Source organism: Paramacrobiotus metropolitanus, unplaced genomic scaffold (genome assembly GCF_019649055.1).
Source record: "Paramacrobiotus metropolitanus isolate TYO unplaced genomic scaffold, Prichtersi_v1.0 Parri_scaffold0000017, whole genome shotgun sequence".
In the NCBI taxonomy this organism is placed as follows: Eukaryota; Metazoa; Tardigrada; class Eutardigrada; order Parachela; family Macrobiotidae; genus Paramacrobiotus; species Paramacrobiotus metropolitanus.
This window is the reverse complement of record NW_026570237.1, coordinates 805767-920176: the sequence shown is the minus strand read 5'-3', so window position 1 is coordinate 920176 and position 114410 is coordinate 805767. Positions and strand designations below refer to the sequence as shown.

At 45.1% G+C, this 114410-nt stretch overlaps 23 protein-coding genes and 1 long non-coding RNA gene across 37 annotated transcripts; 8 read left to right on the top strand and 16 right to left on the bottom strand.

The window, feature by feature from the left end:
- The first annotated feature begins 1774 nt into the window (after positions 1 to 1774).
- LOC129585542 (uncharacterized) lies at positions 1775 to 3589 on the top strand. Its single transcript, XM_055478257.1, has 4 exons — positions 1775 to 1890; positions 2162 to 2725; positions 2874 to 3321; positions 3530 to 3589. The coding sequence occupies exons 2-4, from the start codon at positions 2235 to 2237 to the stop codon at positions 3587 to 3589; spliced, it is 999 nt and encodes a 332-aa protein (XP_055334232.1). The 5' UTR covers positions 1775 to 1890; positions 2162 to 2234.
- Positions 3590 to 5967: 2378 nt separating this feature from the next.
- LOC129585592 (uncharacterized) lies at positions 5968 to 8418 on the top strand. Its single transcript, XM_055478337.1, has 3 exons — positions 5968 to 6058; positions 6123 to 6813; positions 7387 to 8418. Exons 2-3 carry the CDS (start codon positions 6157 to 6159, stop codon positions 7654 to 7656), a joined length of 927 nt encoding a protein of 308 aa, XP_055334312.1. The 5' UTR covers positions 5968 to 6058; positions 6123 to 6156; the 3' UTR covers positions 7657 to 8418.
- Positions 8419 to 10294: 1876 nt separating this feature from the next.
- LOC129585591 (uncharacterized) lies at positions 10295 to 16146 on the top strand. The gene is made up of 15 exons (XM_055478336.1): positions 10295 to 10696; positions 10807 to 11030; positions 11091 to 11184; positions 11246 to 11360; positions 11470 to 11634; positions 11693 to 11956; positions 12120 to 12282; positions 12549 to 13106; positions 13599 to 14095; positions 14447 to 14587; positions 14676 to 14834; positions 14904 to 15173; positions 15246 to 15506; positions 15584 to 15769; positions 15855 to 16146. Exons 1-15 carry the CDS (start codon positions 10511 to 10513, stop codon positions 15863 to 15865), a joined length of 3294 nt encoding a protein of 1097 aa, XP_055334311.1. The 5' UTR covers positions 10295 to 10510; the 3' UTR covers positions 15866 to 16146.
- Positions 12415 to 14300, bottom strand: LOC129585594 (uncharacterized). Its single transcript, XR_008690043.1, has 3 exons — positions 13585 to 14300; positions 13035 to 13087; positions 12415 to 12950 (listed from the first exon to the last, which is right to left on the bottom strand). It is a non-coding gene; the product is annotated as an uncharacterized LOC129585594 (long non-coding RNA).
- A 634-nt stretch (positions 16147 to 16780) lies between the features above and the next one.
- On the bottom strand, positions 16781 to 20455 carry LOC129585541 (PR domain zinc finger protein 10-like). Its single transcript, XM_055478256.1, has 7 exons — positions 20365 to 20455; positions 20012 to 20152; positions 19540 to 19763; positions 18889 to 19216; positions 18626 to 18826; positions 18236 to 18546; positions 16781 to 18082 (listed from the first exon to the last, which is right to left on the bottom strand). The coding sequence occupies exons 1-7, from the start codon at positions 20453 to 20455 to the stop codon at positions 16781 to 16783; spliced, it is 2598 nt and encodes an 865-aa protein (XP_055334231.1).
- On the bottom strand, positions 20455 to 31858 carry LOC129585590 (zinc finger protein 729-like). Of its 7 annotated transcripts, none has more exons than XR_008690041.1 (9): positions 31563 to 31858; positions 31210 to 31350; positions 30648 to 30871; positions 29536 to 30232; positions 29169 to 29456; positions 28600 to 28928; positions 27102 to 28545; positions 26817 to 26968; positions 20455 to 20783 (listed from the first exon to the last, which is right to left on the bottom strand). XR_008690041.1 is itself a non-coding variant. In XM_055478333.1 (8 exons), the coding sequence occupies exons 1-8, from the start codon at positions 31600 to 31602 to the stop codon at positions 20780 to 20782; spliced, it is 3321 nt and encodes a 1106-aa protein (XP_055334308.1). In that variant the 5' UTR covers positions 31603 to 31858; the 3' UTR covers positions 20455 to 20779. The 7 variants fall into 7 exon arrangements, 4 of the variants coding, with proteins under 4 accessions (XP_055334308.1, XP_055334310.1, XP_055334309.1 ...); XR_008690042.1 differs by lacking the exon at positions 26817 to 26968 and having other exon boundaries at positions 20455 to 20615; positions 20692 to 20783; XR_008690040.1 differs by having other exon boundaries at positions 26817 to 28545.
- Positions 31859 to 32171: 313 nt separating this feature from the next.
- LOC129585540 (uncharacterized) lies at positions 32172 to 34177 on the bottom strand. The gene is made up of 5 exons (XM_055478255.1): positions 34061 to 34177; positions 33720 to 33988; positions 33369 to 33556; positions 32982 to 33074; positions 32172 to 32819 (listed from the first exon to the last, which is right to left on the bottom strand). The coding sequence occupies exons 1-5, from the start codon at positions 34175 to 34177 to the stop codon at positions 32410 to 32412; spliced, it is 1077 nt and encodes a 358-aa protein (XP_055334230.1). The 3' UTR covers positions 32172 to 32409.
- A 505-nt stretch (positions 34178 to 34682) lies between these two features.
- On the bottom strand, positions 34683 to 40242 carry LOC129585571 (zinc finger protein 729-like). 2 transcript variants are annotated; one of them, XM_055478294.1, is made up of 7 exons: positions 39780 to 40242; positions 39557 to 39697; positions 38783 to 39006; positions 37958 to 38435; positions 37661 to 37885; positions 37269 to 37588; positions 34683 to 36819 (listed from the first exon to the last, which is right to left on the bottom strand). In XM_055478294.1, the coding sequence occupies exons 1-7, from the start codon at positions 39817 to 39819 to the stop codon at positions 34990 to 34992; spliced, it is 3258 nt and encodes a 1085-aa protein (XP_055334269.1). In that variant the 5' UTR covers positions 39820 to 40242; the 3' UTR covers positions 34683 to 34989. The 2 variants fall into 2 exon arrangements, with proteins under 2 accessions (XP_055334269.1, XP_055334270.1); XM_055478295.1 differs by having other exon boundaries at positions 37269 to 37582.
- Positions 40243 to 40426: 184 nt separating this feature from the next.
- On the top strand, positions 40427 to 45308 carry LOC129585599 (zinc finger protein 888-like). Its single transcript, XM_055478344.1, has 9 exons — positions 40427 to 40512; positions 40647 to 40699; positions 40775 to 40915; positions 41006 to 41229; positions 41668 to 42052; positions 42148 to 42270; positions 42328 to 42632; positions 42921 to 43619; positions 43714 to 45308. Exons 2-9 carry the CDS (start codon positions 40660 to 40662, stop codon positions 44950 to 44952), a joined length of 3156 nt encoding a protein of 1051 aa, XP_055334319.1. The 5' UTR covers positions 40427 to 40512; positions 40647 to 40659; the 3' UTR covers positions 44953 to 45308.
- On the bottom strand, positions 45203 to 50519 carry LOC129585601 (zinc finger protein Xfin-like). The gene is made up of 7 exons (XM_055478346.1): positions 49963 to 50519; positions 49662 to 49878; positions 48698 to 49097; positions 48369 to 48494; positions 47984 to 48294; positions 46850 to 47557; positions 45203 to 46783 (listed from the first exon to the last, which is right to left on the bottom strand). The coding sequence occupies exons 2-7, from the start codon at positions 49779 to 49781 to the stop codon at positions 45530 to 45532; spliced, it is 2919 nt and encodes a 972-aa protein (XP_055334321.1). The 5' UTR covers positions 49782 to 49878; positions 49963 to 50519; the 3' UTR covers positions 45203 to 45529.
- Positions 50520 to 50806: 287 nt separating this feature from the next.
- Positions 50807 to 55929, bottom strand: LOC129585600 (zinc finger protein 658B-like). The gene is made up of 8 exons (XM_055478345.1): positions 55736 to 55929; positions 55518 to 55658; positions 55194 to 55417; positions 53965 to 54331; positions 53699 to 53833; positions 53294 to 53628; positions 52324 to 53013; positions 50807 to 52246 (listed from the first exon to the last, which is right to left on the bottom strand). The coding sequence occupies exons 3-8, from the start codon at positions 55359 to 55361 to the stop codon at positions 51014 to 51016; spliced, it is 2928 nt and encodes a 975-aa protein (XP_055334320.1). The 5' UTR covers positions 55362 to 55417; positions 55518 to 55658; positions 55736 to 55929; the 3' UTR covers positions 50807 to 51013.
- Positions 55930 to 57096: 1167 nt separating this feature from the next.
- LOC129585539 (uncharacterized) lies at positions 57097 to 62108 on the bottom strand. The gene is made up of 5 exons (XM_055478254.1): positions 61940 to 62108; positions 59504 to 59928; positions 58588 to 58966; positions 57462 to 57796; positions 57097 to 57384 (listed from the first exon to the last, which is right to left on the bottom strand). Exons 1-5 carry the CDS (start codon positions 62106 to 62108, stop codon positions 57220 to 57222), a joined length of 1473 nt encoding a protein of 490 aa, XP_055334229.1. The 3' UTR covers positions 57097 to 57219.
- Positions 62109 to 62597: 489 nt separating this feature from the next.
- Positions 62598 to 68002, top strand: LOC129585598 (zinc finger protein 26-like). Of its 3 annotated transcripts, none has more exons than XM_055478343.1 (8): positions 62598 to 62669; positions 62755 to 63071; positions 63307 to 63447; positions 63746 to 63969; positions 64335 to 64782; positions 64853 to 65047; positions 65108 to 65439; positions 65784 to 68002. In XM_055478343.1, exons 2-8 carry the CDS (start codon positions 63032 to 63034, stop codon positions 67641 to 67643), a joined length of 3240 nt encoding a protein of 1079 aa, XP_055334318.1. In that variant the 5' UTR covers positions 62598 to 62669; positions 62755 to 63031; the 3' UTR covers positions 67644 to 68002. The 3 variants fall into 3 exon arrangements, 2 of the variants coding, with proteins under 2 accessions (XP_055334318.1, XP_055334317.1); XR_008690044.1 differs by having other exon boundaries at positions 62604 to 63071; positions 65784 to 67706; positions 67794 to 68002; XM_055478342.1 differs by having other exon boundaries at positions 62604 to 63071.
- Positions 67764 to 72728, bottom strand: LOC129585597 (uncharacterized). The gene is made up of 8 exons (XM_055478341.1): positions 72568 to 72728; positions 72144 to 72311; positions 71545 to 71892; positions 70720 to 71247; positions 70546 to 70614; positions 70356 to 70466; positions 68805 to 70246; positions 67764 to 68677 (listed from the first exon to the last, which is right to left on the bottom strand). Exons 1-8 carry the CDS (start codon positions 72629 to 72631, stop codon positions 68093 to 68095), a joined length of 3315 nt encoding a protein of 1104 aa, XP_055334316.1. The 5' UTR covers positions 72632 to 72728; the 3' UTR covers positions 67764 to 68092.
- A 999-nt stretch (positions 72729 to 73727) lies between these two features.
- Positions 73728 to 74466, bottom strand: LOC129585603 (zinc finger protein 626-like). Its single transcript, XM_055478350.1, has one exon. It carries the CDS (start codon positions 74430 to 74432, stop codon positions 73878 to 73880), a length of 555 nt encoding a protein of 184 aa, XP_055334325.1. The 5' UTR covers positions 74433 to 74466; the 3' UTR covers positions 73728 to 73877.
- Positions 74465 to 78574, bottom strand: LOC129585602 (zinc finger protein 26-like). 2 transcript variants are annotated; one of them, XM_055478347.1, is made up of 8 exons: positions 78281 to 78574; positions 78066 to 78206; positions 77751 to 77974; positions 76920 to 77321; positions 76652 to 76795; positions 76271 to 76575; positions 75332 to 75982; positions 74465 to 75244 (listed from the first exon to the last, which is right to left on the bottom strand). In XM_055478347.1, the coding sequence occupies exons 4-8, from the start codon at positions 77077 to 77079 to the stop codon at positions 74465 to 74467; spliced, it is 2040 nt and encodes a 679-aa protein (XP_055334322.1). In that variant the 5' UTR covers positions 77080 to 77321; positions 77751 to 77974; positions 78066 to 78206; positions 78281 to 78574. The 2 variants fall into 2 exon arrangements, with proteins under 2 accessions (XP_055334322.1, XP_055334324.1); XM_055478349.1 differs by having other exon boundaries at positions 76920 to 77312.
- A 926-nt stretch (positions 78575 to 79500) lies between these two features.
- On the bottom strand, positions 79501 to 83708 carry LOC129585584 (zinc finger protein 493-like). Of its 2 annotated transcripts, XM_055478321.1 has the most exons (9): positions 83357 to 83708; positions 83133 to 83273; positions 82843 to 83066; positions 81982 to 82375; positions 81752 to 81883; positions 81375 to 81679; positions 80456 to 81106; positions 79926 to 80372; positions 79501 to 79871 (listed from the first exon to the last, which is right to left on the bottom strand). In XM_055478321.1, the coding sequence occupies exons 3-9, from the start codon at positions 83008 to 83010 to the stop codon at positions 79641 to 79643; spliced, it is 2328 nt and encodes a 775-aa protein (XP_055334296.1). In that variant the 5' UTR covers positions 83011 to 83066; positions 83133 to 83273; positions 83357 to 83708; the 3' UTR covers positions 79501 to 79640. The 2 variants fall into 2 exon arrangements, with proteins under 2 accessions (XP_055334296.1, XP_055334295.1); XM_055478320.1 differs by having other exon boundaries at positions 79501 to 80372.
- Positions 83709 to 83935: 227 nt separating this feature from the next.
- Positions 83936 to 86009, bottom strand: LOC129585608 (PR domain zinc finger protein 14-like). Its single transcript, XM_055478357.1, has 2 exons — positions 85881 to 86009; positions 83936 to 85400 (listed from the first exon to the last, which is right to left on the bottom strand). Exon 2 carries the CDS (start codon positions 85392 to 85394, stop codon positions 84939 to 84941), a length of 456 nt encoding a protein of 151 aa, XP_055334332.1. The 5' UTR covers positions 85395 to 85400; positions 85881 to 86009; the 3' UTR covers positions 83936 to 84938.
- A 1026-nt stretch (positions 86010 to 87035) lies between these two features.
- LOC129585538 (uncharacterized) lies at positions 87036 to 89319 on the bottom strand. Its single transcript, XM_055478253.1, has 4 exons — positions 88448 to 89319; positions 87945 to 88073; positions 87490 to 87713; positions 87036 to 87254 (listed from the first exon to the last, which is right to left on the bottom strand). The coding sequence occupies exons 1-4, from the start codon at positions 89019 to 89021 to the stop codon at positions 87036 to 87038; spliced, it is 1146 nt and encodes a 381-aa protein (XP_055334228.1). The 5' UTR covers positions 89022 to 89319.
- Positions 89320 to 90025: 706 nt separating this feature from the next.
- Positions 90026 to 91801, top strand: LOC129585563 (uncharacterized). Its single transcript, XM_055478281.1, has 5 exons — positions 90026 to 90297; positions 90443 to 90583; positions 90782 to 90898; positions 91117 to 91188; positions 91538 to 91801. The coding sequence occupies exons 1-5, from the start codon at positions 90229 to 90231 to the stop codon at positions 91667 to 91669; spliced, it is 531 nt and encodes a 176-aa protein (XP_055334256.1). The 5' UTR covers positions 90026 to 90228; the 3' UTR covers positions 91670 to 91801.
- Positions 91802 to 91919: 118 nt separating this feature from the next.
- On the bottom strand, positions 91920 to 94678 carry LOC129585562 (uncharacterized). Its single transcript, XM_055478280.1, has 4 exons — positions 94127 to 94678; positions 93262 to 93791; positions 92966 to 93157; positions 91920 to 92847 (listed from the first exon to the last, which is right to left on the bottom strand). Exons 1-4 carry the CDS (start codon positions 94527 to 94529, stop codon positions 92398 to 92400), a joined length of 1575 nt encoding a protein of 524 aa, XP_055334255.1. The 5' UTR covers positions 94530 to 94678; the 3' UTR covers positions 91920 to 92397.
- Positions 94679 to 94897: 219 nt separating this feature from the next.
- LOC129585620 (uncharacterized) lies at positions 94898 to 97641 on the top strand. Its single transcript, XM_055478368.1, has 4 exons — positions 94898 to 95488; positions 95841 to 96352; positions 96429 to 96626; positions 96783 to 97641. The coding sequence occupies exons 1-4, from the start codon at positions 95074 to 95076 to the stop codon at positions 97236 to 97238; spliced, it is 1581 nt and encodes a 526-aa protein (XP_055334343.1). The 5' UTR covers positions 94898 to 95073; the 3' UTR covers positions 97239 to 97641.
- On the bottom strand, positions 97394 to 99300 carry LOC129585621 (uncharacterized). Of its 3 annotated transcripts, none has more exons than XM_055478372.1 (5): positions 99249 to 99300; positions 98915 to 99128; positions 98364 to 98634; positions 97986 to 98098; positions 97394 to 97651 (listed from the first exon to the last, which is right to left on the bottom strand). In XM_055478372.1, exons 2-5 carry the CDS (start codon positions 99024 to 99026, stop codon positions 97623 to 97625), a joined length of 525 nt encoding a protein of 174 aa, XP_055334347.1. In that variant the 5' UTR covers positions 99027 to 99128; positions 99249 to 99300; the 3' UTR covers positions 97394 to 97622. The 3 variants fall into 3 exon arrangements, with proteins under 3 accessions (XP_055334347.1, XP_055334346.1, XP_055334344.1); XM_055478371.1 differs by lacking the exon at positions 99249 to 99300 and adding an exon at positions 99205 to 99223; XM_055478369.1 differs by lacking the exon at positions 99249 to 99300 and having other exon boundaries at positions 98915 to 99198.
- A 4763-nt stretch (positions 99301 to 104063) lies between these two features.
- Positions 104064 to 107832, top strand: LOC129585537 (uncharacterized). Its single transcript, XM_055478251.1, has 8 exons — positions 104064 to 104094; positions 104163 to 104479; positions 104843 to 105300; positions 105758 to 105908; positions 106045 to 106180; positions 106241 to 106511; positions 106678 to 106790; positions 107396 to 107832. Exons 1-8 carry the CDS (start codon positions 104064 to 104066, stop codon positions 107596 to 107598), a joined length of 1680 nt encoding a protein of 559 aa, XP_055334226.1. The 3' UTR covers positions 107599 to 107832.
- Positions 107833 to 114410: the final 6578 nt, after the last annotated feature.

Sequence of the window (114410 nt, the reverse complement as noted above, 5' to 3'; positions counted from 1 at the left end):
ACTCTTATAAACAGCGCTTTGGCACATGCGAGCGGCCGGTCTGGCCTTGACCTTTCCTACATAATTCTTCCCGTTGCTTTGCCAATATTACGTAACACACAAAATCCTTTCGCTTCCCTCTTACGTTATTCTCAAAAATCAGTTCCATGCCAGAAATGATAAACTTTATTACTTTTCCTTTTTGTGTTCTCTCTGTATTTGTTACGCTAATCTATGCTGCTCCGTTGCAACCGTTTGGCCCCGCCGTTGGTGACCGTCTCCTGGATAAAGTCGACCACACTTCCGTGGGAGTGGCGATTTCTTATCCATTTGTTTTCCTGGAGCATAGCTACAGGCAGTTATATGTAAGTACTTAATAAGTATGCAAATGTGCACGTGTCATTCATGGACCGAAAGCACGCTTTATACTTGACGTAAGACGGAAAATTTGCTGTGGTTTCAGTTAGGAGCAAATGGCTACATCAGCTTCAATCAGCTTCAATCAGCCCTTTAGATCCTGGACCGCGAGCCGGTTCCCTGTGAACGGCATTTCGTTGCTGTCGGCGTTCTGGTCGGACAACGGTCCCAGCGCAAACTGCAATACGTTCCCGGGAGGCAGTTCGAATAACAATATTTTTTACCGGGAGATAACCGACCAGAATTCGCCTGTACTGCGCGAAGTGTCGAATCAAATACGGTAAAGCACGTCAAAGATGCTATAGGCTCGTCATCAGATTTAAATGCCGTTGCTGGCAACTGTTACAGAGCCTACGACGCAAGTTTCCGATCCTTCCGCGCGCAATGGGTTTTTGTGTTCACGTTTTCCCGTGTCATTGAATGTGGTACAAGTTGTTCCCCGGTAAGTGACGATGCATTTTTCTGCGTTTCGCAAAAGTATATAATAACACGTTCGCACAGCAAACTCCAGCCAATACTTTCCAAATTATTCTGGCAACCGATGGACGGTATTCCTTCTCTATCTTCAACTACGACAAAATTGAATTTATAAATGATGGAGGATCTATTTATACCTATGCGATTGGTAATGATTGCTTCCTATCACTCAGCGACCGTATTAGCACATTAACTGACTATTTGTTAAATCTTCAGCTGGCTTTAATCGATTCGACGGCCAATATTATAAAATGATCGACGGTTCTGGAACAGCGAATGTGAGGAATCTTGTGCGGACATCGAATACTGGAGTTCCTGGTCGCTGAATATTTCGAGTGGATGGCGACACCGTCACCGGCGTTGACTGCGGCGTTTTATCCAGTAGTCGAGCGATTTCCGTTAGTCCAAAATACGGCTCCGTTCTGGGTGGCAGTGAAATCATCGTCAGCGGAGTGTGCTTTGGTGCAAGCACTCCCACCAATCAGATCATTTGTAAATTCGGCAGTGAAAGCCTTCCCGGCCAGCAACATGGTCCGACATCTGTGCGGTGTATCGCTCCAACACCGGGAGAGTTCGGTGCAGTGACCTTGCGCATCTCGGTGGATAATGGCGTCACCTTCCCTTATACGTCGACATACACATTTGGTAAGCAAAAATAAGCATAGTCCGGTACGGTACACGATATTAACTCCACTATTTTCAGAGCAGCTTGCTTTCCAGATTTCTGAAACTCTTAATGTTTATGTTATTCCATGGTTAATGATTTATACTCGTATACATTGGCCCGAAAGGTATTTATGCGGCTGTGAGCAGTCCTTATATAGTAATATTTCTTCGTGTATAATATTATGCAGATTCTACAACGTACTCTGCAAGGCTTATCAACCAGCATTTATGGGAGTCACAGCGGGACACAAAGATACAAGTTCAATGGAATGCGTATGATATCGATGCCGATTTAGACACTCTACAAAAAAATTCGAAGGTTGCGGTTGATTTGGTGGGATGGTATATAAGGTACAGACAACTCTAGTCCACGAGTTCATGAAGATAATTCAAAAAGCTAAGATTTAAAACCGTGATCAACGGTTTGCCTGATATGGAATAGCCAGCTTGGGTTCCTTTAAAATATTTAAAATATACGAATAAATTTGTCTGCTTTGTTCAACAACTTATGTAGAAAGAAACCTTCAGTTTTGGTCCAGTTTCACTCTGCAATCAAGTTTTGTATATACAGTACTTAATGGTTGCCAGTATAGAACAGTCTACTGATTTGGGCGAATTTCAGTGGTTCTGATATCACGCGGCATGTCCGCACTATTGTGGTTCCTCTTGTCCCGTCAGCCATTAATACAGGACGAATGGACATCACGTTGAAATCGGCCATTAACCTCCATCAACCAAGCTTCCCTAACGAAAAATACACTTTTCTGCGAGGATCTCTTCGCATTATGAAAGACACCATCCGAAATGCGGCAATAAATGGGAACGGCATTTTGCATGGGAGCCAGTCACTTCCGGTATCCCTCTGGACACCGCTTTTCGATATAGATTTTCTTCAGCGACTGACCCCGCGGTCCAGTCAAAATAACAACTTACCGGACGCCTCGGACCTGACAGGAGGGATTTTAACCTATACCGTTCGCCGACCGCTTCAACCGTTGTTTGGTCGGCGTGCATTCCAGGCGTTGGCTTTCTATAAAGGTTCGGAGACGCTGCTTAGTCAGGCTCAATGGAACAAGTATCTGGCGGGATTTCCTGAACGTCACCAATTGATGAACACCATACTGGAGTGTACGGCTGATACTGATTTTTGTGGATGCTGGGCGAATGCCGAACGAAAAACATTGAGGTAGAGGTCCCCCGCGGCGCAAAATACCGTATATGGGTTTCCATAGGTGTGCCAAAGGTCATTCGTGTTATTTGAACGTCATTTAGGAAGTTTAGCACGTAAATTTTTAAATCTACAGTATATAAGTGTTTTAACGCTTCGCTTACAGATACGACTCCTCGGATTGTGCAGACTTCCCAGGGTGTCCAGCAAATGCGAATCAAGCCCGTTTGGACCGTGCCCGGTTCTCCGTAGAGAACCCGCTAACCAGCACCAGCGCCTGCAACCGTATTCAAACAGCCACCAGCACGTTGTGGCCAACCAGCCCTTGTGCTGAAAATCTCGCCTCGGTGCTGTGCGTTGTAGCTCCCACTGTATCGCGCAAGTATCAACAGCAGTGCTGCTATTCGGACAACGCCAATCTCATTCTGGCCAACATGCACCCGGGCGGCGGACGGGTGAAGCTGGTTGTCCAAGATCGGCAGGTCGCAGGCGTTAGTTCCGGTTTAGTCTGGCTGGCACAGAGACTTGAGGAATCTTTAACGGATAGACTTCCCATGAAAAAGTGCTGCGGGAAAGCCAACTGGAACAGTATTAGCTGTCAGTTATTCCGGGATGTGAGGAAAGGTGGCTCATCACGATGCTACCAGCCGCCACGACCGGGTAACGCTATTGCTTGCCAAGGCAGACTAATAAAACGAATGAAATTAAATATCGAGCAAAACAAAATACCAGTCACTAATACTGGTACAGTCCGGATTTTCATATGATTATACCATTTTTCTTAAACACTTCAGATAAACTTATTCGGTGTGCACTCTCCAGACATTGCGCATCAAACGAGATGGCCAGTTTTATCGGCATGAGGCTTCGCTAACAGAGTGATCTTTTTTCTGGACAAGAATGTTTATTGTTTACTTACTTACTGTTCAATATTAGGCTTCCTGCTCTTTTTTGACTGATTGGCGTTTTATACATGCGTTGGCTTCGATTAATGCAAAAGAAATTTATGATAAATTTCTTTTGCATTAATCAAAAATGCAAAAGAAATAAAAAAAATCAAAAAGCAAAAGAAATTTATGATAAATTTCTTTTGCATTAATCGAGCTATACATATACAGATAAATTATTTATCTGTACTATTTTCAGGAGTCTGTTGCGCTCTGAAACTAGCGCAATTCTAAACTGTCAATGCTAAATTACTTTTATTTAGTAAATTTACTTTAATTTAGTAAGTAAATGTCCTTGGAAAAATTGAAATAGTAAGTAAAAGTAAGTAAAAGTCCCAAAAAATTTTGAATAGTAAGTAAAAATAAGTAAACTTCCAAAACCAGATAGTAAAAATAAGTATACTGGCAAGGACTTTTACTACCCAACACTAATAGGGACATCATTTCGGTTACAATAAACTGAAGAATGCAAACAACAGCTGACATCGTTGTTAAATAATTTTGGTTTTACCCGGCAAAAGTGCAAGGAACCTTCGCACTTCGCAGTATCACCATTTGTAATAAACAAACTAACGCGTAAAGAGTTTGGCGTGGCGGGCCGTGACCTGGAGCTTGGTATGAACCCATGAATTTGTATTTCTAGTTGTATCTTCAAGTAGGAAATACCAGGCTTGTACAATACAGATGCAACACTTCTCAGAATTATTGCTGTAGGTTATTATAGTACACAGGCATAAGGCAGAACAAGGAAGGGTATTTAAAGGCAGAACAAGGAAGATCTTGTTCTGAGGTGATCTCCTGGAAGGTCACTTACAGATCTATTAGGGTCACCTTAAATCAACCAGATCGAGACATTTTGTGCGAGTGAACAGCGGTAGCAGGATAATTTTACAAACGGCTACTTGTACCGTATACTCTTTCGGTTTGGCCAGTGGCTACTAGGTTAGTGAATAGGCGATGGCCGTTCGGTGGGGCACCTTCAATTACAATTCCCACAAACTGATTTCCTTCCAGTTTTTCTCGATTTCCGATGAACAGAACGTACCCTTTATTTATTTCTTATTTTTTGTCGCCAGACACGGCTGGTGTTGCTGCCAATTCTCTTAGATATTGTAGCCGTACAAATGAGATCTGTAGTGAAGATGTACATCTCATTGGTGCTAGTTCAACCGGAAACATCTGAATGTGTACTTGTACGAGATGACCAGTTCTAACGTGGATTTTCTAGACTTCTTAGATTGTCTGAATGTTCTAAAATCATTCTTGCTCTTGCCCTTGCCCTTGCTCTTCCCCAATGACTTTTCAGCTGATTAAAAATGTTTGTGCACTTTGACAATCGCGCCGGTATCGGTTAACATGTTCGCAATTGCATAATTGATTTTTGGGTAATTCGCTAACTCGTAACATCACCGACGGTCATCGACGAACCATCAAACCTCGTTTTATCGTGGTACGGGTGTGTAACCCAGGTAGAGCTTGCGCAGGTAGAAGCTACTTAAAATGATTCAAAATTTAAACAGAAAACAAAGACTGGCACTGCTGGCCCTCCTTGGGGGCAAAAAGCCACTCACGCACCCCAATGTTAGGGGACCAGTTTTCAGGAGAGAACATTTTGTCTGACTCATGGGCAAACGAACCAACACGCGCAAACAAGCTGTTCTTACGACCCTTTCTAGCAGAATAAATAGACACAAATCTGACAGAGATCCCGTTTGATTCAACTGCACATTTGAGATCTTTGCCGTAATCTTCAAGTGACAAATGTTCGGTCTGATCCAGAGGGGGGATGCCATGCAGACAGAAGTCCTTCTTCTCTTTCTCTTTGTCGGGCTTCATGACGCGTTTCAGCTGCAGTGTTGACATCACGACATCTCCGCTGCCTGTTGGCCGCATATCACGTGTACCGCGAACCAGCTTTTTCTTTTTGGCCACTGTCGCCCAGGAGTTCCGCGTGTCCGACGAATTGAGAGAGGGGCTATCGAAACACGGAGGGACGACTTTAATTTTCGGGGTTGACAAGGGCGTCTGCTGACTGCTGAGTGGGGGGAAACTTTCTTCGAAGCTTTCACACACATCCTCCTTGGCAGGCGTCATCGTGGCCGATCGAATAGAACCGCTAATCGACCAGTTCCGACGGTGTCCGAGGAGGGTACTACTGACAGTCTACTGTATTGTACAGTATGCTCACTGCATGATTTCGACATTCGTACAACATCTTAATATCTTATCTCTTATTTCTGCTTCGTATCTGCTGTCCCTCCAAAATTCAAGCCTCCATGCTGCAATCGGTATCGTGTTGAAAAGCGTAATCAAGCTGTTTATCATTGCCTGTGTATTTGGATACCAGCCCATAATAATCAACTGTCAACGTGGGAGCCGCAGAACATTATGCCGAGGGCAGTAGGTACGTAGAATAAATTAGGTATTCCGAAATCCAATACGCCAATTAGTGGCACAACAGGTTTAAGTTTTTAAACGTTGTTGCTGGGAAACTGCTGGAGAATGCATATCTACTTCGACAGCGAATCAGAGAAACGTAAACCGGTGCACGGATGGAATACCGTCGATGCACTGGTCGACGGACGATTGCAGCACGGCATGGTCATTGACGCCGTTGAAGACGGCTTGATCATCAATTTTGAATGCTCTCAACAACGCGGACGATTTGTTGAATACGGGCTGATTTTTGACTGTTCCGATGCCGTGAAATCAGAAGAGCACATCATCGCCTGCTGCATGGACAGTGGTTTGGCTGCCACGGCTGATGTGCAGGCGCTGATACGCTCGCATCCCGATCGACCGTGGATCTGGTATCCCGCCCAATTTCTGCCGTTTCAGTGGGCTCATGATAATTGGCAATCCGGTTATGTTGAAGTGGAGCTAGAGAACGACATTGTGAGGGAACTTCTTCCAGCCGCGCAGATACGTGCACGATTTTCTCTGTGCGATCTCGCAGCGAGAGCGATCGCGAAAGGCCACTTTGTCACCCGATCATGTCGTGTACCGGACAGTTACTGGTCGACGATTACTCCCGTGTTATCTGATGCTCTGTGTCGAGGTTTGGAGAACAGGGACAAAGTGTTTTGTACCCACGTTGCTGGTGAAGGCCTTATTTATGTACAACGCTGTACGGATTACCCGCTCACTCCTGAATCATTGGTAAATATTTAATAAGCAGCACCATGGAAATAAGTTTATCCGGCAAAACAAAACAGCCAAATGAAATAGTTTGTGGACGAAAATGCGTGAGCACGCTGCATCATACTGATAAGTATGCGGAAGTCGCAACGCGACAGCGCACCGGACGATCAACATTGTCATCGATGATGTACATCGTCGGTAGAGTGGAAATACGCGAGTGGTACACACAGACTGGTACTTCCGCTAGGTACTTACAATTCAAGCGGATTACCGTGTCGAACGAAAGTTACCAAACCTAAACACTCAGGATATTACCTAATGGTTTTATTTTTTCCTTTTTTTGAAATTTGTTTTGCACACCAAAACAGAACCAACTCCCGCTTCATATACACTAAAGTCGCTAATGGTAAGGGAAATACGAGTAGCGATCGCAAACTGTTCAAACAACAAGTCGTATGTAACGTCGATTTCACTCAGAACAGGTGGATGCACTCGATATCTCTGCCCTTTTACTGTATCTTATTATTTAGGTCAGAGTTTTCAGTAAACTATTGCAGTAATTGCTTAATAATGGGAAACGGCGTTGTACAGGAGCGCACTTATCAATCCAGAAGCGCGTACATCGCATACAGCCAGTCTTCTAACAGCCAGTGGATTCGCCGGCAGGTCGAAAAGCTCAAACCACCAAAGAAACGTCAAACCCGACGGAAACCTATTACGAAAAAGCCTTTGTCTCTGCCGGCGGAGCTTCTTACCGAAGTTTTTCATTCACTGAACACGGTAAACCGGACACGGTGTCGGCGTACATGTCGAACATGGAATGCCATCCTTACTGCTGATGGTTATTTTACGGATATCTGAATGTCCTTTGATCAGCAAACTAACGAATTGTTCACGTTGGCCAACTGTTTATTGAAATCTCCAAAGAACAACCGTGCGGACGCTGATTATTTCCAATGTCGGCCCCTACGATTTCGAGCCGCCCCTTATGACAGATATGGGGAATATTATTCGACAAGGTCTTGGTGGCTTTAAAAGACTGATTTTTGCCGACTCTGATTTGTGGATGGGAAATGACGAGAAAAACCAGTTGACTCGCCTGGCTACGGCATTCCCGTGTGAACGCTGATTTTTAAAAAGTGTAAACTGTTTTATCACAAAGTGTTTTTGCTTGCCAATATTTCACGGGGAGCCATTAATGTGCGCATGGCGGATGCGGCATCACAAGTGTGGGACATGTTTGAAAACAATCTGCAACTACGAGATTTTGATGGATGTCGTCTTGCGATTGAACCAAACAGGGAAGCGCTGACGGCGTGGTTAAGACCGCAAAAAGGGCATATGAAGAATTACGTTGTCAGAGTAAGAAAGCTCTGTCAATTTTTTTAACAAATTACTGCATGGTTCCAAAACGGTCCCGAAACCAGTTATTTGTCTCGTATTGTAAGGGCGGGACGCCCCGCCCTCCTGAGTAGCTATTCGCTGTTTCTGGGGATTTCCACCCCGCACATTGCTGCGCTGTTTTGACGGACCTGCAGCACAGTTGCACTGGCTGCAGGATCCTTCCTCATTAGTCTGGTGTTGCTGCGCCACGGTGCGCATTAGATTCGGCAATAAAGCCTCATCCGGGTTCACCGCTGTTTCGCTGTCGAGGATACGCGTGGCGCCCATACGGCCCCGCGTTATATGGTCGCAGCAGTTATCAGACAGGCTGTGCGCGCGGGCAGGCGCACGGTCTCTGATTATTTGAGCCAATTTAACCCCCATGTGTGGAGCTACAATGCCCCCATTCCCGCGGAATGATGGATTCCTCTCCCAACTGACGGAGATGGACGCCTCCCCGCGACGGATGCCTCCCAAACTGGACGGAGATGCCGCGGAGCGAGAAACGCCTCTTGCGATGCCGTGGAGCGAGAATTGCCTCCTGACGATGCCGACGGCGAACGCGACCCGGACCAGCGGGAAACCAGAACGGATACACCGCCAACAGCAGCACCAACTCCGATCCCAACGGCACGGATCGACCACCAGCGCCAAGCCGAAAAATTCCCCCACCAAAACACTGCCCGAACTTCCTGGGACGGCGACCTCCCCCCGGACGGAGCAGTGGATTTCACCGCGGATTTGCGTGCTTTGTTTTTTTGCAGGGGTCACGGGCCACATAGACCCCAAACCCCTGCCCAAATTTCCCCAGAACGTGACCTTTACCCTGCTGAAGAAACTACGGAATTTGCCCGTTTCCGGGTTGGACCCTGGATCTGGCGCGACAGTGCGTTGACCCAGACGGTTGACTCGGACCGAACCGGAGCCGAACTGGCCCGGAACCCAACATGAGCCGAACCGGCGGGGGGTGCGGATCCTCCGAATCCTGGGAGATTTCGCTCCGAGGACGTAGCGATGCCTGCAAGTGGTGTAAGGGCGGGACGCCCCGCCTCCTGAGTAGCTATTCGCTGTTTCTGGGGATTTCCACCCCGCACATTGTTGTGTTGTTTGACGGACCTGCAGCACAGTTGCACTGGCTGCAGGATCCTTCCTCATTAGTCTGGTGTTGCTGCGCCACGGTGCGCATTAGATTCGGCAATAAAGCCTCATCCGGGTTCACCGCTGTTTCGCTGTCGAGGATACGCGTGGCGCCCATACGGCCCCGCGTTATAGTATATTCTGTAAATTCTTCAAATTTATCAAAGCGCTGATCCACGCTCAACAACGCACCACTATCCAGATGATCACTACCCAGCGGATGTAAAACAGTTATCCAGATTGACCCTTTGTATATTGGACTTCCAAAGACGATTGTCTAAACGAGATGACTATGAGTGGCTCGAAGTGATGGGTAAGAGTAAAGAGTTCAATGTACGAAGTTTACAGTATCTTTACAATGGCAAAACCGAAGACATCGAGCTAAGCATATCTGTAGTACCGTAAAATGCATTCGCAAAGTGCGACCTTTCAGCAATCTGTCTCTACTTCAAAGCACTGGTTGTATCTGCACATAATACGAATACATCGTATGTGGTGTAAGAATAGATTGTGTTTAGTTCACTGACTGACTTCTTTTATCTTGTAGAGGAATGAATTACTAAGGCAAAAGCGGGAAGGGAAAGGATGGTTGTACTGTGATATGTACGAGCGCGATTTACAAACTGCCAGAACGAAGGAGCAAAGTTCGCTGATGATTAAAATTTTATTTCAAACTAACGCTCGAACACGTGTTTAGAAGCAATTAGAATGTGGAATGCGAGAGAGGTTAATGTCATATTAATGATAACCAATTGAGGTACATATAACGGAGACGATGCACACCTGGACGTTCTTGTCATGACGCCAAAATTTTATGATAGTTTGTTAACCCGCGCTATTGTTTTGGTCTCTACTGGCGCATTTAACCAGTTATCTTTACGTGCTTGTTCGCCTGTTCGTTCGTATGTAGATGTTCCGGTTCGGCATATACATATAAAAGTATGTTATCCCCTTTCTGATGTCAGTTGGTTTTACATTCGTTCAGTCTCCGTGCCGTTGAATTTCTTCAATCCAGATACTGCTAGTAAACAACACTGTACGTGCGTCACCGGCCGGTCTGGCCTTGACCTTTTCTCGTTTTGCGGTTTATTCATATTGTTGTTCCTAAAACTACGTAGCGTATAGTGTCACATACAAGCCTTTCTCTGCCATTTGATCCGCTGTTTTCGTTGATCAGTTGCATGCAAATCCAGAAATGACGAACTTTATAAAACACGCCCTAAGTGTTTTATCTGTATTTCTTGCTCTTACCCATGCCGCTCCATTGGAACCATACGGCACCGCCGTTGGTGACCGTCTCCTGAATAAAGCCGATATTTCCGTGGGACAAGCAATTTCGCATTCGTTTGTCTTTCTGGAGCACAGTTACAACCAGTTATATGTATGTAGATTAATAGATGCACACCATATTAGCGGACGTGTGGATACATAGAAAGTACGCTTTCTAGAGTTACCCTGCGTCGTGCGATCAAAAAGCTGCTGTGGTTTCAGTTAGGGACAAATGGTTATATCAGCTTCGACCAGCCCTTTAATTCGTACAACCCGACCAGTTTCCCCGTGAACGGCATTTCGCTGCTGTCGGCTTTCTGGTCCGGCATAGATTTCAGTCATGACTGCAGTTCGCTTCCGGGAGGCACTTTGAACAACAATATCTTCTACCGGGAAATAACCGACCAGAATTCACCTGTGCTGCAGGACGTGTCGCATCAAATACGGTAAGGTCAAACGCCATGTAGGTTTTGTCATTAGATCAAATTGATCGGCAACTTTTGCAGAGCGTACGATGCAACTTTCCGATCATTCCGTGCGCAGTGGGTGTTTGTGCTCTCGTATTCCCGTGTCATCCAGCAGGGTACAAGTTGTTCCTCAGTAAGAAGTAACAATTTTTTACATGAAAGATCAATACTTATTTATAATACCACTCTTAAAGGATAACCCTGCCAATACTTTCCAAATTATATTGGCCACCGATGGACGATATTCCTTCTCTCTGTTCAACTATAACAAAATTGAATGGGTCTCATACGGGGGAATTTATGCATTCGGTAACGACACCTTCTGGCTGCTATCACTGATCATAGACAAACTGCATTATTGTAACTGTAAGTTGTCTGTAACTACCCATACCAAACATATCACTTTGTCATTTTTTAGGTGGCTTCAATCGATTCGACGGGCATTATTTTAGGATGCTCGACGGCTCCGGAACTGCGAACGTGGGAAATATTGTGACGACATCGAATACGGGAGTTCCTGGTCGCTGGATTTTTCGAGTGGATGGCGACACCGTCACTAGCATAGACTGCGGTACTGCATCCAGTAAGGCAGCAGTGAATGTGCTGTTATGGTCAAAAATACCGATCCATGTTTGTTGCAGATAGTCGAACGATTTCCATTAGTCCAAAATACGGCTCCGTACTGGGTGGCAACGAAATTATCGTCAGTGGAGTGTGTTTTGATGCTACCACTCCCACCAATCAGATCGTTTGTAAATTTGGCGGCGAAAGCTTTCCCGGTCAGCAGCACGGTCCGACCTCTGTGCGGTGCGTCGCTCCCACACCGGGAGATATCGGTGCTGTGACGCTGAGCATCTCAGTGGACAACGGAGCGACCTTTCCTTATGCGTCAGCATATACATTTGGTAAATAAAATGAGCAAGGCTTTGACTGGTTCATGCGGTTTGTGCACGTTTGTATAGGTCACTTGCGTCTTACAATAAACAACTGTATCATAAACCATGTTAAACAATCGAGCACCTGTCATATGGCTGTTGGCTATATATAAAATATACTGTATATATGCAGATTCTACGACGTACTCTGCCAGACTTGTTGACCAACATTTATGGGAGTCACGGAGCGATACAAAGCTGCAAGTTCAATGGAATCCCTACGATATCGATGCCGATCTGGACATCCTGCAAAACAACTACAAGGTTGCAGTCGATTTGGTGGGATGGTATCTAAGGTAAAAGCTGCGATCGTACTCTATATATAACAAAATGAAATAACGGGGCAAGTTAAAGTTTAACCATTGTAATGGAATAAACGGCTTACCTGAACAAGTAATGAAAAAGGATTTAACAAGCGGCCTCGGCTAATCAAGTGTGAATTGAATGCGTTATGTATCTAGTAAATACAACTAACTGTTTTGTAAGAAAGCGTTCAGTGCTTCATTCTGCAATCAAGCAACAGTGTCTGCAAACATTTTTTTGAGTGATTAATGAATTTCAGTGGTTCTGACATCACCCAGCATGTGCGCACAATCCTGGTTCCCCTTGTCCCGTCAGCCATCAATACAGGACGAATGGACATCGCTTTGCAAACGATCATCGACCTCCATCAACCAGACTTCCCTAACGAACAATACACTTTCCTGCGCGGGTCTCTTCGCATTATGAAAGACACCATCCGCACTGTTACAATTAATGGGACCGGCACTATGCAGGGTAATCACCAGCTGCCGGTATCCCTCTGGACACCGCTTTTCGATATAGATTTTCTTCAGCGGCTAACCCCGCGGTCCAATAACGGCTTGCCGGATGCCATTAATCTAGCTGGACAGGTTCTGTCGTATTCCGTTCGCCGACCACTGCAGCCGTTATTTGGTCGACCTGCAGTTAATGCACTGGCTTTCTATAAAGGTTCGGAGACGCTGCTTAGTCAGGATCAGTGGAGCAGGTATCTGTCGGGGTTTCCTGAACGCCACCAAATGCTTACCAACATAATGCAGTGTATCGTTACCAATGATTCTTGCGGATGCTGGGCGGATGCTGAAAGAAGAACATTAAGGTAAAATTTAAAATACAGTACTGTATCTGTATGGGGCCTTTTCCGTATAAGACATTGTCAAATTTTTCACAAGAAGAGCTTAGCGCCTATTTGTTTTAAATGTGCGCCTATTTGTTTTAAATAGCGCCTATTTGTTTTAAATGTGCGCCTTGATATAGACCGTACTCATAAGTCATAGTATTAAAACGAAGCTTTTAAAGAATCTCCACTCGAATTGATTATTAAGCGCTTCGAGTGAGCTGACGACTGCTTAGGTTGGAAAAGGATGCAAAGGTCACGAATTAACTATAAATGATTACGATTATAAAGAAACCCAAGTGACTGTGCAGCCAGATGCCAGGCCTGATTTATAAGAACCTCCCGTAGGAACAAAAACTAAAGCCAGGTTTAGAAACCGCTTGACCAGGTTCCGATTTATGCGTTGTGCAGTCTTGTTAAGCTGATCAATAACCACTTAGACACTCGTTTTAGTATTCACATTTCCTTATGCAGATACGACTCCTCTGACTGCGCCGACTTCCTAGCCTGCCCGGCAAACATCCACCAAGCCCGTTTGGACCGCGCCCGTTTCTCCGCAGAGGACCCACGAACCAGCAGCAGCGCATGCAACCGTATTCACACAGCGGCCACTTCGTTGTGGCCCATCAGCCATTGTGCTGAAAATCCCGGCTCAATTCTCTGCGTTAATGCCCCGACTGTCTCGCGCCAGTATCAACAGCAGTGCTGCTATTCGGACAATGATAATCTCATTCTGGCCAACATGCATCCGGGCGGCGGACGGGTGAAGCTGGTTGTTCGAGATCGGCAGGTCGCAGGCGTCAGTGCCGGTTTAATCTGGCTGGCGCAGAGACTGGAGGAGGCCGTAACGGATCGACTTCCAATGAAAAAGTGCTGCGCCAACTGGAACAGTGACAGCTGCCTGTTGTTCCGGGATGTTAGGAAGGGTGGCACAGCCCACTGCCCTGTGCCCGTCGTGCCGCCCCACCCAGGTAATGGTATTTTAGCGCCGGCATAACCGTCTCGAACTGGGTTGGCGATGCGCCACTTCAAGATGTTATTACATGATCTTTACGTAGGTGTTAAACGTAGAGTGCAAAAGGCAAGAACGAGCAATTTACTAGCAGCTCAGTTATTGATAAAACCAGTAGGAATCGAATATCGAGCAAGCCAACTGGTTACTGGTACCGCCCGGAGTTCGTTATATTACACTTTGATGCGCTCTTTAGATAGAATCACGTAGAAGTCCATGTTTGCAGACACCCGATTTGCGCAGTAAACGAGGTTTTCAATCGTACTGGCACTAGTTTTGAAGTAGTGACTATTTGTTTTCCTACATGTAGGCGTCGGTCACGGAGATCCGCACATTCAGACATACGACGGCTTCCGCTACACTTTCAACGGACTAGGTGAATACATTCTGCTGGAGATACCTAACGTGATAACGGTGCAAGGTCGAACCGCCAGAGCGAAATCCGAGCAAGGTAAAAATGCCAACCTAAAACCTGGCGCGCTAAACTGCACTTATATCCTGCGATTACGCTTCTAGCCATATAATTATGTCTTCGTTAGGAGTTGAGCTGCAAGCCACTGTGTGGTCAGCTTTGGCGTTTCGCGTCGGCAACATTACCATGCAAATCGGCATCAGTTCGCGAGGAGACGGACTGCATCTATACGTCAACCGCGACAGCATTGATCTGGATACGGTTTCGTCGCTAATTAATCTAGGCGGTATGTAAAATATCAGAGTTGTTGCGTATTCTGAAAGAGCGTATGCGTACCACTGTTACAATGGTTTAGATTCTAAAATAAACCTGGATCGTCAAGCTGGTACCGCGCTTCAAAAAGTCAGCGCTCAGCTGGCGCTTGGAATTTTGGTAGAAATCGAGAAAGTGGACTTTGTCATCCAGTTCGAAGTTTCCTTGCCCAGCATCTACAAAAACTCCCAAAGTGCTGGGTTACTCGGCCGATGGAATGACGATGCCACGGATGACCTTTTGCCTCGAGGCCACACGGTGCCGCTGCATCCGAATTCCTCCACCCAAGAGATTTTCGCATTCGGAGAGACATGTATGTACGCATAAGCAAAGATTTATTATCATTGCTGCTCATTTTGGTAAAGGCCTGCGTTGGAATTTTCAGGGCGGATACGCAAAACCGAATCCCTTTTTCAGTATCATACACCGGAAACCTACGAGACCATTAACGATCTCTCGTTTCGCCCGTTCCTTACTGCACCCGTGATACTCAATGCCACGTTGCGACAAGAAGCGGAAAAGCTGTGCGGCGCGAATGCCGAATGCATGTTCGATGTTGCGGCAACCGGCTTGCTGAGCATGGGTCAGGCGACGAAGGAATTTATGGCAACAGCGGAAGAGGAGTTCAAAACTTCTCGAATCATTGGTAACGTTAAATATAACTGAGTCATGATTCGCAGTTGCTGCTTCTGCTGTCATATGTCGGTATGGATTTGTCTGTAGTAACCAGTTGCGGCTACCCTGCCTTGGATGAGTCGGTGGTCATCGCATCCAACTCGTCATTCAACAGCGGCGAGAGTGTGCAGTTAGCATGCCGGAACAGTTCTCTTTCTCGGATATCCGGCAGTACAATTTTGCTGTGCTCAGCCGAAGGGAAATGGATTGGGGAAGCTTTAAAGTGCGGAAAGCGTAAGTGCACCACGTAGTTATGCAGTACCATGTCAGTACGCGCTCTGCAGTCTGCATTACCACAAGTTAATCTTTCACTTTTTAGATGTTGACTGATTTACTGTGCTGAGTGTGCTCATCATAGTCGCTTTCCTTTGGCGCCTGCTTGCAGTAACCAAATCTCCCAGCTCATTCAACAAATTCAGACATGGAACTGGAAAATTGCTTGTTCTAATTTACGTGATTAATAACCGTGTACTGACCTATACGAAAGTCACATAATTACAGTATTATCGTTCTTGTAACATTACACTTGTACCGTGTTTTAATTCGTTTTGTGATGACCACAGCGGCAAGCAGGTCTTTAATGCTTATAAAATTAAGAAGTTATTCCAAAGCATGCAGCTGACTGCATTGTTATCGTTAGCCTGTGTTTTAAAACGTGGCACAGTGCCCAGAACAGCAGGAACACAGCCGCATTACACCTCGTGCAATGGATACATGATTATCAAGATGTCTGTAAGGGTAAACGCGAAGCATTTGCAGCGAAAACCTGGTTTTTAACAAACCAATTTTTTGCCATCCTAAGCGTCGAAAATCCTTCACACACACCGCACTGTAATGTAACACTGGACACCCGCATCAACAAATTTTTGCATGTATACCATTAACAAATAAGAAAGATGTGTTACAAGTAAAAACAGCTGGTTTAAAATTTGGTAGAGCGTACAACAAGCAACTACAGAGAAATACAGCATTTACGAGTTCAGGTGCAACGTTGTACCTAGCTCAGGCTAGCTGTGCTCATAAACCTCACACAATTTGCAAATACAACTCGGCTGCCGATGAATTTTCTCCGGAGATCGAGATTCATTGTGCCTGAAGCGAGCAATCATTATTCATTATGAGCGAACGGTTCTGCCTGCCGCTCTCTTTTTCCTTCTCCTCCCATCTGTTCCGTCCGCACCGCTATGGCACGTCGCCATATGCTCCTTCATCTGATTTTCACCAAAACACATCGCGGGACACACACTACATACACATCTTCACGGTCGTATCATGCGAAACGCGATAATGCGCCGTAACTTTGCGATAACTCGGCAGGATCTTGTCACACGCGGGACAGGGATATGCCCCGTTCACCCGGTGATCCATAACATGGTTGCTGAGCTGTACCGAGTTGTAGAACACCTTGGCGCAGTACCAACACTGGAAGCCCTTATGCTTCGTCTTAATATGGAATTTCAGTTTTCCTCGGCTTTTGAACTTCTCCCGGCAGTCGGGAGACTCGGAACACTGGTGCTCCCAGTCTTCGGTGATCCGCTGCATCTCGGTCGGATGTTTCGCACTCACATGCTCCCGCATGCGGCCGCGCTTCACCGTCTTCCCGCAGAACATACACGGACGCTGCTCCGATTTGCGTAATTCGTGCTGCGCCGTGTGCTGTATTAATTCGGCGAAACTCGCTCCTTGGAACGGGCAAGCCGGACACTGACGACGCGGATCGTCGTCCAGATTCTTCGGCTGTTCGTGCTGAATATTATGCAGATCGAGCAACTCAATACTGGCGAAATTCTCCTGACATTCGCAGCAGTAGCAGGCGAACACTTCCGTCGCGCGGATAATCTCAATCGCACGGTCCACCGTGGCGGACGACACAGTTGTCGTCGCGGTATCGACCTTCGCTGGAGCCATATCTGCATACTGTACTGACTCCGCGCCGTGACAATCCCGAATATGATTACACAGTTGATGGTACTGCTTGAATGATTCCTCACAAGCCAAGCAAGGAAATGATTTATCGATGGCATGTTTCATGAGATGTTGGTTAAATGATTTCCATCCCTGCGACTGCCGGTGTCCGCAATACACACACTGCCATCCTCTATGTTTCTGATACACGTGAAAACTCAGATCAAGCGTCTTGGCGAATTTCTGCCGGCACTCCGGGCACTCGAACGTCCACGTCTCCATCGTCATCTTCATCGCTTCCGGATGATTCCGCTTCATGTGTACGTTCGGGGGCCCGCGCAACCCGACACCGCACAATACGCACGGATAGCGGCTTTTTATCGAGACCATGTGTTGTGAAGCGTGCTGCACCAGATGGGCGAAACTCCGCGCTGCAAACAGACATTCCGGGCACTTCCGCTCCTGCTCCACGTGAGGAGGAATGGGATTATGCATGAAGCTGTGTAAATCCAGGAGGTTTTTCTTGGTAAAGAACGCGTTGCAGTCGGCACAGCGGTAATTCAGCAAACCGGTGCGGCGCATAAACTGCAGCGCCGCGGCGCGCGTGGATTCATCCGGCACGGCTCCTTTGGCGGGATGAACCTGAAAAAAATCAAAGGTAATTAACAAGATGTGGAAAATGAACGTCACTACGCATAAAAGCGAACCGTTTAAAAAAAATATGAAGTAATCATTTTCTTAATATTTCTCGATCCGAAAGCGAACAACAAAAACGCAGCGTCTTTTTCATCTTACATGCCCCAAGTGGGAGGCCAATGCCAGCGGGTTCTGGAATTTTCTGTGGCAGAAGAAGCACGCATCGTCAACGGTTAGCACATCCTCTTCGGAGTGTTTCTTGTCCAGATGGTCGGGCAGATTTCGCGCTCGTTCGCCGCACACCAAGCAGACCCCGCTCTTACGCGATGCAAGATGTGCCCTTGTTTTTAAACTACCCATCTCCTTCACAACATCCAGTTTAGCAACGTTTTCTTGTACGGCGGTTGGCGATGATTCACAACTATCATCCGGCACCAGCGGTAGCTCCAGAACCGCAGTACACGCTTCAGCTGTGTAAAAAGAAAAAATGAATAATATTATTAAACAATCACATTCAATGGATACTGCTAAACCGAACGTCAGCCTTACTATCATCGTTTCCTGCACCAAGAAAATCCGTGATAATTGCATCAACTTCTTGCTCCACCGGCAAACCAGATGCCGCGCAAGCACCAACATCCCCCAAATCGTTCTGCAAATTCGTGTTGACTTCCTCATCCCGTGGCAAGAAACTGGGTAGGGCCATGGACGGGCATGGCGACAGCTTTTTGCGCTTTCTCGCCCTCACGTCTACAGCAAATAAATCGGTCAAAACATTCCTCGGACAACTGGCATTTCTGCTCAATTCCTACCTAAGACCTTGGGCTTCTGATCCGCGCTGTTTTGGAGGGCGTACGTTGACGCGCTTGGTGCCGCATCACGTCGAGTACCTCTCACAAATTTTTTTACCGTGGATTCGTTATCATTCTGTTCACATGCATCCGTGCCACAATCTGGCAGGTGATTCTTTTGCGAATTCGGTAGCGGTATGGAGTAGCTGTAAGCCTGTGCGTAAGCGCGAGAGAAAGCCACTTTCAGTTCATCGCCGGGAAGGATGGTTTTCGTAGCCACGAATATCACATGGGTGCGCGTATGCGACGAGGCATCCAGCGACGATAAAAGCGCCGAAGTGTCACGGACCTACAGAATAATTTTGATCGAGAATATTTTCGAAATTCCGCATCACATTTTGCAAACGCAAGAAACCACGCAAAAAGCTTGTCATGCTATTTTGTAATTTCAAAATTTCGGATGCAAAAAATTGGCAGAAATTCACGTGAAGTTAAAATTATATCAAACTGAAACAGCTGTAAAAAATTTGAAAAAAGATCCACTAATGCATTCAAAATTAACAAAATCATGATCTAATTTGGACCGCCTATTAAGGGGCATTTCTACCACAGCCCAGAATTACAAAACTGTCGGATGTGCACTCACAATCCGGCAAAGCAATCAATCTTCACCTCATAGGCAGCCAAATTTTGTTCATCCGAATTCGCCGCAAATCGAACAAACTTCATCCAGTTGGTCGTCTGATCCGATTGCAGATCGAAATACTGCAGTCCCTTTCTCATTGCACTGCGGCAGGCGAAGGCAACATCCGCCGGTTTACATTTGCTGAGGGCGCCGATTAACGGGCCGAAAATTGCCAGCGGTGGAATGGCGTCTTTGGCGAAGACGGCTTTGTCTGAAAAATTACTGCTGCGCTTTCCGAAATCTCCGGAGCTTATACTCGTAAAATACTCGACGTAATCAACGAGCGTTCTTCGTACTCAACTTCTACATTTAATTTTTCAAACCCAATATTATAACTTAATTACTGTACAATGCTATTTGTTCTAGAAATGCATGCGCAATGGCCATTTTATAAAAACTTTTTCTGAAAGATGTGAAAAGTCTCTGCGAATTTATAGAAAATCCGTAGCCCATCCTTACCAGCCCGGCCATCTGGAGGAACATCCAGGTACAGGACAGACGGCAGACTGGCCACAGAATAGGCAATCACCGCCGTATCCAGTATGCGCTTCGCATGCGAAAAGCACGGCACGCTCGTCCGTTTCTGGCACTGCGGACAAACTGCAAAATGTCAAATGCATAGGCAAAAAAGCATGGTAAACTCAGTAGTGCCACTATTAAGTTACTTATGTAAAAACAATAAGCTACAATAAAATACGAAGAAACATTGAAACAAGTTACAAGGTAAAATAGTGGTGCACAGCTGCCCCAAGTTGCCTCACGCAAAGTCCATAAGGAACACGGTGGACGTATATGTATACGCAGAAACTTACAAATTTCCTCCAAGGGTTCACAACAATACGAAACCGACATGTCCATGGAATCTTGCGGACTGCGGTTCTTCCACAGGAAATTCTGCAGCATTATGATATTATTAGGTAGATCAGTAACCAGTGGTCAGAACCAGTGTAACGTCACAAGATTCCAAAGGTGATTTTGACAACAGCGGACACTGCTGCATTTCCCCACTCATTAATCCATAAAAATGGTAAAACTGTCGAAATGCACACGGCAGGTTACTGTCCTACAACCGTAAACGGGCCATAAAATATCACAGTGGTACGGATAGATTTGGTTGCAGCCTGCAGATTTGCAGAGACCTGACGACCTCTCTCTGCAAGCGAGTGAAATCTTTAGGAATGTGGATGGTCGGGATCTCAGGGTAAATTGCCACTAGTTAACTCAAGGTTACCTGCCGTAAAAACAACAAACAAAACACTATTATACAGAAACACATTCAACACGGAGCAAAAACGAAACAGATCAATATCAGATTTCTAAAACTGAAACTCCGAAAGTACCAACACAAAAATTAGTGTTTGACTGTTTGTTAACTTCGTTTATAGTCTGTACAGTGGCCAACCCCCTGCAGGTGCGGTGATTCCGAAAGTTTTCAGTTTAACGTCAGAGTATTGCGTATTGTACCGTGTACGTACGAGTACATACTCGTAAGTACATTGTCCAATTAAAAATATGCCGGAAACGATAAATAAAAAAGCTCTGAACTTAATAAAAACAAGATTAAGAGAATTGTGCCATTACGCATAGAAATGCATGGATGCTGAGCCCACTGCTCATTAGAATCGTCTATTAAGTAATTTTTTCGTTTATATCGAGCCGTTTTACTTGCGGACAGTTGGAATCCCAAATTTCTGAGCAAATTATTTTTGTAAATAAACTATAAACGAAACTTCTTCGATAATGTCTGCGTCGTTCGAAGCCCTAAGTGTGAGTACTCTGTAGATGCGGCACTTCCGGTCCGAGTGGCTGTTTAACAATGGAACATGCTAAGCAGACAACCGCCCAGTCGTATCGTTTCACGGATTTAATTTCACCAGCTAACCGGTAAGAAGTTTAAATTCTACAAAACTTCGAAGCCTTCACGTAAAAAAATACCGGCTTTATTATCAAGACTGGATTATATTTATACCGTACACCGTACTGCCAAAATCTGATAAACAGCACAGTTAAAACGCCACACAAGGAAAGGAACACTAGTTAAAAATGTACCGTAGCTAAAATATGAACATTACGCCAAACGAAAGACATAGAGAAAAGCTCAACTCTGATTCAAAATATTAACGCGCTATGCATAGATTGCGCGTATTACGTACGTACGTGTTACGACGTACGTGTTGTCTGTTCCGTTTCGTACGATGTGCTGTTCTTATCTAACGCATTTGATCGCTAATCGCATCCACGATTCTGGTCTAACTGATGAGTCTGAAGTTTCTAACTTTAACTAAATCTGTGAGCTCGTTTCTAGCTAGAAAGGTCTCTACCGATTGAGTAGGTTTGGTCATCTAGTGCGGTTGTCGCGGTGCGACTTCCGCATAGCATGTCATGGCGCCCACCGAATTTTAACAACCCCTGGGAATCTGGATCGTCTGGTAAGTGGTATCGTTCGTTTGTCGCTTTGTATGGTTTTGTGTGGTGCTGGTTGACCGCGTGGATTCTCAGAGAATCCCGTGAGGCAAGGTTCCTAAGTGAGAACCAGGTGCTAAACCGCAGTGTGTACCGCAGTGACCTTAGAGGGTTGCGCGAGGCACGGTTCCTAAGTGCGAGCCAGGTGCTGGACGGGAGTCCGTATTCTGTACTCGTACTGGTAATTGGTACGGTGTGTACTGAGAAGTCATGGCGAAAGCCCTGTTATTTGTGTAGCAGACTTACATCCGGGTTCGGTGACCTGGATTACTTGTCTGTTGTTTGTCAAGCAGGTGCAATGGATAGTACAGTGATTGAACCATCAGCATTAACCGCTGGACCGGAGGACGGTGTAGAAGAGCCGTTAACTGGCAAAAGTAAATCGTCCCGTCGAAAAGGGATGATAAATGTTGATGAGTTTGAAGCCATGTTAAAGAAGGCGGATTATTTATCCCCGCCTACGGTGCAGTGGTTTCTACCTGAAGACGAAAAGGTTGGCGATTTTTGCAAAAAGTGGGAAATTGTTCTCCCACGTACTGGAGAATTAAGTCAGAAGTGGGTTGAATATGATCTTAATGGTGGTAAAAAACCAGGAGGTTATGATCAGTGGATCCAGGCAGGAAGGAAGATTCCCGCCCGTAGAACGATTCATCTGACCCTGCATGATTACGATCAGCAGTATGGCACTGAACTGCATGAAAAATGGATGCAGTATCTTGCCAACAAAAAGCCTGATCAGTCTGCAGCAGGTAGCAGTAAAGCTCATCCAGGGTCGGATATGCAGCAAAGCGGCGGTCTGCAAGCTGCAGTCAGTGAGGGCAATACACTGTCCGCCAGTGGCTCGAGTGGTACTGCGAAGAATACCGTGGTAACTCAGCACTTGGACCTGACAGAAATGAATAAGGTACTGGAGCAAATTAGTAATGCTCCAGATTATTCAGCTGTTGTTACTGAAGATCACGATGATAGTGATACGGAACTGGCTGCGGTAGATAAGCAGCGTATTGAAGACGCTGATGTTCACTACAGTCAGAAAGTTGGGAAAGAAAGCGATGAGTCATCAACCGCTGCTGTGGTTGAACAGTTACGTAAAGAACTGGACGCGGAAAAGTTGCGATATCATGCGCTGGTTTTGAAGCATGATGGTTTAGTTGATAAACATAATGATCTGGTCGATAAATATGACGGTTTGGTTGATCGTCATAATGAGTTGGCTGATCAGGTGAAGTTGCTTGGCATAATGCGTACTCGAGACGCAAAGCTAATGCAGGATGCGTTCGAGCATGTGAATAAAGAAAGCGAGAAGTTGCAACTGGAAAAGCAGAAGTTCCAGTTAGAGAAGGAGAAGGCGCAGAAAAGTTTTCAACAAGGCACAGCTGCCTTGAATAAAAAGTATGCGAGTTTTCTGGCTGAACAAACAGCATTTAATGTTGCTGTTGATAAGTGGAAAGTTGATCGGAATAATATACGCCATGCAGTGAATGATGACGTAATCTTTGTTCCGCACGTTGAAGCAGGTCGACGAAGCGTAGCAGTACAGGATATGGCTGATCCTGTACGAAAGATGTACAGTGCAGTTCAGAAGCCTGTTTTCATGGTTAAGAATTCCCACAAGCTGGAAGATTTTCTGGAGCTGCGTGAGCGTGCTCATAATATGCAGGAATGTTTGGGTGAGTCGCGTAGTCCCTCACCAACGATTTCAGAAGTTAGCACAATTGCTTTGGCCAAGATGGAAGCCAAGGTTGCTGAACTTGATCGTCGTTTAAAGGAACAGGAAGCCAAGGGCGGTAGTACTGCTTCCGCTCCATTTGATATGGATAAGTTTACGAATGCTATGAAAGGTGCATTCAGGACGGATACAATGTATCCTGAGAAGTTTGATGGGAAAACAGATACGAATAAGGTGGAACAGTTTATCCAGAGTGTAGATAACCGTAAAAACCACAACAGTTGGTCGGACAGTGACGTCATCAGTAAGTGCTTGTCGCGCTGCCTTACTGGTACGGCGCTTACCTGGTACTTGGATAAATACGATTATAATAAAAAGTTAAAGTGGTCTGAATGGAAGAAGATGATCCGAGAACATTTCTCGGATGAGAAAGATTTAATGGCTGTTCGTGATAAAATTGCTGATCGTCATTTTGGTAGTGACGATACACCGAACTCGTATGTGGATTGGTTCACTACGTCGTTCAAAAAGCTCGATTTGAACGAATCGGAACGTGTGTATTATCTGAAGCAAGGATTAAAGAAGAACCGTTTCTTTTGGTTCAAATACATGGAAGAGAAAAGAGTTGCAGATGTTGAAGAATTTCTGTCAGAACTGAAACTGCAGTATAAGCTGCGTAACAGTAATCCCGGTTCTGGTTACTCTGAATCAAGACAGTTCAGTGGCAGGAAGCCAGTTGATGCAGATAGCAGCGCAGTTAAGGCTGCTAGTAATGAGGCGAAGAAGTCCGAAGGAAGTGCAGTTGATAATGGTACGCAGGTAACCATTAATTACGCTAAATGGTATTTTCCAGACGGACAACCGAAATGTTTTAAATGCCATGGCGCGCATGTGGGAAAGAAATGCACCAGTACGGAACCTCGTAAGCCTGTGACAGCTGAACCGCCGGATCAGGTGATTAAAGCTTATATGATGAAGAAGTCGATGGGAAAGAATCCCGAAAGTAATAGTTTGGGATTGTTTTTGATGCGCAAACCGGAGGTTAATTCCTTTACTGTGCAGGTTAAACATGCACCAGAGTTCGCTGCACTGAAGGAAACTTGCAGTGGGGGCGATGCCGCTCAGGTTAAGTTTTGCTCGGTACGCCGTCCGACAGGGCATTCGCTTTGCAGTGGGGGTGCTCAGGCTAGTGTGGGTTGGCGTCGGAAGCAAAGTGGTAGTGCTTATGTGAAGCGCCTGAAGTTTCTGATCAAGAATCCCGAGGCAGAGATGAGTCGGGATGAAAGAAAGATCGTGAAAGGATTTCATGTTTATCGTGGTATCGTGTACCGTAGCAAGGGCGGTAGGTACGGTAGACACCGCGCAGTCGTACCGGAAGCTAGCCGTCAGGACTTGTTACGAGACTGCCATGAAAGTTTTCATGCTGGTAATTTGCATGATTACTGGTCAGTCCGTAAGTATGTTTTGCGGAATTATTACTGGCCTGTGATGAATGCCGAATTGTGGAAAATAAGAGCTGAATGTGAGCATTGTAACGCTCACGTTTAAGTTCTGACTGCTACGTTTGAGTCCGCTGTTCCGTTGTCTGTGGTGTACTGACAGTGTAACTTGCTTTTGCTCATAACCGCAGGATTTATCAGCAAAAAGGGATGCTGATTGCCGAAGTATCAGAAAAATATAAAGACTTGTTTTTGAAAAGAAGTACTTATTAATCGAGTACTGTGTTGTGTGCCGTAGCCGCCGGTGTGGTAGCTACGTGCATGAAACGCTGTGCTGCGGTGCAGTGTTTGATTTCTGTAAAAATGATTTCAAAATCATTTTGATTCTGCAGACCATTTTGACTCTGCAGTCGGAGCAGTAATTACGATTATTGTTTGGTTTTGATAACTGAATGTATATAATCCAGTTTAGATTCCAATCAATCATCCGGAAGATAATCTTGGATGATACTGGTTACGTTTTGTTTGATCACTGCTAAGAACCATGCTATCGTATCGGTTCTTGCGATCTATTTGTGATTGACTGTGTTTGATCGTTTGACTGCAGGTGCAAACTTGCAGTGGGGGTAATTGCCAGTAATTAGTGGAATTAAATATCCACTTTTTGGGGCACTGAAGATGCTGATTAACGAACGGTATTCATTCGTTTTAATCTGTATCTGTGTTGTTGATTGATTGGCGGTAGCCAGTGTTTGTCAGAAGGGCTGCCATTCCTGATGTGTCTGGCCTGACGGTTTGCGGATCCTCGAGCTCTTCGGAGGGAGAGGATGGGTGAAAACCTTACCTGGATACGAAACGTTTGGATGGATGGACGATGAAACTGGACGCGCATGGAACGAGGAACTTCGGAGGACTTGGACGGAACACCAACTTCATCAACTTGGACCTCCATTCAAACCCCCGTCACACCCCGGATTCCACGCGCGAATGATGAAACGGATCCTCCAGGATTACGGTACTTCCTGGATTTGATTTTCTTTGATTTTGGTTTTTGTTTGTTTGTTTGCTTTGATTAACGCGGACGTTAATTCTGTAGCAGTGGGGGTAACGCGCTATGCATAGATTGCGCGTATTACGTACGTACGTGTTACGACGTACGTGTTGTCTGTTCCGTTTCGTACGATGTGCTGTTCTTATCTAACGCATTTGATCGCTAATCGCATCCACGATTCTGGTCTAACTGATGAGTCTGAAGTTTCTAACTTTAACTAAATCTGTGAGCTCGTTTCTAGCTGAAAGGTCGTGTGACTCTAGGTTAGAAGGAAGTTCATATCTCGTTCTGTTCTGTTCTGTTTGTTCGTTCGTTCGGTTTGGTGATTAAACATTTGGGAAGTTCCTGAGTGTTTTGGTTTCGGTAACTTTCGTTAGGCACAGCAATCCGCTCGTACCTAGCGGAAGTAGGCAGTAGTACCACTTACGGAGTCCAGAGCATATTCCCACTCTACCGATTGAGTAGGTTTGGTCATCTAGTGCGGTTGTCGCGGTGCGACTTCCGCATAGCATGTCAATATAATACTGTATCACGGAGTTATTTTACTGGTACTCGGCTGCTGGATAATCTTTTCTGGATGCTGGGATTCATTGTGTTTGAGCAGCGAAATGGCCAGCACAAATCCCAGCTGGCATTCCTCACATTTATGCTTAAAATCCTCATAGGCGGTCCGATCGCGCGGCTTGACATAGCGCGGATTCGGTATGCCGGCCGCTCTGCGTTCCGCCCGTTCCCTCAAAAACTATTCCCTCAGCTCGCCGCGATGCACCCACCGTTTGTGCTTCCGTAAGGTACTGTCACAAGCAAACATCTGCTGACACTCATCGCACTGCGTCCGCACTTTGGGCTTCAAGTTCGGATTTCTCCCCAAATGCTTGGTAATTTTATGGTAATGCATGCTAGCGTAATTTTTGAATTCCTTCTTACAAAAACTGCATGTTCGTTGATGAGATCCACTGGCCGACCCCACGCGCGCTGCGGAACGCTTCGTCTTGACAGCCGTTTCGCTGGGAATACCGTGACATGTAAACATATGCTCGTCCAACTTGTTGTCACCAAAACAAACCGTCTGACACACACTGCACGTCTTCATGCGCGTGGCATCATGACACTTGCGATAATGATTGTTCACTTGCGGATAATTCGCCAGGATCTTGTCGCACGCTGGACACGGGAATTTCCCGTTGACCCGGTGCTCCGCCGCATGACTGCCCCCCGCATGCGAACTGTACAGCACCTTGGCGCAGTACCAGCACTGGAAGCCTTTATGCTGCGATTTGGTGTGGTACTCCAGAAACCCGGGCGTTTTGAATTTCTCCGGACATTCCGCACACGGATACTCCCAGGTCTCGGTGATCCGCTGCATTTCCGCGGGATGTTTTTGGAGAATATGCGGGCGTACCCGGCCGCGGGATACAATCTTCCCGCAGAATAAACACGGCCGCTGATCCTGCCTCCGCAATGCGTGCTGCAAAACGTGATTCACCAATTCGGCGAAACTCGTCGCTTGGAATTCACACGCCGGGCAATCGCGTCGCGAATTGTCTTCTAAAGTATCCGGATTTTTGTGTTGCAGCTGATGTAGATCGAGCAGCTCGAACGTAGCGAAGGATTTGTGGCATTCGCGGCAGTAGCAGAAAAATACATCATTCTTCCGGATCATTTCGATGGCGCGCTCCACCATCGCAGGCGGCACACTGTTTGTTTTCGAATCCTCCGCCACCGAAACCATATCGGCATGCTCCACGGAATCCGCGCCGTGACGATCGCGGATATGGATACACAGGCGATGGTACTTTTTAAACGACTTCTCACAAACAACACAGGGAAACGCATTGTCGATCTTATGCTCCATCACGTGCTCGTCGAAGCCGTTCCATCCGTGCGCTTCACGGTGTCCGCAGTACACACACTGCCAGCCTTTATGCTGTACGGCCACATGCGTGTGCAGATCGAATTTGCGGGCGAATTTCTGCCGGCACTCCGGGCACTGGTATTTCCATGTCTCCATGATCAGGGGCATGGCTTCCGGATGGCTATTCGCCATGTGATGGCGTAGGCAACTGCGTATGCCGGCGCCGCATAACAGACATGGATTTCTTGCCTTCGACGGCAGCGTATGCTTCGATGTATGCTTGATCAACTCCATGAAACTCCGCGCCACAAAAGCACATTCCGAGCACTTCCGCTCGGGATGCTCCGCCGGATCAGAGTTATGCCCAAGGCTATGCAAATCCAGCAGGGATTTCTTGGGAAATGTTCGGTTGCATTTCACACAACGATAAGTCAATAATCCCGTTCGTCGCATAAACTCCAGAGCGGTGGCGCGACTGGCTTCATCCGGCATCTTGGCGATCGTCCCAACATGAGCCTAAAACATTCTCGATGCAAATGTGACAAAATACAATGCGTGCTTCGTGCGTACGATGTTGAGATGTTGGAGTAAAGCCCTGTGATTCTTGAACTTTCTACGGCAGAAGAAGCACGCATCATCGACGGCCTGCACGTCCTCTTCCGAGTGCTTCTCCGCCAGATGGTCGGGCAGGGTCCAGAACGTCCGTTCGCCGCACACCAAGCATGTTCCCTTCCTGCGCAATCCAAGGTGCGCTCTGGATTTTAGGCTGGACATTTCTTCCAGAAGTTTATGACACTCGTCGACGGGACGATTTTCCTCGGGAGAGATGTCATTCGACAACGACTGGCAAGTATCATCCGGTTCTAGCGGCATTTCCGGAAAGGGAAGGGATTCATGATCTACATTCAACAGCATATAAAAATAAACAATAATAACTAAATGACCAAACAAATACAAAAAATAAACAACACAAATTTATTGGGCAAAGGCCATCAATATAACCAACAGTGATCCAAATTTATTCAAAAAATCCTACTTAAACGATCCAAATTTAAACGTTAAAAAATTGATAAATTAGTAAATAACAATATCAACCATAAAGATTTGGTGCTGGACTGTTAACTGCAAATACGCCATACTTGTATCATCGTCCTTAGCGTCGCACGAATCCATAAATGATTCTGGTACTTCTGGTTCCATCAAAGCGGGCGGTATATCAGTGAAAATTAATGCGCCAACATCCGCCAAGTGATCATGTGAATTCGCAACGGCATCGCTATCCGGTACAACCAAAGGAGGCGGTATAACGGTTTCAACGTCAGCCAAATTATTTTCTGCGTTTGCAACAGGATCGTCATCCGGTGGTAAGAAATTGGGCATCGCCATGCATTCTTCCAACAGCTTTTGACGCTTTCTTGCTTTTGCGCCTACAAAGTAAATCGTTCAAAAAATCGCCGGGATCGCGGTCAACGCGGCTCTTAGATATTATAATTCACGCGGACACACTTGTGATCTTAGGCGCGGGATCCGCATAAATGTCTTTCTTTTTCGACTTTGGAACAGCAGAAGTTGTTAACGATTTCGATACACCGTCCAGCGTGTTCAACATCCGATCTGCAGAAGCTCCTTTATTATTTCCATTCGAAATTGCCTCAGTAATTGTCGTCGCTGTCGGAGCACTGTCCGGGACCAATCCGTGTTGTTCAGGGTCAGGTATAATCCCTCTAGGCAGTGAGAGCAATTTTTTAACGGTCTCGATCGAACCGATCTGGATGGGACAGAGTTGAGAACGCGGCCTGACGAATTTTGGAGCCGTTCTCTTCTTTGGAGACGAATTCTCTTGACCACATGGTTCTTCACCAGCCATAATCACAGGCTCCATCGGGTGAGCCTTTTCCCAGTCGGCGCGGTTGGACGCGGTCTGATGAATTCTGGAACGCAAACGCGCTGTGACGACTTTCGGAACCGTGAAGGAAGAATCTTTATTCTCTTGGCCACATGATTCTTTATCCGCCGTCACCACAGGAACAGCCGATTGAGCCTTTTGCGGATCAATGCAACCGATAGCCTGGGAGTACACCCGGGAGTAGGCGACTTTCAGCTCATCGCCGGGCAGGACAGCCTTCGTTGTGACAAATACCACGTGTGTGCGCGTAGGGGAAACAGCGTCCGAAGTGGACAACAAGGGAGAAGCTTCGTGGATCTGCAATTCATTTCTGTTACGTAGTATACTAACCGAGCAACAGAGAAAAACAAAATATACAAGCAAAGCACAAAAATATTTAGAGGAATTTCTCAGACACTATGTACTATCCGAAATAACACAGAAAATTGTGTAAATGAAAAATTCGAGTTTTACTGCAGTTTCGGTTGTATAAAACGTTTCGAAGGGTGGCTCCAGATAAAACTATTAGCCTGCCAAAGAAAATAAATATGTTGCGGTAAAGAAAATTACTGCAGTAAAAAATAATATAGCAAAATTCAAGTAAGCCTTAAATATACCGTAGTTTACCGGCCAAATTTGGACCTCGAAAACGCTGCATAGTGCCCTCGTACTACGAGTACAAGTACATAAATTGGGCTAAGCCACCTCGCCCAAAACTATCAACAACTCGTACCTCAAAGGCAGCCAAATTCTGCTCAGCCGCATTCCTTGCAAACCCGACGAATTTCATCCAGTTGGTCGTCTGATTAGATTCCGTGAGAAAATAATGCAGTCCGGCATACGTTGCACTTCCGCAGGCAAACGCCGCATCCGCTGGTTTATCTGTACTGAGTGCACCGATTAACGGACCGAAAACCGTCTGCGCGGGAATGGCTTCTTTGGCGAAAACGGCTTTGTCTAGAAAACACATGGTAAATCTTCAAAAACCACCAAACTATGTAGCAACTCCCGCGGTGGACTAATTACCGCGTATTTTTATCGCCGGATGCGTCTACTTTCGGTTCTGCACCGTACATACATAGTACACACACAGTCAGTTACTTAAGTACTGTATCTTATCGTTTCTCGTTGAAAATTCTTCGTTATGCTTTCGCCATTTTTATTATGAATTTTAATTTGATATATAATTGTATAAATGCACTTCTATTTTTTTGTGTACTTTGCTACATTCTGTCCGAGAGGCTTCTCTCCAGAAATTAGAACATGATTTTCATAGATGATTTATTCGTCCTTACCAGACCGACCATCCGGAGGAATGTCCAGATACAGCACACAAGGAAGACTCGCCACGGAATAAGGAATCACAATCGTATCGGGTATGCGACTGGTGTGCGAAAAGCACGGTCTGTTGGCCCATTTCTGGCACCGATCACAGACTGCAACATAGTCAGGGAAATGTACAAAAACCTTCAAATCTGGCTTCAGCAGTACGAGCATTATAAACTTGAATACAGTAAACAATCTGGCAATCAGAATTCAAACTATCTGAGATCTCACACCGATGGAGATAAAATCTCCCACAAATATTAACATTTAGTCGAGCATAATGTTAAGAAAAATTATTGCATCCATGTAGGCCCAAACTTACAAATTTGCTCCACGGGTTCACAACACGGAAAAACCACCATTGCAGCGAGCTTCTCCTGATCTGCGTCAAACGAGGCCACAAGATGATCCTCCTGGGTTTAATACCGCGTTTTTATCATAGCGCTTGCTGGTTGCACTTGCAATAAATCAAATGAATATGGACAATGATATCAATCGCGTCCAAAAAAGAAACATGAAACCAGAACAGAATTCCAGAATCTATTCAACGTTAGTGTGTAAAGGAAAATGTGAAAGAAATCGCACCAAGAAAAGCTGCAGACAAAATTGCAAGCCAACCACCCAGGGATCCGTGAAGGGGAAGAGGCAAAGAGCGAAGATTAGGTGGAAATTTCAAATGTGCAGCAGTTAAAATGAATTAACTGTTGAGTTGTGGCAATTACATTTCCCAAATTGCAAAACAGTGCAATTTTAATCGTCACAAAAGACAACGAAAATATTTTGAAAATCCACAGAATTTGGGGAAATTGTTTCCCCGGCTTTCAAGTCGGTCGACTTGTACATTTGGTGCGGTTTATTCAATTTCCGTGTGAGTCTGCTCGTTGTTTGTAGTTCTTCTTTTTTAGTTGAATTGGCCCTATTTTATTTACAACATTTATCTGTAAATCAAGAATGTGCCCCCGTGATATCAGTTTGACAGGAAATAACGAGCAAACATTTTCCAAAAGCATACGCAAATCAAGAGAGGCACAAAACTTGATGACACTAGTCACACTACAATAACGGACAAACGTCAGAGCTTTACACAAAATACCACAAGAATACGGGAGGATGAGAGATTCAGAGTTTGAAACATTTCCGCAGGAATAACACATTGAAAAAAACTGTCACTAACTGTTTCCGACACAATCATCCCGTTTCTTTCGAATTCTATACACAGACGTCATAAACGTCATTTGTTTAATGAACGGCCAAGCGACACAAGACAGTTCATCCTCATTCTTGGTTCGCAATAACATCCGGAAGTAACCACGCAAACCGTCCCACTTTTTGAAGCATTGTTGACTGGACTTCTTCGGCCAGCCCGCCGCCGTGGCCCGACTGACGGCGTCCGCCACTTTCTCCCACGCCAGCTGTTTCTGCCGGCTCCGTTCGGTCAGGGCCGTTCGCGTAAAGTGACCCTGTCTCCGCCACAAAACCGGGTGGGCGTGGACGGTGTCAATGAGTACTGTGGTTTCTTCGTCGGAGAACACGTCCGCTTCCCCTGCCACCTCTTCAACAGGTGTCAATAAAAGGTAATCTGGCCATACAAACAAATCAGAATGACTTCATGGTGACCTGAACACATATATATTACAGGCATAAAACATTATAAAGAGCAACAAAAAATTATCTTGAGAGTTTAGATTTCTGCAGTTGTATCCGGGCATACGAATTTTGTCTATCACAGTACAGTAATTACTTTGTACTGTATCGCTTTTACTGCCTTCGTCATTAAAGTCCTCGAAATCGCGCTCATTCTGCAGTCCAGATTCCAGATGTTCTTCGTCATCATCTACATAAAACATGCCGACGTACATATCAGATATCGGTTATTCCAGTAAATACTGGAAGAAACAAAATACCCCAGGAAAGTGCATACCGTCTCTGCAGAGTACAAACGCAAAATTCATTTCAGCACTTACTAACTGAACCATCTATGCCAGAACCTCTGCCAGAACTGCTCTGACAAATGACAAGATGATTATTTTCATCGTTCAGCTACAGATATTTGCACAATCTACCTAGATCTATACGATTCATGCCATTTGACAAGGAACGACGAGAAAGAATTACATATTCCGTTTACCATCTTCAGCCACCGAATCACGCATTTCCATATCTGCATCTATTGCTTCAGCTGTATTTCCCTCCGGAACGCTGGTCGATAAATTATCTGTTGTGCCGGGAAGATGCGAAGTCAGATCAGAAGATGTGTGGCAAGAAGTTGTCGTAAATTGTATCGGATCGTCTACGGTTCCGGTATAAGAATGAGATCTATCAAACATCAAAGTGACCATAAAAGAACCTTCACCAAATAATGCAAACGCATTATTTGGAAGTAAACTGATAAATTTTTACATGTCCAAACAGTTGAACGCTAATCAGAGACTGTAGAATACCGAGATAAAATTTCAGGGGGCTGATCTATTTTCCTGACCTAGTTGGTCGTGTAAATCTCGCTCGTTTAGGCTCAGGCTGGGGAAGATACGACGCGCTTTCCGTTTCATCATGCCATTCGTTCTCCTGCTCGTCTGAAGCGTCTTCATCGGGTCGCAGCACCCCCATGTGTTCCAGCAGTTTCATGAGATCGTCCTCGTCGGAGAGGAAGCGTCGTCCAATCACCGCTTTGACGTAATCAGAGCTGAGCTGCGTCTCGTCCACGAACACCGTCGGAATCAGCCGGCCCTGCTTGTCCTCGCCAGAGGGCTGCTCGCGACACACGCACGCTCTTGCTTATGCGGGGCAGTGCGCCGCGCAGATCCACTTGGAAAAAACTACCGTCTCCGCCGAGTGATCGATCGCCTTTCGCCACGATGATGGACTTGTTTCCGGATCGATCCCAATGGCTCTGATCAGTTCTCGATACGATATAGAAGGAGTCGACGGAGGTTTCATCTGGTTAGACTTAGTGGATGACTGAAGAGGACGTCGGACGCTGGATGGTAAAACTGCAGGTGGTGCAGTGGAAATCGAACTGGTATGACGCTGAACGCGACGTTTCACTCTGAAGAGTGAAGTTCCGCTAGTCAGAGAAAACGCTGCTTCGTCTTCCGCCATTTCGCTGGTAGGAAAAAACTTCGATAGCAAGATGAATTAGGGACGAGACAACCTAAGTTCTATCAAAATGATGACTTGATGAGAGAAAAATCAAACTCAAAAAAAGTTACAAAACAGATCTAAACTAAACTGTCCGAAGCTCGCATTTTTTTATATGCTAAGCCCATGGTGCAGCCGACCAGGGTGGCTGCCACAAGAACACCTTTGAGTAATTATTGATTTGTTCTGCAGTAGTGCAATCACTGCAATGGCTGATTATGAAAAACGATCGAAAAAAGTGTTTGTTATTATTATACTCGTACTTACTCGCAAGTCGCATCGTATTTGTAGTTTAGTTTTTATTATTCATTCTACTTGGAGCAAAGAAACTACACGAAGTAAATACTAATGCATTAATGGTACTTCTGTTATATGTACCATGTATTTTTCTAACAGAGCTGACAAATCGCGCCAGTGTTTGGAATTTTCTTGCTTGCGAACACGCCGAACAGAGTCAGATATGTACAGACAGGAGTATGTCTGCAGCGCGATTGTTAAGCAGTTGTAACCATAATTAAAATAATCAGGGAAACAATTAAAAACACGCAAACCAGATCAAAGGCAATTTCGAAATTCTGCAATCGACTACATTACTGCACGGAATCACATACTCAATGGCTGCTGCTCGACAGCAAAACGATTTTCTCTGGATGTCGAGTTTCGTTGTGCTTGATCAGGGAAATCGCCAGCACAAATCCCAGCTGACATTCCTCACATTTATGCTGGAAATCCTCATAGGCGGTGCGATTCCGCGGTCTGATATAGCGCGGATTCGGGATGCCGGCCGCCCTCCTTTCAGCCCGCTTCCTCTCGAACTTCTCTCTGTTGACACCGAGATGCACCCATCTTTTATGGTTGTACAAAGTTTGCCGACTGGAAAACATCTCGTGGCATTCATCGCACTGTGTCCGCACTTTGGGCTTCAAGTGCCGATCTCTCCCCAAATGTACGATACTTTTATGGTAATGCATGCTGGCGTAATTTTTGAATTCCTTCCCACACAAATTACACGTTCGCCGTTTGGATATATTCGTCGTTTCCGTGGGTGCTGCGGTATTCTTCGTCTTTGCACCGGTATCGTCTACAATGCCATGACGCGTCGCCATATGCTCGTCCAACTGGTTGTCACCAAAACACACCGTCTGACATACACTGCACGTCTTCATACGCGTGGCATCATGACACTTGCGATAATGATTGTTCACTTTCGGATAATTCGACAATATCTTATCACACGCCGGACACGGATATTGACCGTTGACGCTGTGCTCCACCACATGAGTCCCGAACTGTACCGAATTGTAGAACACCTTGGCGCAGTACCAACACTGGTAGCCTTTATGCTGCACCTTAATGTGAAACTCCATTTTCCCGCGTGTTTTAAACTTCTCCTGGCATTCCGCACACTGATGCTTCCAGTCCTCCGTAATCCGCTGCATCTCCGCGGGGTGTTTCTGGAGAATATGATGCCGCATGCGGGCCACCGTCGCTCCACACACCACACACGGCCGCTGATCGTCTTTGTACAGGCGATGCTGCGCAGTGTGTTGGACCAGTTCCGCAAAACTCGCTGCGTGAAAATCACAAGCCGGGCAATTTCGTCGCGGATCGGCTTCCAGATTGTCGGTCGGAGCGTGCTGCAATGCGTGCAGATCGAGTAGTTCGAAGCTGGCAAAAGCGCGTTTACAAAACTGGCAGTAGCAACTGAATACTTCCGTCTCGCGAATCATCTCGATGGCGCGTTCGACCAGCTCCGGAGCTACCACGGTTGCTGTTAAATTCGCCACTGCAACCATATCCGCATGCGGTAGACAGTCGGCGCTATGGCAATCCCGAATATGAATACACAACCGGTGAAAATTTTTAAAGGATTTCTCACAGACGAGACAAGGAAATTTCTTGTCAATTTTGTGCGTCCGCAGATGCTCTTCGAAGGCTAGCCACCCGGAACCCGACGGCTCACGCTGTCCACAGTACACACACTGCCATCCTTTGTGCACCTTCGACACGTGCACGTTGAGATCGAATTTCCTGGCGAACCGGTGCCGACACTCCGGGCACTGATACTTCCATGTCGCCATGATCAATTTCATCTCGTCCGGGTGATTACTTTCCATGTGTCCGCGGGGGGTGCCGCGCACGCCGATGCCGCATAACAGACACGGCGTGCGGATCTTGCGCGACGCTTTCTGATGCTTCGCTGTGTGCTTCACCAAATCCAGGAAAGTTTCCGCCCAAAAAGGACACTCGGAGCACTTCCGCTCAGGCTGATCCGCCTGGTCCGAGTTATGTATAATGCTGTGCAAATCCAACAGGTGTTTCTTGGGAAATATTTTTTTGCACCGCACACAACGGTACTGCAAAAATCCCGTTCGCCGCATAAAGTCCAGCGCAGCCATGCGGGTGGCTTCGTCCGGCATCGCCGCCCTTTCGCGATGAACCTAAAAACTATGGGTTGAAACTGAGAAACAAACAGCTTTGGGCCGTTTTTGCAATGATTTGAAGTAAAATAAAACTCATCTGAAAGGAAATCGAAAATTTTAAGGAAACTATTCATAAAATTTAGTTTTCAAATATGTTTTGTGGTTTTTAAGCAAAGAAATTAAATGAAATTTTAATATTTGTTGAAATATCCTTGTTTCCCACAGTTCACTGCACATTTTTTTCCTTTAATTAATCACATAAACAAACGTTTCGGGTTTAAGCACTGGAAACCGTTGGAATTCAGTTGGATTCAAAATGATTTGATCTAAAGCTTGCAATATGAAATGGTACAAATTGCAATTTTAACACTACTGGAAATACAAGTTTGAAATAAAAAAATGTCCTACTGGAAACATTCTCTTGTCTAAATTACGATAAGTAAATAAAACCATCTCGCTCTACTTACCATCTGCAAATGTTGAAGCAATGACAAGTTGTTCTTGAATTTTTTACGACAAAAGAAGCACACATCATCAAGGGCTTGAACATTCTCTTCAGAGTGTTCCTTCTCCAGGTGGTCAGATAGATTCCACACCCGTTCGCTACACACCAAGCATCTGCGATTCTTGCTCAATCCAATATGTGCTTTGGTTTTTAACATATTCATTTCCGCTAATACATCGCATTCCAAGACGGCGTCTTTCTGTGCAACAGGTGGGACAGCAAGAGATTCGAAACTATCACCCGCATCCAGCAGTTCTTCCGGAACTGGTACAGATCCTTCAACTACGTATAGAAGTATAAAAAGCATTAAAGAAATTGCACTAAAAAATACAGATTTCAAGTAAGTAATCCTACTTAAATCGTCATTTCCATGATCGAAAATAACCACGCTTCCTTCGACTTCCGGTTCAACAGTCACTTCAACTGAAACGGTTGGCGTTTCTGCAGTGGTCATCGTGTACGCATCAATAGGCGACAAATTATCCGGCGAATTCACGACAGGATCTTCGTCCGGCGGTAAGAAATTCGGCAAGGCGACGGATTCATCCGATAACTTTCGGCGCTTTCTCGCCCGTGCATCTGCGGCCCGAAAGAGCGTAAGTAAATCTGCGCTAATCGCTTACCGTTTTGTTTAGATCTAAAATTGCATACCTGACACCTTGGGCACACGATCCGCATAATTTTCCTTATTCTTTGGATGCGGAACGGATGTGGAAACCGCCGACGACATCGGCACAAAAATCTTGGTCGGGACAGAATTCTTGACCAATTCCGGTTGGACACGATTAGTTTTGCTGTTATGTATTAAGTGTAATTTCTGAAAGTTCTGCTTCGCAGTGCTTTGCACGACGCTCAGTTGAGGGCGCGCCTTGATAAATTTTTTGACCGGGGACCGAGACTCTACAGAATTTTCTTTGTGCATTTCACCAGCATCCAGAATCCTACTATCCGCTTCTGTTGGGTGGGGCGTCGGCCAATCCGGACAGCCGATAGCCTGGGAATAAATCTTAGAATATGCCACTTTCAGTTCATCGCCTGGCAGAATGGTTTTTGTCGTAACAAATATCACGTGTGTTCGGGTAGGCGATGCAGCATCCGCAGATGATAACAAGGGAGAGGCTTCATGGATCTACACAATTATAGCAAATATAGCAAAGCAACTACATTCGGTTTAAAGTAGTATAAGGCGCAACTTCAACAGCAATTTAATCACTGGAAGGATATTTATAATTTATTAAAAAAGCGTCAAGTCAAAACAGTCGTTCAATCAAAGGCCGAAAATCACGAAATTTAAATCCAGATAAATCTGATATTTTCTATTTTTCAATTCCTAATTCAAACACTTTTAAGGCAATCACAAAGCGTTATTTAGTACACGTGAAAATTCATCTAAAAAAGTTACAAAAACAAATAAATAGTTTCAACTTGGTTTATGACCGATTGTTTTGTATTCTGCAACAGGTGTGCCATTTTTACCTCGTACGCCGCCAAATTTTGCTCGTGAGAATGTGCTGCAAACCGAACAAATTTCATCCAGTTGGATATCTGATCGGATTCCAGATGGAAGAAATGCAGTCCGGCCTTCGTCGCACTTCCACATGCAAACGCAACATCGGCCGGTTTCCTTTTGCTGAGGACACTGATCAACGGGCCAAAAACGGTCAGAGATGGAATGATTTCTTTGGCAAAAACGGCTTTGCCTGAAAAATCATTAAACTTATTCGACTTTTCCACAATGCCCGATTATCAGACATGATTGTACAAAATAATATATTCTTATACAGGGCATATACGCCCATTACGAGCTCTTCCATGAAATCAAAAATGTCCTTGTATTTAATTAGGAATCTCCTCGCTCCAGATTTCGATTGTGTGGAATGAGACATACACTTTCAGTAACTGCGCTATTTACTATTTGCTTCGGGAAAAATTGTGCCTTGTAAATTGTTCAAGCATTTCACAGGTAATCAGTCCCACATTCGCAATTAGCAGAAATTTAGCAGAATTATTTATTAGCATTATTTAGCAGAAATATTTAGCAGAAATTTAGCTATTTAGCATTATTTAGCAGAAATTTTGCAGTTATAATTTACATTTAATAATTTCAATTTATAGTAATAATAATTTCAATTACTTATAGTAATAATTTAATTTTAATTTATACACTGAGTACAGCGCTAATTTACAGCTAACAAATCTTACACCACTTACAGAAAATTTTACAGTAGTATTTGTCAAATATCTCCTTACCAGACTGGCCATCGGGAAGAATATCTAAATACAGAACGTTGGGCAGACTGGCCACGGAATAGGGAAACACGGCTGTATCCGGTACGCGTTTGGCATGCGAAATGCATGGCATACTGGTCCATTTCTGACACTGATCACAGACTGCAAAGCACCATATATAGCTGAAGTCCGCGACAAAATCTGCGCGATGCACAAATGCAGAACATACGAATTACCAACTCACAAATTTGTTCCACGGGTTCACAACTCGGCGAAGTCGGCATAGTTGGAAAAACGGGTTAATACCACAATACCAAGATCCAGATACAGTAAAACCACGAACCACATCCAGTGTGCTTCGCCAGCTTCGGTTCCAAACTTTCCAGGCGGAATCCGAAAGCAAGCAACAAATTACCCGATCCCGAAATGGACAGATTCGTACGCCATCAAGTCAGCTCAGGGATTTGCAGTGCGAGTATGAAAAGCCACAAAGCTGTAAATTGTTCACAGACGGAAAAGCTCAGCCAAGAGGCACTCCACAGGTTCGCGCTACATCGGTTCGCTAATGAGTTTAAAATTTCATTATGCCCCGCGTAAAAACGCACAACCGAAGTTCGATAAAAAACCAAAACAAATCAAAAAAGTTATTAAAGTTTAAAACCAATCAAACTTGAAACTTTTACAGTTTTACTTACTAGTACAGAGTAGTACTTATTTGTGAAGACTGGAATAGTGAGTGGAAGACAGAAAAAACTGGAAGTTACGAAAAAACTGGTAGTGACAGCTGCGTTCTGATGCCGTACTTGGCGGTTGCTGTTGCTACAAGCTCCGGAAGTGCCTGGATTCTGCCTGCCACTCACCATCAAAATTTCTAGGTTTTCGTGAAAATTATTGAGTGGCTTTATTCTGCTGTTAACTCATTGTAATCTCATTCTAATTCTGTTGTTTTTTATTAATTTTATAATTTTAATTGTGAGGTATTTCATCCAGTCACCGAAACCTTCTCTTCATGTTTATATCACCCAAAGATTTCAGATTTGGCATTAAGATTTAGCGCTGCGATAAACGGGAAACTGCAGCAGCTATTTTTGAAAGAATCTTGTGTTTGCAGTTTGCAAATCGGAATGCGCTCGCCTGTATGCTGCGAACCTGTTGGGCTAATATGTAAGCTTCATCCAGACCTTGCCGTACAGATGCAGTGCTCTGTACCGCGGCTGATTCATCGGTTTGTGTTTCTAGTTTGCGAGCAATGCCAAACTCACTCGCCGCGGCCGTGTTATGCACACGCTCGCATCACTCCCGACAAGCTCGTCATTCCCTATTCCGTGGCCAGTCTGCCGGAATCACTGTATCTTCACGCTGCAGTTGACGATGATTCTGGTGGGTGCATGCCAGTGATCGTGCTACAGTTGAGGAGACAGCAGATAATACGTTTGCAATGTTGATGTGTTCATGTTGCGTTGATTGCAGAGAAGGCTGTCTTCGCCAGGGAAATCATTCCCGCGCTGACAATCTTCGGTCCCTTGATGGGATCGGTGACAAGTATTAAGCCAGCCGAGTGTGCCTTCGCGTGCGGGAATGCGGAGAACGAGGAGCTGCGTTATTTCCAGCTGGATTCCGATCACACCTCCAACTGGATGAAACACGTCCGATTCGCCAGCAGTCCACAAGAATGCAATCTCGCCGTCTTCGAAGTAAGTACTGGCAGTAATAAGGATACAATTAAATCCGTATTATTACAATTAACGTCGCGAAATTTTCGTTTTTTAATTAAAACTAATTTCTAAATTAAAAAAGAGTATTTTCCGCCAATTTCTGTGCATGTAATGTTGTATTGTATATATGCCTTTCTAATATTTTGGTTTCTTTTGACTTTCGTTCAGAGATGGGAATATGTTGAGTTAAGGCGTGTGTTGAATATAATATTATTGGTTCCAAACTTTATGCGCTACAAAATATTTGATAAAATTAGATCTCCGGATGATTTTTTAGGTGATAAAACATTCAGATTAACTGCGCACCATGATCCCAGCTTGCACCCAGAAATATGAGATTGTTCATGAACACTGCAGAATACAAAATTATAATTATAGTTGCATTCTGTATCAGCAAGCCGTTTTAACGCGTTTCAGATGCCGCAGTCTGTCCCGTTCTGGCAGCCTTCGAACGGCGCGTTGCGTCTGGGGATGGTGATCTTCGTGACAATTCGGGCTATTCTGCCGAACGAGGAACTGAAGATCGCTTACTCGTGGGATTATGCCACCCGCATCCGGCGTGGCTGTTTGGGAAACACGGCAACCGGAAACATCACTCGCACGGCTGCCAACATTTCCAGTGGACTACCGGCCGACAACGCTTTGACGGACAACCACTCATCCAGTTTCATTAATTTCGACGTTAGTATTACAGCTAACGGCAACGTTTTAATGGGTTTGCCTGCCATCTTACCTGACAGGGCAGACGCCAGCAGCGAATGTACGGATGCAGAGCTTGTTTCCGATTTTGAGACTGGCAATGGTAAATTTCTTTCCTCTCGTGCGTTCGTAGAATTTCTTCTGATTTCGAGTATTAAGATTGGTTAAACTGTAGTAAATATAAAAATTCATTTCCAGATTTCCTTCCGCTTGTTGACGACTGTTTCGCGGAGGCCGACGATATGGATACTGGCACTGCCTTCGATACTGAGGACTCGGCGCTTATGGGCAGAATAACGGCTGCCTCACCCGTTGATAACGGTAAATTCTGCCACGCAGACATGTTAATTTTTTTGTTCTTCGATTTTGTTCTCGCAGATGGCACGGTGTCAGAAATGCCAGTGCGGCATCCGGAGAAGTGCTCGGATTTGCCGTTGGGAGTAAACAATGAAACCGATTGTAGTGAAATTCTTCACGCCAGCCAAGATAATTTGAAGACCAAGAAACACCTCCAATCAAGGAAGAAAGGAAAATGTCTGGTGTGCGGTAAACAGTATTTTAACTTGGTGTTCCATCTCAGCACTACGCATACGGAGGAGGATGTCCGCGCAGTGGATGACGCCTGCTTCATCTGTCACAGAAAATTTAAAAGCACCACATGGCTGGCAAGACATTTAAAAACGGTAAATCGCTTGTATCTTAGATTCCCCGAGCTTTAATAGTTGACCGATAATTTCGCAAAATTCGAAGAATGATGACAAGTTAAGTTTAGCACTGGCAACCGCATTTAACATGATGAACTTTTGCATTCTAAAAGTTTTGCATTCTTAGAAGGTTTGCATTCTAAAAGTACACTGTACAGCGGTGCAACTGTTATCATATGTACCCAACAGCATAAATTAGCTAACCACACAATTTTTTCATTGTTAATATCAATTAGCTCGTTTCTAACGGGTGTTCTTACCCTGAAGGTTCACCGTCGCATTTCGCCGCCCGACGAAACCGCTCGACTGGCTGCTCTGGATTACATCCGGAGAACAGGATTTCTGCATTACCGATGCGCTTTCTGCAGCAAAACATTCCCAAACGAAGCGCTGCTTAATATCCATGCTTTTGCCCATGATGCTGATAACAGTCGCCCCGAAGAACAACCGGAGAGAAAGTGTCCGGCTTGTGCGTTTACTGCGTCGACATTTGCCGAGCTGATTGAACACACCGGGCAGCATGCTGCTTCGCGGACATCGCGAGCGCAAAAAGAGTGTATCCTGTGCGGTGTTCATGTTGCTGATCTGAAGAAGCACGCTCAGTCGAACCATCCTGAAGTGCTGGAGATATTACGGGACAAATGGCCGTATGAATGCTCGGAGTGTTCGCAAATCTTTATGAATGTAGTCGGGTTGAAGTGCCATATGAACCTTAGCCACCAAGACAGACGGTGTTTGTATTGTGGATTCAGTAGCCACAGCATGAAAACGTTCACTGATCATGTGCAGCAGCATCGCGTGAACGGGCGCTTTCCGTGTCGATGGTGTGGGACATCTTACGAGGAATATGGATTGCTTGCTGCTCATGTTCGGGACAATCATCGTGACGGGGAGGATCAATTCGCCGAGATGCATACGGATGCTTTATGTGACTCTCAACTGCCGGATGAGCTAAATGCTGACGAAGTACGTTGTCTTAACTCTTAAGCACATTATTTTTATATCAACAGTAACTATTTAAGTTTCTGTTAATTATTTTTATAACTACCGTACTGTTTAGGTTGGAGCTGTTCATACTACGTCGAACACAAACGAAAGTGTTGAGTTGGCGGAATTTATCCAACATATAAAAGAAACATCGACGTTTTCTTATTTTTGCCGCTCCTGCAAACTGCATTTTCCCATTAAAGCCCTGCTTGATCTTCATAAGATTCATCATTATGCGGATAGAAAGGAATTGAATCAGCGTCCAGAGCGACGTTGTCCGGTATGTGATTTTGAAGGAGCCGGCTTTTCCGACTTGATGCGCCACACCCGTGACCACGGTTTGCGAGCAACGGATAAGAAACCCTGTGCAGTCTGCGGAGAACACTTTCAGCATTTAAAGACGCATTTCCGCGCCCAACATCCAGACATCATGAAGCGTCTTGAAGAGAGCTGGCACTTCCGGTGTGAAGAATGTGGAGAGAGATGCAAGTGCAAAACTACACTCAACCTCCACATTAAGTTGGCGCATTCAGGATTTCAGTGTCTTTACTGCGCTAAATTGTTCCGTAACCAGCGGGATTTAGGCTTGCATGTCAGGCCGGAACACAGCGTCAACGGCGAATTTCCTTGTCCGTCTTGTGATAAGAAGTTCAGGAAATATCCTTTCATAAAAGTGCATTATCGGGAACATCACGATGTGACGCAGATGGAGGCGTGCGATATTTGTCAGCATGTCTGCCGCGCACAAAATCAACTGGCTCAACATATGAAAAACGTTCACGATGTCCAGGTGAAGGTAAACAAATTCAAGAGAGGAATAAACAGAAAGCGACCGCCGTCCTATAGGAAAACGCCTGCGGGCGGCTACGAATGCCCGGAATGTGGGAAAGCGTTGAAGAGCTATTTATCACTGTACATGCACAAACAGAATGTGCATCATTTCGGAAAGAATCAAGCGGAGTGGAACAAGATGCTGCTTTCCGGGGAAATCCCGCAGAAAGGAGCAAGGCCACGTTTACAGTTCACGTGTGATGAATGTGGAATCGTGGTCTCCAGTTATTCTTGTCTGCACCGGCACAAACGCTGGAAACATGTGGGAGATTATAAAGAGAAGTTTGAAAAACGCCGCGCTGAGAAGAAGAGACTGGGGATTTACACGCACTGGAAGACGTACAAGAAGCCGCGGGACCGCATGGCGTTGGAGGATTTCCCGTACAAGTGCGACGAGTGCCAGTTGGGATTTATAAGAGGAATCGCACTGGAGAAGCATAACGCGACACGGCATCCGGCAGGCAATGCGCAGCAGTCATGATGATGTTTCGCAGTATTAGTTGGGGCAGGTTTAACTTTCAACTAGGCGGCTCAACCGATCTAATCGGAATGTTTTGTCCGAGTGCCAATATTTTTTGATCTGCTGTTATTCCGTACTTGACTGCACATTTTGTGGTTTATCTCTTAAAATTTGGGTTTTGCTATGGACATGTGCGATTGTCAGAATCCGCTTGGATAACGGTCGGTCGGTCGATCACGATTATAAACCGGCATTCTGGTCATTTGCGGGATGGTTCACATTGTTTTTATAAGCCAGTTGATTTCTAATTGTGTACATGTCTTGTGGCTTCAGTGCTGTTAAAAACAGATGTACTTACAGTATTATTACGATCAAGGAAGAAATGTAACCAGCTCTGTCTACAAAAATATGAAAGTGCTGTACAGTGGATAGATAAACGCCACCTGAAAGCCCTGCCAATAACACCAAACAGATCAATGGTAGAATCGGACAAACAAACACCAATAAGTCTGAAAAACGATTGGAATAGCGGATTCAAACCAGGTCTAAGTCGAGCGGTTAAACAAACCAAAACTAGTAATACTGCAGAATCAAAATATCACGACTGTTGCATATGGTCATCCGGATGCCGCGTTGCGTTATGCTTCTCCAGAGCGATCGCTCTCACAAATCCCAACTGGCACACATCACATTTATGCGGGAAATCCTCCAACGCCATGCGATCCCGTGGCTTCTTATACGTCTTCCAGCACGTGTAAATCCCCAGTCTCTTCTTCTCCGCGCGGTCTTTTTCAAACTTCTCTTTATAATCTCCAACATGCTTCCAGCGTTTGTGGCGGTACAGGCTGTTATAGCTCGAGACCACTATTCCACAGAGATCACACGTGAAACGCTTACGGGGTTTTGGCACTTTCGGTTTAGCTACTTTCTGTGGGACTTCCGCAGACAGCAGTATCTTGTTCCACTCGCCTAGATTCATTCCAAAATGATGCACGTTCTGTTTGTGAAAATACAGTGACTTATAAGTTTTCAACAGTTTCCCACATTCGGGACACTTGAAGCCGCCTGCATGTATTTTGTTGAGGGACAACTGGAGCTTGCTCCTCATCCCTCTCTTAAAATTACTGAAACTCCTCGGGATATCGTGAACGCTTTCCATATGTTCAGCCAGTTGCTTCTTTCCGCGACAAACATGCTGACAGCTCTCGCACGTCTTCATCTGCATCACATCGTGGCGTTTCCGATAATGCTGTCTTGTGAGGGGATAATTTGCAAAAGTTTTATCACACGAAGGACAAGGAAATTCGCCGTTGACGCTGTGTTCCGGCCAGACGTGCAGTCCCAGATCTTTCTGTTTACGGAACAATTTTGCACAATACAGGCACTGATATCCTAGATGCGTGGACTTGATGTGGAAGCTAAGGTTGTTTTCACTTTTGAATCGCTCTCCACATTCGTCGCACCGAAACTGCCAATCCTCTTCCAGGCGCTTCATGATGTCGGGGTGCTGGGCTCGGAAATGCCGTTTTAGATGCTGAAAGTGTTCTCCACAGACTGCACACGGTTTCTTATCCGTCGGCTTCAAACCATGCTCTTTCGTGTGGTGCATCAAGTCGGTAAAGCAGGACGCTTCGAATTCGCATGCCGGACAACGATGCTCTGGATGCTGGTCCAATTCTTCACTATCCGCGTAATGATGTATCTGATGCAGATCCAACAGCGCCTTGAGGGAAAAGTGCAGGTGACAGGAGCTACAATAATAAGAGAACGTCGCTGTTTCTTTCATGTGCTGGATAAATTCCGCCAAGGCAGCACTTTCGGCAGGAGTTGAGGTAGTCGGATCAGTCGCAACCTAAACACAAATTTTTGCGTAAAGAAGTTAAATTCTCTTCACACGTGTAACAACAATATAACATACTTCGGCGCCGTCTAACTGTTCCGGTAACTGAAATTCACATGAAGCATCAGTCCGTTCTTCGGCGACTGTATTCTCCACATCGCGGTGCTCATCCCGCACATGAGCAGCAAGCTGCCAATATTTTTTGAAGGATGACCCACACCACGGACACGGAAACAATCGTTCCACGCGATGCTGCTTCACGTGCTTGTTTAACGTTTTTAGGACTGGACTTCTGAATCCACAGTAGAAACACCGCCGGCCTCCATGGCGCCGGGTTACATGACACTTCAACGCTCCTGTGCTAATAAAGATCTGTGGGCACTCCGAGCACTGCAGCGGCCACTTGTTCCGCAACAGTTTCAGCACTTCCGGATGGTAGGACTTTGCATGATTCTTCATATTATCAACGTGTGTCCCGCACAAAATACACGGATGTTGTGTCCTCATGGAGCGCGCCCTCAGGTAGCGCGCGTGCTGCCCGGTGTGCTCAAGCAGCTCGGTAAACGTCGACGCAGTAAACGCACAGCCTGGACACGTCCTCTCCGGTTGTTCTTCATGCCGACTTTTATCAGTATCATGGGCAAAAGCATGGACATTCAGCAGCGCTTCGCTTGTGAACACTTTGCCGCACACAGCGCAGCGGTAATGCAAGAATCCGGTTCTCCGGATGTAATCTAGAGCAGCCAGCCGAGCGGTTTCGTCGGGCGGCGATACAAGGGAATGAACCTTCAAGGTAAAAACATCAAGCATTACAATCGGTTGAAATGACCTTATTCGATTGGGTAACTTTTGTCTCATAAAACTAACCGGAAAAAAATGTTCAGCAGCCTGGTAAAAATATGTTCATTGAAAAAAGCTGGCTAATGTAGTGCGGTAATAATAATAACAATAATTACGAATCGATAACTGAATATAAACGCTTCATAATAAGTATTATGCATATTATGGATTGTATTACTGCAAAGTACAGCAACTGTCTAATATTGCATAACTACAAAAAATAGTCTTTCCTCACTGAAAGACTATGAATTAACTATGATCGTGAAGTTCAAAACTGAATTTGTAACTGAAGCTGCCCGAATTGCACAATTTTGTGCTAGTCTGCTGGATAAACACTGTAGTACGGATCGCCGTGAAATATGCGGGAATTACCATTTTCACATGTTTTCCAAGCAACTGGTCGCTTTTAAATTTTCTACGACACACAAAGCAGGCGTCGTCCACAGCACGGACATCCTCCTCCGTATGTGCTGCGTGGAGGTGAGATGCCATGTCTTTGAAAGACAGACCGCATACCAAACATTTTCCATGTTTGCGAGACAAAAGATGTTTCTTGGTTTTCAAACGATCTTGATTGAATTCCGCAATTTCACTGGACTTTCGATCCACTTCAACGTTGACGGACAGTGGTAAATCCGCACAGTCCTCCTGATTTCGCACAGGCATTTCCGCCATCGTGTCATCTTCGATTATAAAACCAAGATGAAAAAAAACAACCAGGAAAAAAACTACATGCACATTTGCTGTTGAAGTTTACCATTGTCGCGGTTATCAACAGGTGAGGCAGTCGTTATCGGGTTCGCAAAGGCAAATATACTATCGCCCGCTCCAGTTTCTTCCACGTTGGCCTCAGTAATGCATTCGTCATCCGGAGAAAGGAAATCTGCGATTAAAAAAGTTTTTACATTTGTGTTTTCTTATTTTCTATATAAATCACAGTTATATATAAATATAAATTATATAAATTATATATGTTATATTATTAGTTATATTATATATATAGTTTTTTCTATATAAATCACAGTTATATACTGATTCAAAATGCATGCCTAGAATCATAATAAGAAAAACAGCTACAAAATTTACCGTTGACAATCTCCGAGTCGGAAATGGGCTCATCGTCCGTACATTCGCTGTTGGCGTCTTCTTCCCTGTCCGGTATCATGGGAGACAAATCCCTGAGCACGTTAACGTTAGCTGGAAGACTAACGCTGAAATTGATAAAAGTGGATGAGTGATGTTCCGCGTCAGTGCTGTCGGCCGGCAGTCCACTGGAAATGACTGCACCAGCAGCATTGGCGGCGTGGCTGGCGTTTGCGGTTGCCGTGTTTCCCAAACAGCCACGCCCGATGCGGCTGGCATAATCCCACGAGTAAGCGACCTTCAGTTCCTCGTTCGGCAGAATGGCGCGAACTGTGACAAAGATCACCATTCCCAAGCTCAACGCACCATTGGAACACTGCCAAAACGGAACAGACTGCGGCACCTGTAACAGCGGAAACGTGTTGAACTGTGTGGTTAGTAACTGCTTTTGAAGAACGCCGATGTCATAATTTTTTGTAGTTTAATCTGCAGTATTATGGAATTACAACATATTTATGGCTACAACTTGAGGCTTATTACTAAACACTAAGGTTTAGTAATATTATGCTTCATCTAATCGTGCGAAATTTACTTAACTGTAAGTATTTTGATTCCGGGAAATGTCACCGAAATATTTCACCGCACAAACACATTTTGCGACTAATCTTAAAATTTTAACAGTAACGTAGTGTGCTGCGCTTGCACTTCTTGTTATCTAATGCCTATTGACGATGAGTAGACTAAGCTGGACGCACGCTTCACCACCGTCAGACGAAGGTCAGAAAAAACAAAATCAAAAATGAAAAAAAATGCAAAAATTGTCAGGAAAATTTAATTTTCAATTTAAAACTTGTGGTTAGTTACATACATATTTTTCTTTTACAAAATGAAACTTTTGCGACCGTAATTCCAACGATATATAAAATTATTAGCATCATTGTGAGTACTGAACATCGCCCATGCTTACCTCGAAGACGGCGAGATTGCATTCTTGTGGATTGTCAGCGAGTCTGACGTGTTTCATCCAGTTGGATGTGTGATCGGAGTCCAGCTGGAAGTAGTGCAGCAAGCTCCTCGTTCTGTGCATTCCCGCAAGCAAAGGCACACTCGGCTGGCTTGATGCTGGTCGTTGATCCCATCAAGGGACCGAAGATTGTCAGCGCGGGAATGATTTCCCCGGCTCTCTGCAATGAACGCAACATGAACATGTGTCTGCTGCTATCTGCACTGCAGCACGACCACTGCGGTGTACTGTACTAAGGACCTACCAGAAGCAGCACCATCATCAGGGGCAGCATGCAGATACAGTGCTTCTGGCAGACTGCCCATGGAATAAGGATTGACGAGTTTGTCGGGAGCGATGCGGGCATGTGCGAAACATGGCCGTGGCGAGTGAGTTTGGCATTGCTCACAGACTAGCAAAAAAAGCACAAACGATGAACCGACCGAGGTGGCCTACCAGCACCAGTGCCAGCAGGCAAGATTTGATTTGACATCTTTTTACAGATCAGCCCGAGTGGTTCGCAGCGTACAGCCGAACGCATTGCCCAGAGGTTCCTCCACAGCAACTGCTGTCTGGAGGCGCTGCTCTTAATCGTCAATCAGAAAACACACAGTGGCAGCCGCGACAACGAACGCGAAAAGAAGCCTTGGGTGTGTGTGACTGATCTCACCACTAAAGGAAGGATGCAAAATTTGTTCCTCGAGATACAGACGGTACTCCACTAACCGTTGCCACAGGTTTTCAGTACTTTTAATTTCATGTTTTATTTAAAAAAAAACAATAGAATGAGACGCTAAAATTACTAAAGTACAATTAAAAACACCAAGCTACAAGAAAGTGAAAGTTACAAAACATAAAAACTGAAATAACTATTTGAAAATCATGATCATAATTTTCGTGCAGTCTGTACTCTGTACCAGATCCAGGCACTTCCGGCGCTGGACGCATCCGCAACCGCCCAGTGTGGCAGCGTAATGTAGTCGCTGTCACCAGGCGGCAGTTTCTTTTGGTTTTTGAAAAACTGCATTTCTCTTATGCAACTGACCCGCGAGTGACGTGCGTTTTAATTCTTCATTTTTAGTGGAAAGAAACCTGTTTTTAGTGGTTCTCTACTGTTAGAAATAACAAACCAAAGAATTTTTACATTGTGTAGAACACATAACCTCAGAACCTAAACAATCCCAGCAAATACGAGATCAAAACATTCTGAAATTCGGATAATTCCGAATTCGCATTTACAAAATTCGCGTTAAAAAAATAAAATTAACCGGTTTAATCGTCCGGTCATAGCTAAGTAATACTGCAGAACTAAATCATTAAGACTGTTTCGCAATATCTTCCTGATGCCGTGTTGTGTTATGCTTCTCTAGAGCAATTTCTCTCATGAATCCCAGCTGGCACACGTCGCACTTGTGTGGGAAATCCTCCAACGCCATGCGATCGCGAGGCTTCTTGTACGTCTTCCAATGCGTGTAAATTCCCAGTCTCTTCTTCTCTGCGCGGCGTTTCTCAAAGTTCTCTTTATAATCTCCGACATGTTTCCAGCGTCTGTGCCGATGCAGACTGGAAGCGCTGGAGACCACGATCCCGCATTCATCACACGAGAAACGTAAGCGCGGCTTCTCCGGGATTTCCCCAGAAATTAGCATTTTGTTCCACTCCGCTACTTTCTTCCCACAGTGATGCACATGCCGCAAGTGTAAATACAGTGACGTACAACTCTTCAGTACTTTCCCGCATTCCGGGCATTCGCAGCCACCCGTTGGCGTTTTCTTATAGAACGGTGCTCGCTGACTTTTCATACCTCTCTTAAATTTTCCGATCCGTGTCTGGACATCGTGAGCGCTTTTCATATGCTCCGCCAGTTGTTTCTTGCCGCGGCAGACATGCTGACAGATATCGCACGTCTTCATCTGCGTCACATCGTGGTATTCACGATAATGCTGTCTTGCAAGAGGATAACTCCTGAATGTTTTATCGCAAGAAGTACAAGGAAATTCGCCGTTGACGCTGTGTTCCGGCCAGGCATGCAAACCCAAATCCCGCTGTTTACGGAACAATTTAGCGCAATACAGACACTGAAATCCTAAATGCGCTGATTGAATGTGCAGGTCAAGTCGGGTTTTGTTCTTGAATCGTTCTCCGCATTCTTCACATCCAACCTGCCAACTCTCTTCAAGGAGCGTCATGATGTCTTTATGCTTGGTACGGAAGTGCCATTTGAGACTCTGAGCATGCTCTCCACAGACTGTACACGGCTTGTGATCCGTCGCGCTCAAACCATGCTCTTTGGTGTGATGCATCAAATCAGCAAAGCAGGCGGCTTCAAAATCACACGCAGGGCAACGACGCTCTGGACGTTGATTCAATTCTGTTCTATCCGCATAATGATGTATCTGATGCAGATCCAACAGCGCTTTGATGGAAAAATGCAGGTGACAGGAGCGACAAAAATAAGAAAACGTCGTCGTTTCTTTCATGTGTTCAATAAATTCCGCCAACGGAGCGCTGTCGACTGCGCCTGAGGCGCTCGCAGTCTGAGCAGTACCCTAAAAAAAGTTAAAATAGTATTTAGACTTTAAGCTTTGCTTATTAGTTATTAGCTTCAGACTACTAATATAACAACCTTCTCGACGAAATCTTCCGGCCGGTGAGAGTCACTTAAAGATTCAGTATACTCCTCGGCGAATCGATCCGCCACATCACGGTGACTCTCCCGAACATGAGCTGCAAGTAATCCATATTCTCCACAGGATTTCCCACACCACTGACACGGAAACGACCCGTCGACGGCATGCTGCTTCACATGATCGCCGAAAGTTGTCACGCAGGGGGTTCTGAATCGACAGTATAAACACTGGCGACCTTGGTGACTCTTGTTCATATGGCATCTCAACGCGCCGATATTGATAAAGACCTGGGAGCATTCCGAGCATTCAAATGACCATTTGTCTCGCAACATTTTCAGCACTTCCGGATGGTACGACTTTATATGCTTCCTCGAGCTGGCAACATGGGTTCCGCACAGAATACACTTATTCTGCTCCCGCAGCTTCCGCGCATGCTGCCCCGTGTGTTCAGTCAGCTCGGCAAACGTCGTAGCAGTAAAGGTACACGCTGGACACTTCCTCTCCGGTTGATTTTCGTGCCGGCTTTTATCAGTATCATGGGCGAAAGTATGGACATTCAGCAGCGCTTCGCTTGTGAACACTTTGCCGCATGCAGCACAACGGTAATGCAAGAATCCCGTTCTCCGGATGTAATCCAGAGCAGCCAGTCGAGCGGCTTCGTCTGGCGGCGAAATGCGACAATGGACCTTCAAGGTAAAAACAGTAAACATTGCAACCCGATGGAATTTTACTGGAATTAACAAAAATATTGTATAAGTACTTTAAATAATACATGTACAAATACTATAAACGGTAAATGTTGCACCAATGTACAAAAACTAGATTCAACTACTTAATTACCAACGAGTTAGAGGCTGTCAGTTGCCGGTGCAGCATTAATGTACTTCGTAACTGAAACTGTTCGATTTGTGCGAACCTGTTGCATACATACTACAGCTCGGATAATTTAAGATACAAGCGATTTACCGCTTTAAAATGTCTTGCCACTCTTTGGTTGCTCTTAAATTTTTTGTGGCAGATGAAGCAGGCGTCATCCACTGCGCGGATATCCTCCTCCGTATGCGCGGCGTTGACATGGGATACCAAGTCAAAATAATTTTGACCGCACACCAAACATTTGCCCTGCTTGCGGGTCTGAAGGTGTTTCTTGGTTTTTAAGCTGTCATGGTTGGTGTCCACGATTTCACCGGAACTAGGTTCAGGGTGGACTGTGCGGCATGTGGAGGAGGGTTCACAATTTTCGTTGGTCAACGGCAAACCTGGACATTCTTCCGGATGCCGCATTTTGGACACCGCGTCATCTGCGATAACACAATCCAAGTAAGCCCCACAAATTTGAAAACCACACGAGGCTTGCAAGATAGCATTTACCACACTCGTGGTTATCAGCGGACAAGACAGTCGTTATCCCGTCCATAATCTCCGAATCTTCAGCGTCCGTATCGTCGGCTTCAGTTTCTTCCAGATTGGCCTGCACCATGCATTCGTCATCCAGTGGAAGGAAATCTACGAATAATGTTCTGATATTTCTGTTTGCGTTTTTTTCATATTAAACAGAATCGCATGAACGTTGATCCGTATATATCTATATCCGAAACCAGAAAAGCTGCACGAACGCAGCAAGAAACTGAATTTACCATGGACATTCTCGGAATCGGAAACAACCTCATCATCGGTGCGTTCGCTCATAACGCTGTATTCCATGTCGGGTATGATGGGAGAAACGTCCGCATTGCCGTTAGCCGTAACACCAAGGTTGAAACTGTGGTTTTCCGCGAGAGTGCTGTTGGTTGGCAGTCCACTGGTAACGGGTACACCGACAGCAGCCGGGCCGTGGACGATGCTGCCAGTTGCCGTTTTCGTCGGGTAGCGACTGGCATAATCCCACGAGTACGCCACCTTTAGCTCCTCGTTCGGCAGAATGGGGCGGATGGTGACGAAGATAACCATTCCCCAACTCAATGCGCCACTCGCAGGCTGTCCAAACGGGACAGACTGCGGCACCTGACGCAGCGGAAACGTGTTGATTGCAAATCAATGGTGAACCAAAGACTAACTCAAATTCCCCATTTGCTTATGGTTTTCTTTAAATTACTATATACATGTAATAATAATTCTATCCGGCAGTTCAATTTCTTATCTGGTCATTTTGCAGAGTTGATGATTTGATCTTCAATGTTACTAGAACGATGCAAGTATTATAAATTTTCATATTTAATTGTTTGGGAAGATCTTCTAGTTTCACAGAATGCGAATTTATAATTTACGGCAGAACGGGCAGATCAATTCTAGTTTTAAAAAATACATAGTAAACATTATTACAAATTTTGCCACCATCAGGCGGCACTTATAAGAGCATTCAGTGAAAACTGATAAATTTAAATTGAAAATTATAGTTTACTGGGCAATAGCCGCCACAACAACAAAAGTGCAAGCGCGGGCACACTACTTTACAGTTAAAATTTAAACATTAAAAAAACAACCAAAATCTCTATCCGCCCGCGGGTTAAAAGGCAACGTACTTAACACAGCAGTAGCATTCCCCTTAATGACAGCCAAACTAAAACGTTGCTTCATAAAAGCAGTAGAACGCGCTTCTACAGTTAATTCACGAGTTTTACGGCCCATAAAATGTACAAATTCACTTAAAGCTAGGCCAAAACCACCGAACGTTTCAACAACTAAGGGATAGAAAAGGTGTCTGCTTGAATTGAAAATCAAATGACAACATTCACGTCAACTACTGTCAATACAATAAAATTACATCAAAAATTACCAGTTACGAAAAAGCAAGAAATTTATCACATTAATCGTGGGGATAAGTAACTGTACCGACGTACCGTAACCTAATAACGCCAGTGCTTACTTCGAAGACGGCGACGTTGCACTGGTGTGGATTGTCAGCGAATCTGACGTGTTTCATCCAGTTGGAGGTTTGGTCGGAATCCAGCTGGAAGTAACGCAACTCCTCGTTCTCCGCATTCCCGCAAGCAAAGGCACACTCGGCTGGCTTGACGCTGCTCACCGATCCCATCAAGGGACCGAAGATTGTCAGCGCGGGAATGATTTCTCGGGCGAAGACGGCCTTCTCTGCAATCAACGCAAATCACGCAACATGAACAATCTGCAAGCGTACTTTCTGCTTCCTGCACAGCAGCAACAGTGCAACACTACGACCTCGTGCACCCACCAGAACCACAGTCAACTGGAGCGTGCAACTATAGTGTCTCGGGAAGACTGGCCACGGAATAGGGAATGACGAGCTTGTCGGGAGTGACACGGGCGTGTGTATAACAGGGCCGTGGCGTATGAGTTTGGCACTGGTCACAGACTAGCAAAAATCACAAAATGAGGATCGGCCAAAGGCCCAAAGCACCATATTAAGGGAAGCCAAGATTTGCTGCTTACATATCAGCCCAAGTGGTTCACAGCGTGCTGCAGGCGAGCGCATTGCGAAGAAATGATCGTCCACGAGAACTCTGGTACCCTTCGCAACGACGGTAACGTTAATCAAAGAAAGTCATAGAGAAAAACCTTTAAATTAAAGAGAAGAAGAGAACCATATTAGTACTACTGCACTAGTACAAAAACTCAAAAAGTAGAAAGTATCTGTAATTTATACTTACTAGAAACTCAAAAAGATGCAAATCAACAAGCTTCAACGAAAGCACACGAAATGCTGGCTTACCAGGCGACCGCCCCAGAATGCAGGCTTCCAAAATTATTACGGCATGCGTCATCGGTGCGTAAAACTGTCCAGTGTCCACCCGAGTGACACAGGATGAACGTGAAGGGCGGGCGGGAAATGAACCTAGGTCTGATGGTAATTCAATTAAAAGCTCATAAAGAAACCAAAACTGATATTATTTGACAAATAGAATAGTTTCCCCATTTACTTGTTTGATCCTGTTGCGAAATGTCGTATTGCTCTCTAAGTCTAACAAGTAAGAAATTTTATTACATAATATTTTATCATTCTGTATTACGCGTATTTCGTTAATTGTATGGTAATTTTTTATTTAGATTATGCTGATTCACATTTCACTTGCTAAATGTCAGCACTGGAATTTAATGCACATGAAGCAGAAAGCGTCGGAGACCAACATAATCGCATTTTGTGACGGTTTATGTGTTGTTTGGTACATAATTTGGCACGAAAGTTCTCAGTTAGAGACTGTTCTTGGGACTTCACAAGATCTGCAGTTTAACCGGTAAATGTATCATTTTATCCTCACCGGTAAAGTAACTCGCAAAAATTCAGTATCTCACAAACTATATTTAAAAAAGCATGAACAAAGCAAAAAAAATGTGCTCATTCGGTCGATTGAATACATAATTCCGCCGACTTCCCAGCCGCGAAATCAACGGAGAAACTGCAAATAAGACTGCAAATTATTTGTGGTGACCATCGCCAACAAAATTTAAACTCGGAATATACATTCAGAACAGATGCAACTTACCAAACAGATTTAATACAACTTTAAAAGCATGCAGAAACATCTGTACTGCAGTTAATATGGACGTAAACCATTTTCAGATCTATTAAAGAGCTATCACATCCCTCCTGGGCACCGGAAGAAACGCAACACAACCGTGTTACCGTGCATTGTACACACACAAACTACGAGCTCCCTTCGACTTGCTCCGGATGTCGGGTTTCAATGTGTTTGATCAGCGTGATCTCCCGCATATAACCCAGCTGGCATTCGTCACAGCGAAAGGGGAACTGCTCCAGCGGCAGCCGTTTACGTGGATTCACGTAGGTCGCGGAATAGCAGGGTATGCCCCGTTCCTTCTTATACTCGCGATTTAACTTCTCCTGTGCGTCGCCAATATGCACCCAGTGTTTGTGTTTATTCAGCGACGCCGGACTGGCATACAGCTGCCCGCATTCATCGCACTGCAGACTCCGGTCGCCATAGTGCACGTCCCGTTTGTGGACGCGTAGGATTTTCCGGGAGCGGTACAGTTTGCCGCATACATCGCACGGCAAGCGACCCGGAGACGGGGCTCTGCCTCGGCGCTTTTTCGCGCGCCCCACGCCGAAGTTTCTTCATCTGGAGAACATCATTCACCTCGTCAGAAGCAGCCGCTGGATAGTTAAGTCTATCCTCACAGAATGCACCAAACCCACCTGCTTAACCGGCAATCTGGTCTTCGCCGATTCAAACTCCATGCTCACGTCGCTATGAACCGACTGTCGATGAGGCAGTCCAGGCCTGCAGTGGACGTTCCGCGGGGGCTGCGCGGAATCATCACCGTCGTCGTACGTCGTTTCGCCCAGAGGACAGGGCACCACGTCCGTCTGGGTTCCGGTGGACACAGTGCATCGGTCAGCGTTCGCACGTTGGTCCGTGCATTTGCTGATCACGCGCTGCACATGCGCCGTCAAGCCTGATGGCAACTGCACGGACTCTGACTGCTCCAGCCACGGTGACGCTGCTGACATTTCCGTCCTCCGGCGTCTCGCTAAAAATATTAAAGCGGGTGAATGTTCGTCCAAGCAGTTCACCATGTTGTGCCTAACTCTTCTGACCAAGCTATTTTACGTGAGTTTTCGTTCTTCTTGCGTTTGCACGGAACAATCTACTAAATTAGGCCTGCGATCTGGCCGAATGAACTGGTGTTTCTCGATTCCGGTAATCATGATCGTAGCTGACTCCTGACTTTGTATCCTTTTCCAACCTGGACAGTCAACTGCTCGCTGGAAGCGCTGCATAAGCGTTTCCAGTCGAGATGCTTTGAATTATCGCTCCAATGCGAGATCCGCTTGTACTTTGCTGATTATCGCTTCAGAATGACTGCACAATCATACTAGGAAAGTGCACTCGCTTTTTGCGGGCACTGCAAGATCGAAGCGTATCAGATTCAGGACCATATCTCAGCAAATGAATTACACGCACGTTGCACACGCAATGAATTGTCGCTTGTATATTTTCGGTGCCTTAACCCTGTTTAACTGAATGAAACTCAACCTACACCCCTTAACGCAACTAACAAGTGTATTCTCGTGCTATGGTCCCTTTTTGTGCTAACTTGGAAAAAATATTTCATTTGAATGTATTTTGTGAGCAATGCTCGTCTCCGCAGTTTCATACCATTGCGCATAATTTCACTATAAGTGTGTTACAATTATTTTAACCTCTTGGATTTTTAGATTTCTCAGATTTAAGTGCTCTTATTGGTTTCTTAATTTTGTTTTCGGTTTTCTTCGTTCTTTTAATTGTACGAGTATTGAGCATATCAGCACACACACTGACCTTGGAAATGCTTCAGAACCGTTACAGCGAGTTCCGATGGCGTCGGCATGACGGCAGAGTACCAAATGGCACCGCACACGTTCGTCCCGTCGGCATCGCTGCTGCGCTCTTGATTATCCTCACTGATTAGACGTTGGCTAGCTGCGGCTTCCGGCTGAGAATGCGGCAGAGACGCTGCGATGTCCTGATGGTGAAGCTCAGTCGCGCCGGCCACGTCCAATAATACGGTATGTCGAGCTCTCAAGCGCTGTACAACTTCGGAGTAGCCACGGGAATAGCCAACTTTCAACTCTTCATTTGGTAAAATTATCCTAGTTGTCATAAAGATGACAAGGCTCGGCGCATCGGAACCGACATCCGGAAACGCCGATGCCGGCACCTACCGCGGTCAGCCAAATTGTCACTAGTCCGATTTTTTAATTTGTACTGTATCATCAATAAAACACTAGTGCATTTCATATAAACTGAAACTGATATTTTACACCACCTTGAAAATTAACGAAGCAACAATGAACGATCATAAAAGAACCGAAACAAAACTGCGCTTCGTCAGCTAAGGCACTTCTTGGCTTAAACAAAGAGAAGCCTAAAAACTAAACGTACTGTGGCCCCATCCCGCATTTGAAAATTAATTTTATTACAACAAAAATCAGTCAAAGTCAGTGCGCCGAACCGCACAGGTTACAAACTACTGTATGATATGCCTAAAATGCGTTTCACATGTTGGGAATATCAGTTGTTAAATCTCACACCACTCGTTCAACCAGATTAGGTATTCCAACTGTTTTTAACAAAATTTTATTATTTTCAGCTCAAGAAGTTGGTCATTAGGATTATAAATTCTAAATCGTCGCACAATATATACACGATACTATTAACAAGTAACAACCGGAGTTAGAAAATAATAATTCTCTACCTCACAGACAGTCACATTCCGCTCGTCTGCATTCCTTGCAAATCTGACATATTTCATCCAGTTGGACGTCGCGTCGGAGTCCAGTTGAAAATAACGCGTACCATCATCACCAGCATTGTGACAAACAAATGCGAATTCCGATGGCGGCTCGGCCGTGAGGGCGCCCACCAACGGGCCGAAGACGGTCAGCGCGGGAATGGTCTTCTTGGCGAACACGGCCCTCTCTGTAAAGCGATTCTGGAATAGTTTGCAGGTACTGGTAGGTACGCGTCCGATGGTGTAACAAATAACAAAGTAAATAACTCGAAGGAAACAGCAGCTTTTATTGCGCCTTCCTTGACAGACTGAACGCGCGTACAATAAACCGATGTATACGACTAATTTTGAAAATAAAGAAGGTGATATTAGGCCCTCTCGCCGCACACCTAAAGAGCGCTTACTGTCAGCTTATAGCTAGCTGCTGCGTTCACAGTTATGGCTGTTCTGTATCTTGAAGGAACTCATAGAGATCCTTTAACTTGAAGAACACTTTCAAATTCGAATCTGTTGGCTGGTTCGTTTAATCGCACTTAACTCACAGAACACTTTAAGGTGTGCAGCGAGAGGGCCTATCATATGTCTGATATATACCAATTTAATACAGCATACCGTCCAGGAAGGTTATGTTGCGAACGGTACAACCGTGCATTTCTTTTTGATCTTTCTCTACATAATACTTTGTTAAAGTTTTATTATGTTTCTGACGAATGTTTCTTTGTTCACCATTTTAACTGTGGAGCGCTGAATAAGAATTCCGAGCAGTTGAATGTACTCGATGAGTGAACTATTGACACTCGTATGATAGTTTGATTATTGACACCTGTTGATCGTAATTCGTAAAATCGACCACAGCAGATAGTGCAGAGCGGAAGCTATTCAGTCTGATACCGTGAAACTATTCGGAAGCTATTCGTGAAACTCTGGTTTATTGTCAGTCGCATTTTCGTCCGCACCGGTGTTCTGCATGCATCTGGTAAGACACCGATTTTGCATCCTTGGTGCCGCCAGTTTGAATAGCTTTAACGCGGAAGCGATAATTGATTTAATGTGCCCTCTTGAGACGTGTCCCGCAATCCGGAAACACCGGCCACGATGTATATCTATATAAGGAACGTACAGAGGAAATATTATGTCAAATACAGCATATCGTATGTCAAATACAGAAGCACGTCGGGCAAACTAGCCGCGGCGAAGGGAATGACGGATGTATGTCCGGGATGCGCTGAGCGTGGGTAAAACATACGGGCCCCTCCGAAAATGCATGGCAGACGGTACAAACTGCAAAACCGCTGCGCATGTTGCAGCCGGAGTAGCAACACTTTCTGATTGGACGATATGAGTTTGGCAGCTCTTGCTTTTGAAACTTTTCGTAGTTGGCGCACATCACTACATCGGCTAACAAGAATGACCACTGGTCAACGAAGTCGGAAAGAGGGTTGAGTTACAAACAGGCGAGATCAGCAGGACCGCAGCCATGAGTTTTTTAGGCAGAATATTTCTTTACAAGTTAGCAAATCAGAGGTAATACAGCTTCTGTTATTGGTACTGTGGAAAATGTTGTTTTGTTTAAGGGATTCTTTATAATTATTGTAATCGCATTATTGGAAATAAATTTCAGATCCACCCATCCACGTAAGTACTGTACTTAATAGTTCTCATAATCCAGAATTTTAATGAATGCCACTTCCATTTACAGGTTTTGTAAATGGAAGTGGCATTCAATGGAAGTGTACAAACAAAATGGAAGTGTACAAACAATCCCTAAAAAATCGCATGCGGAAGTTGCATACAAATAAAATCATAACTGTTTTTAATTCATACCCTAGATGATCGAGTACTACTTTCTATACTGTAGTGTCTATAGAAAGTACTTGAGATGATACTAGAATATGTACAGCAATTATGTATCAAACATGCAAAATCCGTGAAATGCCACATAGGAATACGTACGTACAGCAGAATATTAAGTAACGAGGAAACACAAGACAGTACAGTATTCGGCTGGGGAGAAAAAAAATAAAACCTAGTAACGCCAAACGGATTTTTACGCAATAATTATTCCGTAATCAGAAGAACCATGCAGCAACAATTCAGAATCTGTTCGGTATACAGTATGCTGGTAGTGGTGTGTACCGATACTACCGTACTGAAATCATCAGACGAGAGCTAGTTCCCTTGCTTCAGCGCATCTCCCGCTCCTCTAGAGCAGCGGCACTCTGCTTCGCTAGCTCACTATACTCCGCCAATAGCGGTGCGCAGCGTGCCGTCCAGGCGTTGGCAGTGGTCCTTGAGCTTCTCCGCCCGCTGCTCGATCTCCTCCGCTAACTGCTTGATGCGACCCGTGATCCGCAGCTCCTCGGTCGGTTCATCGATCAGTTTCTGGACCTCCGGCAGCACCTGCTGTATCGATGTCCAGGGCGTCGGCCGTGGCCTTGTGGGCGGCCTCCCTTAGCTCCTGGATCAGCGGGAGAATTTGCGCGGTCTTCTGTTCACTGCGTTTCTGGACGTCTCCTTGCAGCTGCTGCGTCAGCTGACAGTGGATCTCTTGGGTGTCGGCCGTTACCATCTGGCTGGCCTCCGTTAGGTGCTGGGCCCCTTACAGGACTTGTTGGGTGCAGGCCTGCAGCTGGGCAGCTTTGGCCTGCAGAGCCACGGTCGCTTCCGTAACGGCGGGAGAGTTCGGTTCAGCGAGATCTCCATTGAATGTCATCCTGTATGTGCGATACGCTTATCGCGGACTATTATCAAAATAAGATGGACGAATGTCTGTACTGTACGACGTAATCCCCTGCTCAATATGGGATCCAGAAATAACTGGAAACAACTTTTACAGTTTTACGGCAGAATATTACAAATCAATCGAAAGGGTAAAATTTTATTTACAAAAATGTGGAAATTTATTCGCTGCTCTTGGTAGTACTTGTTCTAAGTACCGTGCTACGGTAAAGTCATATCCCGCTGCCACACAGGGCGGTGCCAACTGCGTCATGTGTCGGAAGTTTGAAATTTGCTAACTCTAGAAATTAATGATTTCCTGAACGCAGTGCAGTGCAGTTTTTTAATATTCGCAGTGGGTTTACTTTAGTTTTGAGTGATTTTATAACTTTTGCTTCTTTGTACTTTGTAGGTACGACTACCATTAAAGATACTGTAAATAAATCATTGAATAACGTTGCTTGTTCGTTCCTGAAACATTTGTCCTGATCACCTAGATGCACATTCGTCATTCCAGAAGATTTCCAGCCAGAACCTCCTCGTTAGGCGAGTGGCGACGGACGAGCCTCTGCGTTTCGGAATTTGCTGATTTCCGCTGTCTTCGAATTCTCCTTGGAAAGCAACTAACATTTGAATCAGGATTGCGACGGTTTGCGACTCTCCAGGACAGCATTGTTGCGTTTGGCACTGATCAGTGATCACTGGCTGACTGATGCTGCAAAAATTGCGTTTCTCTGGCAGAACCGAGAACGAGATCCGTGGAATTGTCTAGCCATGGCCGTTTCTCAGTATTGTGAACCCCTGGAGCAAATCTGTAAGTTCGTGCACTTAGTACTGATGTATTAATGTCGTAGTCATGCGTAGTGCTGTACTGCGTAGGCTTGCTTTCTGAAAAGCCACGATGAACTGCTGTCAGCATGCTTTTATACGTCGTACGGTGTATAATATGGTTGGTACAAATTCAGAATCAGTGCTTTAACGGATTACACAGTAGCAGCGTACTCGTATGTTCGTACCATATTTATTGCAATTTCTTTGGCATTTTGCAGTTTGTAATGAGTGCCTGAAATGGACCACCGTGCCGTGCGTTTCGCATGCGGAACGCATTCCCGACACGATGGTGTTTCCCTATGCTATGGCGAGTTTGCCGTCTGTCTTGTATTTGGATATTCCTTCCGATGGCCAATCTGGTAAGAATAGGCCGAATATTAAATAGGCTTTTCCCTGAATTTAGTGGATTTTCATTTCCATTTTTTAAAGCAGTTCTTCCTGAATTTTGGGGATTCCAGTCATTCCACCCTGAATATTGAGGGATTTTCTTTTGAATTCTTCAGTGTTGGTTCATCCCGTTTATCTCTAAAAACCGTTAAATTTCCCATACACATTAAGAGCGGCTGGTGAAATTTTTTTTAACTAGACAGAACAGCTCGCATTAAGCAAAAAACCGACAAGCATGTTAAATTTTAGTGTATACAATTTTTTCTTCAGACAAAGCCGTTTTCGCCAAAGAACCCATTCGTTCGCAGACAGTTTTCGGCCCGTTCGTCAGTGCACTGAATGTCGATAAACCGGCTGATGCGGCGTTCGCCTGCGGAAGTGCATCGCAGGAAGGACTGCATTATTTTCACACGGAATCGAATCAGACGACCAACTGGATGAAATTCGTGAGATTTGCCAGGAATGCGACTGAGCAAAATTTGGCTGCGTTCGAGGTAAACGGTGGCTCTTTTGGGCTACGCAGTCCGAAAGGCAAAGTTCAATGTTGAAAAAAATCTGTGAATTCGATCTATGATCTAGCGAAACTTAATCTAATTAGCGAGACTACTAATTTAGTGGAAATCTTTAACGCTTACTTAGTTTTTATGTTTTGAGGCAATAGTAATTTGTTGTGTCAAACTATTTTTCACACCTTTCTGAAACAAATCTTTAAAAAAGTGAAAAGAATTTGATTGTTTTCCGAAACGTTTGTATAGTGCCCTACATAATCTCTAAAATTGTTCTTTTTGAGTGATTTGGCTGACTCTGTAGCTATGTACATTGGCAACTTGTTATGCATTGCTGACGAAATGATTTGCAGGTCCATGAAGATTCTCTCTTGTTGACACCCTCGGACGCTGTTTCGCCTACGCGTACGCACGTGATATTCATCAGCACGAAGGTTGTCCTACCCGGCGAGGAGCTGAAAGTCGCCTATTCCCTGGTCTACTCCCAGACCATCGCCTCCGCCGAACGGCAGAGTGCTCACCCGACCGAGCCTATGATGGCAGCGGAACCATGTGGACAAGAGAATAAAGATTCTTCCGCCACGGTTACCAAGCGTGTGAAACCGCGTTCGCAACTCGGTCCCATTCAGATCGGTTCGATCAAGGCCGTTAGGAAACTGCTCTCCATGCCTAGAAATACTGGGCCTAATCCTGTACAGCATGAACCGGGTCTGGGGACTGGTCAGAAATTGTCGACGAATTCTTCAGGCGCGGAAACCGTTAAAATCATTAAGTGTTCGGATCGGACGCACGAGGACTTAGGTACGATCAAGATCGGAGCAGGATTGCCGGTGATTCGAGCCATTTTTGACGACGGACTTGTTCTTCGTAGATAGGAGGGAGAAAAAGCGCAAAAAGCTCTGCGACAATCCATGGCCGGTTTTAAAGAATATGCCCAATTTTTTGCCACCGGATGAGGATGTCGTTGTGAATTCGCAGAATGATTTGGCGATTGCTATTGTGCGCGCGATAAGTCCCACGGATGCACCGGAAGTTGATGATGTCATTACAGATTCCTTCGATGCGGGTAACGACGATAAAAGAAGGATTTACGATGTTGTTTAATAATTTTTTAATATTTTTTTAGCTGGAGAATCTGCTACGATTCCAGTGTTTCCACTGGAGACAGATGATAGTTTTGGAATTACGTCTCCCGGCGTACCGGTCAAAGAAGACCACCCCGTTGACGAGTTAGATGTGATGGCAGAAATGCAGAGCTTAAAAACAAGAGCACATCTTGCATCGCGAAAGAAGGGTTTGTGCTTGGTGTGCGGCGAACGAGTGCAAGATCTGCCGGATCATCTGGATAAAACGCACACCGAAGAGGACGTTCAAGCCGTGAATGATGCGTGCTTCTTCTGCCATCAGAAGTTCCACACAAATAAACCACAAAGATCATTGGCCACACACTTGAGCATCGTACGCATCATTTATGCTGCTTTTGTAATGTACCGAAGCAACGCAAATGACCTCTTTGTCCATGAAAACAGGACTTTCGACGGTCACGCAGTAATAATTTTGAGCAACTATATCGAAAAATTTTAAAACTGTATTTGCTGAACGCAAAAAAGTTTAAATGAAAAATGAAATTTTATGTAAAAATATATGATTGTATTTTGAAAAAGCTTTTTTAAAAGACTGAGTTTACAGTTTTTTCAATTTGCTTTCCCGCTTCGCTTCGGTCTTTTAGTTAATCTGTATATTAGTGCACTTTTCGATTTCAGGTTATTTGAACGGTGTTTCTGTAGCCGTGATCCTTGCAGGTGCATCCCGCCAAAGCAACCGTGCCGGATGAAGCCACAGGAGCCGCTGCACTGGAGTTTATGCAGCGCACCGGGTTTTTGAATTACAAGTGTGCCGAATGCGTCTTTATTTTCCCCACGAAACCGTTGCTGGATTTGCACATGTTCACGCATAATTCCGCGCTAGTCGACCGGCCGGAGCGGAAGTGCCCGGGATGCCCCTTTGTTGGGGAAACGTTCGCCGGTCTGGTCAAGCATACCGTGCAGCATCGCGCTAAGAGGAAAGGCGGAAAAATTCCCTGTCCGTTGTGCGGAGTCGGGGTCGTCGGCAGTCCCCGCGGACACATGGAGAAACATCATCCCGAAGCCTTGGATATGATTGTGGAAAAATGGAAATTAGAGTGTCCGGAATGTCGAAAAAAGTTTGATCAATCCGGGGCACTCGGCCAGCATGTGCACGAGCGGCACAAAGGATGGCAGTGTGTGTACTGTGGATACAGCGACTGGAAGGGATGGCAGGGCTTCCACGAGCATATCGCGACGCACATGGAAGAGAAAGCACTTCCCTGCCTGCTGTGTGATCTGTCGTTTAAGGAATACTGGAAACTGTGCGTTCATATCCGGGATTGTCACGGCGCGGATGCCACCGAGTATGCCGACACAGTGGCGGGGAATGACGCTATCCCGACTCCAAAAAGTGTCCCTCCTGAGCTGGTGGAACGCGCCATCGAGCTGATGCGGGAGACGGAGGTGTTCTACTGCAGTTGCCGTGAATGTCGCCGGTCATTCGTTAGTTTCGATGTGCTCGATCTGCACCAGCTGCAGCACGAACCGCCGGGCAGTTGGGACGGCGATCCGCGGCGGCAGTGTCCGGCTTGTGCGTTTCACGCGGGAAGCTGTGCCGAACTGGTGCAGCACACGGCGCAGCACCGGTTGAACCGGTTTGATGCGCATCCGTGTTTGATCTGCGGGGAGACGGTGAAGCGGATGCGCGGTCATGTGGCCGAGAAGCATCCCGCCGAGATGCAACGGATTACGGAGAACTGGGAGTTTCAGTGTCCGGACTGCGATTACAAGTTCAAAAACCGCGGAACCATGGAGATCCACATTAAGTCGCTGCATAAAGGCTTCCAGTGTTGGTACTGCGCCAAAGTGTTCTACAACTCGAAACAAATCGGGAGTCATGTTATGGTGCACAGCGTTAACGGCCGATACCCGTGTCCAGCGTGTGAGAAGGTATTTCCGAGATATCCGCTGTTCAACAATCATTATCGGAAGTGTCATGATGCCACGCGAACGAAGAAGTGTAGTTTGTGCCCGATGGTGTTTTGTGGTGAGGACGATTTGGACGACCATATGACGACGTGCCACGATGCTGCCGTCGACAAAACGGGAACCAAGACGAAGAAGCCGGCCGCCGGCAAAACGGCAGCCAAGACGGAGAAGCCGGGAACGACGTCGACAAGCCTGTGTGATGTGTGTGGGGAGCGATTCAAAAACTACTTCAACATGTATTACCATAAAATCACCGTGCATTTGGGGAGAAATCCCAATTTGAAGCAGAAGCCGAAAGTGCGGACACAGTGCGATGAATGTCAGCAGCTGTTTGCTAGTGCACTCACCTTGATGACACATAAAAAGTGGGTGCATCTCGGTGTCTGCAGGGAGAAGGATAGGAAGATGAGGCTGCGTGCGGAAAGGAAGGCGGCCGGCATCCCGAATCCGCGCTATGTGAAACCGCGGGATCGGATAGCCTACGAGGATTTTAAGCACAAATGTGAGGAATGCCGGCTGGGATATGCGTGGGCGATTTCGCTGCTCAAACACAACGAATCGCGACATCCCGAGAAGATTATTCAGCAGACGAGCATCAGTCAATGATTATCCTGTGAAACCACTCATTTCCGTTAGCGCACTCCCGTGGAATGGTACGGTAATTATGTGGTGAGTGATATAACTTGATCTTTCCTGATTACTACTTTGGCGCGTTGTTGTTAAGTTTTATGTTTCTTTATTTGTTTACTATTTTAGCTGTGATTCAGTGGATCGCCGAATAAAATAAGATTCCCAAGCACGAGATTTCGGAGCATAAAATGTGCTCGATGAACAGGCTGTTGATACTTTCTGTAGTATACGATAGATTCGAAACAGTAACGCAATTACATACAATAATAGTATTCCATCAAAATGTTGTCTGACAGAACTTCGCCAATATGTACGTCATGAGCAACAGCCTGTGTACTATATAAAAGAAAAACAGCCATTATACTCGTGCAAGAACGGAATGTAAAACAATGTAAAACATTTTCAAAATTCAAACACATCTGCAATTAAACACAGGAAGACGATACAGGAAAACTAGCGCTGCTCGCCGCAGTTGCATCGCTCTCCATGTGTTTCTTCCGTTGATGCTGCTGCAGATTGCCCAGCTGCAACCAGCCTAACCGGCATTCCTCGCATTTATACGGGAACTCTTCGTAGCGCATCCTGCGTCGCGGGCACTTGTACTCGCTGACCACTCCCTTCCGGCGCATTTCCTCGCGTTCGGCTTTGCGCTTCTTCCGCACTTTATCCGTGTGAACCACCATTTTATGCTGTGCCAAATTGCTCGGTCTCTTAAACGTCTTTCCGCACAAATCACATTTAAAGGAATAGTCAGACCGGTGACTGTATTTATGCTGATCTAGGCCAGACTTAGAGCGGAACACCGAGCCACAGGTTTGACAAATATGGATCTCCTTGTGCGTTCTCGCGTGCTCCGCTAAGCTTTTGTAGTTTGTGGAGCTTTTCTGGCAGACTACGCAGGTCAAACCCGATCTGTGCTCCTGCCTTACATGCGCGTGCAACTGCAACTTCGACGGGAACTGTTGAGCACAAACTAGACATCCCAGTGATTGCAAACCTCTGTGCGCACACTAAAAAAGACAAGAAAACGTTGTATAAATCGCGTGCGGAAACACAGTGACCCCATTTCAGCACTGAAGGGTGCATAAAATTCCGCAGCACTTAGTATAACGACTTGAAAACATCTGGAATCCTTACATTTTTGTGGGTGGTGAGATGGACAGACGTCCGAAATCGTTTCTCGCACTGGTCGCAAGGCAGCGTCAGACTTTCTTCATACTTGAGATACTGCTCCTTGTGCGCATACTGAACATGCAAGATCATATTCTCCACAAACTCTCCGCACAACCGACATCGTTTTCGATCGTTCACCTTCGCTCCATGCCGACCGACGTGTTTCAGCAACTCCCTCGCATTCTCGGCCCGGAAGTTGCATGCAGGACAGACAACATCGCCTTGATAGTCATCCGGCACGTTGTGACCAAGTTGGTGCAGATCGCACAAGGTCTCCGTGCAAAATCGCAGCCCGCAACTCTGCATGCCGCAACTGTACATAAAACACATCTCATGCGCGTCATGGCTCTGCGCCAGCACATCCATCGGAGCGGCCGTTTTGGAAGCCAAGCTCATGATGCTGGGGTCAGCAGTCGGGATAAAATGGATGATCTGCGAGGCTTTCACACCGTGATCGTTGACGTGCCGTAATAAATTGGACAGCTGGCTGAATGACCGCTCGCATGCTGGACATTGCCGAGCGCCGGCAGCCTCACCGGTTGCATCAGTATGTTGCAGGTTATGCAGTTTCAGCAAGTTTTCATCCTTAAAATGCAAAGAACACTCCCAACACACGAACCGGTAAACGTAACTGAAGTAGCGTCGGCGTCTATCATGCTCATAATTGTCAAGAACAAGCGGTTTCGGATGCGTATTGAGGGTGTCTGCAACGTTCAACTGACCCACCCCAACAGCATCGACATCCTTGTGAACGGCCAAGGGATGCGCGTCATCGGCGTAATCTTTCCCCGCCTGTTGCGCTATCACTCGCATAACTTCGATATACTCTCGCTCGTAATCATCGGCGGTATCCTCGTTAAAACGATCCAGCACGTTGGGAAAATCGTCCAAATGAGTCTGGACAAACCTCTGCAGACTGCTGCAGGAAAACTTGGCCTTCTTCGCTGCACCATCATCAGCCAGGTACGCCTGCCACGCTGCTGTCCACGCGGCGCGGCGTTCACGTCGCGAGGAATACTGGAAGGGATTAATCGCGGCTACCGCCTTCAATCGGCGCATTCTTTCCGACCTGGTGTCGAGGCGTTCGACCCTCCTCAATGCCGCTAGCTGGTTCATCAGGCCAACATACTCTTCCGGCATCGAAACGCCGCGGCGTTGTGCCGCTTGGAACTTCCGAAGACGGTCCTTTACGGAACGCTGCAGCATGGGTCCATCCAGCGTCGGCATCCCGGGCGACGCCTGGTCCGTCGACAGCATGTTTACAACCGTGCAATATGCCTGCAACCGCTGCTCTCCAGCCGGATACTGGAATGGATTAACCGCAATCACGGCTCGAATTTGTTTATTCCGGGCCTCCAGGAAAGCAGGACCGGGGAGACGGATTGGCTCATTCCCTGTCGATGAATCTGCAAACGCCAAACAGTTACTATCTGTACAAGTCACGCTCGACAACCATTATATACTACCCGCTTGATATCTGTTTAACGCTTACGCATGATCAGAAAATTTACTGACCATTCGTTACCAACACCGTCTCCGTGGCTTTGCATACAACACTTCCAGTTTTCTTCCGGCAACGGCGTGAAGACGGCGCTTTTTCTTTCGTGCCACGTTTTGTGTTTTGCTCTGTAAACAAGCATACCGAAGATGACCGTACGCTCAAAATTGTTCGCTTATTTCTTGTACATTTTCAAACCGTTCGCACTTTTTGTCGTAGTATTATCCGAAGTCAAATTAGTTTCGCTGTCGCATTCGGAATCAAAAAAAGATGAACCTAAAAGCAGCGTAAGTTTTAATTACGTTTCTTTTATCCACACTCAGATTAATTTCATCCAAAAGCATTTTGGGCAGTTTTCCACAGTGACTAATGGCACCATACCGCTGTCATCCGCTAAACAGAAATCTTCATCGTTGTCGTCGGATAAATTCTGATATCGGTCTGATAAGTCGTCGGCTGCACTGGCGCGTACGACATTGCGTCCACGAAGGGAATAAACACGCGAAAAGGGCGTCTGTTTCGACGAAACACCGGCTGATTCTTCCTCTTCACTCTTCCGTTTTCCCCGATGGACCGCCTTCTCCGATAACGCGTCAGTTGCAACTGAGCAGAAGTTGGACGGAAATGGGTATTCTGGTGAGTCTTCGCGCTGACAACGGCGCAGCGCAGGCGGCGGTGCGACGAGGCATGAGAATCCCGTTAGCATCTGTTCTTGTGACTGCACTGGCACCGATGGTTGGAATTGCGGTAAGAAATCTGTCCGGTTATAATGTGGTGAAAAAGACCGTGCATCAACGGAGAAGCAAACAACAGGAACGTCCCCTTCCACGTTGTCAACTTCGGCATCATAATCCTCGCGCTTGACCAGGCAGGAATCATCACCCGCAACAGTCCCGCTTCTGACGCGCTCTGAATCCAAGAAAGGTCACATGAAGATACAATGAAGCAATGGAAAAAAATTTATTTCTCAATACGTACAAGGCGAGCTTCGCTCAGCGAATCAAATGAAGAATTTGTCCCAATTAACATGGGAAGGGACTGTGCACAATACACTCATAGCATTATCACGCATAATTTTCAAACGAAGCAATTATCTGACCCCTCAGCCCCATTACGCAACGGGCAGGCGAAGCAAATAACGTAAGGACAAGTCCAGCGCGAAATGAGAAATACAGGCACAGAGATCGACACGTCCACACGACTTACCCACAGACACTGCTGTAGTGTTGTCCACGTTGTTGTGGCGGCTTTCCTTGTGGTCAGATTGAGGCAGTGCCAGTGTGAGTTCTTCTCCCGGAAGGATGACCTTGACGGCGACGAAGTATACCTTGTGTTGACGGATGAAGACGCGGAGGTTGTGCTGGCCGTGGTCAGCCGTCCTGACCAACTTCATCCAGTTGCACCAACGATCGTTCTCCACACTGAACGTCGCACACTGCCCGTCGCCCGAAGAAAAGGTCCGCGAATGCGCTGCACCCGGACTACACAGCGGGCCGATAAACGGCCCGAACACCGTCTGCGGGCGGATGGCCGTGCGCGCCACGACCGAGGAGACTAACAACGAGAAATACGATGTTAAGCACTTAATTTTACCAATTATCCCCTAGCCAAACTCCATTAAGGGAGAAATCTTACCAAGCTATCGGAAAATTTTTTTGGTTCATTAAGAAAATTTTCTAGTTTTTTTGTTTGATTTTATCATTTTTAGAGATAAAAGTACCAATGTCGTGTGAGAGGCTCTGTGCAAACGTATACTGAAGGCAGAACATCAACTACAATCACATGTAAATTCTGGACTGAATTACCTGTGATGTTCTCCGGAGACTGGCAAACATTTTGGTGTGGGTTGTCGTTATGGAAAGCCAGCACATCAGGCAAACTAGCAAAGGCCAGCGGAAGACTGTATCCGTCCTGGACGAGCACTGCGTGCTGCCAACAGGGCTCCCGCAGGAAACACTGACACGCGTCGCAATCTACAGGATAATCAAAAATGACAACCAACAAGATTCAAGCATGCAACCAGCGTCAGCACATGACATGAGCTATTTACATAAGCATGCAGAATTCAGATGTCTCATACATCTGCAGTCGTAGTTTATTCAGTAACTAATGTTTTAAGTCATGTCCGACTCAGTCCGAGTATCTACGAGTACTTTAACTTTAGCAATAGCTGAATAACAACATAATAACCAGAAATCACGTCAGAGAACGGACTATGAAGAAACTCACAAAGAGTGTCGTGAAAACTCTCTCCGTCGGGCAAGAGTGGCACTGCATTCGAACTGGCTTCCATAAAGCATACTTAATTATAGATTCAGGGGAATGCTAAATTAAGTGATATGAAACTTTCCTTAATAATAATAACAGAGCAACGACGGTGAACGACTGTTCTTATCGTTAATAAACAAATTCAAAAGACTACATTCACGGATGATTCACTTAACACCACACGTTCATTTTCTTTCAGCTACTTCCGCACCCGGGAGGTGGCGCGTGCAGGGTATCGCAGTCTGGAAAGAAGCGGAAGTGCCAGTAAGTTTTTTGTTCGCATAGTTAACAGATGTAAAACATCTGTTGCAATTCTTTAACAAATCTACAGCGTCGTTATTACAAAAACAATATGCAACCATTTTAAATACTCTACACAAAAAAACCGGAATAAAAACTCTGCGAAAATTTCTTCCGCTGATGCCGCTACACGTAAAACCGATCGGGTCGGCATTCGTCGCATTTGTGCGGGAACTCTTCGTAGTTCGTACCGCATCCTCTGCTGCGGATACCTTTACTCGCTGACCACTCCCGCCCGGCGCAATTACTCCCGTTCCGTTTGGCTCTCCGTTTCTTCCGCACTTCATCCGGTCGTTTTATTTCTTGGCAGACTTGCACGTGTCTTGGAGGTCTTTCCGCACAAATCATAATTGAAAGCTCATTGAGAAAGGTGACTAGCTATATAACTATACGTAATAATGCTGCTTTAGCTTGAAATTGCAGGTCAACACCGCGTCACCGCGCCTCCGGTATCCCAAATATTTGCATATATGGACCTCCTGGTGTGTATTCGGGTGCACAGTGCATACGTATAAGCATCAAGCATGAATGATTTGTGCACGTTTTTCTGGCATACGACTGCAACCTGCTGTATGCTCTTTTTTGCTGTTTCTTGGGCAGTAATTGGACAACACATCCCATCTGCGACATCCCCTCTGAAACCGAAACAATTACGGCGTTCGGGTAGATTGATAAATTTTACGCACAATTTTTTTTGTTTGTTAAACAGTTTCTGCCCTTCTGTGATTGCACCTGAGATGTATCTGTAATTTCAAGCTACTTGAGCATGGCGTATACAACGTGCAGAAGCAACGAATTTTTAACAGTACGTACAACGAATAACGTCACTTTATAAAAAGCTGAACAAATAACATATCAACCGATTTCGGAATTCGGAGAGAAAACAGTATTCGGATTTAGAAAATAAATCGCCAAAGTCGCCCAGTTGATAATTATTTATAAATCGTAAAATAATACTGTTAAATAAAGCATCACGACTGTTGCGCACTGTCTCCCGAATGTTGTGTTGCGTTATGCTTCTTCAGGGCAATTTCTCGCATAAATCCCAACTGACACATGTGGCATTTGTGTGGGAAATCCGCAAAGGCCATGCGATCCCGCGGCTTTTTGTACGTCTGCCAGTGCGTGTAAATCCCCAGTCTCTTCTTCTCCGCGCGGTCCTTTTCAAACTTCTCTTTAAAATCTCCAACATGCTTCCAGCGTTTGTGCCGATACAGGCAATAATCCGTGGAGCATACGATGCCACATTCATCGCACGTTAAGCGTGATTTGCGGGATTCCTCCAGAAATTTCTGCGAGACTTCTCCAGAAAGCAATATTTTATCCCATTCCGCTTGGCTCTTTCCAAAGTAATGCACATTCCGTTTGTGATTATAGAGTGAATTATGACATTTTAGCACTTTCCCGCATTCCGGGCATTCGTAGCCGCCCGCAGGTGTTTTATTAAAGGTTACCCGGGGACGTTTTCTTTTCTTCTCTTTCTTGACTTTGCGGACTCTTTTCTGAGCACCATTAGCGTTTTTCATATGCTCAACCCGTTTTCCACCCGCAGACGTTTTCATATGGGATACCGGTGGTCGCTTTCTTTTTTCCCTATCTTGGATTTGTTGACCTTTGTCTGGACATCATGAACGCTTTCCATATGCTCCGCCAATTGTTTCTTGCCGCGGCAGACATCCTGACAAATCTCGCACGTCTTCATCTGCATCACATCGTGGCGTTCACGATAATGCTGTCTTGCGAGAGAATAACTCCCGAATTTTTTATCACAGGACAGACAAGGATATTCGCCGTTGACACTGTGTTCCGGCCGGGCATGCAGTCCCAACTCTAGTAGACTGCGGAACAGTTTTGCGCAGTACAGACACTGAAATCCTCCCACATGCACGGTCTTGATGTGGAAGTTAAGATTATTCTCGCTTTTGAAGCGTTCTCCACATTCATCACACACAAACTCCCAGTTCTCCTCTAGGCGCTGCAGGATCTCTGGATGCTGGGTGCGGAAGTGCCTCTTAAGATACCGAAAGTGTCCTCCGCAAACGGCACACGGTTTCTTATCCGTCGGACTCAAACCGTGCTCTTTGCTGTGATGCATCAAGTCGGCAAAACAGGCAGCTTCAAAATCGCATGCCGGACAACGACGCTCTGGACGCTGGTCTAATTCTTTGCTATCCGAATAATGATGTATCTTATGGAGATCCCATAGCGCTTTGATGGGGAAATGCAGGTGACAGGAGTCACAATAATAAGAAAACATGGATGTCTCTTGTTTGTGTTCAATAAATTCTGTCAACGTAGCACTTTCCGGCGCAGCTGCTGTAGTGTAATCATTTCCAACCTAAATCAGAATTCTTTAAAAACGTTCCCACATTATTTATCATGACAATGACAATAGGACGTATGCTTCAAACTGAGAGTCACATACAGTTTCAGTATGTTCTTCAGTTAATTGGTTCAAAACATCACTGTGACTTTCCCGAACATGCACAACAAGTGCGTCATATTTTTTATAGGATATTCCACACCACTGGCACGGAAACAACCGGTCCACGCGATGCTGCTTCACATGCTTAATCAGTGCATTCATGGTGGGGCCTCGGAATCCGCAGTACAAGCAGCGGGTGCGTTGGTGGCTCTTGTTCATATGAACCTTTAACCGGACCATATCGATAAAGGTTTGCGAGCACTCGGAGCATTCAAACGACCATTTCTCCTGCAATATCTGCCGCACTTCAGGATGCTGCGCGTCTGCATGCCTGATTAGGCTATCGACAAGCATGCCGCACAGAATACACTGATGTTGCTTCCCAAGGGTCCGCGAATGCTGCCCGGTGTGTTCAAGCAGCTCGGCAAACGTCGGCCCAGTAAACGTACAGCCTGGACACTTCCTCTCCGGTTGTTCTTCATGCCGGCTTCCATCAGTATCATGTGCGAAAGCGTGGATATTTAGCAGCGCTTCACTTGTGAACACTTTACGGCAGTCAGCGCAGCGGTAATGCAAGCATCCCGTTCTCTGGATATAATCCAGAGCAGCTAGTCGAGCAGTTTCGTCGAGCGGCGGAACGCGACGGTGAGCCTTTAAGGTAGAAATAGGGAACATCACAATCCGTTGGAAGTGACCTCATTCAGAGGAACAATTCATTTCTGCATAAAGGTATGGTGAAATACATAACAAATATTGTACAAAATCGATCATTCTATCTTGAAAAATATAAGTAATTAAATGTGACCATAAAGTATCGAGTTTAATTCGTAGCTGAAGGTCGTAGAATTAAATATCATAACTTTATTTTTTATGCTGATCAGATGGACAAGAATTATCGTTCGGTTTGTCCAAAGACACGCGAGTTAGTGAGCGAGTTACCATTTTCAGATGCACTCCAAACCCTTTGTGGCTTTGAAATTTTCTATGACACAGGAAGCAGGCGTCATCCACTGCACGGACATCCTCCTCCGTATGCGTTGTGTTGAGATGTGATACCAAGTATTTGAAATATCGACCGCAAACCAAACATTTTCCTTTTTTCCTAGATTGAAGATGTTTCTTGGTTTTCAAACTATCTTGGTTCCAGTCCACAGTTTCACCGGAGTCGGCTTCAAGGCTAACTGTCAACGGCAAATCCGAACCATCGTCCAGATGCCGCACACACATTTCTGACAGCGCGTCATCTGCGAGAAAACCAGTTAAACAACGAACGTACGCACAACCAAATGAAAAATTGCATACAAGGATGTAAAGCTTTACCATTGTCGAGGTTGCTGACCGGTGAGGCAGTCGCTGTTCGACCCAAAAACGCTGCGTTCTCCGTATCGAAGACAGTACACTCGCTCGCTTCAGTTGCTTCAACGTTGGCCTGGACCAAGCATTCCTCATCCCGAGAAAGGCAATCTGGCATTAAAAATACAACAGTGGAAGATCTTTTTCTTATTTTATTTTCTATATTAACCACAGCTTATTGCCTATATTCCAAACCAGAAAAATTATATATACGAAACGCAATAAAAAAAATTACCGTTGAGAATCTCTGAATCGGAAACACCCTTGTCGTCAGGACATTCGCTAGAACCGTCGTATGTCCTGCAGGGGACGACGGGAGTAAAATCCATTGCAAAGTCACGGTTAGCTGTGGAACTAACGTCAAAATTGATGAAATCGGAGGCGAGATTGTCCATCAAAGTGATGTCGGCCGGCAGTCCACTGGAAATGACTGCACCGGCAGCATTAGTGGCGTGGGTGTTGTTTTCGGTCGCCGTGTTGCCCTGATAGCCACGCCCGATGCGGCTGGTATAATCCCACGAGTAAGCCGATCTTCAGTTCCTCGTTCAGGCAGAATGCGGCGGATTGTCACAAAGATCACCAATCCCAAACGCAACGCGCCATTCGAAGATTGCCAGAACGGAACAGACTGCGGTACCTGACACAGCGGGAAACGTGTTAAAAACGGACAGGTAAGGACGGACGAGTCAAGATCTTATAAAATTTTCGCAGTTTTATCTCCGATGTTCCTGAATAAGCTCATAAATTTAGCTGATGGGTTCAAGTTGATTTCAGCTTAAGATTATAATGAGAAATTTGTCTGAGTACTGTGCCTGGAAAAATCACTCTAAACCACAGAGCTTCAATTTCATACAGCGCCGCAAAACATTTTAATTTTTAGAAATTAGGAAAATAACAGGCTTGACGCACGCTTCACCGCCTCAAGACGACAGTCGCAAGTTACAAAACAAAAAATCTACAAACAGCAAATCTTTAAAAGTTAGATGTCGCAAAGCAAAATTCTGTTACGTTATTTACTTTAAAAATTAATTACAGTATTTCGAACAAGAATATTGCCAGTGCTTACCTCAAAGACGGCGAGATTGCATTCTTGTGGATTGTTGGCGAATCTGACGTGTTTCATCCAGTTGGAGGTTCGATCGGAATCCAGCTGGAAGTAACGCAACTCCTCGTTCTCCGCATTCCCGCAAGCAAAGGCACACTCAGCGGGCTTAATGCTGGTCACCGATCCCATCAAGGGACCGAAGATTGTCAGCGCGGGAATGATTTCCCTGGCGAAGACGGCCTTCTCTGCAAAGCAACGCAACATGAACACATCCACACTGCAGACGTCTTTTCTGCTGTCTCCGCAACAGCAACACGACAACTGCCATGCACCCACCAGAATCATCGTCAACTGCAGCGTGTAGATACAGTGACTCGGGAAGACTGGCCACGGAATAGGGAATGACGAGCTTGTCGGGAGTGATACGCGCGTGTGTATAACACGGCCGTGGCGTGTGCGTTTGGCATTCTTCGCAGACTAGCAAGTAGCACACATTGAGCAGTTGGCCGGGGCACTGTGCTAAAACAGGACAAGATTTCGAAACAGCTTACATATTTGCCGAACTTGTTCGCACCGTCCAGGCGAGCGCATTGCGAACAAAGGGTCCTCTAAAGAAATTACGGTGATTTGTCGCAACGATGGCATACGTTAATGAGAAATCACGAGGTACCAAGAAAAATGAAAGTAATGTTTCGCTGACTGGAAGAAGGTTCCCCGCGGCACACATACCAATGATACTACCCCGAATTATTTTCATAAGAAATTCCTCATTTTTCAGACAAAACTGTGCAGTATACTGAGTACAGGGCCTATAGGCCGTAAAAGGCACCTTCCCAGTTGTTCTGGGACAAATAAGAAACGAAAATCAAATGAACGGGAATTTTCAAACATCTGTAAGATAAAGCTGAATCACGCTGCCATACGGGGTGGTGGCAGCTGCGACATGTCTTTGATAGTTTGTTGTCAACAAGCCGGGCATTGTTCCAGGCTCCAGCCGCGAGATCGACGGATCGTATAGCGTCAGTACGAGCCTCTGAGGGTTTCCGCTGCACTTACTTAGTTAGCTGCTAAATGTTGACCTCTGGATTTGACATACTGTACTGACGTTGATCGGGTAGATTGGAATTAATTTTTTCCGGGTTATGAATTTTAGGCACACAATTTTTTTGTAAAGTTTCTTTCCTTCTGTCTTCTGCGCTTGCACCGGAGATGTAATGCAACTTACTTGAGCATGCCACACACCACTTGTTGGAAGCAACGAATTTTACCTGGCCGGACAATGAACGACGTTCAGCATTATAAAAATCTCTACAATTAACACATCAACCGATCTTGGATTCAGAATAAAAGAAATCAGCCGCCTAAATCGCCTGTTTCATAATGTACAAATAGCCCAATACTGCAGAACCCAAACATCAGGACTGCTGTGCATAATATCCCAGATGCTGTGTTGCATTGTGCTTCTTCAGGGCAATTTCTCGCATAAATCCCAACTGACACAAGTGGCACTGGTGTGGGAAATCGGCGAAGGCCATGCGATCGCGCGGCTTCTTGTACGTCTTCCAGTGCGTGTAAATTCCCAGTCGCTTCTTCTCTGCGCGGTCCTTTTCAAACTTCTCTTTGTAATCCCCAACATGTTTCCAGCGTTTGTGCCGATACAGACTGTGAATGGTGGAACACAAAATTCCACATTCATCACATGTTAACCGTGATTTCTCCGGGATTTCCCCAGAAAGTAGTGTTTCATTCCACTCTGCTTGACTCATTCCAAAATGATGCACATTCTGCTTGTGCAAGTAAAGTGCAGAATATCTCTTCAACACTTTCCCACATTCCGGGCATTCGTAGCCGCCCGCAGGCGTTCGATGATAGGATATCCGTGCACGCTTTCGTTTCGTCCCTTTTTTCTTTTTACCGACCTCCCGTCTGGACATCGTGAACGTCTTCCATATGCTCAGCCAGTTGTTTACTGCCGCGGCAGACATGCTGACAAACATCGCACGTCTTTATCTGTGTCACATCGTGGTATTCACGATAATGCAGTCTGACGAGAGGATACTTCAGGAATTTTATACCACAAGAAGGACAAGGAAATTCGCCGTTGACGCTGTGTTCCGGCCGGACGTGCAATCCCAGATCTCGCTGGTAACGGAATAATTTAGCGCAGTACAGACACTGAAATCCTACATGTGCTACCTTCATATGGATGGCACGATTGTTTTCGCTCTTGAACCGTTCTCCACATTCTTCACACCCAAATTTCCAACTCTCTTCCAGGCGCTTCATGATGTCTGGATGCCGGGCGCGGAAATGTCGTTTTAAATGCTGAAAGTGTTCTCCGCACACTGCACAGGGCTTCTTATCCGTCGCACTTAAACCGTGCTCCTTGGTGTGATGCACTAAGTCGCCAAAGCAGCCTCCTTCGAAATCACACGCCGGGCAACGACGCTCTGGACGCTGGTCCAATTCAGCTTTATCCACAGAATGATGTATCTGATGCAGGTCAAACAGCACTTTAATGGGGAAATGCAGTCTACAGGAAGTGCAGTAATAGGAAAACGTCGTTGTTTCTTTCATGTGTGCAATAAATTCCGTCAACGTAGCACTTTCGAGTGCATCTGCAGCAACGAGATCAGTCCCAGCCTAAACAAGAATTTTTATAAAGAGCTAGAATCCCTTCACACATTTTCGAGGCAATGATCTATTTCTGACTGCAGGTCACATACAGTTTCGGCATGTTCCGCGGCGAATTGATCCTGAGCATCACTGTGACTTTCCTGAATATGCACAGCAAGTGCCGCATATTCTTTGTAAGATGTGGTACACCACTGACACGAAAACAACCCGTCCACGCAGTGCTCCTTGGCATGATTAATTAAAGTTTTCATGTTGGGGCTCCTGAATCCACAGTATGAACAGCGTGTACGTTGATGGCTAAGGTTCATATGACACTTCAACGCACCGATACTAATACAGGTTTGCGAGCACTCGGAACATTCAAACGGGCATTTTTCCTGTACCATATGCAGCACTTCAGGATGGCGCGACTTTGCATGTTTCTGTACGTGATCAACCGGCACTCCACACAAAATACACTGATTCAGCTTCCGTAGGGTGCGCGCGTGCAGACCGATGTGTTCAAGCAGCTCGGCAAACGTCGACGCAGTAAACGCACAGGCTGGACACTTCCTCTCCGGTTGTTCTTCATGCCGGCTTCTATCAGTATCATGTGCAAAAGCGTGGACATTCAGCAGCGCTTCGCTTGTAAATACTTTGCGGCATATAGCGCAGCGGTAATGCAGGAATCCCGTTCTCCGGATGTAATCCAGAGCAGCCAGTCGAGCGGCTTCGTCTGGCGGCGAAATGCGACGGTGGACCTTCAACATATAAAAGAAATACACCCAATCCATTGAAAATGATCTCATTTAAATGAGCAATTAATTACCGCATATAAAAATTGTATAGTAAGTTTTTTAGTATAAGCAAAAGTTTAGTCACCACTATTAGCAGAATAAATCTTACCTAGCTAACTGTGCCACTCAGAATCTGGCTTTTAATCAGTAACTACAGTTGCTGGAATTCCATAATTTTATGCTACTTTGCTGGATAAATTAGTTCGGGTCGTTAAGAGCGCACGCGGATTACCCTTTTCAAGTGAGTTGCCAGCAGTTTCGGGCTCCTAAATTTTCTATGGCACACGAAGCAAGCATCGTTCACTGCGCGTACATCCTCCTCAGTATGCGTTGTGTTGAGATGAGATATCAGGTCTCTGAAATTCTGACCGCAAACCAAACATTTTCCATATTTCCGAGACAAAAGGTGTTCCCTGGTTTTCAGACTTTCTTGGTTGGAGTCCATAATTTCACCGGAATCGGGTTCAGGGTTTTCTGTCAATGGCAAATTCGAACCATCGTCCAGTTGCCTCACAGGCTTTTCTGACATCGTGCCATCTATCAATACAACCAAAATCAGAAAAACAATAAAAAAATTGCATTCACGTCTGCTGGTAAAATAAAATTTACCATTGTCGCGATGGTCGACGAGTGTGGCAGCCATAACGTCGGAGTCCTCCGTATAGCGGAAAGTATTAACGCCAGTTTCGGTATCTTCCTCGTTGGCCGAAACAACGAATTTCTCATCCAGTGAAACAAAATCTAGCATGAAAATGTAAAAATAGAAGCTGTTTCCTTTATTACGTTAATTTATTTATTTCTAAGATAACCACAATGTGATTTGTTCTATGTTAATTTACCATTGACAACCTCCGAATCGGAAACAAACTCGTCGTCCGTACATTCGCTACCGCCGTCGTCTCTTCTGTCAGAAACGATTGAAGGGAAATCCAATAACACGTTAGCTGTAAGACTAACGTCGAAATTAATAAAACTGGCGGCGAGATTGTCTGTGTCAGCGCCGTCGGCCGGCAGTCCACTGGAAATGGCCGCATCGACAGTATTTGCGGCGTTGCTGGCGTTTCCGGTCGTCGTGTTTCCCAGATAGCCACGTCCGATACGGCTGGCATATTCCCACGAGTAAGCGACCTTCAACTCCTCGTTCGGCAAAATACGGCGCAGTGTCACGAAGATCACCATCCCCAAGCTCGATGAACCATTGGAAGACTGCCAAAAAGGGACAGACTGCGGCACCTGATAAAGCGAAAACGGACGACTAATGAAGAATTCAGCTCCAATAATTTTTTTAGAGTTTGCTTTGCAGTGTTCCCTCAACTGCATCATAACTTAATCTACCACTTACGTGTACAGTGACAAATTTATCTGAGTATTTTAATATCTTGAAAAATCATCGAAGATACATTTTCATAAAACGCCGCATCAATACATTTGTGGCAAATACTTATTTGTACTGTACCAATATTCAACTTATCGCACGCTTCACTACCTTCGGTAAAAAATCACTACTTTCACTACGCTTCACCACCTTCGGTAAAAAATTCACTACCTACCTTCGGTCACAAGAAACAAAAATTAAAAATCTTCAAAAAAAATACAAATACCAGCAAAAATATAAAAAAACATCTTCGTGCAACGTTAATTTTAAGGATAGTTACTGTAGTAAGTAACTGAATCATTATTGACCACTGCCCTAAACTTACTTCGAAGACGGCGACGTTGCATTCTTGTGGATTGTCAGCGAATCTGACGTGTTTCATCCAGTTGGAGGTGTGATCGGAATCCAGCTGAAAGTAGCGCAGCTCCTCGTTCTCCGCATTCCCGCACGCGAAGGCACACTCGGCTGGTTTAATGCTTGTCACCGATCCCATCAAGGGACCGAAGATTGTCAGCGCCGGAATGACTTCTCTGGCGAAGACGACCTTCTCTGCAAACAACGCAGCATGACACATCCACTCGGCAAATCAAATGCGTTGTTTTTTATTAAACCAACCAGAATCATCATCAAGTGCAGCGTGCAGCTACAGTGATTCGGGAAGACTGGCCACGGAATAGGGAACGACGAGCTTGTCGGGAGTGATGCGTGCGTGTGCGTAACAAGGCCGCGGCGTGTGAGTTTGGCATTCTTCGCAGTCTAAAAAGCATCAGCTGCTCAGTCCGTCGAGGTATCCGCGTATCGTGCTAAAGGAAGACTCTGCAGACTTCGATGCAGCTTACATATTAACCCAACTGGTGAACATCGTACAGGCGAGCGCATTGCCTACAATAGGTTCCTCCAAACTCCAAAGGAACTTTGTGGTTTGTCGCAAGGAGTGAACAATCACAGGGTACAAGTTGTACGTCAAAGAAATGCAAGAAACGATCCGCTGACTGGAACTCAGAAACTAAGAAGCACTCTGTAAGTAAATATGCAACTCCACTAAAAGTAATCACAAGTTCATATCACTTTTATCTTGTACGATCCAGATAAAAATAACAACGCGAAAGTCGGCAAAACTGAAAGTCACAAGACTCACAACTAACCCTACAAGTATCTGTAAAAGCCAAAGTAAAATTGTAAAACAGTAATTAAAAGTAATCAGCCATCTAAAAGGCATACAGCTCCAAAAACATGTGGGACAAAAAAATTTTCAGCTTTCAAGTTTCACGACCAAGATGTGTCGCGCTGCCACACGGGGTGGTTCTAACTGCGTCACTTGCCGGAAGTCTGAAAATCGGAAGTCTCCTTCGTTCTTTTGAAGGTCTGATTTTAAACTTATTCTACAGTGGCTGTGTATTATTAGTTATTTGGTTTATTTTGCGACATCCAGAGAAGATTAACCAGCAACCATTGATGACTCTGTGAACTGTGAGTCATCAATTACAATAATGTTTACTGGGCAAAGGCCATCAGTGTAACAAAAGTGCATACGCGTAATACTACTTAAAATGATACAAGTTTAAACGTTAAAAAAACAACCAAAATCGTTATCGCCGTCAAAAATCCTAGGACGCATATTCAAGGTGCCCAAAACAGCGGCAGCGTTTCCTTTTACTACAGCCAGACTTAATCTCTGCTTCAAAAATGCAGTAGAACGAGGTTCCCCGGTCACGTCGCGAATCTTTCTGCCAGCGAAACGGATGAGCTCCATAAAATCCGAACCGAATGTGCCAAAAGTTTCGACTGCCAGGGCGTAAAACAGGTAACCCATCCTTTCCACGTGGGCGTATTTACGGCGTTTGCAGTCTTCGGCCATATGTGCAACACTACCGGATGCGCTCGCACTTGCCCGGACATGCGATGCAGCTACTGTGTCCCAGCATGTGGCGTCCCATACCAGCGCCTTACCATCCCGTACCGGCACTGGTCATGCCGTCTGGCCGCGTGTTATCTTCGCCTGACAGTCCGAGTGGCTCGCTTTGACATGGATACCCAGCATGCTCCAAAGCCCGCTTTGTTTCGGCATTTAGTTCGGTATGTCTAGACCATCTGCCTCTGCTGCTGGAACAAGAAAGGCCATGGTGGCCGTTCGTTTCTACATGGCTTCCGCAGTTCACACAATCGTGTTAACCTGCTACTGGAAGTCCAAAACGAAGTGCCACGCCGATTCGTACTTCTTCGTCCCGCAAGAACGTACGTAGGTTTGGAGCAGGCAACGTGAAACGGCAGTCCGGTACCCTTGTCACACGATACTGCTGTAATGACCCCTTTACCAGCTCCAAGACTATAACCCGCATTTTCCTTCATGTGGGCTCAATCCTGGAAAAAATTATTCCTTTCTTTGGCCAGTGTTGAATCAATGCGAACCACAGCAACAAGCTACACGGGCATGCTGCCGTTTTCCCCGCCACTTTTTGGTGCAGATTTCCTGACTCGCTTCCTCTTCCGCCCGCTTCCCTGACCGTGCTCCCGCTGCATGTGCTCGGCCAACTTCTGCTGTCCGCCGCACACCACCAGACAAACCTCGCACACCTTCATATTGGCCACATCGTGGCACTCGTGGAAATGCTCGCTGGAGGCATCGTACGTGGGGAATGTGGCAGTGCACGACGAGCACGGGTACACACCGTCAACGGCATGTTCCGCGGTGTGCGCGTTGAACTCCTCTGTTGAATATAAAATGCGAGCGCAGTACCAGCACTGGAACTGCGGATGCACTTTCTTCATGTGCGTCGTGTAGTTGGCCTTCAGCTTGAAGGTGTAGCCGCATTCCGCGCAGAGAAAATCACTGTGCTTGCCCAGTTGTTTCATTTCTTGCGGGTGCTCCAGACGCATATGATCCTGCAATAAGGTTTGCAATTTAAACCGTTCCGTGGCGGTTTTGAAATAATTTCAAACGAATACAACTAAAGATTAAAAAAATTTAGAAAATTTATCTTCGGAAATATAGGAATAGTTTTTCTGTTATAGTAATGTCATTGAAATAGCGATAGTTACTAATATACACTTAACGCTTATGTTTAACAGTTATCGCACTGTGTTATATTATATCGGCATTTGATCTGAGTCCCAGTCAATTCAACTTCTGCATCAAAAGTTATTTTACGCAGTCGCACTTTATTTTTAATTGTTATTCACTGTATTTTACTGAAACGGCGTTTAACTGGATCAATTTCTTCATAAAAACATTAATTAAAAACTTTAGATTACTGGTTATAAACCGTTTCAAAATCTAGAAGCCCAGTGTGATTTTCAAAAAAAATTTGATTTCAACCTAGAATACGAAACGTCTGTACTCTGTAATTGTGATATTAACTCCACCTTCAATCGTGGACTGTGCAGTCCACAGATGACACAGGGCCGGCACTCCTTCCCGGAGGACGAATGCACCCAGACATGCGCCACTAATTCTGCAAAATTAGCGGCATGGAACTCGCAAGCGGGACAGTCCCGTTCTGATGTTGGTAATGCTCTGTTGAAAGCTGTGCGGATGGAAGAGTTCGTGGTGGGAAGTGGTAACATCGCCGACAATGTGAAGGTTCCTCTGTTATATGTCCGGCGGTCGGAACTTGTTGGGGCACAAACGCCTTCTTATCCGTGGCCGGAATCGTTCGTCAGTGGATGGATCGTCATTCACGGGTTGATCAACTGCAACTGTTATCGCAACTAGTCGCGAAAAAATTGGATTAATTTGACAATTCGCTGTTGCATGCAGATAAAGCGCTTCTTGCGCATTTTCTTCGCAACAGGAATATTATAAATCATTAATTTAGTCAAATTGCAAACTGTCTAGATTATAATTTCAAATTGCAAACTGAAGGAAAAGTATTGAAGTTGCATATCGCAAATACATGCCAAATCAAGAAATCCAAAAACGCGTTTCTGAGCCAAAATGTGTCAAGAAATCCAGACAGAAACGGCATTTCATCGAAACTACCGCATCCCCGTCACTGCAGGGCAGTGAGCTGGACGCTTCGGCCAACATTGTAGCAACCTCCGGCATCGCCGACGTCACTGCAGGGCAGTGAGCTGGACGCTTCGGCCAACATTGTAACAACCTGCATCGAAGTCGTAACTGCATAAGCGACACTCTATGGCCGACCTATCACTCGCTTGCTGCGACAAACGCAATAAGCACAAGCCTAGAGCAGTACAATAAGCCAAACAATTTTTATCTGTAAGACTGTAGCCAAACAAAATCTGTAAGACTGTAACAAAAATGCAGTAAAGCGCTAATTTTACTGGTTAATGTAGAATAGTGGCTTCCGTTATACTGACCCGCAGTGTATACAAAACAATAACGCAGCAGCAAACAGTTCAATATTTCCTATGATCAACTAAATTGATTCTCGCACGTACTTTTTTTTATTTCTATTATGTGTAATGAAATGCAAACTTGACATAATGCGAATTCTAAGGATCGGATGAGAACTTGAAGTCTTGTAGCGCACAAGTCAACGTTTTTGGATGCACGCTCTATGCGCGGCCGTGCATTACTCCCGGCTTTATTATCCACAACGACCTACCATTTTCCAAATGCGCTCGACATTTCCAGCTCGCATTACGAATCATGTCGGCATAATTTGATGAATATCCAAGTTTCAATTCCTCGTCCGCCGAAATATCTTCCGTTGTAACGAACATGACGCGCGTTTCCAACAGTCGACATGCCGTTGATTCGTCGGTTTCTTCGACCTGAATAATTCCCAAGGATTTTACCGATTAAGTTTCATATATCGGTTGCTTCTTGGAATTTACTAACTATCACATCACTGCAAAAGCAATGGCAAAATTTCAGTCATCGAAACCAACGATGAGACAATGCTATTTCGTCTCGACGTCGATTGCTAACACATTTCATTTCCGTACTGATCGTGAACAATATATAACAAGATTTCCAATTCAGAATCGATAAACTTCAAAATGTCACCTCATAAACAGCAACATTTTGCTCTGCTGGGCTGTCGGCAAATCTGACGAATTTCATCCAGTTGGCAGTCTCATCTGAATCCAACTGGAAATATCGAAGGCCTTTATCCTGAACATTCCGACAGACAAAATCAAATTCATCCGGTCTCGTTTCGGAAATCGATCCAACTAAAGGCCCGAAGACGGTCAGGGAAGGAATGGTCTCTTTGGCAAACACTGCATTTTCTGCAAAACAGCACAAAGATATGCGAAGAATAAAAACACGCAGATATTTTACACCGTTTTATCAAATTTCGTTCCGAACGGCCGAAGAAAAATTTAATATAATGATTTTGATATCATATCCTCCGCAGGATCTGTACTCGTACTAATTCAACTGAATTTACCAATTAAACTGGATGAAATAACAACTACGAGTAGTAGTCTAGATTCTAGAAGAACTCGAGAGTTATTCACCTTCCGCCCGTATCAAATACAGCTTTTCCGGCAAGCTGGCCACAGCGTACGGCGGAGCAGTTGTATCGGGCATAGTCTGCAAATGCAAAGGACATGGCTCCACGTAAACCTGCTCGCATTGGTCGCAATCTGCAAAACCCTAAATATTACTAACACGCCATCAAAAACTAAGAAATAATAACAAACAATGAACAGAGCAGCATAAATTCCAGAAGAAAAAAATGCACAACAGTCAGATATACCCGCAGCACGTAAGAGTGCATAATTCCGCCAATGCATCGCGGCTGCAGCTAAAAAAAAGGTACTAGTACTCGTATTAAATTTTATCCACAGAATGTCTTAGTATTTGCACGTTTGCACTGTTATTTATTTCTGAAAAATTTCTGAAAAATAGTACTATTATAATAATTTTATTATTATTTGGTACTATTGTTATTTTCACTGTTATTATTATTTACTATTTTTTGCAAAGTACATATTATCATTAGTGTACTCGTACTTACAGATTCCCCGAACGGTCTGGCGAACTGGCCGCTCATCCTCCGCACTTAACGGCCCCTCCCCGCCCACGCCGCCCTGCCCGGTAAGTCGCTTATACTCCCGTTCCGCCGCCTTCCAATTCTTCGGCTCCGCAGCGGGCACGCTGATCATCAGGGGCAGTGGCGACACCGTCACCCAGAACTGCTCCGCCTGGGCCCGCGCGTGGTTGTGGTAGGTTGTTTTCTCGTGATTGGCATAGTACGCCGTGGATTTCTTGGCAGCGTCCAGCGGTGTGCCGACCAACTGCGCATGCCAGGGTAGGCGGTGGCCCTGCCAGCCGACGGCGAAGCCCAGGGAGCAGAAGCGACAGTAGGCCCCCCGGGCGGAGGGGGAGTACGCCAGCCAGGGGTACTGCTGCTGGTGCGCCACGTGGAAGGCGCCGTCTGCGTCGTTCACGGGATCGCTGTCACCGCTGGATGGATGGAAGCATGGTGTTAATAGGCTGATTAGGGCGTCTTGGTCGCAGGCTTCCCAGTTCCTGTTCACATGGTCCGCAATATCCAACGGCGAGGATTCGGGGGTGCCAGGTATGCTCATGATTCAGATCCAGTCTAAGATCGCTGCTGACAGATCGTACGGTTACGACTTAAGGGCAGGAGGAATATCGAGTTTTGCTGCGATTTCCTTTTCGACATGTGCGTTTCAACGGCTGCAATCAACAAACAGGCAGCAAAAACTTCTGCTGACAACAGAAAATGCACCAGAGATTGTTTTGCTTTCCAACGAGCACTCGGGCAAAGGAAGTCAGACTCACAGACTGGCTGTAATATTTCCCAACCAAGCGCCACACGAGTTGGGTTGCGCGCAGATACAATTTGGAGCCAGTAGCAGCCGCCCCAAACGTGCGCGGTATGCGGATGCCGACTGTCGGCCGGCTTTCAAGCAAAATTTTACTTTCGGGAAAAAATTTGATAGTAAATCCTGCTGCTATATTTTCGCAGCCGCTACATTTCTACGTGAGATTTTCATATCTCCGTAAACGATTCAATTTTTTTAGCCGAGCAGTCTGGAGTGCTCCACTAAAGTTACAAAGTGCCCCACTAAAATCACGAAGTACTTGCAGTCACGGAATAAATAATCCATTCCGTGACTGCAAGTATGAAACGTTGAATAGATGTTTTATTTGCATATAGTATTTTATTTTGAAAATAAATCCAATTTAGGTAAGTACTACCACAATTTCTCCCAAAATTATCAGAAATAATACGGCAAAATAATCCACAATACGTTTGTTTTGAAGTGCCGCTGGCGTTCACACCGCTGCGTAACGTGGGAACGCCCATCCGCCCGACGGGTTGACCGGCGCCGGCAAAGCTGATTGTAAAAATGACGAAATAGAGTGTCTCGTCTGGTAATCCTCGAGAAAGCAGCCAGACACAGCCAGCGGAACGTCGAGACTCGAATCGAAACCAGACTGTCGATTACGTCATTTTTCGTCCTTGAATCGCGATGACAGCAAGTCGGCAATAAAACGAGTAATACGTATAACCTTCCTGACTCCTGTCTTTCCTTTTCCCATCATTACTTCCCAAAAGCGAAAACATTCTGTCCGTAATTTACTTTCATAAATCCCATCTTCTCATCAGTTTTTGCTGGCATTTTAGTAATATAATATGAATTGATGATCTTTTAGGAAAGCGATTCTGCTTTGTAACTGATTCGAATTAAATTTGCCGGCTCGATGTAAAGCCGGGTTTATTTTTTGTGAGACGAAGACTTTGTACCGATCTGTATTTGCCATAAAATGAAGTGTATGAAATCTTGTTGCTGCTCTCTAAAAACCGGATGTTATGCTGTGACGTTCTACACACTGGTAAGATGACATTTTTCCCAGGGATTCAGTTAATACCGTATGTTTATATACGACCCGCTTACTGGTTAGTCATTTTTACATCTGTCTGTCGTCAGCTCGTACGCATAAAAAAATACCTCAATCTTCTGACGTGTAAATGATGCAGGTGACAGTCGTGTTGACGTTTATGCTGAGCCACGTGTTCCGCGGTAGACAAGAATACGCGCCCTGGACTAGATTCATGGACATCGGATTCACACTGGCTCTGCTCATCGGGACGATGATGCTGTATAAGGGACTCAACAACGTAAGAAACGCTACATCTGGCTTGAAATTGTACTGTACATATAAAAAATATCTACCGTATACTTCATACTGGCTTAGCGCTATGTTATGTACCGTAGAATATACGGTGCGTACGGTTACCAAAATACAACACATGTACTTGTACAATACGATTAGGTCAAAGCCAAAGATATGTTAAAATTTCTTTTAACATTTCCAGAACTGTGTTCCGTTGATTGCCGGCTGGTTGACCATCTTCCTGGTGAGAGTGTCCTACACCATTGGACTGCTGTTCTTCGAAATTTACATTCTTGTTCGCGTCTTGACCGGTACTCTGGTAAGCATGATTTTGTATATTTAACTACCGACCGGATGGTCATGCAGTTGAATGTATCACTCTGCAATTAATATTCTGCAAAAGTTTATTTGGATATCTTCAGTTATTAATTCCTTTAAAATAACAAATAGCAATATTTTCTCGGCATTTGTTTACTTTACGTAAGTATGTTCCCGGTCCGTGCTGGCTAAATTTTGTTTGTGCTTTTTCCCATGCAGTCCCTCAGCATCTTCTTCCGACACGAACTGCCCACCGCCATTCTGGTTTCCTGTGGCTGTGCGACCTTCGATGTAAGGTGTAGTGAACAGGAAACTTCATTTTCGCATTACATGTTAAAAGCATACCATAGCTTAAATATCTTTGACGGTTTGACCATATAGAATGAGATGTGCCGGTAATTTTGATCTTTTAACATACATACGGTACGTCCACATGCATATTACACTGTGTAATGCTACACCACGAAAAAACCTTTAAAAGTTAACGTTTTCAGGGACGTACCATGTACATTACTGTTCAATCAGTACCGAGTACAATACATCCCGTATGTACTGTACTCACGTACTAATCATGTCTTTTATAAAGTCTGATTAATTATGCGGATTAATTGTGCATCTGATTAATTATGCTTAATTGTAGATTGCTGCCATAGTTATCGTGGTAAGTTTCCTCCGTAAGCTGAGCGATACAAAGCCACCGGCACTGTCGGATGCAACTGTATCTGCTGGACAAAGTCCGGCACCGAGGGACTTACCTATGGACTTACCGTAGCGGATGCATGAGCGAATTGTGGCCATAATTTAATTCTTAACCACAAAATTATTTAGTCAGACGTCACGGTTTTACTGCCAATTTACCTCTGCCCTTGGCAATTATCTGTACAGTTTTCACTTTTCTTGCATGGATGACTATTGTCAAGAAAAAGTTTACTTTTGTGTGCCGATATTAAGTTCTCAGAAACGAACAGGAATGCAGGAACAGTGTGAAGACTTCTAGCTTCTTCTTGTGAACAGAAGTTTTATTTGTGCATATCAAAAGCTGCTCCAGAAGTACATACAGTAGAAAAGACCTCGTTGCATAAACACAGTGACAAAAACACAGCTGAATTACAAAACGGCATGTGGACCATAACGTCGAACGACACAGTAACTTCCACAAAAAAAGCAGTTTATCGTTTTGATCCTTTCCAGCGGTTGCGTTTGTACAAGTAACCCGCAAACCGGTTATGATCACAACTGACGTCTCAATTTCCCAACAACAGTGTAGCATACCGAAAAGTATCAATAATTATTTTCGTACTACTGTACAGTCAGTACAAAGTACTGTAAATTTTCGAAACGGTTCCAAACTGTTCATACGCAGAAGCCCCACATTACTGCAGTATCGGAGATTTCGTCTCAAGTAAACCGGACGAAAAGTTATCGGGAGTACTGCGCTGGTTAAACTCGCTCAATCAAGACGACACTTATTCCAGCAAAAACATTGACCACGCGCTCTAATCACCTTCTCAATCGCTTCTTTTTCTGAGAGCCACCAGTTTCCTCCACTGCTTTCCGTGTTCTCTTGGAGGTGTTCTTTGGCGGTCTTTTTGGAGATACAAGTAAAACATCTTCGACATTCGCTGTGGTTTCTGCAACATGCTCCGTTGAAACACTGGCAGCGACTTTCGTTCGGAGCAATTCCATAGCTTCTTGTACATCTGCCGGAGCGAGAGTACAAATCGCGTTCAAATTCTCCTCGACAGCTGCGAATTGTCTGCTAAACAATTCCTCAGCAGAAGGAGCAGTGCGCTCCGGTGCTGTTTCTTTTGCATCCAGCGATTTGCAAATTTCACTCGGCTCAAAAGGGAAAATACCCGCTTGCCGAAACTCAGAAATCAAGCTGTTTTCCAGATTAAATTGAGGCAGCGTTTCCACAAGCTGAAGGGCGAAACTCTGCTCATGGTCAACCTAGAATTCACCAGCAAAAGTGATTATTCATTATAATCAATTTTAAAGATTATAACTGTTACAAATGCAGACAGGGAGCAGTACTCGAAAACGAAACGTCAAATTCTTTACAACTTACTGCTGCAGAACACAGGTAGTCTCGACAGCGTTCTTCAACCGGTTCAAACGCCCTAACATCGACGGGAAGCAGCTGAGTTAGAAGGCGCACTGGAAAACGCACTACTTTGATGTCCTTATCACTAGCCGCGCACTCCAGAAGGAACTCGAGATTGTTGAGGTAGGAAAAATGCCCACCGACAAAAATAACATTCTAAAAGCATAAAAAAAATCAACAAATTAAAAATATAATCAATATACTCAATCAATAAAATTGTTCTGACACAACTATAAAAATCTCTCATAAAAATAACTTGCCTTTTGCGCTTGCAGATTGGGAAAGACTTCCGCGCGAACATAGTCAGCAAACGTTTCCGGGTCCATTCCTCCGGACTCGGTGGAAGCGATGTAGCAGCGGTCCGCGGTTCCGGCGATCTGCGAAGGCAGGTGCTGGACGTCAGGAAATATTAACAGTGGCCGCAAAACTAATCCGTCCGCTCTTCCACAGAACAGCGCCGTCACCATTCCCTGATGCGCGCCATCAACTAGGGAGAGATCCTCTTCTTCGCTCCGTGGAGTACATGCGTTTTCGGTGTTTTCTGGCAGCATGAAAACGCATTCGTCCAAACTGAAGAGTCCCCGGGAATCGGAGAGATATCCGTACGCGTGCAGTTCACTGAGCGTCGTCACCCATTTTGTGCAGCGCTCCACGGTCCATTTTCTGATCTTTCCATTTTTCACTTCCCTCGGATGTTTTCCTTTTGTGCTTCTTAGGTGAATTTCAGGATGCCGCCGTAGGAATAACCGATGCCAGGCGGACGACATGTTCGCTTTTTCTTTTGCAAAGCCTAAAAACAGTCTAGAGTGCCCATTGATTTTTGCGAACATTCCCCACAGAGTGAATGGTAAGAAGTAAGAGATGTACAGTAATTCACAGCCTCAAATCATTTCCATTTAAATGCGTAAAGCTGAGAACTGCGAATTATTTTTTATTATTAATAAATACTGAAGAAATATATTTCAGCGTTTTATTATTCAAAAATTAAGCAATATATTCCAGTAATTATTATTAAATAATATGAGTCGAAGAAACAAAAGTTTACAAAATGAATAATTTGTTGGTACGTGCACGCGACTGCACGGTACGATACACCACGCAGACGAGAAGCTTCAATTCAAATACCTTTCTTTATCGCAGCTATTTCCACCACTTTTCGGAAGATTGCCTTGTCCAAGGGAACCCCAATCTTCGCCATATTCACAAGCACTTCCGCAAAATGATCCTCTTCTGAATCCGAAAACTTCCTAGACTGAGCTCCACGAACACCGGAGTGTTCCCCTCGCAGCTTGTAAAATAACGTGGCCCTTGCCACCCCAAACTGTCGTGCGGCCCTTGTCAATGGCACTCCACTGTTACAAGCGCGTATAGCTGCTTCCATCCTCGTTTTTTCTGATACTTCGTCCTTCTGGTTTTGATTTCCAACAGCCAAGGAATCGTCATCATTTGATGGCAAGCCCGACTCGTCATTATCGCAATATCCGGCAGAAACGGAATCATCAGAATACTCCTCGACATCTTGAGACATGGCAGACGAATGTCAATGAACACAATAAAGAGAAGCTTCAAGAAAGAGATAAAGAGATATGTCACATATGCTTCTAAAATCGAAATACTTTAAAGTTAAAAATATAAAAAGAGCAAGTTAGCAGCTGTTAGCTGCTAAGTTGCTAGCTGCTAAGTTGCTAACTGTTAGCAACCAAGAAATTTTTTCAGAATGATTGGTTGGATTACTAGTGCCAGCCGCTTGTACGCAGTAACGCAGGGTGTAAGGCATGCTGAGGCATTTCCTCAATGGGCATCCTCCCCGGCGTGTGGCGGTCTTACCTTGCAACACATTCCGCTGAACTTCTGCTCCTCATCTCATGGTCAGTCAGCTGCAGCATTTAAAATGCTCAAAAATCAAAATAAACATAAACTTATTTTTTCGCTAACATCAAGGATCACCATTTCTCTGTTTGATTTTGATGCTTGTGGAAAATTGTCCTGTTTGGTATTTTAACACAGAATTTCTAGATATCGCACTTTGATGTCTTTCCTTCCCCTTTTCGATCTGTTCCCTTTTTCGCGCCATGTCTCAGAGTACTGAGAAGTATCCTGATGACAGCCTGTCTACTGGATCAGTCGGATGTTCTGATACTGATTGTTGCCCTTTGCCATCGAATAACGACAGCGATTCGCCAACTGTTGGGTTTCCATGCCAGAGGGAAGAGCTGCCAAAAGGAACGAAGATGGAGGCAGCTATACGGGCGTGTAGAGATGGAATGCCAGTGACGCTGGCAGCCCGACAGTTTGGAGTTGAAAGAACTACGTTACGCTACAAGCTGAAAGGGGAGCACGCTGGTGTTGCTGGATACCAAACCAGAAAGTTTTCCGATGCTGAGGAGAGTTGTTTTGCTGATGTACTGGTGCGCTTGGAGAAGATGGGAGTCCCCCTGGACAAGACAATCTTCCGGAAAGTGGTGGAACTCACAGCGCTGGAAAAAGGTATTTTGTAATTTTTTCTAGATTTTATGTCTTTGGCATTTTTGTGAAGTGACCGAGAATTACAGTAACTGCCTTTAGTGCTAAGAAAAAGTAACATGTTTAGGAAGTTCTTTTGTTTAATTTGGGTTGATATAAGTCCGTCCAGGAAGAGATGTACGAGTACTTACTAGTAATCGTGAGTGTGCCAGCGAAATAATAAAACAGACTGCGCAGATTATTACAGATGTATTATCGTAGTGCAATGGCCACACTAGCTGGTTCTGTAGCTGTTACGTGGTAGCGTGGCGTGCTTTACTGCGGCTAACCCAAACCCGTGCGTTACAGTTTAACTTTTATTGACGTTTCTTTTTAGGCATTCCGCTGGCGTGCATGTCGGACATGTACATCCGGTCATTCCATCAACGGCATCCGGAAATTACTTCAAGAATTGAGATTATAGGAAAGGAACGCAAAGGTGATAGAGAGTGGACCGTGGAGAATTGCACAAAATGGGTGACGACGCTCAGTGACCTGCACGCGTACGGATATCTCTCCGATCCCCGGGGACTCTTCAGTTTGGACGAAAGCGTTTTTCCCCTGCCAGAAAACACAGAAAAGGCATGTGTTCCACCGATTGCAGAAAAGGATCTCTCCCATGTTGATGGCGCGGATCAGGAAGTGGTGACGACGGTGTTCTGTGGAAGGGCGGATGGAAAAGTTCTGCGGCCGCTACTCGTTTTTCCTGACGTTCAGCACCTTCCTTCGCAGATCGCGGGAACTGCCGACCGCTGCTACATCGCGTCCACCGAGTCCAGAGGAATGGACCCGGAAACATTTGCTGACTATGTCCGCGCTGAAGTCTTTCCTAATATGCAAGCGAAAAAGGCAAACAAAAGTTTCTACAAAATTAACAGCGGCATTAATCATGTCAGTAAAGATTGATTGATTTCTGTGCGTGTAGAACGTTATTTTTGTCGATGGACAATTTTCCTACCTCAACAATCTCGAAATGCTTTTGGAGTGCGCTGCGGGCAGTATGGATATTAAATTCGTCTGTTGGCCAGCGGGCCAAACCAGTTATCTCCAGTCCCTAGATGTCCGCGCATTTGAGCCGGTTAAAAAGCGCTTGAATGAGTATATGCCTACTCCGTCTCCGCAAGTAAGCATCTAATACAGTAAAATGCCGAGAAAATAATGAATCATTGACCAAAATTTTAAATACTTCGTATGGGGTACAGTTTCGACATATGTTTTTTTCTTGGATATAGTATCATCCCCAGGAATAACGAATACCAAATTTCGTTATAAATTTTAGGTGGGCAGTCGAAGCTTTGCTCTACATCTCGTGGAAATGCTGCCATTGTTTAATCTGGAAACCACTTTGGTTGCCGAATTCCGGCACGCCGGCATTTTCCCTTTTGATCCGAGCGAAATTTGCAAGTCGCTGAAAACCGAGAAAATTGTCCCGGACCGCGTTCCGCCTTCTGTTGAAGAAATATTCAATAGACAGTTTGCGGATGTGGAGGCGGCTTTGAAAGAAATTGTCACACTTTCGCCAGCAAATATCGAAGACACGATGGAATTGCTCAAGCAGAAAGCCGCTGTGTCCATTTCAACGGAGGGTGCTCATAAAATTGAGTCGGGTTTTAGAAATGAATCTCCAAAGAAACCGGGAAAGCGGCTGAAGCATTCGAAGAAGAACCCGAAGCGGCCACGTAAAGTACCGGGAAAAATTACTAATATTGCGAAAAGAAAGAGATTGCAACGTTAGGTTGTGGAGGTTGATCACGGCGATGTTGTTAGATTTTTTTTGTTGGAAAAAATATCGTCTTTCGTTTGGTGTTTGAATACAAGTACAGCGGAGCAACTGAACTGCTTTCGGTAATTGTAATCGGCTGCTGTTGGAATTATGGAGTCCGACAAATATCAGCACTAATTATTAGTGTGTGCCAACGCTGCTTTTTAATCTAAGACGTGGCCATTGCCGAAAACAGGAAAAAAGCGTCAAGAAAAGGCAGCCGCCCCAGGTCGTTGTTACAAGTGGTATTTCTCTAACGGAGTTGGCAAACACTAAACTAAACTACTCGTAACAAAACATCAACTGATGGAAATGGTTTTAATCAACTGAAAATCCAAATGAGAAGAGCGGGCATGCTCAGTCTCCGTCCTCCGGTAATCCCTCATCTACGCAAAGAAATCCATAAAGTTAAGTAGAACTCTGCGTAAGCTCCAGTCGTGATTATACTTCGCTGCACAACTAAATAATTAATAATCGGCGGGAAATAAAATCGATCGCCCGATAAAGCCAGGCGCGCACAAGACTACATAATCACCAAAAACGAAGAACAAATACCGTAAATTAAATTAGAGTAATGATCTTAATAATTTACAATAATAACGGGCAAAAATACATCGCAATAATTAGCATAATATTGCATTAATCGGTTTAACAATTACTGATTAATCACAACTAAGTACTACTTTCAAATCCAAATAATTGTTTCGCAAACTAGCATACCATTGTTATCCAATTCCAGGCTGCTGCCGCCGGCAGGAGGGCCGGTCTTTTCGGACACATCGTCCATCACGTAAAAACTCAGTCCACAAGCCTGATGGGCGTCCTGGACCGACCTAGATTAAAAAATCGATCAAAATATTGACGCTGTTAACTAGCACAGCCACTGCAACCTGCCTGCGAAAAGAGAAAATCTAAATCACAACCAATGTTTGCACCGTGTAAATCGGTAAAATTAATAAATGCGTAAAAAATAGCTGATTGGCATGTTTCGGCCTTGAAGTATTAAACATTTAAGTACATTATTGGCCACATGAAATAGTTTCTCCTTGTAGATTCCTGATTAGATCATAAAATAATTTAAAGTGATATCACACTTACTCGATTTTTGATTCGCAGGCGGTCCGCTTGGCACGCTCTCCTTCCATAATAACCAGATCGTCCGCTGGTTTCCATTTATATTCGTATGACTGGATCAGAGAGCTGTAGGTAGTCGGGTGGAACTTCGTAGCCACAGGACGGCCCCGTTTGACGAAGTCTTCGAAATCCCGATGCGCATACACTGATGTCAGAACGTCCTCCGCGATTCGTGGTTCTCCAGAGCGCAGGATTTCCGGGAACTCTTCGAATGTTTTGAAAGCTTGACGTTTTTCTAAACCAGAATTTCCAATTTTTAATCGCAAATAAATTTATTAATCACCATTAACGATACACAGCCATTAAAGTTCAGATATTACGAAAACAGCCGAAATGCAATCTTCCTTTGGCTGGAAAAATCGTACTTCGGAGCAGCAGAGGCATTCTCCTTATTAATGGCTGAACTAAAACGCGGCCTGAGAAAAGTAGTAGTGCCTTGCGTAAATTCTATTTTCTTAAAAAACAGACAAATTTTTCGAGTAATACTGACTGTGGCAGCCCTGCACTCTACTCACCGATTTCCATGATCAAAAGAAACGGTTTTGGTTCAGCTTCTCGCGCTGCGTGGTGCTTTTTCGACGGAGCTGGGTCGTCCTGAGACGTTGGACGTTTCAGCGGAAACCACATCGCGGGTCGTGGTACACCGTGTAGCGGGCTCCTCAGACGAAATTACGCATCCAGATCAAGACTGCCCAAGGAACTCCGGTTTGTGGCAAGTGCAACGGTCTTCTAAAACTCACAAGTGAAAGTGCAACTGCATCGGCGAGATTTCAACATCACGATAAAACCCGCTTCACCGACTCACCGTGTGAAGCACATTCTCACATAGTCACTCACTGCAGTACTTACAGCTGAGAAGATTAGTGAGAACAATGGACGGAAGCTGCGATTGGGCGCTGCAAACGTATTTGAGCGCTCGACGTACAACAGTACACAAACGCTTCAATAAAAAACCAGGGCAGCTGCGTAGCACGTAGAACTACGTACGTGTACTACGTACGTACTTGATACCGTACGTGGTAAACGGGGCAGCTCAAATCATTATTTTTTCCGTTTTGAGTGTTGATTTTTAAGATAATTAATATTTTAATTTTTAATGTGCTTTCTGAAGTTGGAGATCGGCGGCTTATCGCAAATCACGGATTGAGTGAGACAAATCTTTTTTAAGCAGCTTTGACTGCTTGAGAGTCGATTTCGTGAGTTGGCTAACTTGGCTGGCAGTTGGCACAGATGTCGGACGGACGCAAGGCACACAAGCATTTACGGATAGCGACTTTAATAAACCTGAACCCGATGAAGACATGTTCCAGTCTGCTCTAAACGTGTGTTTTTATTTTCTAAAAGATTTCTTCGGTGAATCTGCATAGGAAAGGCCGTTTAACTGTTTACTGGAACGAAATACAATGAAAACGAGAAAAGGAGCAACTGGCGTGGTTTAAACGGGGTTCACCTGCGCGTTTCCCTGTTGTGTCAAGGTACAGTGCAGCGTGCAGTGCATGGACATATTATTAGCTTCGGCCAGTGTTGACTGTGAAGAAACGATTAAAGCAGATCGTGATTGATTTCCTCGCCTGCTTTCCCGTAGGAAACCACTCCGAGCGATGAATTCGCTGCGGGCCGTAGCAACCCCTTCGGCGGCGGCAGCGATATGACGCCGCCGGACTTCAGGAAGATCGATGTGGGCCGGAAGAGACAGAGTCGCGAGGAGGCCGACCGCGACGACGCCTCTCAGACGTCGCTCACCGTCTCCAGAGCAACTACGTCTCCTACTCCAGCTCCACCGAGCGCGACCGCGAGGAGCCCTACGCAGCGCCCAAACGCATCGTAAGTTGTACAATGTAAATTTTATGTTTTAATCGTCTGCATATTATGATTATTATCGGTTGATTTGTTTGCAATATTTAGACAGCGTGTTCTGAATAAAACAGGTTCATGCTTACTTAAATTACGACAGAAATACTTGTTTGATTTATTTATCCTGGCGAAATGTTGTAAGAAATCAGGTTTAAAGTATTTATTTAATATTTTGTATAAAGCAAGATTTATTAATATTTTTGATTTTTTCTGTTTTTGTTCTGGTTTTCATGGGGGATTTTCTATGAAATCAGAAATAATCAATAAAAATAAAAAATAGCAGTTAAATTGCTTTAACAGGTTACAGAGGAGGAGGAAATAAGTTTGTGGCGATCACGGTGAGCGAGCCGCAGAAGGTGAACGAGAGCCTGAACGCATCCGCGCAGTACAAAGTCAGCACCGAAACCAGCGCCGTCTTCCGGCGCCGCTAGTTCTCCGTGCTGCGCCGCTTCAGCGGCTTCTTGGGCCTGCACGAGAAGCTGCAGGAGAAGCACGTCCACGTTGGCCGCTTCGTGTCGCCGCTCCCGAGAAGCGTGGCCGGGATGGCCAAAGTCAAGATGTCCAAGGGCGACAGCACCGCGCAGGACGGCGCTTCCGGTGCGAAGATTTTTATTTACTATTTTTATTGCAAAAAATTTTCATCAGAATTTGTTCGATTTATTTTGGATGAACAATCTGTCCCAGTTAACATGAGAAGGGAACTGTCAACTGTGTACAATGTTAATTTGTCGGACAGTTAATTAATTTTACCTCATTTGATGGCTGAATTTTTAACCAGTTCAATAAATTTTAACTATTTCAGTAAATTCAGATTTGTTTTATCGGCGATATTACGTGTGATATTGATTGAAATAATTTGGTTGAATTATATTTCGGATTAGTTTTTAAAATTATTCATTTATTGATGCATTTTTCGATCTATTTAATTCGTTTTTATTCCATTTAAATTTGGAATATTTAAGTAATTGATTCGTTTGCGTTGGATTTATAATTATTAATTTTTTGAATAAATTATTATTGATTAATTTGTGAATTAACTGTGCAGAGTTGGCGAGCGCGACGGGGATGTGCGCGAAGAGCGCGGCGATGCTGGCCATCTGCGAGGAGCGGGCGCTGGCGGAGACGGAGGAGAAGATCGACTTGGTGTACTCTGAGCAGGGCATCATCAACTACTACATATGCCATATCTAGTATCCACTACGTCCTGGCCGAGATGCTGCGCGACTACGTCGGCCTCCTCACCACCCTCAAGGTGATCCAGCCACGCAGCTTTTAATGGAATTATTATTCTGTTGTTAATCTGTTCTATTATTATCTTCCCAGAAAAACTGCAGTTTCCCCGTTTGGATATATTCGTCGTTTTCGTGCTGCGGTATTCTCCGTATTTCCATCGGTATCGTTTACAGTGCCATGGCGCGTCGCCATATGCTCGTCGAACTGGTTTTTCACCAATACACGCCGTCTCACACAAGCTGCACGGCTTCATGCGCGTGGCATCATGACACTTCCGATAATAATTGTTCACGGCGGGATATTCCGGCAATACCTTAGCACACGCTGAACACGGATACTGACCGTTAACGCTGTGCTCCACAACATGATTCCCGAAATGTACCGAGTTGTAGAACACCCTGGCGCACTTCCAACACTGGAAGCCTTTATGCTGCGCCTTGATGTAAAACTCCATTTTCCGGCGTGTTTTGAACTTCACCTGGCATTCCGCGCACTGATGCTCCCAGACTCCCAGTGCTCCGTAATCCGCTGCATCGCCGCCGGGTGTTTTTGGAGAATGTGATCCCCACAAAACAAACACGGTCGCTGATTGTCCTGCCGCACGCGGTGCTGCGCAGTGTGTTGGACCAGTTCCGGACCTCAAAAATTACGCCAGCATGCATTACAGTAGAAGTACCATGCATTTGGGGAGAAATCCATACTTGAAGCCCAAAGTGCGGACACAGTGCGATGAATGCCAGCAGATGTTTTCCAGTCGGCACACTTTGTACTACCACAAAAGATGGGTGCATCTCGGCGTCAACAGAGAGAAGTTCGAGAGGAAGCGGGCGGAACGGAGGGCGGCCGGCATACCGAGCCCGCGCTGTGTCAGGCCGCGGAATCGCACCGCGTATGAGGATTTTAAGCATAAATGTGAGGAATGCCAGCTGGGATTTGTGCTGGCCATTTCCATGCTCAAGCACAACGAAACACGACATCCGGAGAAAATCGTGTTGCTGTCGAGCAGCAGTCGTTATCTGTCTGTGAAGACACGTGCAATAGTGCACTTTGGGTCATGGAATTTTAAAATTTTCCTGTAATATGTTTTTCACATTGTTAACTGTTTGTCTGATTGTTTTAGCTAGGGTTTATTTTAACAGCTGCTTATCAATCGCATGCTAGCATAGTCGACTCTGTGAGCAGACAAGAAAATTCCGGACATTGGTGCAATTTGTCAGTTCTGTGACTTCTGTCAGCAGATGCATGGATACGAGTATCACTTTCGATACGTGGGGACGAGTTGTCGTGTACGTTGCTGTCCTAGCAACTAAGTACTGTTTTACTTCATACGTTTTCCTGTTATATTCCTGTCATTCTACCTGCTGCGTAGTTGCTGTTCACATCATTAATTATGTAGTATTAATTAACTATTAAAGCATTACTTATACAATACTTCACGTTTTCTGTTTTACGTAACTTACTAATAGTTGCACTACTGTATTTACCATGATTTTTGCATATTTATTTGACATTTTGCAGTTTGTCATCAGTGCCAGAAATGGACGAGCCTGCCGTGCTTTTCGCATGCGAAGCGCATACTGGATACGACGGTGATTCCCTATTCTGTGGCCAGTCTGCCGTCTATCCTGTACCTGGATGTTCCTCCAGATGGCCGTGCTGGTAAGGATGGGCTACGGATTTTCTATAAATAACTGGATGAGCAAGTCAGCTTTCTCGATTTCCACCAGAATTCCCAGCGCCAGCTGAGCGCTCACCTTTTGAAGCGCGGCACCATTCTGACGATCCAGGTTTATTTTTGAATCTAAAAGATTGTGACAGTGGCGATTCTGATGTCTTGAACAGATATGTCCACAGTTTTGTTGTTTTACGTACCGCCAATAATGATTAACGACGAAACCGTATCCAGATCAATGTGGTCGCGGTTCACATACAGGTCCAGTCCGTCTCCTCGTGAATTGATGCCGACTTGGAAGGTAATGTTGGCAACGCGGAGCGCTAAACCTGACCACACAGTGCCTTGCAACTCTACTCCTAACGAAGACATATATCTATACTTCCAGTTTAAAGACCACAATCGCAGGATATAAGTGTACATTGTGGATGCGCCCGCTTCAAGGATGGTTTATTATACCTTGTACGGATTTTATTCTGGCGGTTCGGCCTTGCACAGTTATCACATTAGCTATCTCGAGCAAAATGTATTCACCCAGTCCGTTAAAAACATAATGAAAGCCGTCGTATGTCCGAATGTGTGGATGTCCGCCACCGAATGCTACGAACACAAAAACAAATAATCATCTGATATGCTTGTAATAAGAAACTTACGTTTTTGAAATTTTGATAATAATTTTTCAGTGATACAAGACAAATCAACTCATAGCTGTTTCTATGGCAGCCACCCTGGTCGGCTTAAGCATGCGCATAGCAAGAAAATCCGTGGCATTGCCGAATTTCTTACCACCGGACAACGATCCTGTCGTGAATTCACCGGATAATTTGCCGGCTGTTGATGCGTACACGATAACCATTGCCGACGCGCCAACATTTCCAGTTGCACCGGAAGTCGAAAGAAGCGTGATGCCTTTCACTCGTGGAGACGACGATTTAAGTAGGTTCAGTACTTGAAATCTGTTGTATTTTTTAGTGCAGTTTCTCTAACGTTTTTTATATACGCAGTTGAAGAATCTGAACCAGTTTTGAAAGAACTGTTGCATCCAGATGGTGGTTGCGAGTCTCTTCCCATCCCACCTGTTGCACAGAAAGACGCCGTCTGGGAATGCGATGTGTTGGCGGAAATGAATACGCTAAAAACCAAAGCGCATACTGGATTGAGCAAAAATCGCTTATGTTTGGTGTGCGGCGAACGGGCATGGAATCTATCGGACCACCTGGAGAAAAATCACCCCGAAGAGGATGTTCAAGCCGTTGATGATGCGTGCTTCTTTTGCCGTAAAATTCAGAAACCGCGAGTCATTGCTCCTCATTTCCTGATCGTAAGCATATTGAGATGGTGTTTCGTTGCTGATCGCAGTTTAGATGGGAGAATGATGCCAGTAGTGTTGAAATAACAATTTCTATCATTTCAGATTTTCTAACGGCTTTCGAGCATTGGAAGCGGTTTAAAATGGTTTATTTAAATAATTTCAGGTGCCGATATTGAGTTCCGATCAAATACAGAATTGTTGAAAATAGCGATATTTCATCAAGTACTAATTTTTCATTAAATTTAACTTTGTTTTTGCCGGAAAAACTGTCCGGAAATTGGATATTAATTCAATGTTTATGCAAATTAATGTTATTTCAAAGCATTGTAAAATGGTCCAAGACGGTTTGATTTTCCACCCTTGAATTTTTAGGTTCATCGCGAAAGGGCGGCGATGCCGGACGAAGCCACCCGCATGGCTGCGCTGGACTTTATGCGGCGAACGGGATTTTTGCAGTACCGTTGTGTGCGGTGCAAAAAAATATTTCCCAAGAAACACCTGTTGGATTTGCACAGCATTATACATAGCCCGGACCAGGCGGATCAGCCTGAGCGGAAGTGCTCCGAGTGTCCTTTTTTGGCGGAAACTTTCCTGGATGTGGTGAAGCATACAGCGAAGCATCAGAAATGGTCGCGTAAGATCCGAACGCCGTGTTTATTATGCGGCGTCGGCGTGCGCGTCAACCTCCGCGACCACATGGAGAGTAACCATCCGGACGAGATGAAATTGATCATGGCGACATGGAAATTCCAGTGCCCGGAGTGTCGGCACCAATTCGCCAGGAAATTCGATCTCAACGTGCATGCGTCAAAGGTGAACAAAGGATGGCAGTGTGTGTATTGTGGACACCGTGAGGCGCAAGATTTGCGATGGCTGGCTTTCGACGAGCATCTGCTGACGCATAAAATTGACAAAAAATTCCCTTGTCTCGTCTGTGAGAAATCCTTTAAAAATTATCACCGGCTGTGTATTCATATTCGGGATTGCCATAGCGCCGACTGTGTACAGCATGCAGATATGGTTGCAGTGGCGAATTCGTCTGCAACCGTTTCTCCTGCACTGCTCGAACGCGTCATCGAGATGATTCGGGAAATAGAAGTATCCAATTGCTAATTTGCTACTGCCGGTTTTGCAGACGAACTTTTGCCAGCTTTGAAGTGCTCGATCCGCAGTGCTCGATCCGCACAAGATGCAGCACCCTCCTACGAACGATCTTGAAGCCGATCCGCGGAATTACTGCTTTTGGCAAAACAGCGAACATTGTATTTATTGCTGATCATTCCACAGGAAGTCCTGCATCAGCGCACCAAGATTTACGCCAACTGGAGGAACGCGCAGAGCACGCTGGCAAAGAGGCAAGAAGCGCGAGGCCAAGGTCAAGCTGGAGCTGCCCGGCAAGCGCGACAAGATCCAGTGCGCGCCCTATGAAGTCCGCAAGGTCAGCGCGGGAATTTACCTTTTTGTTAACAGCAAAACAGTTTTAGTAGCCTAATTACTAAATAATTTACTCAAGCTCATGTACTTCGGGCACCGAACTTAGCCTGGATTCCGATTTTGTGTAATTTTGTCATTAGACGCCTGTTATACATTGTGCCATGATGCTTCTGATGAAGCGCCCTACAACTCCGAGCAACGCCAGGACTGCGAAAAGCACGCAGCGGAAGAGATTAAATCAAACCCATTCGTCCTTAGAGTTCAGCGAATTTAACAGTAATTAGTAAATTTATTTATGATTGAGAGAATTAATAAGGCGTGTAAATGCTGGTTTAGGGAAAAGCCTGGCTTTCGAAACCTTCGAAGATCTCCCGGAAATCCTGCACCCTGGAAAGCCACGAATCGCGGAGGACGTTCTGACATCAGTGTGTGCGTATCGGGATTTCAAAGACTTTGTCAAACTGAGCCGTCAAGTGGCTACGAAGTTCCACCAGACTACCTACAGATCCCTGATCAAGTCATACGAGGATAAATGGAAGCCAGCTGACGACCTGATTATCCTGGAAGGGAAGCGCTCCAAGCGGAGAGCCTGCGAATCAAAAATAGAGTAATTTTCAAGCCATTATTAATTTTACCGATTTACGTGGTGCGTAACAATGGTAGAGTTATTGGATTTCGTCTTTCAGTAATTTAAGAGATTTTGTCCTTCCGCAGTCAGACTGTAGTGGCTGTTGCTAGTTAACAGCGTCAGAATTTTTTTAACCTACGGGTAGGTTGGTCCAGGACGCCCACCAAGCTTGCGGCCTGAGTTTCTACGTGATGGACGATGTGTCCGAGAAGAACGGCCCTCCTGCCGGCGGCAGCAGCCTGGAATTGGACAATGACGGTATGCTAGTTTGCGAAACAATAATTTGGATTTTAAAGTAGTAATTGTGATTACGTAATCAAAAATTGGTAAACCTGTTAGTACAGTACAGTACAGTACAGTGCAGTACAGTTAGTACAGTACAGTATTATGCTAATTATTGCGATTTATTTTTGCCCGCTAGTATTGTAAACTAGTAAGGTCATTACTCTAAATAATTTAATTAACGGTATTGACTCGATCTTTATTGGTCTGATCAAAATGCAATACACAAACTATTAGACTCAAACTCACTCAAAGAAAAGAGACTCAAACTACAACAGAAAAATTTGATTCAGTTATCCAGCCCTTCCATCGTGCCTAGCAAAGCCGCTTTTCCCGTTGAATTCCTGAAGTTAAGCGCTGTCGTAGAAATTCATGCGAACGTAGTTCTCCGTTGCTGCAGGTATTTGTTCTTCATTTTTGGTGATTATTTATTCTTGTGCGCGCCTGGCTTTATCGAGCGACGAGCGATGGATTTTATTTCCCTCCGATTATTTATTTAGTAGCGCAGCGTAGCACTTAGTACTCGTATAATCACGACTGCAGTTTACACAAAGTTGTAAGTTGTAACTGTATGGTCGTAGTTGAGGGCTTGCCGGAAATTGAGCGTGACGGCAGTCTACTTGGCCAGGCCACAGAAAATGCCACTACCTTGGCGTCTTGTGCTATGGTTGATTCGTCGTCGTTGGTTAAGGAGATCCTGGAGGTGGCGGGGCTCTTTGATACGGCCCACATCCTGACCAAGGAAGCCGCCAAATACTCATCCGAAGCGGATGATCCGCCGTGACGGAATATAGCAGTACTGTAGCGATACGTACGTAAAGTGACGGCTTTACTTGTACTTTCCATTATTCACTGTACTTCCTCGACGTTTCTCTTTTGTTTTCGGATTTACTTTTGGTTGTTTCTACACGGATGCGCCGTGTCTATATAAGTCCGTGAGTGGCAGTACTTTGGGGATCAGTTCTCTCATTACGAGTTTTGGCAGTTTCGGAGTTTCTAATTAAAATATCGTCGGAGATGCAGTTCTCGCTTCGCGTAGATTCTAAGGCTTAGCTATGCCACATTGAGATATTAGCTCATACTCTGTCGTTGAGTAGGTCGGTAGGATAGATTATTACGGTAATTATTCCTATCGTACTGATCTCTCCGTCAGCCGGATGAGTCCGATGGTGTCGCTGCTCGCCCGGAAGAGAAGAGGAGCCGTCCGACTCCGCTCATCAGTCCGACAAGTGAGCGACCGGGGGCGGCTGCCTTTTCTACATGTTTATTTTTTGACGTGTGTAGTGTATGACTTTTCATGAATTTTAGATTTTCCAGCCTACGTCCTGGTTACGTACGTGTGTATTGCGCGGCCCGTAGTACACAACGTCTGACCTATTTTCTGCATATGCCGCAAGTATTTTGCCGTAGCCGTAAACAAAGGCCTTATCTTTCGGATATAAATATCATGGCTTCGCATACTGCTCAAAAGAAATGACTGTAATCTGTACAATACGAGCCGAACCGCACATTTGAAATTAATCCTAGGATCTCCTCCTGTATTATGCTAATTATTGCGATTTATTTTTGCCCGTTATTATTGTAAATTATTATGATCATTATTCTAAAGAATTTAATTTACGTACGGTGTCTGTTTTTCGTTTTTGGTGATTATTTATTCTTGTGCGCGCCAGGCTTTAGCGAGCGATTGATTTTATTTCCGGTCGATTATTAATTATTTAATTGCGCAGTGAAGTATTATCACGACTGCATTTTACGCAGAGTTCTAACTTTATGGTTTTCTTTGCGCAGATGAGGGATTGCCGGAGATTGAGCGTGCCGCCAGTGTACTAGGTCAGGCCACGGAGAAGGCCACTAGCTTGGCGTCTCGTAAGCAGGCCGACAAGTGAGCGACCTGGGGCGACTGCCTTCTTTATGCTTATTTCCTTTTTTTCGGCAATGGCCACTTCTTAGATTAAAAAGCAGCGTTGGCACACAGTGCCACACACTAATTAAAATGATAGAAATGTTTATTTGTTCACGTACGGCGCTATGTCGCTGGCAGAACGACGAGATGGTAGAACGACTGCCTGCTCGTTGGGCGCATACGTGGGGGAGAAATAGGCTAATCAGTGGTAATCACTTTCAGTTAATGTGTTTCGAATGTTTACTATTTTTGGGAATTCATTACACGTCGTTTTGTCGCGGCAAATGTCGAGTATTTCGGTACTTACATAATTTGGATCTGGAAATGTGTTATTTGTCGAAAATGGTCGTGGACCTTGAATCGATTAAAAAAATGTTAATTTTATGCAAGATGCAGATGAATTAATGAATTACGTGCAGTCTTTTACACGCCGTGTTGGTGAGCCGTATAAACTCGCGGTTTATTTCCGCTCGTTATTACTATTAATTTTGACCATTTACTTCCTGATTTGTTGTATTTTTTTGATTTTAAATTATCTATTTTTCAAAATTTGATATTTTCTTTTCGCTGTTTTTCTTTTCGGTTAATGTTTTGTGGGAGAGAACGTATGAAGAAATTAAAATGGAAAACATAGTAATGGCTTTTTTTGTAAAATACCTAATAAAACAAAAAAAAAACCAACGCTTTTTATTCCCGCTGATTTCCGCCGAGTGGAAACTATACTGCACAGTGGACGATGCAGCCGACAAAAATTAAAAACTGAATTGAAAACTAAATTCAGTTAAAGAAATTCAACAAAACGGTGGCCAAATCAAAGTCGATACATCACCACTTATTCTTAGGTTTCTTAGTTCTTAGGTTTCTTATATTTCTTAAGAAACCTAAGAATAACCTAAGAAACCTAGGAATAACCTAAGAAGAACCTAAGAATAACCTAAGAACCCTGAGAAGCCTAAGAATACCCAGCACGGTGCGGGTGATCTCCGTTCTCTTCACTTGACACTGTGGCCCGCTGCTACACTTCAGACAGGAATTCCCGGATAGGGCCCGCGCTGAACCTTGGATTCGGATTCGGAGTTGGATTACCCAAACTTGGACTAGGATTACCTAACTTGGATTACATAAGTTGGATTACTTAACTTGGAATACTTAACTTGGATTTCTTAAACTGGACTACTTATTTTTGGGCTTGGATTACGTTTTCCTATACTGTTTTCTCGTGCTTATTCTTTTCCTCTTCTCATAAACTGTTCTTCATGCGAAGGCGACTTGGAAAGGCGCAAACTCGAAGCCCCAAGTGATTTGGTGGCGCAATTATTGCCACCGCTCAAGCCGCTTCAGCCGAGTCGGCCGCCGGCTTAGCCGCAGCTGGCTGAAGGTCTCACCCGGCTTAAGCAGCCGGCCTGGGATCGGCTACGGCTTGAAAAATCCCTCAGGCGGCTGGCCAATCGCCGGCTAAGCCGCGGCCTAGCCGGCTCTCGGCCAGCCGCTGCCATCTCTAGACTGTGCATCTGATGAAAAATTGAGAGTAGGTTAAATCTCAAAAGAGTGTCGTGCTGATATCCAGTGGCTAAAATATCAAGAAATATGAAATATAAATAAAAATTTAATTAAGAACAGCTGATTCGTTTTTTTTTGTTGCACAAGTTTTCTTGGTCCTATACATCTAATTTTTATTTTTTTCAAAGGGGAAAGGGAATGTGGACCAAACGCTTCTGTGCCGCTTTACGAAATCGTAAATAATCTGAGCCGAATACCGGTTGCATTACAGTATACAATAAACTTCGACTGCTACAGTAACTGGATGTTTAATCGAGCCATTATAGACCAAAGTTGTCTCTGCTTTTGGTGAAACGATTGCGGTTACACACAGTCGATTAGCTGAGAAGATAAAATTCTAACTTTGGAAAATTTCATACAGAAAATTTGTGAAGTAGCAAAGTCCAATATGGGAAAGCTAATATCTCGTTTAAGTAAATTTCAAACGGCACTACTGGAACAACCATTACAAGCATTAGGACAACGGATTGTACACTTCTTTGCAACAGTACTATTCAGTATACTGTTTCCTTTTTCTACTGTTTACCAACTTCATCTACCGATACTTTCCTAATAAAGCTACTTCACATGCGCTGCCGGCTGGTCTGTTCGTGACCTTTTCCCGTTCCTTAATTAGCTCTGCCACATTTAGTATGTAACATTGATCAGGGATTTACAAGGAGGAACTACGAGTATTTCATGTGGCCGAAAATGTAAATGTTTGAGAACAACTCAGGAAGATTGAAACATGTCGAGCAGCGATTTTTTACGCCATTATTAATTTTGGTGATTTACGTGGTGCGTAACGTTAGCAGTGTTTTTGGATTTCGTCTTTCAGTAATTTAAGAGATTTTGTCCTTCCGCAGTCAGACTGTAGTTGTAGTGGCTGTTGCTAGTTAACGTTAACAGTGTCAGAGGCCCATGACTGCGCCTGGTGCGTACGGTCCACACAGGACGTACTTGCACTCATTGCTTGCCATATCGCCTCTCTCGCTGTACGTACGTGTGCTGCTGCACTGCACTCACATCCGCTGAAGCGGATATACGCAGCGCATACACTGAGCCACACTTGCTCTCTCGTTCCTCTCTCGCAGTATGACTCAGCGTTCATACGCTCGCGTTGGATTGGGTCCAGTCTGCGCATCATCACACAGCTGATGGCACACAGCACGTGCTTGCCGCCAGTTGCTTTTTCACGCCTTGGCGAACGCTCAAGAGCTTTTCTAGCATTCACATGCTTGCTTAGCCATCAGTGCTTTGTTCTTTCTTCCTGCTATTACGCAGCATTGTTCCCTTTATTTGTACAATAAGGCACACTCGTGATCTCCTCGCGCTTGCCTGTTACAACAGCGTCAGAATTTTTTTAACCTAGGTCAGTCCAGCTGTCCACGGCGGCCACCAAGCTTGCGTTCTGAGTTTCTACGTGATTGACGATGTGTCCGAGAAGAACGGCACTCCCGCCGGCGGCAGCAGTCTGGAATTGGTTAGTGACGGTATGCTAGTTTGCGAAACAATTACAGGTCCTGGTAATAGTTAGCTTGTGCGCATTAATTCATCGTCCACAGGTTCACTGCTGAATTTAAAACTGAAAGCATTTGCAACTTCCGGTCGGTATGTAACAGGGTCGGAATGGGCTGCGCCAGTTCACTTGTGCACGCAACTGTGCGCGATCAGCCATATTGTTGACTGGTTGTTCGACCACAACGTCTTTTTATTGTTATTGTTCTTATACCACTCGAAGAAAACATTAGAATATGATCAGGAAAAGGGTTTTTACTGCTGTTTGAATTATAGAATCAATCAGGTGTCCTCATTTACTTTGTTATTCGATCAGCTAATTGCCCGAGTTATGCTCGACTATTCATAAGTGAGCAACGGCTGCATCATATGAGTATGCGGCTCTGATCACTCTGCCTGTTCAGGCAGCATGTTACTGCTACCCGGCAATGTCCAAGTGGTGCAATTTGCACCAGCTGTTTGTAAAAATCCATTGTTTTTGACATCAGAGCTGCAAAATTTTTTGGATAACTGGAGCTTCGAGATGTTATTATGAAGTAATTGAAGTTGATACTAATTTAATATCAGTCTTCTGGCACAATCGCTGACTTATATACACTTCGTAGAACTTTTCTTAAATTCTGCAGTGTTTTTTAAGCAATGTGGCTATTTTTAGTGCGTTTCAACAAAAAACAAAAGTACTGTGTGCCAAGAGCAATCTTTGCTCTATCGAATACATACATAGTTGATAGTGGCAATAATATCGACTATTCTGGTTTGGTAAAAATTGAGGAACTTTAGTGGTGCTTTTTGCACCCTGCAGACGCTGCCGGGTTAATTTAATTTACGGTGACTCAATCTTTATTGGTCTGATCGAAATGCAATACACAAGTTATTTGAAAAGAGACGCAAAGTACTTACAAGTTACAACAGTAACCGTGTTGCGATGACTCTCAAACCGTCACATATCACCGATGCTTATCATCGCCAGTGCTATAAAAATGGCAAACGGTCTGAATCAGACCCGTTTTTGTGTGATAACCGTTCGCTGTTTAGTTCTGCATCCCTGCTCAATTCGCCTTTTTGAACCGATAGGTCCTGATCACCTGGTCACCTCTCTACTCCCTATCAAAAGACACAGGAGAGGGCAGAGTTGGTCAGACTGGTCAAAATGCATATGGTCTAAGTTGCAACATGAATGGGACAGTCTATTTTCCTTTCTTTTGCTACCTTTTCTGTATGTGATGGTGCTGATTATATGTGATTTCGTTTCGCAAGGATCTGGTAAAAAGAAGGCCAGAGATGCTTTTTCATATCACGCGGCAGCGGTTGCGATGTAACGGTCGTTCTGTGATATGTAACTTTTAAAGATCGCCGCAACACGGTTAGTGTTAGGCATATGAGCCTGCGCGAGGTGCTCCGCCAACACAGGCCGTACTTGCACCCTGCATCGCCTCTCTCGCTGTACCTACGTATGCTGCTGCACTGACTCATCCGCTAAAGGGGATATACGCAGCGCATACACTGAGTGGCACCGCTCTCTCGTTCATCTCTCGCAGCACCAATGAGCGTTCGCGTTGGATTGAGTCCAGTCTGCGCATCACCACAGCTGATATGTCTGGACCGCATCATGCACGTGCTTGCCGCCAGCATTCTTTTCACACCTTGACAGACGCTCAAGAACCCTTTCAGCAACACATGCTAGATTCTGGCCAGATATTGGCTTTGTTCTTTCTTTCTTTCTTTCTTTCTTTCTTTCTTTCTTTCTTTCTTTCTTTCTTTCTTTCTTTCTTTCTTTCTTTCTTTCTTTCTTTCTTTCTTTCTTTCTTTCTTTCTTTCTTCCTGATATTACGCAGCATTGTATTCCCTTTATTTGTCAATAAAGCTCACTCGTGAGTCCTCGATTGCCATCTGTTACAGGGTAGTCAGCATCGTTTGGTTTTCGATTTTTCGGACTGTCTGAGGAGACTTTGAAGGCTTCAAACTCTCGGAGAACTTTCGGGGAACCTGAAAAAAGTCACTGCCAGATTGACTGCTGAAGCAGCCTCTGCCTTGACTCTGATCAGACTGATCTGCCGTCTTACAGCTGCGGAAAAACGGGGATCACTGAAGTGATTCTTGCCACAGCTGGTGAGCTTAGTTCCTTGTCTCTTCTACACAAGAAGAGCGGACAAATTTCCCGCACGTACGGAATTTTCTTCTCCCAACGGACGGACCAGACTCGAACGAGAGTCTGCAACGCGATAGGATTACTCCATCATACGGGGACCTTCAGTTTGAATACTGACCCGCAACTTTACTCGCGGATTTTCAGCAGGAAACGACGGATTTCGATCTCGGACGAAGGCAACCGACCATAACCGACACCGACACCGTCACCGGTAAAGTCATGGTTCTAGGTTGATTTTAGCCGAAACTAGGTCGGTTTTTAACTTTCTAACGGTTGCAAACGATTTTTAACGGTTTATTCAAATTTTCCAACGGTGAAAAAGTAATGAAGTTCAGTCAGGTGCGTACGGGCATTTCCATGCGCATGTGCAAAAATATTTCAGAAGAGAGACTATACTGTGGTATATAGGCGAAAACACAGTTTTGTATGATTTTTATTAAAGTTTTCAATGTTTTTGTTATTTCCTGACACATTTTGACGTGGA

Bases quoted from the DNA above. Each gene is read 5' to 3' on its own strand.
- LOC129585584 (XM_055478320.1), bottom strand. From the start codon at position 83,010: ATGGGATCGGTGACAAGCATTAAACCAGCCGAGTGTGCCTTCGCGTGC. The intron at 81,680-81,751 runs GTAAATTTTATT...TTGTATTGATAG, and splicing joins CGTCGACCATCGCGACAATG to ATGGCACGATGTCAGAAAAG. The intron at 80,373-80,455 runs GTATGTGACCTG...ATTCTTGTTTAG, and splicing joins CCGCGGAACATGCCGAAACT to GCTGGGACTGATCTCGTTGC.
- LOC129585590 (XM_055478332.1), bottom strand. From the start codon at position 31,602: ATGGTGGTTTTTCCGTGTTGTGAACCCGTGGAGCAAATTT. The intron at 28,929-29,168 runs GTATGGCGTATT...TGTTGAATGTAG, and splicing joins CGCTAAGGACGATGATACAA to ATCATGAATCCCTTCCCTTT. The intron at 28,546-28,599 runs GTACGCACGAAG...AGAATGTTTTAG, and splicing joins TACTCCAACATCTCAACATC to GCTCATGTTGGGACGATCGC.
- LOC129585603 (XM_055478350.1), bottom strand. From the start codon at position 74,432: ATGAAAAACGCTAATGGTGCTCAGAAAAGAGTCCGCAAAGTCAAGAAA.
- LOC129585592 (XM_055478337.1), top strand. From the start codon at position 6,157: ATGCATATCTACTTCGACAGCGAATCAGAGAAACGTAAACCGGTGCAC. The intron at 6,814-7,386 runs GTAAATATTTAA...GGCGTTGTACAG, and splicing joins CGCTCACTCCTGAATCATTG to GAGCGCACTTATCAATCCAG.
- LOC129585608 (XM_055478357.1), bottom strand. From the start codon at position 85,394: ATGCGTCTGGAGCACCCGCAAGAAATGAAACAACTGGGCAAGCACAGT.
- LOC129585541 (XM_055478256.1), bottom strand. From the start codon at position 20,455: ATGCTGCAGAATTTCCTGTGGAAGAACCGCAGTCCGCAAGATTCCATG. The intron at 18,547-18,625 runs GTAAGGCTGACG...CTTTTTACACAG, and splicing joins TGGTGCAGGAAACGATGATA to CTGAAGCGTGTACTGCGGTT. The intron at 18,083-18,235 runs GTAAGATGAAAA...GATTTTTTTCAG, and splicing joins TGGCCTCCCACTTGGGGCAT to GTTCATCCCGCCAAAGGAGC.
- LOC129585591 (XM_055478336.1), top strand. From the start codon at position 10,511: ATGACGAACTTTATAAAACACGCCCTAAGTGTTTTATCTGTATTTCTT. The intron at 11,185-11,245 runs GTAAGAAGTAAC...CCACTCTTAAAG, and splicing joins AGGGTACAAGTTGTTCCTCA to GATAACCCTGCCAATACTTT. The intron at 12,283-12,548 runs GTAAAAGCTGCG...AATGAATTTCAG, and splicing joins TTGGTGGGATGGTATCTAAG to TGGTTCTGACATCACCCAGC.
- LOC129585598 (XM_055478343.1), top strand. From the start codon at position 63,032: ATGGCCGTTTCTCAGTATTGTGAACCCCTGGAGCAAATCT. The intron at 63,970-64,334 runs GTAAACGGTGGC...AATGATTTGCAG, and splicing joins AAAATTTGGCTGCGTTCGAG to GTCCATGAAGATTCTCTCTT. The intron at 64,783-64,852 runs GTACGATCAAGA...TGTTCTTCGTAG, and splicing joins TCGGACGCACGAGGACTTAG to ATAGGAGGGAGAAAAAGCGC.
- LOC129585571 (XM_055478294.1), bottom strand. From the start codon at position 39,819: ATGCCGACTTCGCCGAGTTGTGAACCCGTGGAACAAATTT. The intron at 37,589-37,660 runs GTAGGATTACTT...TTCTATACGTAG, and splicing joins TCATGGAAATGACGATTTAA to TTGAAGGATCTGTACCAGTT. The intron at 36,820-37,268 runs GTAAGTAGAGCG...CATAGTTTTTAG, and splicing joins TGCTTCAACATTTGCAGATG to GTTCATCGCGAAAGGGCGGC.
- LOC129585538 (XM_055478253.1), bottom strand. From the start codon at position 89,021: ATGAGCATACCTGGCACCCCCGAATCCTCGCCGTTGGATATTGCGGAC. The intron at 88,074-88,447 runs GTAAGTACGAGT...AGGGTTTTGCAG, and splicing joins CCAGACCGTTCGGGGAATCT to ATTGCGACCAATGCGAGCAG. The intron at 87,714-87,944 runs GTGAATAACTCT...GCTGTTTTGCAG, and splicing joins GTATTTGATACGGGCGGAAG to AAAATGCAGTGTTTGCCAAA.
- LOC129585600 (XM_055478345.1), bottom strand. From the start codon at position 55,361: ATGGGATCGGTGAGCAGCGTCAAGCCAGCCGAGTGTGCCTTTGCTTGC. The intron at 53,834-53,964 runs GTAAATTCAGTT...CATTATTCGTAG, and splicing joins CGATTCCGAGAATGTCCATG to ATTTCCTTCCACTGGATGAC. The intron at 53,014-53,293 runs GTAAATCGCTTG...TTTACCTTGAAG, and splicing joins TGGCAAGACATTTTAAAGCG to GTCCATTGTCGCATTTCGCC.
- LOC129585601 (XM_055478346.1), bottom strand. From the start codon at position 49,781: ATGCACAGAACGAGGAGCTTGCTGCACTACTTCCAGCTGGACTCCGAT. The intron at 48,295-48,368 runs GTAAACTTCAAC...TTATAATCGAAG, and splicing joins TGTTGATAACCGCGACAATG to ATGACACGATGGCGGAAATG. The intron at 47,558-47,983 runs GTAATTCCCGCA...TTTACCTTGAAG, and splicing joins TTGGAAAACATGTGAAAATG to GTTCATTCCCTTGTATCGCC.
- LOC129585621 (XM_055478372.1), bottom strand. From the start codon at position 99,026: ATGTGGTTTCCGCTGAAACGTCCAACGTCTCAGGACGACCCAGCTCCG. The intron at 98,099-98,363 runs GTAAGTGTGATA...TTTTTAATCTAG, and splicing joins GCCTGCGAATCAAAAATCGA to GTCGGTCCAGGACGCCCATC. The intron at 97,652-97,985 runs GTATGCTAGTTT...TTCTTTGCGTAG, and splicing joins CCTGGAATTGGATAACAATG to ATGAGGGATTACCGGAGGAC.
- LOC129585620 (XM_055478368.1), top strand. From the start codon at position 95,074: ATGTCTCAGAGTACTGAGAAGTATCCTGATGACAGCCTGTCTACTGGA. The intron at 96,353-96,428 runs GCAAACAAAAGT...CTGTGCGTGTAG, and splicing joins CTAATATGCAAGCGAAAAAG to AACGTTATTTTTGTCGATGG. The intron at 96,627-96,782 runs GTAAGCATCTAA...TATAAATTTTAG, and splicing joins TGCCTACTCCGTCTCCGCAA to GTGGGCAGTCGAAGCTTTGC.
- LOC129585597 (XM_055478341.1), bottom strand. From the start codon at position 72,631: ATGGAAGCCAGTTCGAATGCAGTGCCACTCTTGCCCGACGGAGAGAGT. The intron at 71,893-72,143 runs GTAATTCAGTCC...TCTCGTTGTTAG, and splicing joins GTCTCCGGAGAACATCACAG to TCTCCTCGGTCGTGGCGCGC. The intron at 68,678-68,804 runs GTAAGGATTCCA...TGTCTTTTTTAG, and splicing joins ATCTCACCACCCACAAAAAT to TGTGCGCACAGAGGTTTGCA.
- LOC129585602 (XM_055478347.1), bottom strand. From the start codon at position 77,079: ATGGACAATCTCGCCTCCGATTTCATCAATTTTGACGTTAGTTCCACA. The intron at 76,576-76,651 runs GTAAAGCTTTAC...GTTTTCTCGCAG, and splicing joins GGTCAGCAACCTCGACAATG to ATGACGCGCTGTCAGAAATG. The intron at 75,983-76,270 runs GTAACTCGCTCA...TCTACCTTAAAG, and splicing joins TTGGAGTGCATCTGAAAATG to GCTCACCGTCGCGTTCCGCC.
- LOC129585537 (XM_055478251.1), top strand. From the start codon at position 104,064: ATGCCTTTCACTCGTGGAGACGACGATTTAA. The intron at 104,095-104,162 runs GTAGGTTCAGTA...TTATATACGCAG, and splicing joins TCGTGGAGACGACGATTTAA to TTGAAGAATCTGAACCAGTT. The intron at 104,480-104,842 runs GTAAGCATATTG...TTGAATTTTTAG, and splicing joins TTGCTCCTCATTTCCTGATC to GTTCATCGCGAAAGGGCGGC.
- LOC129585562 (XM_055478280.1), bottom strand. From the start codon at position 94,529: ATGTCTCAAGATGTCGAGGAGTATTCTGATGATTCCGTTTCTGCCGGA. The intron at 93,158-93,261 runs GCAAGTTATTTT...TTATGCTTTTAG, and splicing joins CCAATCTGCAAGCGCAAAAG to AATGTTATTTTTGTCGGTGG. The intron at 92,848-92,965 runs GTAAGTTGTAAA...GGTGAATTCTAG, and splicing joins ACTACCTGTGTTCTGCAGCA to GTTGACCATGAGCAGAGTTT.
- LOC129585599 (XM_055478344.1), top strand. From the start codon at position 40,660: ATGCGCTCGCCTGTATGCTGCGAACCTGTTGGGCTAATAT. The intron at 40,916-41,005 runs GTGGGTGCATGC...CGTTGATTGCAG, and splicing joins TGCAGTTGACGATGATTCTG to AGAAGGCTGTCTTCGCCAGG. The intron at 42,271-42,327 runs GTAAATTCTGCC...TTGTTCTCGCAG, and splicing joins TGCCTCACCCGTTGATAACG to ATGGCACGGTGTCAGAAATG.
- LOC129585539 (XM_055478254.1), bottom strand. From the start codon at position 62,108: ATGGTAACGGCCGACACCCAAGAGATCCACTGTCAGCTGACGCAGCAG. The intron at 58,967-59,503 runs GTAGAGAATTAT...TGACCGCGGTAG, and splicing joins GGAATGTGACTGTCTGTGAG to GTGCCGGCATCGGCGTTTCC. The intron at 57,385-57,461 runs GTGGGTTTGGTG...GATGTTCTCCAG, and splicing joins CCAGATTGCCGGTTAAGCAG to ATGAAGAAACTTCGGCGTGG.
- LOC129585563 (XM_055478281.1), top strand. From the start codon at position 90,229: ATGAAGTGTATGAAATCTTGTTGCTGCTCTCTAAAAACCGGATGTTAT. The intron at 90,899-91,116 runs GTAAGCATGATT...TTTCCCATGCAG, and splicing joins GCGTCTTGACCGGTACTCTG to TCCCTCAGCATCTTCTTCCG. The intron at 91,189-91,537 runs GTAAGGTGTAGT...GCTTAATTGTAG, and splicing joins GTGGCTGTGCGACCTTCGAT to ATTGCTGCCATAGTTATCGT.
- LOC129585540 (XM_055478255.1), bottom strand. From the start codon at position 34,177: ATGAAACCTCCGTCGACTCCTTCTATATCGTATCGAGAACTGATCAGA. The intron at 33,989-34,060 runs GTAGTTTTTTCC...TGTCGCGAGCAG, and splicing joins TCGATCACTCGGCGGAGACG to CCCTCTGGCGAGGACAAGCA. The intron at 33,075-33,368 runs GTAAACGGAATA...TGTTTTATGTAG, and splicing joins TGATTCGGTGGCTGAAGATG to ATGATGACGAAGAACATCTG.
- LOC129585542 (XM_055478257.1), top strand. From the start codon at position 2,235: ATGGACATCACGTTGAAATCGGCCATTAACCTCCATCAACCAAGCTTC. The intron at 2,726-2,873 runs GTAGAGGTCCCC...CTTCGCTTACAG, and splicing joins GCCGAACGAAAAACATTGAG to ATACGACTCCTCGGATTGTG. The intron at 3,322-3,529 runs GTGAGGAAAGGT...TGCACTCTCCAG, and splicing joins GCTGTCAGTTATTCCGGGAT to ACATTGCGCATCAAACGAGA.